The 142863-nt window shown below is 53.9% G+C and overlaps 1 protein-coding gene across 1 annotated transcript; it reads right to left on the reverse strand.

Moving 5' to 3' along the window:
- Positions 1-14043: 14043 nt before the first annotated feature.
- On the reverse strand, positions 14044-116471 carry PDIA5 (protein disulfide isomerase family A member 5). The gene is made up of 17 exons (XM_075556325.1): positions 116316-116471; positions 91097-91223; positions 88094-88181; positions 77577-77660; positions 77251-77296; positions 71750-71842; positions 67281-67341; positions 61675-61742; positions 55098-55189; positions 54938-55009; positions 46783-46919; positions 30316-30386; positions 29598-29758; positions 26677-26807; positions 21646-21716; positions 14573-14707; positions 14044-14277 (listed from the first exon to the last, which is right to left on the reverse strand). The coding sequence occupies exons 1-17, from the start codon at positions 116358-116360 to the stop codon at positions 14197-14199; spliced, it is 1563 nt and encodes a 520-aa protein (XP_075412440.1). The 5' UTR covers positions 116361-116471; the 3' UTR covers positions 14044-14196.
- Positions 116472-142863: the final 26392 nt, after the last annotated feature.

A 142863-nucleotide genomic window follows, 5' to 3' on the forward strand; every position in this document is an offset into this window, starting at 1 on the left:
TTTCCTCTATCATTTCATCCTTTTCCAGTATTGTTTCCTTCATATCCTGGATGACCCCAAGAAGCATTCTGAAAATGTCTTTCTGTGGCAGCTCAATATCTCCTTCTTCTATGCATGTTGTTATGTTCAGCACATCTTCTGACATTGCCTTTTGTTTCTCCTGTTGTTGTTGTTTTTTTTTTTTGGTTGTTGTTGAGGTCGTTGGGGCTGCTGGCTGTTTGTGTTGTGCTGTTTTAGAGGAGCCACCTGCCATTTTCCAGAGAGTCCAAGAGCACTGGCTTACTCTGGGAGACTTGTAGGAATGCTTCTTCGAACTGCTTATAGATAATTTCACTATGGAATTAACCTACCACTTCATCCTTCTGTGGCTTCCCTCTCAGAGGAGTACCCCAGAAAGTTGGTGGATTTCCTACTTTGGTGTTGTGGAGGTTGGGCAGAGGTTCTTGCAGCAGCTTGGAATGTTGACCAGTGTTCGGCAAGCTGCCTTAGGCCTTGTGAGACACTAAGATATGTGGGAGGAAGTTCCCTCAGTCACGTGGGACAACAGAGGAAAAAGAGGAGTTCTCCCAGCCACACAAGCAGGAATTCCCAGGTAAGAAGTTGAGCTGAGTATCCCCTGGTGGAGGTCTTCAGGGCTTTCCCAACCTCGGGCTAGCTGCACAGGGTGGAGCTCACCTAACTGGGTGTAGGCCATGCATAAATATCCTAGGCTAAAGTGAGTGGTCTGGAGGTCAGCAGTGGAGTGTGAGAGAACAAGAAAGAGACAAAGAGGAGGAAAAAAATTAAAAAGCAAACCCTCTGAGACTAGGGGTGGGGGGCGTGGGGGATAGAGAGAAGAGAGGGAAACAAAAGTAACAATGTAGCTGAGCCTCGATCCCAGCCCCTGGGGCTGCAAGGGTTTAGTCCCTTCTCCAAAGCAGGTGGCAGCAAACTGTGGCTGTGTTGAGATTTAGCCCCCTGCGTGGACTCCAAATGGTCCGGGCTCCAGTCGAGATAGTTGCGGGGCTAAGATCTAGCCCTAGCTGATCTCCACTGTGGTAAGCCAAAAGCCCCCAGTCCCTCAAAATCTTGTGAGTCTGTGCCTACTTACCTTTGTGATGCTCCTCCTGCAATCCAGCAGTGTTGGTAACTCTCCTGGGCTGATTTCTGCAGAGTCCCTCTGGTATGTGTTACTCCATCGCCATCATCTCAGAAGTCAAAGGGAAAGTTTTAAGACAAAGGGCAACTGGAATGATTGTGTATTTTAATTGTATAAAAAATCATCTTTGCAAAGGTCATTAAAAAGTATCATTCTTTTTTGGTTTGTTTTATTTTTTAATCATTTTATTGGGGGCTCTTACAACTCTTATCACAATCTATATATCAATCCATTTGTACATATGTTGCCATCATCCTTTTCAAAACATTTTCTTTCTACTTGAGCCCTTGGTATCAGCTCATATTCCCTCCTCCTCTTCCACCCCCCACCCCACGAACCTTTGATAATTTATAAATTATTATTTTTTCATGTCTTACATTGACTGCTGTCTCCCTTCACACACTTTTCTTTTGTCTGTCCCCCTGGGAGGGAGCTATAAGTTGATCATTGTGATCGATTCTCCCTTTCTCCCCCTACCTTCCCTTTACTCTCCTGGTATCTCTACTCTCATTATTGGTCCTGAGGGGTTTAGCTGTCCTGGATTTCCTGTGTTTCGAGCTCTTTTATGTACCAGTCTACAAATGTGCTCGACACAATAGATGTATATATGGATTGTGTAATAAGAGCTATAAGAGCCCCCAATAAAAAGATTTAAATAAATAAATTAAAATGATAATTCCTGGGAGCTATCAAGAACTGAACTAGACATATTTTTAAGGAAAAACTGACCATCTATATCAGAGGCCTTGAAAATAAGCTCTCTTGTGAGCCAGAAAGCCACCTAGACACTCTAAAAATGTGTAAAAGAGACAGCCAGGCATGTCCATCCCAGCATCATTTATGAATAGCCTATGTCTCTAATAAAATAAAAAATTGTTAGATGCCCCTGAGTAACTATAAGTGGCTTCTATAGCTAGCTCATAACACATTGTTGTTGTCATTACTGCTGTGAGACTCTGTTGAGTCTGTTCTGACTCGTTCCGGCTCTTGTACCCCATGCACAATGGAGCCAAACAAGACTTGTGAGCAAACCATGGCGCTGATGCAGCAGTGGTTCTCAAGGGGCCTTTTGTGAAAAATTACACAGACTGGGGATTCCAGGACATATACTGGGGTTTCATCCCCAGCATTCGGCCAAATTCAGAGACTTTGGTTGTCACAACAGGGAACGTTCCTGGAAGAGTAGGTGGAAGCTAGGAATCCTGCTGAACACCACAATGTGCAGGGTGGCCCCCACCAGGAATAATTACATCCAAGTGTCAACAGTGCCAAGGTTGAAAAATATGACCACTTAGTGTTTTTAATTTATATGGAGGAAGAATGTCTAGTGACACAAGAAAAAGCTCCAAATATTTTTTGTAAACTTCAAAAAAACTTACAAAACCATAACTTCATTTTTTGTAGGGGGTTGGGGGTGGGCTGGTGGAGCTCACACACCACAGTCTGTTGTGGGGAATGATGAGTAGCAGGTTTTTGAGTGATTTAAATTCTTCGTATATTCTGGTGAGTTTTGAAGTTCTTTATAACACATGCATCGAGTTCATTAGCCAACATAGTTGAAAACCAGCAATGAAAATTATCTGTCAAGGATTGGTCTTTTCAGTGCGTAGTGTGAAGAATTCTTGGCAATGTTTGCTGACAGCGAGCCTAAAATTTCAGACTCGATTAACTGAGCTCTGCTCTCTGGAACAAGGGGCTCACAGCTGTCCCTGGGCTGGCCGGCTCTCATCTGGACACACCATTTCATTAGGTAGGAAGGAGTTGCATACTTATACTGCACCTAGTAGGCAGAGAAAAAAACAGGTTGGTGGGGTTTTGTTTTTTTTTTTAAACCCCTATTAGCTGCTATAGCCTTCATGGTTTAGTGGATCATTCATTGGGCTGTTAATCATAATGTCAGCAGTTCAAAACTACCAGACACTTTGAAGGGGGATGCTATAGTTTATTAAATAGGACTTTCTACTCCCTACTCCCGTAAAGAGATAAAGTTTCGCAAACCCAAGGAGCAGTTCCATCCTGTCCTATTGGGCTGTAATGAGTCATATTTGACTTGTTAGCAGTAAGTTTTTGCTTTTTTAATTAACTGATGTAAGGAGCTCTGGTGGTGTAGTGGGGTATGAGATGGGCTGCTAACTACAAGGTTAATGGTTCAAACACACTAAGTTCTCAGAGAGACAAAGACGAGGCTGTACAGCTCCAGAAGCCCACAGGTGCCAGTCCACTCGGTTCTGTGAGGTTACTCTAAGTCAAAATCAACATGATGGCGGTGAGTTTGCATTTTGACCAAGGTAGTTCCCTTTTGCCCACTCCCTCTTGGGGACTGTCTTCCATTACAACCCAGGTAAAACCAGCAGGTTGGCAAACTTTAGAGATGGAAGAGCCAGTCCTGTAGCTCACAATTATATTTTTAAATTTAATTTTTAAACGTGTTATTGATTGGGATTTAATACACATATTGTTTAATTTAATCACATGGAGTAGAATTGTACAATTGCTACCACAATCAGTTTCCATAGTTTTGCTACATGAACTCCTTGACATCATCTCCATTTGCCCTGCCACCACCATGGTACCCCCCGAACCCCTTATTCTACTTGCCCTCTCTATAGCAGTTGTTCTCAACCTTCCTCATGCCACCACCCTTTAATACAGTTCCTCATGTTGTGATGACCCCCAACCATAAAATTATTTTCGGTGCTACTTCATTGCTGTCATTTTGCTACTGCTATGAATCGGTTCATTTGACCCCCAAAGGGGTAGCGACCCACAGGTTGAGAAGCACTGCTCTATAAGTTCATCAATCCTGGGTTACATCTACGGAAAAATGGAAAAACAAGTAACACCACTTCAAGAGGGAAACCTCCATTGACATAACACCTCTGAGATACACCCTACTATACACAAACAAAAACGAAACAACACAATACAAACCAAAAATACAGAAAACTTTGGAAGCCAGAGCAGGTCCAGCTAGCATCATAGGGGTGGTCTACTGACAAAGTTTTAACTGTGTGGGTCAGATGGATGCCTTTGATCATCTGTCCTCCTCTCTTCAAGCACTCTGTGCAATGAGCACTTTCCTCCCCACCTCAATTTTACACGGGGGGGGGGTTCTGGTGACTTATTTCCTCATAAATATATTTTTCTACACTGGATCTTAGCCAAAAGGCCGAGAAATGATTGTCATACATATATTGTCACAAACAGATGAAACCCCTGTCATCTGAATAGTTTCCCTTAAGTGAAACTATGGTGGCTGTGTTTTCAATTTTACTTCAGAGCCACGTGTAAGTTCAGAAAGAGGTGACTATGACCCGAGAGTCACAGTTTGCTGACCCCGTTGCTTTATCTACCTTCCCTTGTCTGTCCCTTGGAAAGCTCCACAGTCGGTTCCCTTTGACATGGAAGCTTTCTCCTTAATACGGAAACGTGTATGAAGAGACAAAGGGACTGGGGGAACGATACCAGCGGAAAAAAGAAAAGGCCAAGAGGAAGGAAGCCCTCAACCCAGTTCAAGACTTGCTTGCTCTCTGTGAGACCGTGGGGGTGAGGCTCCCCCAACGAAAACGGAACAGAATAGAGAACTCTGAAACAGACCACACAGGATGACCAGAGGGTTTCTGATGACAATTTAAAAGCAAGTCAGTGGAAGGATAGCCTTTCCCACATATGGAGATGGAACTGTTGGATATTCATAGGCCAAAAAGTGAGCCTTGACCTGATATAAATTTAGAACTAAGAAAAACAAAACAAATCGATATAGGTGACTTCATCAAAAATAGTTACAATGACTCTCTGAAAGAGGATGAAAACACTGGGAGGTAAGATTTGGTCACTGGCTGGACGGGTATCTATACACACAGAGAACTCAAAATCAGAAACCAATAGGAAACGGGAAAAGATCCCAAGAGACATCTCACTGATGAAAGTATGCAATTACTCAGTGCCATCTAGTTAATTCCAACTCATAGCACCTTGCTAGGGCAGGGCAGGGCTGCCCTGTGGGCTTCCTAGACTGTCAATTGTGATGGGAGTACAAAGTGTCGTCTTTCTCTCTCAGAGCAGCTGGTGGTTTCAAACTGCTGACCTGCACTGAGCAGCCCAACGTGTAACCCACTATGCTGTCAGGGGTCCATTTAATAAGCACATGGGAAAAATACCCAATATGGTCAACCATTAGGGACTTGAGCCCACAGTGAGATGCCACTATTGTGTTGGGTGGGGTTGTCTAGAGAAACAAAATCAGAGGCATTCATATATGTATAGGAAAGAGCTTTATATCAAGAGGTAATTTTATATCAAGAAAGTGTCCCAGGCAGTCCAACCCAAGTCCTTGAGTCTGATGCAAGCCAGGTCCTCTTCAGACGCACACAGTTTCAGGTTGATGATGCAGACAAGTGAAGCAGGAGACAGGACAATCACAGGCTGGTGGATGCAGGGTCATGTGGATCCAAGGTCAAGGGAAACATGGCAGGCACTGACTGCTCTTAGGGTTGGAAGCCCACATGCCCCCCACCCCCGTAGGGAAGCAGAGTCTCGGCACACAGGAAGGCAAGGCAAAGTAACAGAGCGAGGGGGGTGGGCAGTTCCCAGTTTCTCCCTAATAGGAAGAGCACACCCCCAAGGAGGCACCGTCAGTCTGTGACCTGATTGACAGGTTAGACTCCACCCCTACACCTTCATACAAACTCAAGTTGATATAAAATCATCCAACTACTGTGGCTAAACTCCTACTTTAACAGCTAATATAAAAAAGTGAAAACATCAACTGCTGATAAGGATAGAGAGAGACTGGTTCTTACATTGCTGGTGGGGAGCTACACATAAACTTACCATCGGGTCCAGCAATTGGACTCTCTGGTATTTGTCCCAGAAAAATGAAACATATAATAACAAAAGCTGGTACATGAGGACTCCTGGCGCGGACCTGGGATCGACCACAGTGGTCCTCACCCTGTAAATGGTGCAGTAACTGTGGCACCTCCGTACCTCAGAAGTAAAATAATGTAAAATACTCAGCAGTAAAATAATGAAACTGCTCGTACATGCCCCCAGGGGAATGGTAGGGGGTGGGCAGAGGCAGTCTCAAAAGGTCATATGCTTACAGAATCACCAAAGCAGGATGTGGGACTGTGAATTGTGAACTGTGTCATGCCAACTGACTGGTGTTTCCCGAGACTGTGGTCCTGTTCCCCGAGTCTAAATAACTTTCTCCCCTGTGTGTTTCACCACACTCTTGGGTGTATTTGCAACACACGTATGTAAACATATGCAAATAGTCTCTGTCAAGCACACAATCATAGGTAAACTCCAACTCTCCCCAAACCTGTGCAGCCCGTGTACTTGTGGATCACTGCTCCTGCAGGATTGTGTATGCCACAGTGTTTGCCTCTGTGGTCTTTAACTCTCACAGACTCCCTAGTGACGTCCCGTGCTGGGATGGTAGGGATTATGTCCCCTAGACCCTCCTGGGTAAGGGTCGGGGTGGAGCCAACCTCTCAGATGAGTCATAGTCTGATGACACTTTCTTGGTGTCACAAGCCTTTTTTGTGTAAGAGAGAGAGAGAGATGGAGCAGAGTGGGATTCTCTTGGGCTCTTCGCTGCTGGAGCTGGGTCTTACATCTGCATCCTTGCTCTGTTGTGTTATCTGATTCTCAGGAGCCTTCTGAGTGCTACCGACAGGGGATTCTTTCCGCCCACTTTGGACTTCTGCATCCACCCACCTGTGCCCCCCCTGTCTCGCTTCATCATCCTACTTCCTGTTTGTCAGCTGCCCCAAGTCAGCAGCCTGACTTGAGCCAGACTGGATTTACGTACTTCTGAAGAAGCCATTTCTTGATGTCTTCCTATCCATGAGCATCACTGGCTTTGCTTCGCTAGAGAAGCCAACCCAGCTCACTTGGCTCCGTCACTTGTCCCTAATCTCCCTCCTGTGCTGTAGAATCTTCCCCTTCACCCAAGTTAACACTTATCTACTCTTTAGCTCCTGACTTTCTCTCCCTCCTTTGCCTTCCCACCCCTGGTCACCATCAAAGAATGCCTTTTTCAGGGTGAAAATCTCTGCTTGACTTTTAATCACAGTAGTCTCGTATATTAGCTCGCTCAGCATCATGACCTCCAGTGGAAAGAAGAGTCATGAAAATCAAAAGATGCACAAAAGCAATGACTCCAATGGACCACTGGACCGTGGAATCAGGACAGAACTAGATGGTGCCCAGCTACCAATGCCAACTGCTCTGACGGGGACCCCCTCAGGGAGGCAATTGTGGAAGAGAGTGTGAAATCACATTTACTGGTAGGATATAGGTGGTTGGGTCTTCACCCTTCAGAAGGTCTGGAGCTGAGCTCACCCACCTGGTAGAACAACCAACCTTTCAGATCGAAAGGTCATTTTCCCAAGGACAGAGTTCAGAGGATTTGGGAAGGAGGAGGCATGGCTGTAGGACACGGGGCGAGAAAACGGGCTCTACGGTGGTCCATTGAGGGGAGCGCAGAGGGTGAGTTGAATCAGGATGTGTGTGAACTGCTGGAGGTAAAACTTTGATGTGCTCTGCAAACCTTCACTTGATTCACACGTTTTTTTCAATGTCATACACTACATACTTACTGACTCACGGCCATCGAGCGGATGGCCACTCAGATTCTGAGCTACTCTGCAGGATATGTCAGATCTGCACCAGTCGGCTCCCCAGAATACGACTCTTTATGGGAGCACAAAGCTCCATCGGTCTCCTTCCAGGAGGATAGTGGCTGCAACCCTCTGACCTTCCGGATGGCAGCCCCAGGTGTTACCACTACGCCACCAGGCCTCCAGGTGTCTACCCACTGCCATCAAGCTGACCCTCTCTGGGGTTTCTGAGACTAAACCGTTACAGGATCAGACAGCATCTTTCTTCTAGGGAGCCACTAGGTAGGTTTGAACTGCTGACCTTGCAGCTAACAGTCTAATGACTAATCCATCGCACAAGCAGATCGCCCTTCCTATTTACATAACATTCTCAGAAAACAGGTTAGAGGCTGCCAGGGGTTAGGGCTGGCAGGGAGAGGCGTAATGGGCATGATGATAAAGGACTAGCGTCAAAGAGACTTGCAGTGATGAATACTGTAGACCCTGTTTGGGGTGCGGGGGTGACACAGACTTGTATGTGATGAAGTTACATAGATGACCACTCCCTCCCTCCTCCGTTGTAGTCACCAATGTCAAGGACGGGCAGTCACTGACCAATCCCTAACTGCTCTTTCACGCTATGTAAACTTGTCCTTATTTTGAAAGGATTCAACAAACCAACCCCTAAAAAACAAACAAAAAACAATTCCCTGCCATCAAGTCAGTTCTTTTTTTTTAAATCATTTTATTGGGGGTTCATATAACTCTTATCACAATCCATCCATCCATTGTGTCAAGCACATTTGTACATTTGTTGCCATCATCATTCTCAGAACATTTGCTTTCTACTTGAGCCCTTGGTATCAGCTTCTCATTTCCCCCCTTCTCCCCCACCCTCCTTCCTCATGAACCTTTGGACATTTATAAATTATTCTTTCATGTCTCAAACTGACCGAAGTCTCCCTTCACCTACTTTTCTGTTGTCCATCCCCCAGGGGGGGGTGTTTATATGTAGATCTTTGTGATAAAGGTTCCACCTTTATCCCCTGGTATGGCTACTATCAATATTGGTCCTGAGAGGTTTATCTGTCCTGGATTCCCTGTATTTCCAGCTCTTATCTGTACCTGCATATGCTCTAGTATAGCTGGATCTGTAAGGTAAAATTGGGGTCATGATAGTAGGGTGGAGGAAGCATTAAAGAACTAGAGCAGTGGTTTTCAACCTGTGGCACAACCCCTTTGGGGGTCGAACAACCCTTTCACAGGGGTTCATAAGAGTTGCAAAATTACAGTTATGAAATAGCAATGAGAATAACTCTATTAAAAAAAGAAAATAAATTTATAGTTGGGGGGTCACCACAACATGAGGAACTGTATTAAAGGGTCATGCATTAGGAAGGTTGAGAATCACTGAAATAGAGGAGAGTTGTATGCTTCATCGGTGCTATACTGCATCCTGACTGGCTCGTCTCTTCCCCAAGACTGTTCTGTAAGGGGATGTCCAGTTGCCTACAGATGGGCTTTGGGTGTCCACTCCGCACTCCCCTTCATTCACAATGATATGATATTTGTTCTGGGTCTTGGCCATCAAATCAATTCTGACCCATAGTAACTTGCTAGGACAGAGTCGAAAGTGTTCCAGTGGGTGTCTGAGATTGTCACTCTTTATGGGAGTAGAAAGCCTCCTCTTTCTCCCTTGGAGTAGGTGTTGAACTGCTCACCTTGCAGTTAGTGGCCCAACATGTAACCCCCTAGACCACCAGGGTTCCATTCACACACCAAGGGCTAAAGGACCTGTGTTCACCTGGTCCGGCCTGTAGCCGCCATCAAGTCGGCTCAGACTCATAGCGACCCACTGTCCCACAGAAAGAACCACAGCTCGCTCGGGCCTGGAAGGCCGCAGGGTGGTCGCTCTGAACGAGCCCCTAGTTGCAGCCAAGACGTCCATTTATCTCGTTGAGGGCCTTCCTCTTTTTGCTCTGGCCCTCGGCTTTGCCAGGCTGGATGTCTGGCTGATTTCTCTTGTCCAAGGTGCGTGCAACTGTCTCACCAACCACACTTCCTCCAAGACGGATGCGTGTTCTTCTGGCAGTCTGTGAGACTTACGCTTCTCTTGGCCAGCACCGTATTTCAAACGCATCTGCTTTTCTGTGGTCTTCTGTCCAGTTTTCCTCAGTGACCTCCTGGGCAAACGCGGGAGCATCCCTGGCCACAGCGTCCGCAAAAAGGCATTGTTTCCGGAGATGCGCAGCCTTGGGGACCTCAGGGGGCTGTTCCGTTCTGTCTCAGAGTGCTACAGCGATTGGAACCGACTGCATGGCAGTCAGTTTTAGTGCAAATGTGCCCGATGCAATTCCTCAGTCGATTTCTTGACTGCTGTGTCTACGAGCTTCGATTGTGGGTCCAAGTGAAATGAAATCTTGACAAGTCCAATTTCTCCATTTATCATGCTCTTGTCCGGTGTGAGGATGTATGTTTTCTGTCCACTGGGTTGGAGTCCACACTGAAGCCTGCAGTCAGCCCTCTTCCTTCCAGCAAGCACGGCCGTGTCAGCTGCCCTTCAGGGCCTTCCTCCAGTCCTGAGGCCGGAGAGACCAGCTTCTCAGGTTCATTGCTCTGCACACAGCCAGGCGCTCCAATGGGGATTCTAAACCATACAGTAGAGCACCCCCCCACCCCTTCTTGTCTAAACAACTGTCTCTTGTTCTGTGTATATGAACCTAACAATGTTCTGGACTTCCCATTCTTCACAGTGCTTTGTGGTGATCAACACAGTCGAAGGCCTTTGCGCAATTAATAAACCACAAGTAAGCCTCTTCCTGGTATTCTCTGCTGTCAGCCAAGAGCCATCTGACGTGAGTCCGGCTGTCCCTGCTTCCACGACCTCTTCTGAATCCGTCTTGAATTTCTGGCAGCTCCCTGTTGTTGTGCCGTTGCGCCCATCTGTTGGTGAATTACCGTCAGCAAAATGTTGCTTGCCTGTGATATTAATGATATTGTTTGATAATTCCCACATTCTGTTAGGTCCATTACCTATGAATTCTTAAAGCCACAGGAATGGTTACCATTCACAACCTGGGGAGGGCCTGTATTCAGGAATCAATGAGCGAGCTTCTGAACGTTGCTGGGAAATAACCTGTTATCTTCTCATGCCAATTCTCCACGAGCTTGTTGTAGCCCCCTCGTGTGCGGCGAATGGCTACTGCATTGAACAGCATACGATGAAGACAAAGGGTTTGGGGTGTGAGCTAAATTTGGCGAGATATAAAAGTAATCTGCGTTTCACGTATGACTTAAAGCTAGTATTTGAGCCTTAATATTAGAAAAATAACTGGAAATGGTAAACGCATGTACATACAGCATCTAGTCCTAACCTGCAGTGACCAGTCACTTACACCGGGGCGCCTGAGAACAGGGCCAGCACGCTGCTCTCCGTGCAGTCTGGGAGGGTGCAGGGGATGCAGGGCGAGGCTGGCTGCGGAAGGCAGACGGGGGCTGCTGGGCCAGGAGGCCGTTCTGAAACAAGCTCAGCAGTGACCCAAGGGAGGGCGATGGAGGCGAGGCGACAGCAAAGCCACCTGACACGAAGGCTGGAACCCAGGTCACGGCCACCCCCATTGGTGCTTCCTCCCTCCAGAGAAGTCAGCCTGCACGGGCAGGGGTCCAGTGCAGAGGGCTTCAGGGCAGGCCTGGAGCGGCCTGGGAGAGGAACGAGTCTGCACTGAAGACCAGTGACCGGGAAATGCACAGTGAAGAGGCAGCCACAGCCTGATGTTGGAGGAACAGACAGAAAGTGAGCCCAGAGCCTTTAAGGCAACCCCAGGGTGGGATGGGGGGGTGTCAGGGAGTGGGCTTTGTCAGGTAGTGTCTTGAAAGTGAAGTTTTAAAAAATTGCTTTTGAAGCCACGCATAGTTTCCTTCCACAAATACTCCAGTAACTGTCCGGGGAACACATGTACACACATGTGTGCACACACACACACTCAGGGGCCCCTTGCAGGAGCAAAAGTTCGTGGCTTCCATGTGAGGATGAACTGACGCCCGGACAGGAGCTCAGGAAAGGTTCGGATGACCTTGAAGAGTGTGCTTCCGGAGTGGAGACCCAAAGCCCAACCGTAGACAGTTGGACATCCCCTCACAGAAGGGTCACAAGGAAGAGAAGAGCCAGTCAGGGTGCAGTATAGCACCGATGAAACACACAACTTTCCTTTAGTTCTTTAATGCTTCCTCCACCCCCCACCCCCCATTATAATGACCCCAATTCTACTATTAGGTTTGCCGCAAAGATAAACTGACGCCAGGCCAGAGAGGAGTTTATTCTGCGCTCCCGGGCGAGATTCACGGGTTCCAGCAAGGAGCCAGTGAAGTCGCGCTTCCCAGGAAGAAGGGGAGAACGGAGAAAGGGACAGAAGCCCTGAGCTGGGGCTTAGAAGTCACGCCTGTCTGTGGTGAAGTGCAAGTGTTTAAGCTGGTCAGGAGGGTAAACAAGAAGGGAGGAGGCAGGAGCTGGAGCTGCAGGGCCTTAAGCCGTCTCCATCCCTGAAACTCGAGGTGGGATGCTGTCTGGATCATTCCGGGCCAGGCGATGGCTCATTGTCCTGGAGCCCTTTGGAAGCTAGCCATCTCGTCTATCAAGGGCAGGTCAGGCTGTTCCTGATGCCCCCACCTATGCCTGACTCAACATCTACCCCACAAATCCGGCTAGACCAGAGCATGGACACTGGTGCAGATAGGAACTGGAAACACAGGGAGTCCAGGACGATGATCCCTTCAGGACCAGTGCCGAGAGTGGGGATACCAGGAGGGTGGAGGGAAGGTGGGATAGAGAGGGGGAACCAATTACAAGGATCTACATATAACCTCCTCCCTGGGGGATGGACAACAGAAAAGTGGGTGAAGAGAACCATCGGTTAGTGTAAGGCATGACAAAATAATAATTTATAAATTATCAAGGGTTCATGAGAGAAGAAGGGAGGGGGGGAAATGAGGAGCTGATACCAAGGGCTCAAGAATAAAGGAAATGTTTTGAGAATGATGATGGCAACAAGTGTACAACTGTGCTTGACCCAACGGACGGATGTGTGGATTGTGGTAAGAGTTGTACGAGGCCCCAATAAAATAATTAGGAAAAAAAAGAGGGATGTTAGGGCAACCAAGTTTGGGAATTTATGTTTTCAACGGTTGAATTCCAAGTTGCTGGTGTGAAATGTAAACCCCCACCTACAATAAAAACTTGGCGAAAAATGAAAAAAGAAGTGTGCTTTTTTTCTTTGAGACGACGTCCTGAGGAAAGTCTGTGGGTTCCTTTTGAGGACATGGGCGCTTAGGAGGAGACACGGGGGCTGAGATAGGTGGCAGGGAGGTGAGTTGACTGAGGTGATGGAAATGATCAGAACAAGGGCTCTCAAAACCTCTTCTTTGCAGAAAGGAGCTGCCCCCCCAGCTCTGAGGGACCCCGGGGCCCCGTGTGGCACCAGCCTCCCAGGTGGGATCCAGCTGCAGGACGTACCCGGGGAGGGAGGGGCAGGGGCAGGAGAGAAAGGGCTTCTCCAGGGGCCCACCTCCCCAACGAGGGCACAAAGAGGTCCCAAGCACCGCAGCGCAGACAATGTCCTGTACAGATTGCAGACCCCGGCTCTGAGGAGCTCTGCTGGTCAGGACAGCCAGAGAGGGCCACAGGACACCTCCGGGGGGCAGCTAGCGCACCAGCCCCCTGCTAGCAGCACTGGTCACGCAGCGACAGGGGGATCGAGCAGAGGAAGAGACTGGTCAGGAAGGGGGTGTAACGCCTCAGGAGAGCGAGGAGCCTCACCCCGGGACCACGTGAGGGTCTGGAGGGAATGGCGGCAGGGGCTGATTCCCTGTCCCTTGTGCACAGTGTGCAGAGTCAGCGATCCTTCCGTGCCGCCTCCCCCGGCCCCGGCCTCAACGCCCCAGTGAGCGTGACCACCCTCATGTGGTGACTTCATTTGCTTTAAGGGGCGAGAAGCCAGCCAAAGCCAGTCAGAGAAACGAGGAACGAGTCTGGGACCACAGAGCACTGCACTCACTGTCACACAGAGAAGGCTCCTGTGTGGTTACCATCTGCGTCAGCGTCTCAAAGTCTGTCCCCTCCATAGCCAGGCCCATCTCTGTGGTGCTGACAGGGGGTGCTGGGGGCCCGTTTCCCCGCCACCCTCTCAAATGACTGACAAGGGAGGGCCGGGCACCAGCGGCTCATCGTCTGGCCGGAGCAGAGGCCGAGGCCACGGGGACGCTGTCAGCGCCTTCCAGGGGAAACGGCACCCAGCCACACACTGCCAAACAATTGGTTTAATTTTATTTCAAAATTGTACAAAATGGCCATAAGCTGCTACAAAAGAGCGCTGTCTCGGCGCGTGTGTAAAATCAGAGAGCACACAGCAGGTCCTCCTTCACAGTGTAACGGAAAAGCTGCCTCTGAGGCAGGAGTCACAGCTCCTCCTTCTTCTTCCCCAGCCGCTCGTGGTCTCCCTCCCGGAGGGTCCGAATAAAATTGGTAAATCCCAATTCCTGAAGAGAAGGGGTGGGGGTGGGGGGTCGGGTGGAAAGGAAGAGAAAAGGGTCTTGAGGCTCAGCAGGGGCAGGCACCCTCCCATTCCCTCCCTGCCATGCCCCTCTGGACAGGCCTGCGTGGCCATCACCTGATTGGGGGGGGGGGGACGGGACAGGACACAGCCACAAACCCTGCCTGCCCATGTGGTTGCCCCGCGGTGCCCAGGGCAGCCTGCCCCCGCCCTCCTCAGGGACTGCCGCCCCACCCCCCAGCAGGGCAGTCCCGGGCAGCGGCCCGCCGGCCCGCACTCACCGTCCGCTCGCTGTCGTACTTCTCCACGAACTTGCCATAGTGGTAGTAGTGGAAAGTGGGGTAGCCCTTGATGGCCTCCTGCTGACACAGGTCCTGGTTCTTGTCTCTGACGCAGTCAATGGCAGCACAGGCAATCTACGGGGCCGGAGAGAGAGTCAGCTGGGGGTGTCCAGGCCGGACCCCTCTGCACACAGCCTCCCCACGAGCTGGGAGCGAATTCCACGAGGCATCCCCAGCACAGAGCACCCTCAAGGCATTAGACGCCCGCTCTCACTCCCAAAGCCAACAGGGCCAGTTACAGGACTCGGCGTGGGCGGCCCTCAGCCTGCCCTTGAACATCGGAGGGTGACGGCCATGAAAGGAAAGGCCGCTTGCAAGTGTCTGTCAGGAGGCTTTCTGTGGAGGCAGGAGGCTTTCTGTGCAGGTGGGAACACGTATCAATATCCTTTGAGCCACGGATCAATATTTGAATTCAATTCTGCCTGAGCATCTGCTTGGGGAGGCAACGCAATACCATGGTGGAGAGGAAGAGCATGGAGGTCAAGTTCTCCTGGTTCAGATCTGGGCCTGGCCACCTCCTAGAGCTGAAGGAAAACCGGCTTAGATTCTCGGCGCCCCAGCCACCCAAGCTGTACGGCGGGGAGGAGAACAGCAGTGGGGTGCTGAGACCTAGTTACGCAATTAGCTCGGGCTCTGGTGCACGGTGGCCCGTGGGGCGGCAGCAAGTGCCAGCTGCTGTCACGACCACTCCTCCTCCTGGACCGGATTTCCACCCCAAGGCGAAAGCTCAACCAGACAGGGTACGGCCACGTGCTTGCGTGCCCACCCCGCTGTCAGTGAGGAGAGCCTAACTCCTGCTCTGGGGGAGCCTTGAGAATCGGGTTCCATCAGGGCAGCCAGGTCTGTGTGGGGTAAGGGGCGGCCCAGACACAATGATGATGATGATGACAAAGAGCCCACGCTCATGGGGAAGGGAGATGCCGCATGAAGGGTAAGGACCGCCTCCCCCAGCCCTGACAGAAAGCGTGCACCTTCCCACAGAGCAGGCACTTCAACTACGAGGGAAGAAACCTTGCTTCTTTCCGAGGGATCTAGAAAGGTTATTCCCCAGGTTGCCCGTCCCCCTCCCCCCCCCGCCCATATTATTTGCCAAACCTAAGATGCTGCTTGCTAACACATGGTCAACGGCTATACGCTTGGAGGTCAAAGGCTTAAAGATCATCTCCCTGTGGGTTATCAGCCATCTAGGGCGATCAGACCCTGTAGTCGGTCCCACCCTAGGTGGCCTGCACTCCCTTCTGATAAGGATAGTGGAGTGTTCCCTTGAAGGAGAGCCCAAAGACAAGGTCAAGCCAACTCAAGGAGGATCAAGGTTAGGCTGCCATCTTGACTTTAGCGTCCGCCCATCTTGTCATGTCTACACCTAGTACCTCCCCTTCCCATTGCACACCCACCCCATCTCGTCCCCTCCTACTGCGTGTATGCCTATGGTACAACCTCTTCCTGTTACAATGGACTGGGGGGCTCGCACGTCCCCTAAGTGTATATAAGCCTTGGTTAGAAATATATTTGAACTCTCTATGCAGACCTGGCTGTTGAAATCATGGCCATCCTGGAGGTGAGCAATTGCATGCTTTTAACTTTACCCCTCAGTTACACACCTGCCCCTTGGACCCCTCTGATTGTGGGGGCTGGTGCCCCACATCTTCCAGGAGGGCGGTGCGTCCTCCTGCTGACACCGGGTCGCTCAGCGGGCAGCAGGAAGTGACAGCAGCAGTCGGAGGGTGAGGGTGCAGGGCTAGCGTTCCGTGAGCCAAGGGTCAGAAGGCAGCACCAGGTAGGCCCTCCTCCCCCTGGCTCGGGTGGGCTCCCGCCCCCACCCCTCCTCTCCTTATATAACAGCCTGTAAAAGCAGCACTTTTTTAGAGCAGAGTCTGCAAACTGGCTGGCTCAGTGCTGCTCTAGATGGCCCACAGAGAATTAAAACAGAAAAACACAAAGCCCCACGAAACAGAATCAGCTGCCAACACAGGACAGGAGGTGGGGGGGGGGGGGGAAGGAAAGCCGGAAGATAGTCTATTCCAGTTTGTCTTTCCAGCCTCTCCCGTCAGCGTGAGAGTGGCTGGCGCGGGTCCCGCATCCCCACGGGCAGCACTGGCTGCAGGGAGGGCAGCCGGCCGCTCCTGCAGGCTTCCAGGGCACTTCCTGAATGGCTGTCCCTGGGGGGGCCCGGCCCAGGGGTGAGGGCACGGGCGGGCACTGCCTGCCTCCAAACCCCATCTGCCACCCTGCCAATGTGTTTGATGAGCGTCGCTCCGGGCTGCTGCTCCTCCTGCACCCACTTTAAATTATGAATTTAATTTGTACACATGGCCCAGAGCAGTTGGCAATGGCATGTATGGTTTTATAAATCCACTGAATTAAAAAATGTGTACTTATTCTGAATCGCCCCATCTAGCTGCCAGCCACACACCCAGAAGGCTACCTTCAGAAGGCTGCCCACACTCCTCAGCTGCTACAAGAGGCTTCTCTCTGCTGAGGGGAGTGGACCTGGGCGCATGGGAGCCCAGGAAGCAAAGAAACCCCTTCTCCTCGACCCTGACGCCTGTGCCCCACCCCCCAGGTGTCAGCCCATCACACCCACTCGAGTTGTGCTGACCATGCCCGCTGAACCCCGAGTCCAGCCCCTCCCTGTAACTTCTGGCTGGCGCTGGCTCCTTCTACAGACCTGATTCCGTCTCACTGTCGTCCTACAGAAAGAGGGCGATTGCCCCACAGGGCTTTGGAAGCTGCGGTCCCTATCAAAAAGCAAGCTCCGTGCCCGGCCTGAGCACACTGCCAGCCTTCCCCTCGGCCACCTTCTATTCAAGCCGGGCTCCCTGGTGAGCACGGGCTGTGGGTGCCCTGTCCGTGACCCAGTGCCCGAGTCCCCTCTGGCAGCACTTGCCACCAGCACAGCATGGGCTCCTCTTGGTCTGAGGCTTTCTCTCCAGCCTTCAGTGAAGGGTCCACAATGGGTCCCTTGACCTTTGAAAGGGACCAATTCCTAGTGAGGTCCCTCAGCCCCACACGGACCCATCCCCCATCCTCCATCCCTGCAGCGGGGCATGGGGTGAGGGGGCGCTGGCTCAGCTAGTGGCAAAGCCACCCTCAGATGCCACCTGCTCATGCAATTCTGACTCTGTTCCTCACCAGCCAGCGGCATGACTCTGGGCTAGTGACTTCACCGGGGAGTCAGCGTCCTCCCCTGCAAGGTGAGGCAGGGATCGCGCGCGGGTGATGGTACTGTGGACCCGGCATAAGGCTTCAAAAGCATCCGTGGGAAGAGAGGCGGTCAGTGCCAAGCCTGCCATCTGGCACCACCACAGCGCTCTGACAGGTCCTGAGGAGTCTCTGGGTGGCAGTGCCACACGCGTCGGAGGGCAGACCTGGCACAGCTTCTGAGAGGCCCCAGCCCCGAGGACCCTGTGAAGTGGCTCTGCTCTGCACACATGGGGTCACTGTGAGCTGGTGCTGGCTCCATGGCGACCCCCCACCCTAGCGTCTACAACAGCAAGGTGCCCTGTGAGTCCCTAAGGGTGCAAACAGTGGTAGTTACATCATCGGTTGTCGGTATTAAGAGCGAAGGGGTGGAGTTTGGCCTGTCAATCAGGTCTCCGCTTGATGACCTCGTTTGGAGATGCTGAGGAGATGAATAGCTCGCTGGAGGTGGGACACACACTCCCTTCCAGGGATTACTGATGACGAGCCTGATGGAGCTCCGCTGATGCAGCCAGAGCCACGTGGAGACCCCTGCCAGCGCTGAGATGCTGATACCGCCACTGGATCCACAAGACCTCCCACCCACTGGCCAGTGATCTTCTTGCACTCAGCGTCATTGCCTGTGTTTCCTAAGTCTGAAGAGGACTTTATAGATTGGTATCGGACATACGGGTTGATATCGGACTTATGGACTTGATCTGGATTGGGCTGGGATGCTTTCTCAATATTCAATTGCTCTTGTATGTAAAGCTCTTTCTTACACACACGTGAGTGTCTATGAATTTGTTTCTCTAGTCTGCTCAGACTAACACACTGGGCTAAGCTGGATGGAGAAGCTGCCACTCTGAATCTACCCATCATGCCACGGAAGAAAGGCCTGGCGATCTACTCTGGAGAAACCTGACACCAGAAGCCCTCAGCACAGTTCTGCCCTGACACACAGGGCCATCATGAGTCTGGCTTGACCAGAGAACAGCTGGCAGGGGTAGGGACTATGGTCAGTTCAGAGACACAAAGTCCCTGCTCTCAGCTCCCTGACGGGCAGCTGATCTTATAAACATAGCAAGGGGCTGCGGCACAGCCAGCGCTATCACCAAGGCCACAGCGGGTAAAGCCCAGGAGGGCAAGTCCCGCCCAGCTGTCACCTGTCTCTGCTAGGCCAGCCTTCCACCACAGACCCTTAATCTCAGGCCCCCCTCAGGGACACCATCCATTCCAACCCTGACCCTTTCCCACCTGGCATGTCAATGGACAAAGTCCCCAGGTGAGCTCCCGGGAGGGACAGGAGGATCCCCAGCTAAAATATGAGTGGCCTCACACAGCTTTATTGATTCAGGAAAATAAATCTCTGCAGGAGCTAATATTGACTCTGGCTATGAAAATGGAAGTGAACAACCACGTGCATATTGATCGGGGAAGGAGCCGGGACTCTTTCTGGGTGGACAAAAATATAATTCTAGCTCAAGAGTGGCAGAAGCAGCAGAGTGGCGGTCAGGGAGAACGGGGAGCGACAAACCCCATTCTGGCTGTCAGTGAGCTTACTGGGCAGCTTGGGTGAAAGGCACGGCCTCTCTGGGTCAGACGTTCCCACATAAATGGAGAGGGAGGGCAGGCCTGCCCCCTCCCCCCTCAAGCCTCAGACTGGAGCCACACCAGATGGCCCGCAGGAACCTCAGACCCTGCCCGAGCGGGCCCAGTCACATGGGCCCCTGAGGTGGCCGTGCCAGGGAAGGATGCGATGGCTCCGGATGGTGGGGGTGGGGGGGCTGCCCTGCCTGCGGAGCTGAGACCAAGGTCCGCCTCCAGAGGAATCAGGACATGTGCTGGGAAAAGAGCAACGGCGCGTCCTGGCTGGAGGAAAGGACGCTGGAAGGAGGGGCCGAGAGAATAAAAAAGGCAAAAAGAGAATTAAAAAGGCAGATCGGCAAGTTAAGGCAGTCGGCTAAAGGCACGCGTGTGTCTGGAGAGGAGGAGGGGCCTGCGGGCCAGCGCACATCCCGGGGTGCAGACGGTTAAGCTCCCAGCTACCTGCCAACAGGCAGAGGGTTGATGCCCCCCAAGGTGTCCAGGAGGAAAGGCTGGGCAACCTGCGTCTGAGCGGAGGGCGCAGGCGACTGCCACCACGGGGTCGTCATGAACCGGAAATGACCCCAGGCCGGTGCTCTGATCTTGATGCTGCTGCAGTTAGTGGGGGCAGGGGTGGTGGTGGTGCAGGAACCCCACAAAATGCAGGCTGATTCCGTCAGGGGCCCCGCCAGGGCCCCAGCCCAGGCTCCACGTGGCCGAGGGGCACCCTCAACATCACAGGCCTCCTTAGCTTGGAGAGACCAGGGTGTCCAGTGTACAGGAAGCCCACCTCATTTCAGCCTTCCTGCTGTCTGTCCAGAGCACTGTGTCTGCTGAGCGGCCGGGCTGCGAGTCGCTGAGAAGTGGCCACTATCCCAGCATAAGGCCCGCTCACTGTGGCACCAACACTGACTCATGACACAGACCCTGTGTGGATCTGCGTAGAAGTGTGCCTTCAGGGCTTCAGTGGCTGCTCTGTCAGCACTAGATGGCCAGACCTCGTTCCTAGACACCTCTGGGTAGAACCAAACCTCCCCCAACTTTCCAGTCCGCAGCCCAGGCACAATAACTATTCATGGGATGGCAAAAGGTCTTCCCCAAACTAGCCCACTGCAAACTGGGGCTCCCTGGATACAGGCCTGTGGCAGGAGCACTGGGGGTAGGAGACCCTCTTGGCCACCCTTTTCTGTGCAGCTCAAGTGACGGGGCGGAAACAACGTTTTTCTGGTCTCCATAGTGCCCCCTGGATGGATGAGGTGTGTGGGTAATGATGGGACTTCTTGAGTCCAGGGAAGGGTCCCAGGAGCCTGGGCACCCCTGGTTTGCTCCTCACCCGGTGCCTCCGACTAGAACCACCCTGTTCTCCCAGGTCCCCCTCTGTACCCACAGGCCTGACCTCCTCCTGGCAACAACCGAAGCCCCGGCCCAGCCCCACCAAGCAGAAGACAAGCGCTCCCCCGCCACGAATTCTCACTCACTCGCTGCCTATGGCTATCCAGCCCAGGCAGAACTGCTGCTCCTGCTGCCACCTGGCACTGCCTGGGGAAGATGCCAGCCAGGTTTTAAGAGACCACTTCACGTGACTCGGGGTCTGGCTGTGAGTGGGTGTGTGCCACCACATGATTGCGGGTTGCTGGTGCCCCTTCTGTGAGAGACCCCTGGAACCTGGGCTAGGAAGAGTCCTTGTGGGTATCTAGACCAGCCCCCCACCACCCTGCCTTTTACAGCATCCTATGACTTATCCACGGGCATGGAGCTCACTAGCAGCCCCAGATCACACTCCCCAAGTTCAGGGTCCTGGCCCCCAACCTAGTCTCGGGTCTGACCCACCCATGGCTGGCCCTGGCTGCCAGAGCAGCCGGCTGTGCCCAGTGCCCTCCCGCCCTGCCCCCTCCAATCCAATCTGGGGCTCCGGCTTGTTAATTTTATGCTCCACCAGTCGGCAGCTTCAGGAGGCTGCTCTCCTCCAGCACAGCCCCCTCCAGCTGCCTTTGCTTGGATCCTTTCTTATCTGTATCTTTAATTATATCCGTAATGCATGGCTACAGTCTTACTGTAAAAAGTCCAAGCACTAAATAAACAAGCAGGTGGCCCCCGTCTCCAAGGCCCTTCCTCCAAGTTGGCGCTGTCCCTGGCCAGTTGCTTTTGCAGCATGAGCCCCTGCCCACTTCATCTTATGCCTACGGGGACCCAGAGGGGAGGGGCACGTGGCAGGATGGGTGGCAGGTGGGGAGGGGCGTCCTCACCTTCCGGTCGTCTTTGAAGACATCAGCGGCGGCAGTAAAGTGTGGAATGACCTTCTTACAGTGTGGGCACCCTGCAGATGGAGGACAGAAGATACAGGTGGAGTGAGTGGTGAACCCCGGACGGAGGTGGCAGGCCTGGGGTCACTTGCTGAGCCTGTCCACCACGGCACAGACCTCGAGGCCTCCTCTCACTGTCCCCACCTCGGCCAGGCCTGGCCTCCCTTTGCCTATAACCAAAGCCCCCAAACCATGAGGGTGGAGGGTGTGGGCAGCCCCATCCATAGCACGCTGCCCTCAGGGCTAGAGGCGCCTGACTCTTACCCACAGAGAGGAGCTTGGGCTAAAAACGGAAGAGTCTAAGGCTACTCTAAACCTCACTTCTCTTGTCAAAGGAGTCCTGGTGATGTAGCCAGTAGTGGTGGGTTGGTTACATGTTGGGCCACTAACTTTAAGGTCAACGGTTCAAGACCATCAGCCGCTCCTGGGGAGAAAGCTGAGGCTTCAGCTCCCGTAAAGAGATGCAGTCTTGGAAACCTGCAGGGCCCGTTCTGCTCCGTTGCTGGAAGTCAGAATCGACTTCATGGCAGTGAGTTTGGCCTGTTCTCCTGTCAAAGGACAACCTTGCAGAGTGGGAGGGACTGGGGAAGGGTAGGGAGGGCCGGGCAGGGGCAGCCACCCTCTGGGGCCTCCACTGTTCATGCCCACCCTGGCCGGGTTCTCACACTGTCTGTCTACCCTTGGCTCTGTGATCAGGTCCCAGAGCCAGAGACCCCCAGGCCCCCAGGCCAAGATGAAGCAGTGTTACAGGGCTGCACCGGGGCCGAGGTTCCTGCCAGAGGGGACGAAGGCATCACTGCCCATCCTGACACCTGTCTCTCCCATTCTGTGCATCGCTGCGAACCCGCCCAGCTCAGGGCCGGGACCTGCTCAAGGACCACGTCTCGGCCTGGCCACCTTCTCGCTGAGCCATTCCCCACACACTGCGGAGCACAAATGGCCATGAGAACAGAGGTGCTCTGAAGGGGGCTGTCCCTGGCCTGTAGAGACACAGGTGGGGGACACCCCGAGCCCTCTGGGGAGAGCTGGTCCACTCCGTCCCGAGGCTCCGGGCTAGCACGGCGGGGCGTCACCAGCGGGACGAGATGGCTCCGCTCCTCTACCTTCACTCTGTATAATAAGGTGACCAGCACTTCTAGGTGTTTCGTGGAACCAAATTCAGGCTAAGCCACCACTCGCCTCTGAACACAGCCCCTTGAACTGGCTCCTAAGCGAGACAGGTGAGACCTGGGGTCCTAGGAATTTCCCTGACATCAGAGGCCAGAGAGCTGGGCTGTCATGGGACTTGTATGTGAGACAAAACCAGAGTCTGTCGAGATGTCTCATCAAAAGGGGCTCACGGGGATGCAGCAGGATGCTCCTGAGGGTTTCTGAGGCTGCATGGGAGCAGGGCGTCTCATCCCACGCCTACAGGGCAGCTGGCGGACTTGAACCGCAACCCCTCGATTCACAGACTCTAGCTTAATCATTGCTCCACCAGGCTTCGTAACGAGGTAGCCCAAGCCCAGGAAGATCAAGTGGCTTCTAACCCACAGCAACCCTGCACAGGATTCCCGAGGCTGTAAATCCTCATGGGCACTGACAGCCTCATCTTTCTCCCTCGGAGCTGCTGGTGGGCTGGAACTGATGGCCTTGCGGTTAGCAGCCATCATTTACCTACACACCTGACCGTGTCACCAGGACTTGGACAATGAGACTGAGTGCCTCGCAGATCCTAAATCATTGCAGCTAACTGGGAAAATAAAGGTTTTAACGATTTAAATTTTAATATCAATTACGAGTTACACTTCTCAAATGTGACCTGGCAGAGGAAAATACCAACTAAAATTCATAACAACTTTCGCGTATAAAGGAATGAAGTTATATAAATCGCAGAGTTATCTTGAAAGCGGGACCTTCTGGTTAATAAGGCATGTCACAGCCAAGTCGGGCAGCCCTATCCACGGAGCAGGAGGAGGCCCCAGGCTCCTAGGAAAGTAAGTTTCCTCTCCCTGGAACCCGGTTTCACAACTAATTGATCCTTTGTAACCACTTTTCTCATCCAAGTATCAAGGTAAAGGTCGGCCTGTTTCAATGTCAGACACCCAGGCCACCGATGAATGGCCCGAGGTAGCATCTCATTTTCCCATCAGTCCAGGGCAAGCGCCCCAGAGCTGGAGAACTGGAGCAAAGGCTGCGTGAGAAAGTGGGTGATGTTCCCAAGGAGTCAGGTGGGCCCAGGAGGCAGGGCTCTGAAGAGAGCACCACCTGTGGCATCAGGAAATCAAAGACACCACTCAGCCAAGCGGGCGAGAAGAGCAGTCCGCTCAGAGCTAGGAGAGGGCGCCTGACAGGAGCGAGCAGAGAAAGGCAGGGAGACTATGTGGGGAGGGGGAGCCAGCAGGGGGACAGGCAGTGGGGGCAGTAGGATGTGTGTGCGTGTGTGTAAGGTTAGGCTCTTGCTGTGTACCTTACAGCCTTATCAGGTAAGGACTTGGCTCACTGACCTTTCTGTAGAGTCTGTATGAGGAGGCTTCACAGAGTTGGAGGGAAAGTGACATAACAAATTTCCGATATGAAAATAGCAGTAATTTATAACTTATCAAGGGCTCGTGAGGGTGGGAGAGTGGGGGAGGGAGGGGAAAAAGAGCAGCGAGTACCAAGGACTCAAGTAGAAAGATGTTTTGAAAATGATGATGGCAACGTATGTACAAATGTGCTCGATACAATGGACGTGTGGATTGTGATAAGAGCTGTAAGGGCCCCTAACGAAGTGATAAAATAAGTAAAGATGGGCGAGAGGTAATGCACTAGGCTAATAAAAGGACCCACAAAAGCAAAAACAATAAATAATATTCACAGATTTTTTTGAAGTTCCTGTGTATATTTAGTATACATTCTTTTCATCACTGGAAGAACTTAATTATGATGGATTCTGTGGTCCTTGGAGAGTCCACTGTCCCTGCCCACTCCACCCCCTCAGCCCACTGGGGAAGGTGTAGTCCTTAGGAGGGCTGGGCTGGGCAGGGCTGAGGGGTGGGGAGAGCAGGGGGCAGGCAAGGGCAGGAGGGGAGCCGGGGGAGGCTCAAGGGATCCAGCCCCTAGCCAGGAGCAGAGCTGCACAGATTGCAGGCACTGGGGACATCAGGAAGGTTGAGAAAATGGAATGGGAAGGTAAGGGGTGTTTCCCACAAACTTTTTGAAGCGCCTTTGCATATGCTGTTTCACATGTTTGTAGTCACAAAAGGTTTGTTTTGTTAAAGGGAGAGCAACTTTTGCTTAGTTCTTTCCTTCCCCCCAGCCCCTTGATGGTTTTAAAGGCCCCAAACCTAGACACGGGCAGCCCTGGACAAGAGGTGAGGCAGAGGACATGGCTCTGAGCAGATTTGGGGGGTTTGTCTGGGGGGTGGTGGGAAGAAGTTCCTCCCTGCCTTCCTCCCCTTCCAGCTCAGCCAGCCCAGCGGGGGGCACCTCCGGGGAGGCGGGCCCCTGGAAGGCGTCCATACGGTGCTCTCACAATAACCCACTGCACAGAACATATGGTGGACACTCAGCACTTCCCCAGTGTCCCGGGGCGCAGGGCCCCACTCAGCCCAGAGCCGTCCTGCGGTGAAGGAGGAAGGAGGTCTTGGTGTCGGGATGAGTACACACGGGAGTGAGTGGGTAAATCCCCCTCCTCCATGGCTTGCTCTACATTTGACCTCATGTGCGGACGGCCACCTCGACTTTCTCCCTGGGGGCAGAGGCTGGGTTCAAACTGCTGACTTGAGAGACTAGCAGCTGAGCACTTAGCCCCAGCATCACCGGGGCTCCTTACCTTCCTGGAAGGCGGCCCAGCCCTTCTCTCCAGGGCAGGAGGATGGGAAGGAGTGGACAGTTCTCTAAGATACGATGTCATGGCACACCTCCCTCCTTACCGGCCGCAACGGCGACGATTCCTTGCTGCCCTGGCTACCTCTTTAGCAGACCGCCCGCGGTGCATCGCACGCTGGGAGCGTGGATCCCACACTATAACGCTGCTCTCCCTGCTGGTTTTCCGCACAGACCATTTCTGGGTTGGGAGACGGCGAGGAATAAGGTTCCCCCAACACCAGCCCCTCCAGGGTGGTAAGGATGCGTACCTCAGATTCCCTGGAGGTGTGGGGACCTGGCAGTGGGGCCTCAAAAGGAATGTGCCAAAGAGAACTGAGGGGAGGGAATGCCGTGGCTCGTCCTGGGTGTGCAGGAGTAGCGGGGGGCATCTCTGAGGGAAGGCCTCACACTTTACGCCTGCTGTCTCCCTCGTGGTGGGGTCAAGGACCCCTGATTCTAAAATGGGCTCTATCTGCTGCTCAGAGAATACTGGAGGGCTGTGTCTTGCGTGTGACGGATAGATAGATAGACAGACCCCCACTCTGCTCCGGAGGAGGGAGGACACAGTGCCATCTTGCTGAGTGCCTCCCACAGCCACAGAGGAAGAAGTTAATGTCTCAGGAGCCACTCCGTCTTCCAGGGACACCCACCCTGAGGACAGAGGGAGGCTCTGTGAGGAACGAAGAGAACCGCTGCCACCCAGAGAGGTGGTGATGGGGACAGAGGGACTGGAGCTGGCTGGCCTGGGTAAACGTAGTGGCCCAGCGGGACACAGCCTGAGCCGGGCACTATGGGGGCTCAGCAGGCGGCGGGGGCGGGGGTGCTCAGAAGACTGGCTGTCAGTGGGTGGGTGGGTGAGGTTCGGGCCCCTGGGGGAAGTGAGGGAGCTGAGTGACGGGAAGGAAGCCAGGGCCTGGCAGAGGCTGGCAGAGGGGACGAGCCCAGGGGCGTGAGGAGGTGGACAACCCGTCTCCAAAGTGAGGGACAATGCCTGAGAAAAGGCCCCCCGGCCTAGAAGGAAAGCAGCAGAAGACCCCAGATTTGGAATGCCCCCTGCCTGCCCTGGTCCCTGAGGATCTTCCGGCTTCAGTCTGATTGACCCCTCTGCCCTCACCCCTCAGCGATCACAGATGAGCCACTTACACGGGGCGTAGAACATGACCAAGGCGTGCTTCTTCTTCTTCAGGGTCTCCCGGAAGTTGTCCCCCAGCAGGTGCAGCACGCTGGTCTGCTGCACTTCCCACGTGGGCTCTGGGGGCGGGGGAGCCTCGGGGCTGCAGGGAAACAGGGGCTGTCATGCACACCCTCCCTACAGGCCCGCACCCACCCAGGAGCACACAGAGAGAGACCCCTTCTGAGAAGCCACCGTAACACTTGGTTTGGACACACACAGATCCATCAGCATCGCCGGAGAAGAAGTTCTCATGCCTTCTGCAGGGCCCAGAAACTGAAGATGTGGAGGGCCACTCCTCAAGGGTCCTCCTCTAGGGGGCTCACACTCCACTCCCTGCCGCCCCCCTATTCCCCCCTCGGACCCTCAGGGCTCTCCCGTATCCTCTAATCCAGGGCTTTCCTGGGAGGGCGGGGAGCATGGTTGAAGAGTGAGGTGAGCGGGGCCACCAATCCAAGTCACTCCCAGCTGTGTGAGCGTAGGCGTGTCACTAAAGTCCTCCAAGCCTCCCTGATCTGCTGTGTCCAGTAAGGATGGCAGCCGCTCTGGGGTCCTAGGCGGTGCCCGAACACGCACGCTAAGAAATGACAGATGCCCAGTCCCGGCCTCATCCGGTCATCTCTCCCTGATCTTGCCCTGGCTGCTGCCTCCACTGTCTCCCTTCTTTCTCTCTCTCCTTTCTCTAAGAAGTGTTTCTGGGAGCCGCCAGCGACCCACGGGCCCTGCCTCTGGCTGAGGGCAGCAGTTTTGGGGAGCACTCTCTACTGAGCACCTAATTTCCTATGTCTGCCCTGCCTTTGGGATGGGTCTCTCTCAATCCCCCAACCATCTGACCCATCTGCGGGGGGCAGGGGGGGGGCTCTATCCAGAGTGCTCGGCCATGCCCCTATTTCCAGGCGTTTGTTTCTGCCTGGAGGTCCCGTTGCTGCAGGAAACCCAGTATGACTTCGAACACACTTCCTGCCCCGAGCTCAAGCCAGCCTTCAACCCACCTTCTTTATTGGGGCAATCAGCACCCCTGCTCTTGTGACCTCTTTTCTGTTCCCCATGGTTGACCCCATCAGTCTGACCTTGCTGCCCCGGCCCACCCAAGCCCTGTCTCCCCAGGCTGGCCTTGGTCACCCACAGCTTGGCCACCCAGGCCCATGTCAGAAACACCCCTTTGGTCTCACCCATACTGTCCGGCACCCCAAGTTGGAGCTCTCTGTGTTCGGACTCCAAGCAGGAAGCAGAGGGAGCTGCTGCCTGTCTCTGGGCATAGCCCTGCCCCTCCGAGTTTCCTCAATGGAAAGAGGTAAAGCGCTCTGCTTCCCCCACCCCCACCCCCCGGGAAGGAAGCTGGCCAGCAGACACAGGCCTATAGCGCTGGTCCTCAGGGAAGGGCCCATGTGACCAGAGGTTCTCAGAATGGTGGCCCTGCCCCGAGAGGCTCCACTCCCTACCTAAGTCTACACAGGAGCCCTGCGGCTTAGTGGTTTCCAGCCGGGCTGCTAACTGCGAGGTCAGCAGATGAGGCTTGCCAGTCCCGGAAACTCGCAGGGGCAGTTCTACCCTGTGCTTTAGGTTCACCAGGAGTCGGCACTGACTAGACAGCAGGGGGGTTGGAGCTTGACGTGAGTCTTTGGAGAAAGCAGTCCTGTCTCCATCATACAGAGGGGACACGGGGGCTCAGCTGGAGGTCACCCCCGGAGTGCAGGCCTCTAGGAATCCTCAAGTCTGTGCCCCTGAGCCCGGGGCCCTGTGCACGGATAGCTCATGCCCATGCCCTGTCCCCATGATGGACGCTCCCCAAGCTCCTCTGTTCTCCACCCACAACTCCGACCACCTGGGCCCCATGTTCCTCCCGGTGAGGCAGTCCTGTACCCAGTGTGGCTGGAGCAGTGGGTGTGAACTCGGTGCTGGCTTCAGGCTCCATAAGAACAAGGGATGAGAGGCTGCCCCAGCCCTTTGAGGGGCAAGGGGTCCCCACCCCCCTGGGCAGTCAGACAAATGCCTGGCTACTGGCAGAGCCTTCCCCTGTGGGAGAAACTGGCCACCCATCTCTTGCCAGAGGCCTCTCCTGAGTCCTGTGGGAACTTTGCGTCCATTCTATAAGTGGGTGAGGGCCATTCGGGAATTAGGCATCGGGCAGGAGCCCTGGAAGCAGCCTTCTGCACAGGCACCTCACACCTGGTGCGATGCCCGCCTGAACCGAGGCTGAGGCCCCACAGCCTGACCACGTAAACGGTCCGCGCCCCCGCCCTGCATGGTGCCTTTGCGACTCTGTGACTCTCTTACAAGGGAATCTTTAGGCCCTGAGCCAGCGGCTGCTGCCCAGGCTGGCCTGCTGAGGACACACCGCTGAGTGTCCAGGTGAGGGGTGAGCATGTGTACATGTGGGTGTGGGGGTTGGAGATGGGCAGAAGTTGGAAGGAGGTTGCTCCACTGCACAGTGTGGGCTCTCTGCACCTCAGAAGCCCTCGCAGAGGAAGGGAGACTCTGATGTACTCGTTGGGACGGGGGCTCAGGCCAGTCATAGCAGGCGCCTCCTCAGCGCCCAGCCACTGGGCAGGACCCGCCAGCCACTGGGGACGCCGGGCCCCAGAGTCTCATGGTGCTCGGAGGGGTGTTTGACTCACAGAGTGACCTTGGGGGGAGGAGGCCGGGGAGATTAGGAAGAGGGGTCCTTCAGGGAAGAGGAGCATCCAGCTGGCTGACAGCTGATGGGGCCTCATCCAGAAAAGCCCCCAAGACCTGCTGGGTGAGGGTGTGGGGCCACAGGGAGAAATAGGCTTTAGGGACTCAAATCAGACTCAGTTCCTGTGGACGCCGAGCCAAGGGCTGTCGGTCGGTCTCCAGGGTATCCAGTGGGGGATGGCTGGGGGTCCCGAGGTGCCCTTGAGCTGGGGCTTACTTGTGCATCCAGTCCACAAACATCTTCTTTGTCCTCAGCGAGGGCACCGCATGCTTCTCCCCGTTCTTGAAGAACTTGAGGGTGGGGAACTCGGAGATGTGGAACCTCTCTGCCAGGGCCTTGTTGGCGGTGGCGTCCACGGCTGCAAGGACAGCAGAGCCCTGGGGTGGGGAGAGGCCAACCGTGCATGTCAGCCTCAGACGCAGCGCCGACGACCCTGACCCCCACCCTCCGCCCACTGCTGGGCAGTCCACTGGGCCTGGGCATTGCAAGCCCGACACACATGCCCATGACGTCCCATCCAGGGACTCTGAAACCCGCCCCCCGCCCCACCACCACAGGGGTGGCCCAGGGCCTGTTCTCACTGGCCACAGAAGACAAACAAACAAACTGACTGCCACCAAGCCAATTCTGACTCCCTGACCCCAGAGGACGAGGCAGCACAGCCCTCGGGGCAAACCTTCCCGGGGGCTGGTTTTTCCATCAAGGAGCCATCAGTGGAGTTGAACTGTTGACCTTGTGGTTGGCAACCCACCATGTCACCAGGGCTCCCGTGATGGTCACGGCCCCAGAGGAAGGGGGCGGGGTACTGTGAGGCTGAACCATGCCAGAGCCCTGAGCTGGCTGAGGCCCTCCCGGGGATGGGGTGGTGGTGGTGGTGTGTATGTGTGTGTGTACGTGTGTGTGTGATACGAGGTGGTCAAGAAAGGACGCTTACGTCTGCTTCTCCATGGAGGACTTCCGCGGCACCCTCAAACTCGGGCTTCATCTTCTTACAGTGTCCACACCCTGGGGGGACATCGAGAGAGGTCATCCCCAGGCCCCGGGGGCCCATCACCCCCTCTTCCATTCAGTATCCTCCATTCCCAGGCACCAAGTGACAGGAGAAAATGGCAACAGGGGTCACCAGTGGGAGGGCAAGGGGCAAAGGTGAAGTGGCCCGTAGAGGCGCTGTGACGGAATCGACTTTAAGTAGACAAAGCCAAGTATATGACGGAGAGAACTTGTCTGCAGCCACCCACTGGCTGCAGTCGTATTTAAACATCCTTTGCATCTGTGAACTGGAAATCTGCGAGCAAGACTTTCTGACTGAATCTGGCATGTGCAGGCCCTGTGTTCTGTGCGTGGCAGTCCTTCCATGTAGGATGCTCCCTTTCCTAGGAGAAGAAACTGAGGCACGGACAAGGTAGGTGACAAGTCACAGAGCAGGGACACAAGCCTCAGTGACCTGGTTGGAGGCCAGAGCTTCAGGCAGGTTGTGTTACACAGCTGCTCTCACCAGGGTTGACTCCTCTGGGGCACCAGCAAGTCTGGGGCTTTGCACTGAGAAAGGGGTTTCCCTTGGGTCAGGATCAGTGTAAGCCCCCTTCCACAGGGCCTCACGACTCACTCGGGAGCTTCCTGGTCTGAAGGGAGCCCCCTCAGCCTCCCCACCCTGTGAATTGTGGGACGTCAAAGTCATCGCTGTTTTGAAATATAAGAGCAAAGTCGGACAGTGCATAAAGAAGACTGAAGATGAATCGATGCCTTTGACTTACAGCGCTGGTGAAGAATACTGAAAATGCCGTGGACTGCCAAAAGACAAACCTCTGTCTGGGGAACACAGTCAGAATGCTCCTGAGAGGCAAGGATGCGAGACTCCGCCTTACATACTTTGGGTGGGTTGTCAGGGGAGACTAATCCCTGGAGCAGGACGTCATGCTGGGTCAATGAGAAAGAGAAGGCCTTCGACAAGATGGACTGATGCAGCTGGGGTCTTACAGGCTTGAAGATAAACAAGCAGCCATCTAGCTCAGAAGCAACAAAGCCCACATGGAAGAACACACCTGCCAGTGTGATCATGAGGTGTCGAAGGGATCAGGTGTCAGGCATCAAAGACCCAGAACAAACAATCCTATCAATGGGAATGAGGGGGAGTATAGACATTGGTAGACAACTGGACATCCGCTTACAGAAGGGTCACAAGGAAGAGAAGAGCCAGTCAGGGTGCAGTATAGCACTGATGAAACATACAACTTTCCTCTAGTTCTTTAATGCTTCCCCCCTAATATCATGACTCCAATTTTACCTTACAAATCCAGCTAGAACAGAGCATGTACATGGGTACAGATAAGAGGTCACAACACAGGGAGTCCAGGACAGATAAACCCCTCAGGACCAGTAATGAGAGTGGCCATACCAGGAGGAAGGTGGAGTAGAAATGGGGAACCGATCACAATGATCTACATATAACATAACCCCCTCCCTGGGGGATGGACAACAGAAAAGTGGGTGAAGGGAGAAATCGGTCAGTGTAAGATATGAAAATGTAATAATTTATAAATTATCAAGGGTTTGTGAGGGAGGGAGGGTGGAGGAGGGAGGGGAAAATGAGGAGCTGATACTAAGGGCTCAAGTAGAAAGCAATGTTTTGAGAATGATGATGACAGCAAATGTACAAATGTGCTTGACACAATGGATGGATGTGTGGATTGTGGTAAGAGCTGTACGAGCCCCCAATAAAGTGATTTATTAAAACAAAAGGAGAGATGGATTGACACGGTGGATGCAGGATGACACTGTGGGGATGGCACAGGACAGGCAGGGTCCTGCTCTCTAGGACACCGGGTGGGTGACTGTGTCACAGCAGACCAGGAAGCACCGAACAACAACTCCCAGAAACGAACATTTCACGTGGGGACAGCCCAGTCACTGCTTTCTGGTCCATCGGGTCACAAAGGGGCTTTTAGTTTTGCTCAGTGGGTTGGCTAGAACTGGAAATGGATATTCCCCCCAAAGAATTTTGTGGACACCAGTGACACCCAGGGCCCCAGGGCTGGCCTGTGACAGAGAACACTGGAAGCCCAGCAGTCCTGTGTGAGCAACGCTGACCTGTGTCCAGCTCAGGGCCCTGATGGCCGAGGAGGCAGCTCGTGGGAAGGGCAGCCATCGAGCAGCCAAGAGGGAGGAGGAGGGCAGCTCAGGGCAGAGCCTGGACCCTCTTGTGGGGTTTACTGAAAGCCTCACCTGTCCCTTCCCAGGCCGATGGACAGGTCAATCCGGCAAGCCCCCACTCACCGTCCTTCTAGAGCAGCCGCCTCATTTCCCCTCCTGGGAGCGGCTGGGGGGATTTGCACCGCGGACGCTATGGTCAGCAGCCCGACACTTAACCCACAGTGCCACCGGGGGTCCCTCCTGCGCTGGGGTGCGTAAAGCCCCATGTGCATTCATCCCTTCGGAGGAGGCCCGGCTTAGGAGGCCATGACCCAGGAGGGCTGCCCCACTGGTGCCCGGCTCCAGCCCTTCCCCACCCACTCCTGAGCTGGATCCCGGGTGGCTTTGTGTGAAATCGTCCGTATTATTCTCTCGCTGAAACGAGGAGGTCAGTGAGGAGGCGGGCTCACTAACCTGGCCCACAACGGTGAAAAGGACACACACCACACCTCCAGTTTGACACCCCCCCTGGCACCCTGCCCTCACTCCAGGGCCTAGAGGGAGAAGGCCCACCTGCAAGCAGAGACTTTGAGAAAAAGGAGGCTGGGGTGACAAGGGCGAAGGGACACAGAGAAGAGCCGCAGCTGTCCACGAAACATGGTTGTTTCTTTCCAAATGTCCCGGACTCGCCCCGCACTGCTGTAGAGGTCTCCCCTCGGGCCTCACTCAGCCCTAGCACACCGAGGTCACCGCCAACCCCTCTTCCCTGCCACCCCCCCAAAACCGTGGTGGGGCCCCCGGAGCTGCAGACCCCGATGTCCACTGGGGACAGAGGCAGGCAGTAGGGTATCTGCCGGGTGCTTTGGCAGACCCTCCTGGCTCTCCTCTTGGGCACCCAGCTCAGCCACAGCTCTCTCCCAAGTAACACAAGTGGGGCACCTGCACTGGGCAGGTATCCGCCAGACCACAGCCTTCCGGTGAGCTCACCAGGCCCACACCACAGATTCAGGCCATACGGGGCCTCTGTGAACATAGACGGGGCCCATGATGGGAATCACCTGGCTTGGAGCTGCCAACAGGTGTCCACACAGCCCACCTTTCCCTCGGGTGTTGTTCTTCCTCGAGCAGTCCCACCCTGGCCATCACAGCTGCTGGACAAGGCCCCTCTTGTGGGGCACTGGCCCTCCCAACCCCACTGGGTCTAGTCCCTGGCCTCCCAGTTCACTGCGCTCCCCAGTGAAGGACCTGCAGCTTTTCCCATCCCAAAGAGCTACCCATGCGTTTCCATGGCTTTGGATTCCATCACGCCTCGGTTAGGTCGCTGCCTTCTGAGATTTACAAGCAGCCAGGATATCTTTCTAAAACACGAAGTCAGAGCAAACGACTTCCCATGACAGGTAGGTGAAGATCCAAGTTCCTTCACGTGATCACAAAGCCCCCAGTCTGGCCCCCACCGACCTCCAACCCCACTCGGTCCACTGGCCTGGTGGCTCTCTCCTCCTGCCACACATACATCCCTGCTGCCAATCCAGGAGACGGAGACAGTGCAGCCTCTGCCAGAACACGCCGTGCCCCCATCTGCGTGTGCCCCAGCCCTTCACGCCAGTGGGGTGAAATGAAAGCTCCTAGCCTGGCTCTGCCAGCGAATGGCTAGGACCTTGCAAATAAGGCCCAGGCAACAGATGGCTGTTTCCATTGCCAGCGCCCTGGGCATAAGAATGGCTGTCTCAGACGCAGAAACGGAGAACGACCGGACCATCAGGGAAGAGCCCACAGCAGAGACCCCGCCCCACCTGAAGTGAGGGAGGTGGCGGAGGCCAGGCCCCCTGAGACCGGAGGAGCTGCAGCCCCGAGACGGGAGGCTGAGCAGCAGGCCCGCCTGCCCAGAACAGTGGCCTGCGGCTCACGTGGCTGAGGACTGGCTGGAAAGACTTGGCTGCTGGCTGAGGAGGGGCGCTGCTACGGATGAAAGGCTACATCCTTAATGATTTCCGACACCGGCTTGTGGTCACCTGCTAAAGCCCTCATCACTGTGGGCGTTGCCCGTGAGGCCACTGCAATGACTTATCGACCCAGCAGGGAAGCAGCAGTGTGGGAGGGACACTGGTGTCATAACGGAGGAAGAAGAAGAGGATGGGAGGTGGGGGCATGTCTGTCTGACCCCTCAGCCATCCATCAGCCTGGGCTGGCCTGGAGCCGGGTCCTCCTCCTCCCGTAAGTAGCCAGATTCTCTTTCTGAGGCTACAGCTCATTTCTAGAGACTTCCTCCTCCTCCGGTCACCTTACTCAGTGACACCTTCCCAGCATGCTCTCTACGAGGAAGACATTCTAGTCACTGAGTTGTACGCAGGTCAGAAGTGAGCTGTTCTCTTGTCCCGAGTCCACTCCCCCGACAGAAGAGAAGCTGCATGAGGACAGGGCCTCGCTGGTCTGTCTTACTGAACGCGTCCCCCCAGGGTCAAGGACAGGGCCTACACACCCTTAGAATGAGCTCGCTGTGGCTGCATCGTGCAGGTTTGCCCCGGCACTCCAGACTTAACTGGACCAAAGCGCTCTACAAGGAGCCCCGGTGGCACCGCGGATTAAGCACCAAGCTGCTGACCACAAGGCGGGAAGTTTGAACCCACCCGCAGGCCTGTGGGAGGACAAGGAGGCAGTCTGCTTCTGTCACGTGTTACGGCCTTGTACGCCCAGGGCAGCAGTTCCACTTGGCCCTGTAGGGGGTGCTGCAGGGCCAGCGGGTCTCTAATTCCCACCCAATGACCTTTCCCTGCATGGGTCTAGTGAGCAGGTGGGGGAAATACTGACAAGGTTCACCTGTGAGTCATTGTGAACCGGATTCTCCAGAGGGCCATACAGCTGTGGATAAAATGAGCCCTCTGAGAAGCAAGAGGAGGGATTTCATGACCAGCAAGAAGAAAGGAGGGGAGCGCCTATGGACCTGAGATCCCCGTGCAGTGAACCTCTTGGATCCAGAAGGCAGCTTACAACCTATCAGAGGAGCAGCAGCAGCAGAACCAGCTGCCAGAGCATGAAACACAGTGGCGGGCTTCCCAACTGCGGTAGCTACAGCATCTGGTGTCGATTTGAGACTATTACAAGGGAAGGGGTGGAGTCTAGCCTGTCAATCAGGTCACAGCTTCATGACCTCATTTGGAGGCACTAAAGAGTAAATAGCTAGCTGGAAGTGGGACACACCCACCCACACACTCACACACCCCCTCTCCCTCTCTTTTTCTCCCTCTCCCTCTCCCGCTGACATTCCTGTTGACAAGACACATGGAGCTGTGCTGATAGAGCCAGAGGCCCGGAGGAGGCCCGTGGAGACCCACACTAGCGCTGAGATGCTTCTACCACCACTGGACCCACAGGACTTTCCACCCACTGGCCTGTGATCTTCCTGCATTCGGTGTCATTGCAAGTGTTGCGTGAGTCTGAAGAGGAATTTATAGGTTGGTATCAAACACATGGGCTAATATCGGACCTATGGACTTGATCTGGATTGGGCTGTTTTCGTAATACAGAATTACTCTTTTCCGTAAAGCTCTTTCCTATACACACGAGTGTCCATGAATTTGTTTCTGTAGTCTACGCCGACTCACACACCAGCCCACAGAGCAATTACAGCTGAGTGCTTCGGCAGGCTGGCGGATGGGGTTCCCCTGGGCACTTAACGTAGTTCAGGGAGGAGATCGCTGGCCAATGGTGTTTGAGCTGAGAGCCTTCTGGTGGAGGCTTACAGCTTTTGAGCGTTTATGAGCAGGCCTGACAACTCTGTAACATGTCCTCATAAACAGCTCCGCCCGAGCGTGTCTCCCTGGCATTGCAACTCATTAACTTCCTTCATAAACCCTTGAATCGTGAATTTACTCTGTGTAGTCATTGCAATGGATATTAGAAACTCTTAGGAAAAACAGAACACGAATTAAGACAACGGAGTTGCTATGCCAGCGGTGGTCTTTTTTAAAACAATTACAGTCCCGTATCATTGGCTTGTACACAAACAGTTGCTGATTGGACGAAGTACTCCTGCTTCACATCACTGGCAGCCAAGGCCGTGACAGCCCCTGTGTCCTCCCCTCCCCTCCCCTCCCCCATGGACACCCTTGTCCTGCGTATGAGGGTCATTTTCGGAGTTCCCCAGCATCTTCAGTGCTCTGGCTCCCCCACACAGCCTGGACTTCTCTAGCTATCACGAGGCTTCCACCCGCTCCTGTCATGAGGTGCTGAGCGGTGTCCCCGCCCGATCTGGGAGCTCGCTCCTCCTGCGATCGCCGCCCTCCACCCTGGGCCTGGCCTCCAGGAGGGAAGAGCTGGACTCAGAGAGCTCCAGCCTGCTGCGTTTTACTGTCCTGTTTGTGATTTGATAGGCCATTGAGTTTGACTGCCGAGCTTCCTGGTTGGGGCTTTTATCATGTGCGGTACGCGCACTGACATGCTTTTGTGACCTGGCGCACGGGGCGAGAGGCAGCGCGGGGCGAGAGGCAGCGCGGGGCGAGAGGCAGCACGGGGCGAGGCAGCTCCTTTTTGGCTGTGGGAATAGCTGGCTGATCGTCAACCCCGGCCCTTGGAGGCCTCTGGATTCCAGTACATTCAACTGTCCTTCAGGTTTTATGATAGGGTGGCTACGGGGACTTCGCTGGGACCCGGGAAGAGGAGTTTCCAGGGCACCAGATTAAACTGGAAGACTCCCTGGTTGATGGCAGGCGGCCTCTAGAATTCAGGGGCACCTGGCTCACCACATCCTGGCTGTCACCTGGCATCTGTCTTGGGACACATGAGGGAAGGTGGGGCTCCTGCACAAGCAACCTCGACAAGGTGTGGGGCCCTTTCAGGCAGGTGCAAGAGAGCTGGATGACCACACAGAAGTTTCCTGGGTGGGGGGCCCACCCAGAGGCATGTCAAAGGAAGGCCTGCCTTAGACCTCCCCTTCCAGGTCTGGAGCGGAACTCACCTCCACACTTAGAGAAGTCAATCAGGGACAAAGTTCAGGGAGGTTAGGAAGGAGGAGGAGTGGACCCAGGAAGTGGGCTGAGTGATGTGACTGGGGCTGCAAGCAACATGATACCAGGTGTGCATGAGCTGCCGACCAGGAGACTGATTGTCTGCTCTCAAAAGACGTTCCAAACAAGAACAAGCAGCTAAAGAAGGCAAGAGGGGCTTCTAAAAGCTCAGGGCCTGGAGCAACCGGTGGGGCGCATTTCCACCCTGCACCCCTGGGGTGATGGGGAATGGGAATTGCCCCAGGACAGCAGGCTGGTTTTCAAGGACACCAGAGCTGGCACTCAGTCCCTTTCCTGTGCAAACTTGTGGACAGCTGGCCCTTCATGGTCACGGGTGGGTAACAAGCTCTCCAAATTTCATCTCCAGGCTTCTATCCCGAGAAGACAATCTGACACGTGGGCACTATTTATGTGTGAGGTGAGATTTAAGGCGGGGGGTGGGGGGTGGGGATACACGGTAGTCCTCAGACAGGGCTGGTTAAGTAATTTATGGCATGGTCATACAGTGGGATAGTACGTGGCCACAAAGGGCCTTTCTAAAGCCTTTGTAATCACTCAAGACAGAACCTACAAGACAAGGAATGTTAAAAGGAAAAGGGGGAGATGGTAACTGCCTCAAAGAAAGAAAATCATATCCCGTCTTCTCGCCCGGCACAGCAAATGAAAACCCAGCTCGATGCAACTCGACACAAGAACATAGGAGGCACCACACCTGTCCCCTCGGGGTAGGCTTCCTAAGTAGCCCATGACTCCCAGGGCTCAGGATGGAGGTGGGCAGACCCGAGAACGGCCACACAGTGAGCAGGTGGCCTCCAGAACTGGACCGTCTGGACTCTCATCTGGCTCCATTTTTTAGGAGGGGCTGCATGAGCTCTGGTATGTGTCTTGAGCCCTTGGTGCCCACCCACCCTTTCCTACTCTGTAAAATGGGGAAACGGGGACATCTCCTCCGCCACAGGATTTGCTGCTGTGATTGAATGAGTTGCTATGTAGAAAGTGGTGAGAGCCGGAACTGATTCATAGTAAGCGCTAAGCAAGAAATATCGGAGCTGTGGTTTGACCACTCAAATCATACAGCGTGTGCACAAGCAAAGACACCTCAAACCAAAGCAGGGAGAGCCGGAGACCTGGAATCTCTGTAACACCAAAAACAGAGCAGGATTAGTATCTGGGGTAGCTCCATAATTTCATGTCACCTTGAAGTGGGTGTGGCCTCATACGGAGGGTCCTGGGAACCTCTTCCACCCTCTCTGCCTTCGCCTTCCTGCTGACGAGCCAAGCTGAGACCACCTGTGTGAGCCCTGTGACTCCTTCACTGCTACTGGATCCACAAGGCTCTGCACCCACCAGCCTGGGACCTTCCTGCGTTCTGCATCGCTGCATGTGGCTGCGAGTCTGAAGAGGGACTTAGGGACTTGAGTTGGACGGGGCTGGGATGTTTCCCTGATAGGTGATCACTTCCTGATGTAAAGCTCTCTTACTCGTATATATGAGTGTCTCTGGATTTGTTTCTCTCGTCAACCCGGCCTAACACAGTATTCACCACGTAGCAAGTCGCACCCTGCTCGGTCCAGCAAGGATAGGGCACAGGCTCTGCCATGCTGTGGTGGCTTGTGTGTTGCTGCACCACTGGAAGCTATGTCGCCAGTGTTTCAGACGCCAGTAGGGTCGCCATCCGGGGAGGGTAGGTTGCACTGGAGATCCGGACTAGGAAGGAACAGATAGGCAGCCCACGCCCAAGGGCTTATCCCTTGAATCACAGCAGCACACTGTCTGAAACTGCTTAACGAGGAGCATTCAGAATGCAGCTGGGAAAGAGCTGCCTTCTCAATGCAGAGCTGAAAGCTCCCAGGGCCGTCACCTGCTGAGGGGCACCACGTAAACTGAGGACGAACAGCTGCTCATCTGTCCGCCTGCCCGATGGCCGCAGCCTGAGAGCACCAGTATTCCAAGTGCCAGCACTGGGAGAGCTTTCAATGGAGCGTCCGGACAAAGGCAGACTGGGGAGGATGGGTTGGCAATCTGCTTCCAAAAGCCCACCAGGGAAAACCCTGTAGATGACAAGAGGATATTTCCCGACAGCTCACTGGAAGATGAGCCCCCCTGTGGTGGAAGGTGCTCGAAATGCAGTGGGTCCAGCGACGGACTTGAGATGAAGGCGGGGCAGGCCCGGGCAGGGTGGGCTCCGTGGTGCGTGGGTGACCACTAGCTAGGGCTAACTCAGTGCCAACTACCTCACATCAAAGCCCACGAGCGCTCATCCCAAGCCCTACCGACTTCATCCCCAGGGATGCACCAGAGACACCAGGTGGGTTTCCAAAGCCGTATGTTGAGTGTTCGCCACTCGGCCTGAGCAGTGATAAACGGAAACGAATGTCTCTGAGGAGTGATTCTAAATGGACGACCTTTCAAAAGGATGGCGTCCCACCACGCATGGTTAAAGCGCCCGGGGGAGACTGAAGTGCCAGCGTCTACGGCATGAAACCATCTTCCAGACCAACTGATGAGGGAAAGGAAGGCACAGGAAAAAGGGCCGGGATTGGTCCCAGGTGTGTCACAGTGGTTACACGGTGTCGGGGTGCTAACTGCAAGGTCAGCAGTTCAAAACCAGCAGCTGCTCCTGCCGGACAAAGAGCTTTCCACTCCCATAAAGACTTACAGTCTCGGAAACCCACGGAGGCAGGTCTACCCTGTTCTTAGGGTCACGGTGAGTTGGAATGGACTCAAGGGTAGTGGGCTTCTGAATGAGGAAAGATGCACACTCGGCTGCCAGTAGTGGGAAACTCAGGGAGGGGGTGGGCGGACAGCTCTCACTGTCGGCTCTAATTCCTGAGCGGTTCACTGTTGTTAACCAGCGTGCTGTTAATACTCGGGGGCTGCAAAAAGTTCACAGAAACATGGAAGGAAAAGTTAACAGCATTTTAAACTTTTCCACCAGCTCTTTGAAGCCCTCTTGTATTATTCTTAAACTCAGTTAAAAAAAAATCAAAAAGATAGCTTGAAGGGGTTTAATGACAGATGGCTGCGTGGATCTATGTGCGTGTCCAAAAGAGTCCATTTAGTTGTGAGTTCAAAACAGTAAACTTAAGAACACAGCTGTAATTCCAGCCCCAATCTACGAGCAATTAGTTCTTAGGACATGACCCTGCTTGGTGCTCGACCTTCTGAAGAGGTCACTTAAAGAGATGGGAGCTACAGCAAAGTGTGGTAAAGAAACTAGATGGTGCCCGACTATCAGAAAGAATGGTGTCTGGGGTCTTAAACACTTGTTTTCAAGCAAACAGCCATCCAGATGAGATGTCAACTAAGTCCACATGGAAGAAGCACATCAGCCTGTGTGATCCAAGGACTGTGAAGAACATCATCCAAACTGAAAGGAGGGAATGGCCTCAGAGCTTCAATTGTGAGCACATGGTTTGCAGAAGGTTATGGACAGCAGTAGAAGGCCCAAATCCATTTGCAGTGTCCACACACGGATTCAGCCTCCAGTGAACCCCCGCCTCCCCTCCCCCGTCATAGTGGAGGGATGTGAAAAGCCTGCTATGAGAGAGCGCTGTGAAGTTGATTATGGCACACACAGGTCAAAATGCACTATCGTTGGATCTACCTTTGACCCATGTTGAAACTTTCCGTTTAAAGAAAAAGAAGTGAAGGGGGAATATGTGTGGATCGAGCCCCCGGGAAATCCCCTGACCATGGCTGGGGAGGGACAGCGGGCTGTTGCAGACACGGTTACGTTAAAATCTAGCACCTTATTATTTAATCTCCTGTACAATCTGCTTGAATTTGTTGTAGTTGTTAATATTTTCTGCTTTCTTTTTGATTGAGATATTTTCCAGTTTTACTCTGTTATTCTCATTTTGTGTGTGTGTGTGGCTTTGTTTGACATTCTTTTTCCTGCATCCAGGAAATCCAGGACAGGGAAGTCTATAGGTTGGGGGGAAACGGGGAGCTAATAACGAGTGCGGGCATGAAGGAAATGGTCTGAAACTGCCTGTGGTGATGATTGTGTAACTCCTCCTGATGTGACTTGAACGACTGAATTGGACGGACCGTGGATCACATGCCAGTCAAACTGCTGGGGCGGGAGAGGAGAGAGCAGGACAAGAACACGGGGCAGCAAGACTAATGCCCAAAGCAATCAGAGGCTGCCTCTGGGTCAGGAGATTCTGAGCAGTGTCACTTCTGGATGGTTCAGACTTCACCGTCTCGTCTAGGTTTTAAACAAAGTTCAGCTATTCCCTTGAAAACAAAGATATAGCGCTAGGTTTTTTTGTTTTTTGTTTTTTGTTTTAAAAGCCATTGCAGACAATCTAGATCCCACCCGGGGCCAGAGAGCCGGCTCAGCTCCTGAAGACAGTGGCCTCCCGCAGACACCTGCTGGGCCAGGTGATGGTGGAGTCTTGCCACTGCAGGCTTGTTGTCGCGAATGGGACTGTTGTGAAGGGAAGGGGAGGGCCCCTGCACCACTGGGGGCAGGAAAAGCAGGTCTGGCTTCCAGGAAGACTCTTCTCTCACATCTCCCTTGTTTCCCCCTCAGCACCTGGGTGCTGGAGATGGACCCAGCAGGGAGGCCTCTGTCCCCGGAGCCCAGCCGGCCCAGGTGGCGGCTGGAAAGCCGCACCTGCACAGGTGGAGAGGGAGGAGGTGTGCTGAGGCTACTGTATCAAACCAAACACCTGCAAGGAGAGATGCTGAGGATGGGCAGTCTGACTTTTCTCATCCAGAAACTGGGGGGAAGCGTAAGGTAGCTCGGCCCGGTGCAGCTGGGGCCTGCTGACATGCCCTTTGTGCGCAGGGAAGCGGGGCTGGCTGCACGATGGGGACCAGATGGTGGGCAGGGCCACACCAAGCCGGAATAGGACTGTGAGTGGGAGGGCCCGGGCCCCTGTCACTCACTGCACCACATACCCCCACACACCCTAACCTCAGACTGCCTCCCGTTCTCATCCCCCAGTGGGGGTGGGTCTAGTTGTCCAGCTCAGCTTCACCCCACACTCAAGCCACACAGAAGCCAACGCAGGTGAAGCAAGTCACTCTGTGACTCGGCTGTGTCTCTGTCCAGCGACACTGAGCACCAGGCGTCAAAGCCTCCAGAGCTCTGTCTCCCAGAGCTCTCACCCCTGGGTGTTTACTAAATGGTGTAGAACACACGTCCACCTTAAAGCTGCACACGAATGCCCGTGGCTTCCCCAGACTCAGGCCCGGATGTGCACTCGGCAGCACCCCCGCACCATGCAGTCCCCTGCAGCAAAACAGGGAACGGTCCACCACGCCACGGAAAGTCGCGGCAGGGTCTTCAACATGCCTCTGCAGTCTGAGAAACCTGGGCAGAAAAGCTACACTACGCAAGGGTGGGTCGCATTCTGGAAAAGATGAAACCGTACAGGCGAAAACATCAACGATTCCCGGGGGCCCCGGGGGCGAGGGGAAGGGACAGACTGGCGCAGCCCAGGACCTGTCTGTGGGACACTGCAGCTGGGGCTCCCGAGACGACGCTTTGCCAAAACCTACGGGGCTGTACGACCCAGGGAGCAAGTGACAGGCTTTGGTGAATCATGAGCAAATAGTGGCTTCTCGACGGTAACCAATGAGCCCTAACGATGTAAGAGAGCAGGAAGAGGCCAAATGGTCTCAGCAGCGGGGAAAGGGGCATGTGGGACCTGGCTGTCCTCTCCAAGCACCAGTTAGCTAGCTCTCTGTCAACCGACAACTGCCTATCTGCGGCTGCGCATCAGGTTTTACTGGAGCACGGGGGAAGAGTAAAACACAAACAGAGCAAAACTCTCCTACACCCAGTGTGGCTGGCGCTTCTAATGGGGCCACAGAGAAGCCAGGAAGAGTCTGGGGGGAGAAGGATGGGCGAGAAAGCTGGGAGGGGCTAACGGGATGGTGGGAGGCAAAGTTCAGGTGTTTGATGACATTCAACAAGCAGGACACATGCTTCTGTCTCCCAGGTATCGCCAACATGCTGCCGGTAGACGGCAGCCGGGGGGCTCACTGCTGGAACCAACGGGAGACACAGGTCAGGGGGGAGCCGACTCCCCACTCCTTCCCCGGCCTTTCCAACTCAGACCCGGAGAACAGGAAGGGACAGGGACACCCGAGCCCCGATCGTGGGCGTGGAAGCAACACTGCAAAGCCACTGAATGCCACGGTGCACTCTGAGGCTCGGGATCACATATCCTGCTCATTGCACCCCTGGATCGCCCTTTCATAAGCGGAACACTCATCACCTCTGTAATTAGCAAAAGGGTCATCAGAAGAGATCCAGCCTTCTCCTGGAAGCCCCGCTGCTTCAGTCTGCTTGTTGGGAGCTTGGGCTATCTTCCTGCAGTTATTCAATATTTTAGCTGTCTGTCCTTTTCCCAACTCCAACACTTGCAAATTTGCAAGTTTGCCTTGCTTTTTATAGCACCAACAAAGCTGCTGACTGGGGGAAAGAAGAAGAAATGGAAGCAGCAGCAGCCGCCAAACTCTCCCCTGCTAACCGGAACCAGGCTGGCTTCAGAGTCCCCCAAAGCACCACGTGGATGATCTCACTCGGGGGACTCATCGCAGTTGGAAGACATCCGCTGGCATTGCCAGATGTCTTGCTCAGAGAATGACATGCCAATCCACCAGATAATACTCTCACCCCCAGAAACCCATTGGCTTGCCTGGCACCCTCCTTTGTGGAGTCTACGTCCTTCCACGTGGACGGGGCCGAATTGGTTTGTCTGTGTCTCCAGGATGATCCGTTTCTGATCTCGCTCTCATACGTGGCCTAGGGTGGACACGTGCTCTGCTGCGCAATTCCAGATTTACCTTTCTGCCCTTGGGGACGTCGGCCAGCATGGCCAGTCTGTCCTTCTGGCATGCCCCTTTTCCTCCCAGTGCCTCCCACACCACTCAGGTAGTTCTCCAATCACACTGGGGGCTCTCTGGAGTCTGCCGGCAGGAGATGCTAAGAGCTCTCAGCTCACCCAAGTGGATGCCAGGTTCACCTAAGCCTTGCATCCCAGTCTTGACAAGCTAAAGACCTGCCTGGGTAACCGAGACATCATGCGGAGAGAGAAAATCACTTAAAGCACAGCCATTCTCATCTGACGAGAACTTCACAGGCAGTTTATCAGGAAGCTTAACCTCCTGCTTCTGGTCTGATTGCTCTCCTCCCCCCCCCCCCCCCACCAGCCAGACAGAAAGAAGCCTATGCACACCAGCATGCACACAGAAAAACCGCACCTGGTGAGGGACTGGCAGATACCCCTCAGAGAATACAGGGCCCCTAACAAGCAGACACATACCAATGGATGCTCAGGACTCTGTGGAGAGCAGGGTGGTGCACAGTCCCATTTCTTACCAACAGCGACCGTCGGGAAAATCAAAGGCCGCCATCTGATTGCTAGAGCTCCGTCTCTGACATAAGGTGGCACTGTGTGTGGGTGGGCACTGGACTGCTAACTGTCAGGTTGGAGGTTCACACCCACCATCTGCTCCAAGGGAGAAAGACGAGCCAGTCTGCCCCCATCTGGATGTACAGTCTCAGACACACGTCCTGGAGACGCCGTGAGTGAGGACGGACTTGGTAGTGGCGGCTGGGGCTTGGGTTTCGGTTCTCTGGTGGGTGTAAGTGGTGGGCTGCTCGCTGCGATGCTGGCAGTTCAAACCCACCAGCTGCTTGAGGGAGAAGAACGAGGATTTCTACTCCTGTGACGAGCGACAGGCTCAGAAACCCACAGGGCAGCTCGACCCTGTCCCATCGGGTCGCTGTGAGTGGGGACCAGCTCAAGGAGCCCTGGAGTTGATCCTGACATGTGGTGTGCATACGGGACAGGGCTCCCATGGCTGTCAGTCCTTCAGGAAGCAGGCTGCCTTGCCTTACTCCCATGGGGCAGCTGGTGGCTTTGAACCACTGACCTTTGAGTTCACGGCCGATTGCTGAATCCCTGGGCCACCAAGTACACTCTGCAGAGTACTGGAACCACAAACCACTACTCCACCCGCTCTCCCCTTCTGGAGCAGGCCGGGCTTCCCTGGATTTGGCCGGAAGGACAGACGCATTGGCATGAGCCCTGGGTCGGAGAGGCTGCGGGGAGCACTTCCCTAACAGGGCACTGAAGCCGACTGGCCAGGATCTGCCTGCCCTCACTGCCTGGTCAGGGGAGAAGGCAGGGAGACTGCTGCACTAGATGCTGCAGAATTACGGGCAGCACCCACTTCTGTCAGCAACTCTGTGACTAGCGGTGAGGGACCTCCCGCAGTGTCACCTGGCTCTCCCTGGGGGATACAGGGGGTTGCAGAGACCCCCCAGTGCCAGCCCCTCAGTCCCATCCCACTGCTCCCAGGCCTGAGGGTGGGTGGCCTCTCAATCCATCAGCTTTCTGCGGTCTGAGTCTGAAACCCTCCCCCCACCATGGTACATCTGGACAAACCACACTGGGAAAGGCAGACAGCCTTTCTCGGGCTCCTCACCCACAGGAGGCTGTAGCCGAGCCAGGTGACGTACCCCTAAGGTCCTTCCCCCCCTGTGCTACATCAGGAGGGGCTCAGGAGACTGGAAGAGCTTTGAAACTCAGCTGTGGATTTCGGGTCCCATTTTCAAGACACTCAGGAGAAGGGCCATAGGGAAACATTTCTTGGAAATGACATGCTATCAGCAATCCCAGGGCTGGACTCCGGTGATACTACTAAGCCAGGGAGGCCAGGCCTTGACCGTGTTCCTCCACAGACCCTAAAGCCCAGGGGAGCCTGAGTGGACGGGCAGGCAGTACAGGCTCAGTGAACCATTGCTGCCACCCCTGCTTCCTCCTCTGTGAAACGGGGTGGTAGTGTCCATGGCAGAGCTGTGAGTGAGACGGAGTGAGAGCCATGCTGCGAGCTGAGGCAGGAGGCTTCTGGGCCCCCGAGCTGCAGACACGCGCCCTCTCCTGTGGCCCACGCCTGCACGGTCACAACATCGGTCCTTCAAGCGGTGACTGCGATCTCTGTGCACCGGCACGGGCCACAGGGCAGGCAGAGAGGCCAAGAGAAGGCAGCAGAGAAAAGGCCTTGCCTTCCACCCACTCACCCACTCACCCGCCTACCAGCTGACACCTGCCAGGTGGGGGCACCTCACTAAGCTCCAGCTGAGATGCGGGCAGCCCCTGCAGGACTCGTGGGCAGGGCAGGCACCTCACCGCCACCCCCCACCCCTGGCTGGCGTCGCATCCCGAAGCAGAGTGCCCGCCCTACTGTGCGAGAGGAAGGGGCGTGAGGGTGGGGAGGATGGGGAGCGAAGCCCCACTCACATGGGGCGTGGAACATGATGAGGACAGAGGAGTGCTCCTTCACAAACTGGTCAAAGTCTTCGTCCGTCAGGTGATAAACGGAGCCGCCCTCATCTGACCAGGGAGTCTCGGGGACCTGGGGCTGTGGCGGCTGCGGACTGGAAGACCAAAAACAGGCAGAGCTCAGAGCAGCCCTTACAAAAGCCAGCCCCCTGGACACAAGCCCCCCTGGCCCGGCGGCAGTCCACTCGGGGCGGGGACTCAGCCTTCCGCACGCCCGGCACAGTGACCCCTGGGGGCCATGCAGGAGCGGGTGGCCCAGCCCGCCTCCACCATCCCCTGAGCACCCCCAAAGTGCTTAGGGGATGGCCCTTACATGCAGGGCACTTCGTGCTAACTGTCCAGGCAGCTCAAGCAGTCCCATGTCCCCTCAGGAGCCTGGGGGCTAGCTGGATCCTTCAAACTTAGAGCAGACGGGAAGGCCCTCTGAGCCGCAGGCCACTTGGGGTTCAGAACTGCCCGGCAGGCCAGAGCCCAGCGGGAGAGCAGACTGGATGAGGGCGGGGTATTGTGGTCGTGCCATCACCTGGTGTCAATTTGGGACTGGAGAGGATTAAGAGTGAAGGGGTGGAGTCTAGCCTGTCAATCGGTCACAGCCAATGAGGCCTCTGTGGGCATGGCCTCACCCTGAGGATTCTAGGAAAACTCTGGGATTTCCCCCTTGGAGGTGGGAGACACCTTTTTTCTCTCGACTCACTCGCTGGGAGACGTGCTTCTGACAAGACACAGAAGCGATGCTGATGGGAGCAAGAGCCCTGGACCTGGGGAAGCCACGTGGAGAGCCCTGCCAGCACAGAGATGCCTCCACCGTGGCTGGATCCACAAGGCTGCATTGCATGTGTTTCGTGAGCCTGAAGAGGACTTTATATTGGTACTGGACATGTGGGCTAACATTGGACTAATGAACTTGATCTGGACTGGGCTGGAGTGTTTTCTCACTACTTAAGTGCTCTTGTATAGAAAGCTGTTTTATACATGAGTGTCTATGAATTTGTTTCTCTGGTCTACAGATGTACATGAGAGCAAGGAGCAGAGGGAAGCCTGGTGTCTGAGGACACTGACGTTGGGAGAAAGCTAGCCATGGGCCTGGGAGGGGTGGGGGCAGGGGTGCAGGGGGACGACGAGGAGTGGGCTAAGGGAACAGGGGGTGGAGGGGTACCCTCACTATGTGCTACCAGTCTGTCTTGAGGCCAAGAACCGATGGACGCCGCTTCCTCAAAGTCTGTGCTGGAACAGGAAGAACTGGCTCGAGGTCCGTCCAGATCCCAGCTCTACCGATTGCTGGCTGCCACCCGCCCCGGGGGTCACCGTGTGCAGACGTGGCCCTCGGGCCCTGGCTGGTACAGGTGGTGGTGACTCTTCCACCGCTAATGTAAAGGTTGGTGCTCTGGCAACCCAGCATTCCACCCTGGAAAAAGGGCCTGGTGGTCTCCTGCCAATCAGCCACTGCACGCCCTGCGGGCCACAGCTCTACCTGTGGGTGGTCACAAGAAGGAACGAGGAAGGCCGCTGATTTGGGCTGACACTGGGGGCTGTGGCTGTGCGGAGGGGATCCATTTCCCTGATGCACCTGTGCCAGGGTGGCCGACATGCTGTTTTGAAAATACCCTTTGGGGTGACAAATGTGAAGGACAGACCACCTCTGTAAGTTTCAGATCCAGGGCTAGAGAATTCAGCTGAGGGAGCGGTGGCAGTGGCCAGCACAGAGGGTGTCTGATGGACCCCTGATTCCCTCGCACAGGAGAAGCTGGGGTGGGTGCCTTGGCAAGCGTCCAATGGTACAGCCTCTGAAACCCACAGAGGCAGTTCTCCCCTGTCTGATGTGGTCAACGAGGGTCGGAATCTGTCCAATGACAGCGAGGGGGGGATTACTTTTTCAGAGCCCTCCCTGGGACTGGGCCCCACTGGTGGCTTCACCAGTACCTGGGCCACAGCCAGCCTGTTTCCCAGCAAAGAGAGGGCAGACGACCCTGACCTGTGCTTACCCGTCAGGTAGGGCCAGTGGGTAAAATTAAGCTTCAAAACGAGCCCACCAGCCAGACAACGGCCCCGGGCCAGTGTCCCGACACCACAGGCACGAACTTTACAATGCACCACATGCATGAACACCACTGGTCACAGCCAAGGCTGGAAAGAGCCCTCGGCCCCCGGCAAGGGAGGGTCAGGCCCACTGAGGCCACGGCATCCCCATGAAGGAGGGAGAGGATGCTCTGCAGGCACAGGCGTGGGAAGAGCTTCAGGGTCCCATGCTGGCCACATGGGGGAGGAGTGCCAGTCTGCTAAGGCTGCAGTAGGGAAGAGAAGCGCACTTATTCCTCTTGGCTTGTCCATGCATGGGAAACCCGTTAACGATGTCTGTGGACGCCAACACAAGTCACTGCCTATCAGGGAGTGGTAGCTGGGGGTGCCAATTGGTGAGTGTGCCTCACTGCTAACCAGAAGCTGGGGGAGCGAGTCTACCCACGGGTACCCCTGGCAATCTGCTTCCGATAAACCAGCTGTGGAAAGCCCTCTGCAGCCCGGTCCTGCTGTCACCCCTGGGGTCCCCAAGAGGCAGAGCTGCCCAGCAGCAGCAGCGGATGTGATCTGGTTCACAGGGAGCGTGAGGGGGACGAGGGTGGAGGAAGCAGGTCCTAGTGAGACTTTTCAATTCAGGCCTTTAAGAAAAAAAAGAGTTGTATATGTGTCCTCTCTTCAAAAATTTAAATTATTTTTTTACCAGATCCGGCCGCGGTATTCTCACAGGATGGGAGAAGCCAGGGCTTAGCAGTAGTACATGCATATGAGAGTCTAGGAAACTTCTAGTTAAACCTGGAGGATAGACTAGAAACGCAAACACCCAACTCACCGCCATTGAGCCAATTCTGACCCATAGCGACCCCCATTTCCTCTCATGCCACAAAAATGACAGTAGAGGTGTTTGAAACACACACACACACAAACGGTACAAATCCACAGGCACAAAAGGAAAAGGATGGAAGGCCACTGCCACACAGAGAGAAAGGAGGTCAGCACGGTTTTAGAAGCTAGAAACCCGGCTCGGCACAGCCATGGGCAGGAACCTGAGGTGCCCGGTGTGTGCTGGGCGGGAGACGGCTGGGTACTGCCAAGGCTCCAAAGGCCCCAGGCACTGCTGCCAGAAGGGAGCTGCAGCCTGGGGCTAAGACACTGGGGCAAGGGAGGAAGGTGGGGACAGCCAGCACTGCAGACCTGTCCCTCCCACTCCTTTGTCCCCATGGAGAGAGAGCAGAGGAAGTTTACTTTCTGGGTCTGTGCAGAAAAGGAGCCTGGAACTCGGGGCCCTCCACAAATGTAAATCCCAAGAAATGTCTGACACCTGTACCCAGGTGTCGAGCAAACACAGAAAGGGGAATGGAGCGGAAGAGGCACTCACAGCAGACTCGTGCCATCGACCCTAGAGGACAGGGTAGAACTACTGCCCCTGTGGGTTTCCAAGACGGTAACTGTTCATGGAACTAGAAAGTCCGGTCTTTCTCCTGAGGAGCAGCTGGGGGTTTCAGACGGCCGACCTTGTGGATCGCAGCCCAATGAGAAACCACTACACCATCAGGGCTCTGAAGGAGACTCGGGGAGGGGAACACAACAGTGCTTTTCAAATATTTCAGAAATTAGACGACTTCTCTGCGGCGGCCTGGAGAGAACCAGCCCACGGTGCTCCGGAGACCGACTTGGCGGCAGAACAGAGTAAAAACCTTCTAACTACAGACACTGGGGAGGAAACACACCAGGACGGGGAGTCAGAAGCTGAGATCTGGGTTCTCCCTCCCACTAAGCAGCTGTAGGAGTGGCAACGGTCACTTGATTACTATGTACAAGACCAAACGGAACCGCCGTCGAATCCATACCCCACTCATAGCACCCCTATAGGGCAAGGTAAAACTGCTCTTGTACGTTCAGAGACCGCGATTCTTCATTGGGTGGAAACCCATCGTTCTCCCACGAAGTGGCCGGTGGTTTTGAACTGCTGACCTTGCAGTTAGCAAGCAGTCTGATGTGCCAGTGTGTACCCACTACACTATCAAGGCTCCTATGTAGAAGACAGTCCTTGTTTGTTTTTTTAATCAACCTCGAAGAAAGCTGGACCATGGGATTTGAAGCGCTTCACGGTCAATGACAGGACCCCCACGAGGTGCCCCACTGGAAGGGCCCTCAGAAACAGAGACAGTCATGACTGTTTTCATTGCTCGAGGGAGGTCTGTGGCTTCAGCAGACCGATGTTCCAAGATAAACGAATCCAGCACCTGCACCGTAAAACCACAGGAGCAGCAAATCTCTGAAGCCGTCCTGACAGTTTTTCCATCCGGCGTGGGAAAGGTCTCCTTTCGGTGAAACCCCTTTGTCTCTCACCCTGAAAATGCAGCTTTTACATGGGTGGCTATGTCCTACAGGTAACATACAAAATAGGTGGTGGCTACCTAAATTCATGTCAACTTGAAGACTGAAATATATAGCTGTCTGGAGGGCGGCCGCTCTCCCTGCCTGCTGGCCACCCTGAGAGCTGACGGTGCTGGCCTGCCGAGCTGTCAACAGACCTCGGATCCACATGACTCTGCACCCACCGGCCTGGGACCTTCCTGCATTCTGCATCATCGCACGTGGCTGTGTGCATCGGTAGAGGGACTGATGGACTGGTATGGAACTTATGGACTGGAGTTGGACTGGGCTGGGATGTTTTCTTGCTACATAATTACGTCTTGAAATAAAGCTCTTTCTTACATATGTGAATGTCACTGGATTTGTTTCTCTAGTCAGCCTGGCCTAACACAGCATACATGTTAATCAACTGTGCATGCCATTGTCAAGGGTCCGGTCAAAGGCTATTAGAAGCTAAGTTCAGGGGGAGCCAAAGGTTATTCCTGGCTTCTTAACAGCGCAGGGAGTTGGTGCCCGGAAGCCTCGAGTGGTTAAGGGTCAACTGGTGGAGGTGGGGCAATGATTAAAAGGGAAGTCGCTGGAGTGGACTTGATGACTTCAAGTCCCTCCCAATCCCATGACTGCTTGGCGTTGATGAGAGCAGCTGCCCGCACTCTGTGGGCCTGGGAGGTTCACCCACGTGGGACCAGTGTCTAAGGCGGGGGTGGGGGGGAGAGGGTGTGCCCTATGTGAGACACCGTGGCTGTCGTCCTGTGGAGTCCTGAAAGCTTTGTGCTTAGCTTCAGTTTGCTTCCGGTTCAGCCAGAAATGGGTGGCCAGGCCCCAACAGATTTCCCCCTCACCTATCCCACATCCCCACACCTCACCCTCCTCGCTGGCAGAGAGGAGAATGGGAAGTCAGGGCTGCGCCCCTTAGCACAGAGGCACGACGTCGACCAGAGCCCCCTCTCACGTTCCAACGTCTGGGTCTGCCCCCCTCGCCTGGCCCACCAGCGTGCAAGGAGAGGTTGGGGTTTTCTCTCCCACAGGGTGGAAATCAGTCACCTGCAGAATCAGCCACCCAGCTGCACCCTCCTGAGGCTACCTCGTGAGCAGCGAGGGCTGACAGAGGCCCAGGGAAGGCGCGGGGAGGCAGGGGGATGACGGAAAACACCTGCTATGTGGAAAGCCAGCTGCAGGGCTGCTTCTAGAGGGGAGTCCAGCTGGAAGGGACGTCCCGAGTGCTACAGCATGTCCTCTTCGGGGGGGGGCGAAAGGGGGGCCTTTCGCTTCACGATTTCAGTTATCTATAAAGAGTGCCTCTCACTTGAACACTGCAGCACAGGGCTCCAGTGTGACAGCCAATTTGATGTGTCAATCTGGAGACGGCTGCTCCCAGGGCTTCAGCCAACGATCTGTCTAGTTGCTCGCATGATGTCATTTAAGGCGATGTCAGTCATCAATCAAGCAGCTGAAAGGGGGAAGTCTGACTTAGGGTGTGTCCTGCCCCCCAAACCACAGCTATTTTGGCAGCACCTCGTCTTTCATCACTCGAGTCTCCTCCCATCACCCGACCCCCAGATCTCGGACACAAGCCTACAGGAATCACCGGCCTGCCACTTGGCCTATGGGTTTAGGGCTTGGTAATCCCCACAATCTATAACCCAATTCCTTGAAGTCAATCAGTTAGTCAATCAATCCATCTCTTCCTCTCTCAAACATCTCTCTCTAGACACCTCACTGGTTGTTTCCAAGAGGGCCCTAAACACACCTTGCAAACTCTGGCGGGGCATGAGATTAGACAGCTCACTGAAGGTCCCCCAGGAGGTGGCTGCCCCACCCACCCCTGCCCAGAGTGGGTTGCGGTCATGCTCCCGCCTCTGTGCCCCGACACAGTGTCCACAGGTGTGGGTTACTGGGGAAGGAGCTGCCAGCGAGACCCAGAGCCCCGGCCCCGCCCCACCGCCTCCCTCTTCCAGGAGGTAGCCCATCACCCATCTCATCCTGAGTATGAAAGATAAAGCAGAGGCTGAACATGGTCTCTTATCCTTTGAGAGAGAAGACCGTGTGGGTGAGAAGCATGCGGTTGGGGCCGTGCGAAGGAACTAGCCCAGGGCGGACGCTGTGGCGGAGCCAGGGTGGGGCACGGGGAGGAGTGGGGAGGGAGTACACAAGTCGGGCAGCTTTCTCCAGTGGGGAGATTAACCTGTCTCCCCAGCCCAACTGATGGGATCCCCTTGTCTGGGGTTGGCGATCAACTCAGCACATTTTAGAAAATACAAGTACACCCCCACCTGTCCTTCCAGAGATGGGGAGGGGGTTTGAAAATAGGAGGGGTTAGAGGAGGGTGAGGAGGTGGGGGAAGGAGTGGGATTTTATGCTGGGTGATGAACGAGACTGCTGTTTGCCGAAACCTTGCCCCAGCGCAGAGCGAGAAAGGCGAGGCGTCCGGCGGGAGGAGAGGGCCGCTTATCACCCAGTAGAAGTAGACACCAGGCTAAGACAGTGAGTGTGTGAGCATGGGAGCCGCCTTCACGGGCAAGGGTTGGACACGAAGTCGCCGATGGGCACAGAGTAAAGAAGAGATGCCACGCAAACACCACGCCAGCCCAGTCTCCCTCCGGGATGCCTGGTCCACACGGCAGACAGCGTTTCAGCCTTTAGAAGTCGAACCTGCTGTGTTTGTGCTGCTGTTTCCTTTCAGGTGTGCCCCATGTCCAGCCGCCTCGCCCACTCTAAAAGCGCCCACTTGTAACATCCGAATCTTTAGATCAGTAATTCTCCGATCCCTCGGGGCACCACCCTGTCAGTAGGTACCCACGGTATGGTGGCTGGGTGGGGTCGGGAATGGGGGCTCAGGCGGGCATCAGCTCAGAACGGGGCACAGGAGGCCTGCTTCGGTGGTGGGGAGCTGTCTGAGGAGAGAGGGTCGCTCTCAAGGTCATGCTTGTCAGCTGTATGACCCTGAACGAGTGCGCTGTCCCTGTACCCCCCACCCCATGACCTCTCTCTCAACAACCCACTTCCCTCCCTGGAAATGACATGAGAAGCCACTACCACTTAGCACAGTGTCTGCTGCCAAGCAAAGCCCGGCGCTGCTGTTCCCGGCAGGGCAGAGCAGAGCAGAGCAGGGAGGGCTCGGCTGGGTGGTCTCGGAGGGCGTTCAGGATGAGCGTGTGGTGACTGTGGGGGGGGTTGGCTTAATAAGGGCTAAACTCGGGCACCTTGTGTTACCATAGGGGGTCATCACAGGTTGCTGGGAGGATCGGCCACTTGACGCAGGGCCTGGGGAGGGTGCCGGCCAAGCCCAGGGCATCAGAACATCTCACGGTGGCTTCCCAGCACCTGGTACAGCTCTGTCTTTGGGGCACGGGATCAAGTGACAAGTCCACTCTGTGAGAGGCGGGGTGGACTCCTGTCCAGACCTGACATTCGGGGTGAGGAGCAGCACGCAGGGAGTCTGCCTGAAGCCCAGCGGGATTTAGAAAGCCCCCACTTTCCCAGGAGCACCGACTGGCTTAGTGCCTCCTCCTCCAGGAAGAGTCAGAGGAGAGGGGCTGCCCATCCAGCCACCACTCAGGGTCCGGCCATCATGGGCCAGAGTTACCAACTCCTCACGACTCGGGTACCCCAAATTCTCAGAGCTGACCCAGACCCACCTGGAAACAGCCCAGCAGCCTCCTTGCCCCCAGCCAGAGCCCTGGGACCCCCAGGGAACGCCCGTAGCCAACGCCCTACTCACTTCTTCAGCCACTCCACGATGTCCTCTGCGGAGGCCCCGTAGTTCTCATACTGGAACAGAAAGCTCCCCTTCCTGTGGACATGCAGAGATGGGGCGGGTCAGCGGGGTGCGCCGAGCCCGGGGAGGGAGGCGCTGTGCAGAAGGGCAGCAGGGGACTTACTCAAAGTAGCAGATGGTGGGGTAACCCTGTACGTTGTACTCCTCCTTGATGTTCTCAAACTCCGGGGGGTACACATTCATCCCAGCCAGCACCTGCGGGGAAGGAGACCAGCCTGGTCCAGCCTCAGCCCTCAGGCCCCTCAGCCTCACCCTGTCTGGGAGCCACCTGGCCGAGGGCTGCAGCCACTCCAGTGCAGCTCTGCACCTCCAGGTGCAAGACGGGGCAGCCGGGCAAGGAGGGCCAGCTAAGCCCAGAAACTGGGACCTCCGGAAAAGCTGGAATTCCGGGTCGGAGGGCCATGCTCCACACAGGGCTCCCCTTTTGACTGTCCCACCGGGAGACCCATCCCAGGGAGAAATAAGATGCTGAGTGTTGGGGAAGGAACCTGACCCGGTTACACGTGCAAACAGGTCCAGGAGCAGGGCCGTCACACACACACACAGAGCTCCCTGCCCAGTTCTCCTGGTGTGTGGTTTGCCCACACTTCTTGTCCACTCTGTCCCTGGCCCAGCCTCAGTCTGTCCACAAAGGCTGACTGCACAGCTCACGGGACCGCTGTGCGGTGGTTTCCAGGCTCCATGAAGACCAGCCTACAGCACCGGCCCACGCTCCGGCTTGCTCCCCGACCTGAGCTCCTGTTTGTGGCCATCACCCACAGCCCAATCCGACTTTCCGCTCGCTGGCTACACCTGCTCTGGGGCCAGGGGCTCAAAGGATAATTCCTCTCTCTAACTGAGGGCACAGCTAAGCATGAAGGACACGCCAGGCAGAGAGCCATTCTGCTGTAGGCTGAATACTGTCCTCGACAAGTACGAGTTCAAGTTCCCGAGCGTTAGACTTGTAGGTGTTATTCTGATAGGAAACTGGGCTCCTTGGCTATGGTAACTGAGCCCTCTCCTGAACCCAGTCACATCAGGAGCTGCAGATGGTCGGGCTCCCACAACTGGGGAAGAGCGATGTGACTATGAACTTCAAGGACCAAGGTCTGAGGGGCCAGCTCCAATCCCAACTACATGGACAGCTGCCCCTCCCCCCAGAAGAACTGACTTGAGAGGACAGCACTGAAGCTGGCCGGTGTGAGTCTGTGCATTTGCAGTTAGCACCAGTGTCCGGCCCACAGCAACCCCAGGGGCTCCTGCCTCAGTCTGAGAGGCTGGACATGTGACTCCAGGGCCCCGCTATGGGGAAGGCCCTTTCTGTCGGCTCTGAGGAACGTGCTTGTCTCTGAGCATCTCCGGTGTGGTCTACGTGGGTCCTTGACGTTCTTTTTTATGTTTTCTTTCTTTTAAAAGTCATTTTATTGGGACTCGTACAACTCTTACCACAATCCATCCATCCATCCATCGTGTCGAGCACATTTATTGCCATCATCAATCTCAAAACATTTGCTTTCTACTTGAGCCCTTGGTATCAGCTCATTTTCCCCTCCTTCCCCACCCCCTCCCTCAAGAACCCTTGATAATTTAGAAATTATCATTTTGTCATGTCTTACAGTATCTGTTTCCCTTGACCCTCTTTTCTGTTGTCCGTCCCCCAGGGAGGAGGTTATATGTAGATTCTTATAAACAGTTTCCCCTCTCTACCCCACCCTCCCAGTATCACCACATTCACCACTGGTCCTGCGGGGTTCATCTGTTCCGGATTCTTCTGTGTTTCCAGTTCTTATCTGTACCAGTGTATATCCTCCAGTCCAGCTGGATTTGTAAGGTAGAATGGGGATCATGATAGTAGAGGGGTCGGGGGGGGGGGGAAGAAGCATTAAAGAACTAAAGGAAAGTTGTATGTTTCATCGTTGCTACACTGCACCCTGACTGGCTCATCTCCTCCCTGCAACCCTACTGTAAGGGGTGTCCAGTTGTCTACAGATGGGCTTTGAGTCTCCACTCTGTACTCCCCCTCATTCACACTGATGTGATTTTTTTCTTCTTTGATGCCTGATACCTGATCCATTCGACACATTGTGATCATACAGGCTGGTGTGCTTCTTCCAGGTGGGCTTAGTTGCTTCTGAGCTAGATGGCTGCTTGCTGATCTTCAAGCCTTTAAGACCGGCGAGGCGTCTGCTCCGATGCACCGTCACAGCCTTGCAGACCCACGCAGCTCACGGTAGGCTGAAGTCGACTCTGCGCAGTGGATCTTCTTTTGTTATTGTTTTTAAAGCTATGAGAAGATAGCTTTCTAGTCTTACTAACAGCCCACTGGCGTATTTCTATCACCGCGGCACCGTGTCACCAAGGCACCCTTAGCACTGCTCCTCAGGGACCTCAGTCCCTAAGCTGGGCCTGGTGCGGCGATGGAGACCCTGAGACTGTGCGCCTCACTTCAGTCGTGTGTTTGGAAGGGGTGGGGATGAGACTCCTACAGTGCCCTTACGAGACCCGAAGGAGCTTGTAGCACAAAACTGGTGCTCAATCCTCGATGGAGCCAATCCCCGTGCCTCTCTGGCCTCTTTAACCCTAGCCTGCCCAACCCCACTCTCACCAAAGTGATTGTGAGGCTTTCCATCCCCACAGAAAGGCACGGTCTCGGAAACCCGTAGGGGCAGCCCTACTCCACCTACAGCATCACGATGCGTCGGCGTCAACTCAACAACAGGAACCCTACAGAGGCGTTCCAATGCCATCAATCGTGTGGGAGCCGGAAGCCTCTTCTTCCTCCTGAGGATCGGCGGGTGGGCCTGACCCACCCAACATGCAGGGGGCAGTCCAACACCTAACCCATCGCACCACCTTTTCTTCAACCCAACACGTACCTAAACTTGCCTCTCCAATTGTTTCAAGTGCCGGATGCCCTGCGTCGCCCACCATGCTGGCTAAAGCAGTCGCACCGTGCCCTGCACCCACAGCCACCGGGGACGTTGCAAGAAACAGGATACGGCGGTGTGGGTGCTCACTGAAAGCCATGCTGTGCTTCCACAGACTGGTTCAGGCCTAACTGATCTCCCCACCAGACCCTCCCCCAAAGCGTCCCCCATCCCATCACTCCTTGGCACAAAGCCCTCCTCCACACCACCTCTAATCCCAGGCACAGAGCCCTTCCGGTCCCCATCTCAGTTTGCCAGCCCTGTCCTCACAAACTCCTCCCTGGAACACCTGCTGGAGCCAGCTTCCCCCACCCCCTCAGAAACGAGCACCTCAGAGTTCTGCACAGGGAGGGGCTCGGACGGTGCTTTCTAGAGACCCCCTCAAAGCACGGGGCGGTGAGTCACACAGGCCAGGAGCTAGGGCTCGCTGTGGGGCGGGCAGAGGTCTGGGTTCGAATCCTGACTCCCCATCCGGTGAAGTGCACGCATCCCCTTGAACAAGCCACAGCTGCCTGCATGCTTCCTCGTGTGAAGCCACCTTGGGGGGGGGGGGCAATTAAACGAGGCAATCCATGCAGTTATCTGTAACGTTCAAAACATGGTCGCTATTTTTATCAGTAATAACATGGAGAGGTTCTGTTTCTGCCTCCTCACTCTCAGGGCTGGAGCAGGTGCTGTGCCCTCCCTGCCTGGCCAGTCCTCTGGCTTGGGATGCCCATTCACCACCTCTTGGGTACCACTGGAGGAGTGCCCATGATTAGAATTGACTTGGGCTCCTGCCTACCATAAAAACAAAGCAGAAGCTATAACCCCCTCCCTGGGAAGACAGGACTATTTTTTTGCCAATGTTAATAGAGGCTGCCTAGACCCTTCCAACTGTGTGCTGCCCCCAAACCTGGTCCATATCCCCATGCTTATAGCACACTGACCCATCAGAACCAAGGTTGACCAGAGACTGGAGAGCTCAGAGGTTCAGTGTGGACTCAGCTAGAGGGCCAGACCAGAAGGAGCAGACAGCCGGAGTCAGGGTTCCGTGAGCCAGTTGCCCTCAGACAGAGAGAGCAGGGCCGCAGACAAGACTGTCATCAGCAAGAGCCGACGGGAGTGACGCCGATGAGTCATCAGATGTCAAGGACAGTAGGGGAGATCTGAGTTTGGAAAACAGCAGAGGCTGTGCATCCCAACCCAGCCCCGCTTAATGGCATAAGCAGGCTGGCTACTTCCCAAGAAACCGGTTGGAGCAGCGGTTCTCAACCTTCCTAATGCCATGACCCTCTAATACATTTCCTCATGTTGTGGTGACTCCCCCAACCATAAAATTATTTTTGTTGCTACTTCATAACTGTCATTTTGCTACTGTTATGAATCGGGCGACCCCTGTGAATGAAAGGGTCGTTCGACCCCCAGGTTGAGAACTGCTGGGTTAGAGGAAGCTGACTAACGCTGGCCACAGTCATGGCCAGCCAGAGAGGGCCCTGGGGTGACACAGCAGTAAAGAGGAGACAGGGAGTGCTGAGCTCAGAAGGGGGCACCAGGGAGGTTGGGATTTCTGGGCAACACCAGTCCATCCGTTAGTACCATCTCTGCTGGGTGTGACAACAGGCAGGAATCAGCATCTCTGGTCACCAGGCACTCCTGCCCTGATCCCGGCTGCCACTGGGCCAGTGTCCTGCTTCCATCAGCCTCCAGGGCCTGTCCCCTTTATGCAGCCGGGGAAAGGTCAGGCTTTCTTGGGAAAAAGAAACCAGGGGGGCCCAGACCAAGACCAGCCCCAAGCAAGAAAATACAAAAGCAGAGGCGAACAGGAGTTCGTACCAGCCACGGGCCTTACACCGCCGTGGCTGGCACCCACCCTACGTGGATGGCCCAGCAGGGCTCTCCAGTACAAAGAGAGAGGCCTCCGTAAATGGTCTTAGTGATCAGGAAAGGGGCTTTTAATAGTTCTAGACCCAGGCTCCAGCCAAGAGGAGGAGAGTTACCTTCAGGGTTGCTCCTGCGAGCCCTGTGCCAGGGGAAGATCCTCACCCCCACAAATGCCCTTCCTATTCCGTCTGCCCTCAGCAACCAATGCTCGAAATTCCCTTTTCGAAGAGCACGCCTAAAGTCAACAGAGAGCTTAAAAATGAAACCGTTCCTGGGCCCGTCCAGGACACCCTCATTTCCTCAGTCAGCAGCGTGGACTCCAAGTGACAATTAATAAGCATTGGCCCTGGGCGGCATGAGGGGGGAACAGAGGTGATAGCCCGATGCCTCAAAAGCTCTTGTTGCAGGGAGAAAGTCACATCAGTTAGAGCCAAATGGGGAACGGTGTGACCTGGACAAAGCTGGCCGAGTGTGGCGTGCGGCCAGGACAAGCTGGGTGGAGGCAGAGTGGCCTGGGCAGGTGGGCATGGAGCTGGCTGAGAACCACCGCATGGCGCCTATGACTGATATCAGCTCCTCCCCTGCAAGGGGCCTGACTAACCTGACCCCATCTGGGGCAGGGCCCTGCTTACCTCGGAAAGTGGAGTTGAGTGAGCAGTTTCGTAACTCCCTGGATGCAGGTAGGAACACTGTGGGTAATTAAGTCTTTTCTCCGGGCGAAATAATCTTAATATGTGGTATCTATTGAGTCCCCAAAATGTGAAGTGGCATTTCCCCAGAGTGAGGTGTGCGCAGCCCAAAGCAAACATCTCCAGGCAAGTTACTAAAAATTCATTAGCGAGGAAGCAGCAGGCCCTGGGTCTCTCCCGGAATGAGGTCAGAAGAGAAAGTCCTGGTGTTTTCTGCCACCCAATCTTGCAGCTGCCCCCACCCCTCAGGGGCTGCCGTCCACGCTCCAAGTTGACTCTGAAATAATCGCCAGCGTAAGTTAAACCATAGAAATCATGATTCGGTTTCAAGAGCTCAGAACTCCCTTCATGGGACTCTGGCCGGCCCCGCCGAGATGGCTCCTGCGATGCCCTTTCATTAGGAGCGTATGGAATATTCCATGCTCCCCAGAGAAGTCGCCGCCATTTCTCTGTTAGCACGTGGGGTGCAGGAGACAAAGGAGATAAAGTAAGAAGCTCTCTGCTACTCGGGGTGGGTGCACAAATGCATGGCCACAGAGCCCAGAAGAGACAAGTTTGGCAGGGGACAGCAACACAGGGGCAGCGGCCACTCTGTGGGGGACCCTTCTCCCCCCACCCAGGTCTACTTGCTACCTCTCTGAAGGCCTGTCCACAGTGGCCCCGGGTCCACCTTCTGTCCCCTGGAGGTGGGCATCTCCTCTGGGCTCGACCCTGGTTTCTCCAAACGTTTTCTTCAGAGGACACCCACCTTCACGGGTCCCCAGCTCCCAGGGTGTGACCTGCCTTGTCCTGCTGTAGCCTCTTGGGACCCACAGGCTTGGGAGTTTGGGGAGGGGGAGAGCCAGACTGACAGGAAACTGCCCCGGCGCTTTGTACTTCTGCCCTGGCACTGTTAACCCCGCGCCCTCTTCTTTGCCACTGGGCCCACTTGGGAGCCTCACCTCAGTAACTGTACACTCCTGATGTCCAGCCCCCACCAACACCGAGCCTTTTCCACGGCCAAACCCCTGGTCCTAGACACCTGATGGGGGTTCAATGCTCACAGAGAACGGGTCTCTCAACCTCCCGCAAGCCTTCATTCCCGAATTAGACCCCACAGTGGGTGCCCGGCTGCCCGGGCGCATGCCTTCAGCGTGCTCAATCTCAAGCTCCCCCTCTTCCTCCCCCCGCCCTGCTCCCCAGAGGAGAAAGGGGTCAGAGGGCATGGCAGGGGCTCACTTACCGAGTGGCCTCGGAGCTCGGTGGCGGCCTTCTGGAAGTGTGGCATTATCCTCTTGCATACACTACACCCTAGTCACACAGGCAGGAGAAAAGCACATGGTGACCAGGGGTCACCCCACTCTCCACCACCCTTCCAGCCCATGAGCACCCACAGCCCCTCGGCCTACGAAGACCAGGGCGGCAGGAGGCACCCCTGCTGGAAGGAGCCAGATCACACAAGCAGGAGACAACCAACATGGCGAGGCTGGGGCCACATGGAGCCCATGCACGTTGCTCGGGGCGGTGGGTGGGGGAGGGGTGTTACAGGTGCCATCCTAAATCCGCTCTAACTCACAGTGACCCCAGGGCAAGAGGATGAAACACGACCCGGCCCTGCGCCATCCTCCCCGCCATGAGGGTCAAGGCCCCGGCCGCAGCCCCTGGGTAGGTCCATCTCGTTGGGGCGGGCAATGGCACAGCCACGGTGGGTGGTGGTGTGGGGGCTCCTCGAACATCAAATAGAGTCACCCACACGACACAGCACGCCCACCTCCATCCCGCACTGCAGACTTCAAAGCAGGGACTCAAATGCAGTGTCCACTGAGGCACTGTCCACAATTGCCAAAAGCTGGAAGCTACTTGTAAGTGGCATTGGCAGAGGTGGTACTGCGGATGATTTCATAGGGCCCAGTGGTACAATGGCCCATCGCTAGTGGCCTCTCTGGTCATGGTGGTGGACCACCCACTAAACGACAGACTGGGTGTGGCTAGGCAAACACGGTGTTTGTGGCCCACCAGAGGGACTGGGTACCCCAAACTCCAAGCAAACGTGTCATCACGTCAGGCAGGCTCACAGCAACTCTCTAGGACAGGGCAGGGCTGCCCCTGTGTTTCCAACACTGTCACTCTTTACTGGAGTAGAAAGCCCTCTCTGTCCCCCATCCCCAAGCAGCCAGTGGTTTTGAACTGCTGACCTTGTGGATCGAAGCCTAACGTGTAATCATGAGGCCACCAGGGCTCCTTGGGGATGAGACAGCCAGCTTATTAATAATGCAAATAAAAACTCAAAATAAAACCAAACTCACTGCCATCGAGTTGATGCCAACTCACAGCAACCCCATAGAACAGGGAACACTGCCCCTGTGAGTTTCGGCGATTCTAACTCTTTCTGGGAGTGGAAAGCGAATCTTCCTCCTGAGGAGCGGAGGGTGGTTTCGAACTGCTGGCCTTGCAGTTAGCAGCCCAACTTATAACCGCTATACCACCAATATTCCTGCAATCCAGCAGAAAAGGTGCAGCACTGGGCACATCATACAAAGTGAATGAGTCGCTCACAAGAGGACTGTATAAGGCATGTCCCGCTCCTACGCAAGATCTCATCTAGGGACCAGCGTGTACTGCTGGTTACCATGGCGGCCAGGAGGAGGTAGAGTGGGGGAATCCTGTTTAGGAAGCACGGGGTTTCTGTTTATGGTGATGGGCATGTGGGAACAGCTCTGGGCAGTGAGTCGCATAACAGGGCTAATGGAATGGTATCCGTCGCACAGGTGAGAAAGCTTCATTGGCACGTGCTGTGTCCACGTGTGCACAGCAATACTTCGAAGGAAGACAAAGGAATGAGGGGCCGGGAGGCTTGGCCGTGCGGAGCTGGCACTCTGCATGGCGAGCTGGACGCGCAGAGGCCACTGAGCTCGCCTGTGAGTCAGGGCATCGGGAGGAGGCAGAAAGGCAAACCTCACAACAGGCCCTGAGAGCCAGGCAGGGACGCGCGGGAACCCAGATCAGAGGGCGCACGGAGGAAGCGATTCGGCCAGCACCGTAACAACATTGGGGCTTTTTCGGTCCCTTTCCCCTTTTACTGAAAGAATATCTTGAAATGACTGGAGTCCACCCAGAGGTGCGGCGGGAGAATGTCGGTGCAGACGCGGAAAACCCTGCAGGCAGAGCTCTGCACGGACACCCCTGGGGCCGCCCGACAGTGCCAGTCTGGCTTAGCTGGAGAGGGAGGAGGCTGGCCTCCTGTGAAAGACATGGGCTCTGGCCCCTGGAAAGGACCGGAGTCTGGACAGCAAGTTCTAACCTGCACTCCCCTTGCTGGGCAGTCTGCACCACTCCCCTCCTTCCTGGGTATAGTTGGCAAATGAGCAAGCGAGGTTATCCAGTGGGTGGGACCAATGCAGGCCCTGAGAGGCTCTGTTCTCCAAGGCTCTCCATCTCTGGTTCAGTCCTTTCTGGGTTCAAAGGCCCTGGTCTTCACTAGATGGTGTGTGCCTCCCCCCTACCCCCCACCCCCACTCAGAGGCGTGCTGTAAATCACCGCTGTTACGCCAGTTCGGCCTCCATTGACACCTAGCCCTCCCTCAACCAGAGCTGCCCATGGACTCTGCCGGGCCAGGCTGTTAAACCTCCTGGGCTGCCAGTATGTGGTAAGCAGGGCTGAGATGCGTGCAGCCAAAGACCACGGGCCCGAAACTGCCTGGGACAGCACCGCCCGGCTGCTAGTTCTCATCTCCACGCACGCAGTGGGGCCAGGGAATGTGTGGGCCGCCGACGGGCCCTGCTCGGCTGAACACACAAAATCAGGGAAGCAGTTGCCCCCTCAGCACAGCCACAGACCCTGTACCCCTGGGCACCTCCCTGGGAGAGGGATGGACATCAAGCTTGAGCTGAAGTTCACGTCCAGAGCCCTGGTGGCATGGCGGTCAGTGTGGACTGGGTGGCAATCTGCAAGGTCAGTAGTTTGAAACCACCGGGTGCTCCTCTGGGTCCCCAACTCCTTCTAAGTTGGAGGGACTCTGCAGGCTGGCTTCCGACAGCCTCGGGGCCACCTCATCCCTCCAGCCCTTGACTTGTCACCTGTCCTCACACGTGTGGCTGCACTTTCAGCTCTGCCTGCACGTGTGCACGCACGCACGCAGTCAGCCTCTGTCCCTCAGTCTAGCAGGGCTGAGCGGAGCAGTCATTGAAGAGAAGAGGTGACGGAGGAGTCACAGGAAGCTACAGGTGGGGGACAGCATCCAATTTAACTCTCCCCAAAATAGAGCTGACACTGGGACCCCAAGCTGGGTTTATCTTTCTCCAGATTCAGGGGGGAAAGTAAGACTAATGATCAGCCTCGAACCCCAAAGTCAAAGCAGTCAGCACTTTGGTTTTTCAGTGACTGCACAGCAGGACCCCGGGAACCCGCCTCCCTGTCACTGCCTTCGGTGGGCTGGGCCCAGGCACCATCAAAGGGCCGAAGGGCCTGACCAACGTCCCAGTTAGCAAGCTGCTGCTGAGCCCAGGCCTAAGCCGCAACTGTGAGGCTGTGAAGTACCAAGAATGGAATAAAAAGCAAGTTTGTCTCATTTACAAAATAGCCAGGAGGCCCCTCAACTGACCAGCCAGTGGCAAGTTTGAACCCGAGTCTTCTGCTCCCCCAAGACTCATGCTAAAAGGGACCTCGCTACCCTACACAGGCAATGATGAAGCTCATGTGGCCCGTCAGCCGTGACGATGGGGGACAGGCTGCCAGACAGCCTCAGTGAGCGCAGAGTGGGGGGGTGGGGGGATGGCGCCTATCTTCAGGTGCAAACTGCTGGAGAGCCGCCCTTCACTGCACATGATGAGCCGGTGCCATCACGCGGCAACCTTTCCTGGGCCGGCAGCACCCGGCCCCTTGCCACTTGCCGTCTCCTGTCCCAGGTGGTCCTCCACTTTCGTCCCACCCATGCACTGAGGGCAGACTGTGGGCAGCCTGAGATTTGGGCTGTGTAGGCAGGACAAATCCTGGAGCCATTCCTGACAAGGGCAATTAATAAGATCACTTTGAGGAGAAACAATAAAAGGGAAATCAATTCATAGATGTTAATAAAGAAGCTGGATCCATCAGCGAGAGGATCCCTGGTGGACATACCCCTGGGTCAGGGAGGGGCAAGGCCTGGGGACTTGAGCACTGAGAACCAGACGGAGGAGAGGCTGCGGTGGGGTACAAGCCAGGCAAAACCCTCAGCCCCCAGAGAGAAACCCGGCCAGTAGAGATGAGCAGGCTCTTTGCCTACAGGACTTCTCAGACAGGGGGACTTGAGGCGAGCTTAAAGGGCAGGCAGAGCTCTGGTGCCACCTGCCAGTGCCCTGGACGTGCTGGGCACAAGCCAGCCATGCCCTTCCTGAGGGAATGTGTGGCCAAAGGCTCCCAGCTCAGGACCCGTTAGACTACCGGGCCGGCCACACAGTAAATATTTAAGGGTTTGCAAGACCATGTCTGTTCGGCTACTCAGCTCTGCCGTGTTCCAATCAAGAATTATTTACAAAGAGGAAGCCAGTCCATGCGCCTGAGTGGGCTCACCCTTGTATTAGAGGGTGGTGAAGTCATAGGAAAAAACTCATCCTTTAAAAAGTAAAACTGACAAGAAAAACATCCGTGAGCACTGCCTATAGTAAAGAGAAGAGGGAGGTGGATGGCAGGTTATAAGGGCAGGTATGGCTTTGGGAAACCCTTTGCTTCTGTTTACTCACAGAGAATACAATTCATGGACTTACAGTATTGGATAGAGCCCTGGTGGCGTCATGGGCTGCAAGTGGGGCTGCTAACGACAAGGTGAGCAGTTCAAACCCACCAGCTACTCCTTGGGAGAAAGATGAGGCTTTCTGCTCCCATAAAGATTTAGTCCCAGAAACCCACAGGAGGCATTTCTCTGGCCCTCGAGGGGCGCCGCTATCAACCCAAGGGCAGTGGATGTTGGTGGGATTAGCACTGGACAGGCACCTGGTGACACAGAGGGTTTGCTCTCAGTGACCACCGGACAGGCTGGCAGTTCAAATCAGCACAGCAGCAGCGTGGCAGAAAGCCCTGGCGATGTGCTGCTTCGGCTCCCAGCCCCACCACCCTGTGGGGCAGTCCTGCTCTGCAAGCACGTGCCCGCGTGTGCTTCCCATGTGTATGAGTTCAGAACCGACCCGTCAGCATCAAGGGTGCAGTACTGGGTTCCCACGTAAAATCCTTTCAGTACCATGACATGTGGTGAAGAAGGTGGAAAGTCACTGCTATGATCTGGGCCCTTATTGTACAGACAGGTCTGGAGACAGGCCCAGAGAAGGGGGAGACTCGGCCAAGGGGTCAGTGTGGCAGAGTTGGCGTAGAGCCCAGGCCTTCTGTTGTCGTCTCGGAATTCCCGCGCTGCTCCCCACAGTCCTTGCCTCACAGGGTCTGAACCCAAAGTCTGGGCCCCGGATCTCCCCGCCACAAAAGGCTGCAGGGCGTGCTGCTAACGCTGACAGTGTGGAGGGTGGCAGTGGCTATTCTGTAGCATGGGGGCACTCGGGCATCCCAGAGACCACGTGCACGGTGCCCTAGCACATGCCTGCCAGGCAGGAGAGGGTGTCCCATCAGAGGCTGAGGGGCAAGGAAGGCAGAGCTAGCTGGAGAGATGCAGGTGGATGTAGAGGAGGGTAGAAGAATGCTGACTCCAGGCCAGAGGCATTTAAACGGAGGAGGCAGCAGGAGGGGAGGAGTCACACGAAAATGCCAAGAACCATCAAGGCGTGCAGACAGACGGAGGCAGATGCAGACATGAGTCAGTGTGACAGCGAGAGTCAGGGCCCATTCCCAGCCCCGCTCAGGGTCCCCGGAGGACAGGGCTCACTCACAGGGGGCGTAGAACATCATCAGGAGAGGCTTCCCTTCCTTCTTCAGCAGCCGCCTGAAGTCCTGCGGCAAAAGGAAGGCAAGAGAGGTCACCGCCGGCCCAGGGATGTCCAAGACTGTCGCCCAGGTCCACGCAGCCCCAGGAGGGGCGAGCACACCAGAGTCCACTCATGGCCAACGTGCACTGCAGCCCTGTCCACCCCCCACCAATGAACGGACACACAACACAGGGTACACCCAGCTCGTGCCATCGAGTCACTGACTCGCAGCGACCCTACAGGGCAGGGCGGAACTGCCTGTGAGTTTCCACAACCGTCACTCCTCACAGGAGTAGAAAGCCCCGTCTTTCTCCCTCGGAGTGGCTGGTGGCTTTGAACCGCTGGCCTGGCGGTTCTCAGCCTAACACGTAACCACTCCGCCACTAGGGCTGTCAACCCCACGACATCAGAATGTGAAGGCAGTGGGTCTGAGCATTAGGAGCGCAGTGCTGACCCGAGGAATTCTGTGCTCTCCCACCGACACCACGTCCAAACAGCACTCTGGGGCAGGATTCAGGGGCTCCTCCAGTGTCCTTTATAAAGCTCCTTTAAAGTTTGGGGACATTTCTGAAGTCCTAGGGGAGAGATGGGAGCTGTGGAACGGTGGGGTGAGGTTCCCCAAGGAAGTCCTCCCAGGACAGCCCCGAATGCGCAGGTCCATCGTGGGGACGTTAAAGAATTCCTTGGCACGATTTTCCTGACTTCCCTGAGCCCAACGCGGCTCTGGTTTGCTCTTTGATGGGGGCCATCCAGAGTAGCCCTCGAGAGAACAGCTGTGGGACCCGGAGCTGAGCCCTCTGACGGCAACCTCACCAGCCCAGCAGAGCCCCTTGGAAGCCAGTTTCGACTGCGCTGGTTTTGAAAGCAAGACTCAGACAAGCGTGCCGCTGGAACTGTCTGCAGCCGGGTACCCACCAGCCAGAGACGTGCGTGCAGACAAACTGGACCACCAGCAACCAGACTATCTTTTTCCCATACCGGGAAGAACAGGCAGTCTGAGTCTGACTGGCATCATGTGAGGGGGGGCACACCGGGGGAGTCACAGCAGGCCCCAGGCATGCGTTCATTCTCAACCATCCTCACCCATCACAGATGGGAAGCGGAGGCCCAGAGGGGACAAATGGCTTTTCCAAGGCCACCTGGCAGGATACAGTAGTCAGGCCAGGTGCCTAGCTGCACTTCCACGACACCCCCCACACACACACACACACACACAAGAGAGTGAAGAGGACCTCGCTCGTGGTGTGAGGTTGTTGAGTAGTCTGCTCTCAGAAGGGTTCTTAGCCTTGGAAAACCTATGGGGCACCAGGGGTTGGAACCAGTTCCGAGACCCAGGGCTCGGGGTTTGATTGGGCTACACTAAGTGGAGGGCAAAGGAAGGACAAAAAGTAGCACATAAAAGACATGTAAGGGACCATCCTTAACTCTGTATCACGCTGAAGGCTGGAAAGAGCGGCAGTCGGTGTTTCTCAAAGGAAGAAACAACGAATGTCAGTTCTGTGTTGTTTGACCTTGAGCTGTGCTTGGCTTGGCAGTTAGGTGTTGGGCTGTCAGCTGCAAGGTCAGCAGTTCGAAACCACCAGCCACTCCTTGAGAGAAAGACAGGGCTTTCTACTCCTTTAAAGAGCAACGGCCTCGGGAACTCACAGGGACAGTTCTACCCTGTCCTATAGGGTCACTACGAGTGGGCATAGACATTGACTCAGTGGCAGTAGGAGTAAGTTTGGGATTTCAACAGTAAGCAGGCATTACTTATAGCGTTTCAGTTACAGTAAATAAAAAACAGGATTGAGGATTGAGAACAATTGAGGATTGAGAACACTGTATCACAGCCCCAGAAAAAGCTTCCTCTTGTTTACGTAACTGGTGGGAGGCGGCACTCACCTCACGCTAGAGCTCCAAGATCTCTGATCCAGACAAGGGGCAGAGGATGCTAATACCTTTAAGATGCTTTTCTGCAGTCCCTAGACACAGAACCTGGTAGAGAAACCTGAGACCAAAAGGTTTTCTCAGCCGGTGGCAATGTGGTTTCACTCCCTGCCTGGCAACATGTATCATACTCGCAGACACTTGTTCCCTTAGTATGCTGTGGGCCTCTAAGCTTACAAACAGGATCCGCAATTCACCGTTGAATTCAGAACTTCATTTCATGAGGGCATTCTCTAAGCACATGATGGGAGATATCAAAGCCTAACAACAAGGTTACAGCACAGGTGTGAGGCATGCTTTTGTTTAAAAATCCTACATTATGGAACAATCTTAGGAATATCGAGACATAAATATTTGGAGGCGGGAGTGTGGCAGGTTTTCACAGAGGCTAAGACATGTCTTGATAGAGAAACTGAGGAGCCCGGTGGCGTAGCTGGTTTTACATGCTGGGCTGCTAACTGCAAGGTCAACAGTTAGAATCCACCAGGGCTCCTCGGGGAAGAGATGAGGCGATTCGATTTCATAAAGACTTCTAGCCTCGGTAAGCCTACAGTTGTACCCTGGCCTGCAGGGGCCTAGGGCCGATGAGTCAGAATCAACTCAGTGGCAGGGGGCTTGGTATCACAGAATCTACACAGAAAGAACACCACTACCACCACCCCGCCCCCTCCCCCGCTAACAGAGCCTCTACCCTGGCCACCACACTGTCTCAAGCAGCGTCCTCATCTCACGTATCTGCTGGTGCTTTCTATCTCTGAGAACTGTGAAGCACAGCCGCTGGGCTCCAGTCACCCCAGGACCGCTAGGCTGGCCCCAGTGGCCTCCCTTGACCACTCCTCCAGAAGGGATCAACTGCAGCGTTTCCTCGGCACCAGTGTGCACTCGGAGAGAATCTTACAGTTTGTATGTAAAATGTGCAAGATGCTTGCTGTGCAAACTTCCCCTGGAAACTCACCAGGACATAGTGAAAAGACGTGTAGTTTTCTGACACCCTACTTTGTAACTAGCAACTGGGTCTCAAGAGCTTGTGACCAGGGCCCTGAGCACTTGTGAGCGAGGGTGAAACTGTGGCTTCTCCCTGTCTGTAGCAGAGAAGAATAAAGGCTACCAGAGACGCAAAGAAATCATTAGCCCAAAGGACTTGACCCAGAGATGGTGCCCGGTCCCACTGATGACCTGCTCTAAAAGAAATCACCCTACAAGGTCTCCCTACAGACCCGCTTCCACTTAACAGTCGCTCGGGCTCTGTTTGTTTACATGGAGTGGGATAAAAATGCAAAACAAAACCCCAAATCATAAACACGACTAGCATGTCTGGACTGACAGAGATGACTGGATCCCCGTGATTAGAGTCCTCAAACACTCTTCAAGCCAGTGGTCAATGTTTAGCCAAACAGCCAGTGGGGCTAGAGAGTGGACAGGAACGCCAGGGCAGCAGGCATTCCTAGCTCAACCACAGGAGATCAAAAGGGCAGCACCGGCCCAGGGAACCACGCTCAGACCCAGCTCAGGCGCAGGAAGGGGCAGGAAAGGTGGGAGCGTGGTAAACACAGAGAGGAGTGGCACACATCAAAATGGGCATGAAGTGCTCAACTGGAAACCAACTGCTTCTGTCAACTTTATCTGCAGCACAATAAAAAACATACGTAAAATAATTACCTGATTGAAAAGCAGTACGGGGGTTTGGGCGGGGGGAGTCAGAAAGAGATCATTTTACATGAAGAGGGAGCCAGCTGTGGAGGAGGGTCAGGGGTATACTTTACTTTATCTGCATAAGACCAAGCATGCTCAGTCTGCTCAGACCACGTTGGGTCAGAGCCCAGGTCTGGTGGCCCAAGGAGGCACTGAGGCTTGCATGGGATGGGGTTGGAGGTGGGGGGTCGCCTGTGTAAGCAGGGGCTGGTTAGGGTCTTCTGTTAAAAATGGGAATATGAAAAATGAGGGGCTGATACCAAGGGCTCCAGAAGAAAGCAAATGTTTTGAGACTGATGAGGGAAACAAATGTACTTGACACAATGGATCGATGTATGGATTGTGATAAGAGTTGTACGAGCCCCCAATAAAACGATTTAAAAGACCCAGGAATATGAAGGTTAAAATACAGAACTATGATTCCCCAACCAATTAGGAGCTGGAAGTTTAAAAGACTGGATCACTGGCTCCAAGTGACACAATGACTGAGATTTGTAGAAGCCTGAAGATGCGGACATCTAACCTGAGCCTCGCAGATTATGCAGCAAAGCATTATACAGCTGCATTATATCCAAAAGAAGGCATTTAAATCTATAACCTTGTAGGAAAGTCTAAGAATGTCAAATACATAAAGATAAGGAAGCGAAGAAAGGAGAAATGTGCTTAGGCAGTCACCCGGTGACCCTGTTAGCCGGAACACCAGGGCACTGGAGGAAGCGGCGGTGACCCCAGATCACCCCCATCTGCAGTTCCTCGGAGTCCTCCCCTGGGAGGCCCTGGGTCAGGGTCCAGTGTGGACGGGGAGAGCTTACCTTTTCACTGTCAATGTGGACAACGTCTTTGGCTCCCGGATCTTCCTCCCACAGTGGGGGCCCTTTGGGGTCCTTCAGAAAGGCCACTAAGAACTAGGGGAGAGAAGAGAAGAGACGGTGTTTTCAACCAGTAAAGAGGGAGGAAGGGGGCTCGGGATGCTGCCCTGTCCTTCTGCCTAGAGACCCCAGGGCCCTGGCCAACTCCACTCCGTAGCCAGTCAGGAGCAGCAAGCAGCCTATGCTGGGGGATGGCACCTGTTTCTGGCACTCACAGATCCTGCTCCTGTTGTTAAGGGACAGGGGTCAATTTTCAAGTCATAAAGGCTCATGTCACACAGTAGTGCCCTAAAAAAAAACCCTACCACCTAGACAGACGTTTTCAGTCACATGACCCATTATTCATTCAGGTCAGCCAATTCCTAAGTAATACATCTCTTCAAGGACAAAAAGAGGGCATTTCAGCCCCTGCAGTTGGCTTCCTCGAGGCAGTGACACGCTTGTCTCTGAGATCAGTGGGAATGAAAGTCTCTAGTCTTGTCCAAACGAGAAACACTCCCCACCACGCAGCTGCGGCTAACCCTTTCAATCCCACAAGCAGGCAAATCACACCTCCTGGTGAACGCTCCGCACTATCTCATGATGTTAAGTTGGGCTGGGAGTACATTAAATTCTGATTTGGGGTGCATTCGTGGGGCACAGGCTGGGAAGCCCCCAGGGCAGGATGAGCCTCTGCCGGGTCATCAGGTTTCTACACCAAGCCCCGCCCCTGCAAGTGCGCTGGGGATAAGGCACGACCCAGACTTTAAGGATCTGGGGCGTAACTTGCCTTAGCAAGTCTCCACTGACTGTCAGAGCCAGAGGGGCCGGAAAGGCTCAGGCTGGCTGGGGAGCTGACCACAGGCCAAGGGGCAGCTGACATCAAATGACCCAGTCACCACGAAGCGCACTCACAACTGTCCCCTTTTCTGGGGTCCATCCAATGACTTTACTACACGCAACACGGTATGCGTAATGTGCACATGGTCTCTGGCAGGCGTCCAGTTTGATGACTTTCTGTACAAAGCCCGACCACACAGCGGGGCTGTGGCCCGGTCAACAGTGAAGTCAGCAGCAGCGGTAACGAACAGTCCCAAGCATGGGATCAGGGGAGGGTGATGGGAGAGGAGGGTGGGACGTGGCAATCGGGCACAATTCAGAGCCTCCTCTTGCCGGTGGGGATGCAGCGAGGGGCTGGCAGATAAGGACCTCACGGGTTCTGAAGTGGGCGGAAATGCCGATGAAGAACTAAACGATGATGAGGAAGGAGGAAGGCGAGATGTCAGGAGCGTTTCCAGGGAAAGGAGTAGCAGGACTTTTCCTCAGCTGAGGCCGTGGCTTCAGTTGCCTGAAAACACGGCCCCAATGATTGATCGTCGCTAGTTACTAGGGCCACTGAGGAAGCAGCGAGAGGTGACCGTGAGATTTATAAAGAAAAAAGGCCCGCACAGACAACGCTAATGTTCTGACTAGAAACACCACCCATTCCCAGCAAGAAACCAGATGAGGTTATTACTGCAACTGATGAAAACAGCAATACGTCCTGCTCTTCCTTCCTTATCATCTCAGTCCTGCTTATGATTTACTGACCACGTATCGAGACAGCCCTGATCGTGTGTGTGGTGGGCTACATGTTGGGCTAGTGACCGCAGGCCACCAGCTGCGCCTCGGGAGAAAGACGCGGCTGTCTGCCCAGGAAGGACTCAGCCTGAGACCCACAGGGCAGTTCCATTCTGTCCATTAGCACCACTAGGAACCGGCACCTGTGAGTGAGTGTGTATGTATGTATTTAAAAGAGGCCCAGTGGTGCTGTCAGCGAAGCAATGGATTATTAACCACAAGGTCCGTGGTTCAAACCCACCAGCTGCTCTCCAGGTTTACGTGTATGTGTGTGTGTGTGTGTGTGTGTGTGTGTGTGTATGAGGCTGTCTACTCCCATAAAAATTTGCAGCCTTGAAAACCCTATACAGGGTTGCTATGAGTTGGAATCACCTTGAGGGCAATAGGTCTGGATTTTAAGTACATTTGTATGTAACATTTCCAACCGCTCCCACCCCCAAAAAAGATTGGATTTATAAAGATACTGATCATAAAAGGCGCAAAGAACGAGGAACAAAAATGAGGCATATAGCTTATGACAGGCTCGGACCCAGGGACAGACCCTTCACCATGGCCCTGAGGGAACCCTGTGAAGTGACCGAGTAAAGCAGGTTCCCTCGTCGCATGGGTGGGGCTCATCCAGACCCAAGGTCACGGGGGAGGGGAGGTTCTCCTGGGGGGGGGGAAAGAGTCCCACAGACACACACACTCTGCCTGCGCTTCCAGGCTGCTGGCCTGCCCTCTCCTGCCTGTCACTTAATTCCTTAAATAGCACAGCATATGCGCATGCACACACACACACACACCCTTCAAAAAGCTTGTAGAAAACGTCTATTACCCTTCAATTCCATGGACTTTTAAAGCTCCTCACCTGTGCACATCACAGGTAGTTACAGATGTTTACATCACACACGCACAGATATATAGCATACATACCAGGGGGTTAAAAAGCTCATTAAAAAATGGAATGAGCAGAAATGACATGTTCCCACAAGCGCTACGAAGCCCTGTCGTATAACACAGTGCAGTTGAGTCACGTCGGACTGGTGGCAATCGAAGCGCATCCCCTCCTGGGGCTGTCTCCCTGGGGAGCCCGGGTAAAGACAGGTTTGGGTGGACAACCAACACAAATCTCCACTGCTTTGGGGAGAAGGTAGAAATGGACAGGAGGGGACAATGCTTCCTGGCCCACAATGCCCTGCACGGGCCCAGGGCAGACGTGGTGTTCCCCTCCCGCTCAGTTGGTGCTCGAGGTCGGTGAGAACCAGAAGCGGGACGACCAACCAGTTGGGCCTCCAGCCCGGGTGTTGGCAGGGGACATGCTGGCCTCAGAGGATGCCATCAGGCAGTGGCAGACATGGAAGCTGGGTATGCCTGTGGATTAGAGGGGTGTCCGGGGGACCCCCTTCAGCAAGGATGCTCCTGCAACCCATCCCACAGTCACTCAGGGTGGACCTATGGATACAAATCTTATTTCCAGGACCTTCCCTTGGGGAAGTGCTACTATGGGAGGATGCGTTTCCATCAAGTAACACCCTGTGCGCCCACAGGGAGCTGTCAAGCACCTCCTGGCCTGAGCAGAAGGAGGCAGACCTTGTCAAAACTTCCCCAGGGCAAAACAAGCCACCATGGAGCTGCAGACACCCTGCCCCACCTGGGCCTGGTGAAAGAAATGCATGCAGGCGCCCCCTGCCTGCGCCTCCAGAAATACCCGGCGCTGGGAGCTCTCCGGTGGAGATTTCCGAGGCACCCATGAAAACGAGGACCGTGCTGTGTGCACACCCACCCATGGCTCCCCACAGTCCCCTCTTGCCTCCGTGCCAAGGGAAAAGGACATGTGTGAACCGTTTAACCTGACAGACAGAACCAGTCCAGCGAGTAACCTTTGTTCTCCAGGTGGGCGGATTCGTGTCCAACGGAAGTTGCATTTGCTCCACTGGCTCCTGCCACGTCAGCCTAAGTCAACACCGCGTTCTCTATGTTTGCGGAGAGCCGCGTGTCCGGGAACCACCCGCTGTCCTCTCCTGGGTGCTCTGGGGGTCAGGGGGTTGTCATGGCTGGGACACCACACACACAGCTGATAGGGAGAAGGGGATCTGAGCATCCCCTGAATGCCGCCTTCTGGGCTCCTCCCGTGCCACCGCTGACATAAGGATGTGGGTGTGCAGACTGCTGACCGGCAAAAGGCTCCTAACACAGGGAGTTTCCCTCTTCCTGTCCCTGCTTTGTGATTGTTTGGGGTGGGGGTGAGGACATGAAAACAGCCCTGGCGTCTTTGGGATCATGATGCCGCAGCCCTAATGGCCAGGCTGGCACAGCTGTGCAGGACGTAGGGGCTGTCCAGCCCCCCCCCCCAGGAGCCATTCTGTGCCCTCTCTCTGGACACAAGGCCCTTGGGGAAATCAGATGGGTGGCCAAAGGCACTTTGACCTTAGCTACTCTCGCTGACACGGGACGTGCTCTCTGACGTTCTGCCCCATCCCTGGTGGCCCTCAGCCCCCGCTGACCACAACACTGGAATGGAACATCATCGGCTCAGCCCACTTCTCCAGCTGGTTGATGCAAACATCTCACTGGGGGAGAAAGCAGACCACTCCCCCACCCCCACCCCCACCCCCACCCCCACACACACCTGGCCTCTGGAAGGGCTGAGACTAAGGTCAGGGCTCAGTCAGCTTATGTGCCCAGTGGGGGCTCAGACCACTCCCACTTTCCAGGCCTCAGCTCCTGGATCCTAGAACAGAGTCCTGGAAGGGACCGGCTGGGCTGAGTGTATACTCGGAGCAGAAGCACAACAAAGAGTCAGTTCCCCTGCTTTCCATAAGGCAGGCAGGCTTCTCCTGCTCCCCTGGCCCCACCATCTTCCTGGGGCACACTGGGTTTCGTCCCCAGGACGAGAGGAAGGCGCAGCTCCAGGGGGTGTCACTTTCTCTCCGTGTCTAAGTGGGAGCTGAATGAGGAGGAGTCAGGCTTTGGAGCTGTACTGTGTAAGGTAAAAGCTGGAGCAACTAAAAAAGGAGCGGGTGCGAATGGATCAACAGGAAATGACCTGGGGGCATGGGAAGGGGGGAGGGGGAGGGTGTGCAGAGGGAGCCAGGCAGACAGAGAGGAGAGGGGCACTGAGGGTGGGGCAAACGGAAGAGTCTGGGAGGAGGAGGAGGAGGAAAGAAGGTAGAAAATGGAAAGAGAAAAACAAAGAGCCAGGAACTCAGGGTCCCACTGGGTAGAAGCAGCAGTAGAGATAGGGTGAGGGTACAGGTGCTGTTTGCAGAGGAGAGTGTGGTCCAGCCCAGGCACCCGGGGAAGAGGGCTGTTGGAGCAAGCGCAGGCAGAGTCAAAGGGCAGCAGTAGCACTGGGCTGGGCAGGTGCCTTCTGGTCACAGGGGACCACCTCTGTGTGCACCTGACTGCTCTTCCAGCGGCTTCCAAGCTAGATCTGCAGCAGGGACCTGCATCCACCTGGAACAGCCTATGGCAGTTCCAAGGTGCCAGCTGCCTATGTCCTGTACCCCCCAGTGCTAACCTGAGAGCATCTAGCCCCCTTTGCCCGTAGATGAGGGAGGGCCCCTGAGGTCACAGCAGAAGGGGAGAACCAGGTGTTTGGGGGCGGGGAGGGATGTGTGGATAGCCCTTGTCGAATCAGAAAAGTGCTGATAAATCCACCAACCCATCGACAGGGCTGGCCAGTCCTCCTGAGGTGTGCACACACTCCTAAGATACTCTGCTGTCTTCCGAGATAAGCATCCCTTCAAGCCACTCGGAAGAGCTGTTTGGGCAGGTGCCCTTCCTCCTCTCGGGAGAACCTGCCAGACTGCTGGCATCCGTTCACATCCCTCCTCTGCGGAGAAGGAGGGAGGCAGATTTACCTTAAATGTCACCGCCCGGGTATACTCAGTGTGAAACGCGCCGTCCCTGTCAAACAAGGAGGAAAAGGTGTCAGCTTTCAGAAGGGTTGTGAAGAGACCTGCCTTTGGTTTCCGGCAGCATCTTAATAAGATTCAGCTATCAAACACAGTTCAGATTTTTTTAAAAAGAAATAATTGTAAAGCCAAGGTTAAAAACAAACAAAAACAACAAAACACAAAGAGATTCTGAAATAAAAACTCATCTGACTAAAACTCGGGGTTGCTGAGAATGCCAACAGATGCTGTCAGCACTTACTTGGAAATTGGAAATACCCACGTGTACTTACTGGTAATGGAATAATACGACCTTCTGGTCCTCGGAGCGCAGGTCAACTTTCATCTTCCTGCACAATTTTCTACTCTCTGCATCACTAAAAGACAGAAATGCCGGAGCCCTGTGTTACCTGCAGGGCTCATGGAGGAGGGGGCCTCCAGCGATCCAGCGGGGGAACCTGGGGTTCTCAGCAGCAAGGGGGTCCCTTCGTGAATGAATGAACTTCAGGAGGGCTAGCCTCCTGGGATACGGGCTGGCCTGGATAAAGGGGGTATCTCAGAAGCCTAGGGGCACACAGTCCTTTTAAGAAGAAACAAAAACAAACCCATGCCTAGACCAGTGGTTTCCAGCCCTGGTACAATACTGGCTTCCTGCTACCACCACCACCCACTCCCTGAAGCCCTGCTCCCCATCATAATAGCACCACCTCACTGGGGCCCAAGCAACACTTTGGTTTCTACTGCTCTAGTGTGCCCAACGTGCCTTCTGACCAAGACACGAAGACAGTGTCCTGGGATTCAGAAGTGGTGGAATCTAACCACATGCTGATAAGCCAAAGCGAGAAAGCAGGATGTCAGAAAGCAACTGCACCCTCGGGCTCCTGAGACACCCAGCGGCTGCAGCTGAATTGACTCCGAGTCATGGCACCCCGCGCGTGTTGAGCAGAGCTGAGCTCCATGGGGTTGTGAGGGGCTAATTTCCACGAGGTTTGCAAGGTCTTTCTTCAGCAGTACTGTTGAGTAGTTTTGAACCCCCAACCTTCTGGTTAGAAGGCAAGCCCTTCAGTCATCTCTCAGTCCAGGGACAGCTGTGTGTAAGGCACCCGGGCACCGCGGCTTTGTCAGACCAACCAAAGAAACCAAACCCACAGCTGCCCAGGCCATCCCAACTCTTGATGAACTTACAGACCCTTTCCACAGACTTTCTGCAGTGGCCGATCTATACAGGAGTGGACAGCCTCATCTTCCTCCCACTGAGCTGCTGATGGGTTCGAACTGCCCACACTTAACCCATGGTGCTGCCAGGGGTCCTCTGCTAGACTGGTGGTCCTCAACATGTGGTCTCTGGACCAGGACCATCAGCATCTTCCAAGGGCCTGTTAGAGGTGCAGGTTCCTGCCCAACCCAGGTCTCCAGGGTCAAAACACAAAGGAGGCCGAACAAGCGTGTGTCCATAGGTCTGGCAATGGGGTGACCACCATCCCGCATCTGCCATGCTGCCTCCTCTCCCCACCCATAGAGATAGGTCAGGTCCTCCCCCAGGTTTGGCTTCTGCCCCAGCCCCGCAGAGGCCCACCTGTCTCACAGTATCGCAGGACCTCATTACGCACTGCCACAACAACCAACAGGCAGTGGCCACCCCACTCAGGTAGCGACCCTCTCAGCACCTCATGGCCACCTTTCCAGACCTAAGCAGACTCAAGAGACAGCCCTGGCCATCCAACACCCACTGTTGAGGGTTGACTGCACATCGCCTGTCTCCGGAGGCGCTGTCTGCTAGTATGACAGCCAGCCGAGAGAATGCACCTTCCTCTCCCACCTGTTTCCCCAGCCCCCCCCACACACACCTAACAGCCCCCGAGTCACACAGCCATGTGCCAGCCCTACAACAGATGGACTAATTAAATCAGGCCCACTTTAAAAACCAACACTCATCGACAGACAATCAAAACAGAGGGGCTTTGTCTACAACATACACACACAATCTGCATGTCCAGACACCAGTCTCTCTGGGATGGAAGGGGACAGGGCCATCACCTGCCCCACCTGAGACCTGGTCCAGCATGTCCCCTCCTGCCATCTCCTTCATCTGCAGCCTCTGCCCCAGGACTGCCAAATACTGGGGGTGCAGAGAGGTGTGGTGAGCTCAGAGGGGGGCCGGCTCATGAATGTAGGCTCTCCCCTACCCCCAGCAGCGGTGAGAGCCCTTTAAGATGGGGACAGTCTGAGAGTGAGAAGACAGGCGCCACACTCACAAGGCAGCCCAGGACACTGGGGCTAGACCCTTCCTCACCCTGCCAGCCAGCAGTCTGGGTTCTGACCCACATGGGCTCCCGGTCCACCCAGGGTCCTCTACAGCAGCCCCTTTTACAGCGCTTGGTGATGGTAGCCCGTTCGGTCTAGTGACGGAGAAAATGGATTGGCTCAGTAAACTTTCACCCCGCTCACAACTTGTAAAAGCCACCAGGAGGCCCCACGGCTCCCACTGGGAGCGTCCGACAGGGCCTGGTGGTGACCCAGCCCAACAGAGGGTCCGTGTAGACCAGCTGCCTCTGACGCACCCTTCCCTGCTAAGGGCTCAGCTCGCATGTTTACAAACGTCCACATGGCACTTCCTGTCCCACTCTGTTCTGTTGTGTCCGAGTGTCCCTGTGACCACCTCCCTCCCTCCCTCCCACCCAACTATCAGCTAACAGTGAGGGACAGGAACCAAGTCTGGCAGGCTGCAGGTGTTCTATACCCACACTGGCACCCAGCAGGGTGCCCTGAAGGTCTACCCTGATTCCTGCCTGCCATGCTCCCTGAGACTCTGCTAGCCCCAACCCCATGCCAGATTTGGTTTAGTCTGCCTGGCTCAGAGCTGCTTCGCCTGACATCTGCAAAAACAGAGAGCCCCCCACAGCCCCCACCCCACCCCCACGTAATCTTGTAGAGCTCTCTCCATGGGAGAGCCACCCTGCTCCAGCTGTAGCTCACACTGAACCAGGGTCGGGTGCAGGAGCAGCACCCCACACCCACCAACCTGGCAGGGTGAGGCTCAGGGGGGAGATCCCCCCTGAACCCATGCCCGGCCCAGCTTGCAGCCACGGCCCTCACTGGAGGGCAGCTTGCCAGCTGGTGGGAATGGCACCTCCCCGGCAGCTCTGCCCCGGGCCAGCCCAGTCACTTTGGGTGGGGTCCTTGGTTTTCCACATTGCAAACTACAGGAGTTGCCCCAGGAGCAAAGTGCAGGAGCTGAGCAAGCACTCTGATCCCTCCTACGGGGACCCCAGGCAGACCCCTTTCTACCCTCAAGTCTCAGAAGCTCCATCATCTCTCCCCTCGCCTCCCAGCCTGATGATCCTCACATAGTCACAGTCAGCATGTCACCCAGAAAACACTAGCCTGCTCCCAGTAGGGCAGAGAGGCCACGTAGAAAACCAGCAGGCCCAGCACCTGGCCTGTGTCACTGACCGTGACCTTACACCCCAGTATCAGTCAAAGGAGGGCACGCTTTATCCCTTCTGCTGAGTCCAAAGTAGCGTGAATTTGCACGGAGGGCTCTGGGATCCAGGGGGGTGGGGGTGGGGTAGTGCAGAAAGGCAGGGGCCACCCCTCACTGCAGAGACACAGAGAATGCAAGGTGAGCAGTCTAGAAATAGGATGTCACGTGCCTCGGACACAAAAGAACGTCACTGGAGGCAAGAGGCAGGGCACCATTAGAGACTCGTCTTGGAATGGGCAGGGCAGGACCTCGGGGTTCCCACAGCACTGCTGATGGGAGATCTCCCCGCAACAGGGATCCTCCCCAGCTGGGCTGCTCTCTGTGGCACCCACCTCGAGAAACCCCAAAAGCAAACTTACAGTCACGGATGGATTCGGAATCCCAGCCACCCTAAGGGGACAGGTAGAACTGCCCCTGTGGGTTTCCGAGACGAACTCATTAGGGAAGTAGACGGCCTCGCCTTTCTCCTGACGGTCTTGAACGAGCTAACCTTGCAGGTAGCAACCTAACCCTATCACCTCAAAAAGCACATTGTGACGTATATAGTTATGCAGGAGAGGATGGACGGGGGGAAGGAGCAATCGGTAGAAATGAATGTTGTGTTCTCTCCTCAGCCTCACGGATGCCTGCCCACACCTGCTTTTCCGACCCTGCAGTTCTAGGGTTCTCCTCAGCTGGGGGACCAGTGTGCCCAGAAATATCAGAAGTCACATGGCTCTTCTTGCTCATATTGAAAGAAACAAACTATTTGGGGCAAGTGCAAATCCAAATCATGTTTAGAAACAAAACATGTAAGACTTCAAAATATGCGCTGCCTGCCCCTGACCTTTGGATGGAGGAAGCCGGTGTGGGTCCAGAGGAAACTAAACAGATGGGAGGAAGCAAGGAGGAAGAAGAAAAACGTGGTTAGGGAATAACCTTAACCCCCAGGGCAAGCAAAGCAGTGAATGCCCTGCGCCCCGGGAGAAGCCTCTGGAATTAGCACGCCGGGCACAGCTAAAGCTTGCTGGCTCTAGCTCAACTTCCCAGACAGCAACAGGCGACACTCACGCCAAGGCCGAGCCCCACTGCCAGGCGGCGGGGGCGTGAGGGGAATACCAAACCCCGCACACACAACCCACTTAACCACCAGACAGCCACCAGCCCAAGCGAGCGTGGCCGCCCAGCTCGGAGCCAGGAGGTGGAGTGAGGGGAAGGAGAGCTGACAAGTCTCTGGACAGAAGCCAGCCACCTCCCAGCAACAAGGGACGGGCCTGGGACCAGTGGGGAACCAGCGGGGAGGGTCTTCGAGTACAGGGCCAGGGAGGAAGGAGTCAGAAAGCAGGGAAAGAAATGCCCGTCTTCAGGAGCAGAAGAGGCCAGAGGAATGAGGGGGGGCCGGGAGGCAACAGAGTCGGTTGGGTGAGAGGGAAAAGGGGGGTCGAGTGGATCCGAGGGTAGGAGAAGAGAACCCTAAGAAGCAGACATCAGAAGGATGGAAAGACGCACCTCGAACAAGAAACACCCCACCACATGCTCACACACCTGCCCCCCCCACCGGGCAACTTCCAGCATTCTCCAAACCAGGCTGTTCAGGGGTGAGGGCAACGTGGAAGATGCAAACCGAAGCCCAGAGAGGGTCAGTGGTGGGCCAAAGGTCCCACAGCAGCCTGACGTCAGAGCCAGGTCACATGAACCTCTGCAAACCCCACATCCCGCTGTGGCTCAGAGCACAATGCCTGATGTACTGGGGGCTCACACCTGCTTCAGGGCCAACCCTAGAAGAAGCCAGGGAGCCCCAGCCAATCACAAGGCATCACCTCTCCACGCCTAGCCCCTCCTCAGAGCCCCCTGAGCAAGCCCAGAGGCACAGTAACAAAAGTGGGGGCTCACATCTCAGCAGTGTTTTTGCCCTAGAAATAACTCTCAACCACCTGACCCTCACCGGAAAGCTCTGGGAAGAAGGCAGGCTAGGTCCTGTCGACCCATTTCACAGATGAGAAGACAAAGTCCCATAACCAGACTTGCCCATGGCCTCAGGGCTGTAAGCAGCAGAGACAACGCTTCCATGCAGGCCTCCCCCGACCCCTCTCACCGCCTCCTCAGTTCAAGACACCACCCCTTCCTTCAGCGCACCTTCACAGAACCTCTGTCCCACAGCACCCTCTCCTCCTGCCCAGCAGGTGCCCTGTTCCCCTTGCCTGCACTTTCAAGGGAAACAGGAGTGCCGCTGGACCTTCCCATCCTCCCCACCCCCGACTCTTGATGCCCTCATTTGGAGCTTCAAGCCTCCTCTGCCAGGGCAGGAGGCGGAGCTGGAAAGGACCGGAGAGGGGAGCCTTGCCAGGGCCCACTCCCAGAGAGGGATCACGGGAAGCAGCAGGAACAAAGGAACTGATCTCAAGCTCCTCTGAGACATCTACTCCCTCCTCCACTGGGGGCACGAGCTGCCCAGCCCTGGGGGGTCCTGTGCAGACACAGAGACATGGGCACGCTGAGGGCAGCAGTCAGCACACCACCACAGGGACTGGCTATGCAGTGCCCGGGGTTCCACTGGAGATGCCCAGGGTGCAGTAAGTAAGGTCAGAGGCAGCTGGGCAGGAGCAGAAGGGCAGAGCCTGGCTCATGCCCCGGGGGTTCCTTGTCTAAGGGTGGCCCACAGAACAGCCACCAGAGCCCTGAGCTCTGAAGATCCAGCTGCACCCAGGGTCTTGTTTTAAACACAGACCCAGCTATCCCTGCTTCTAACAAGCCAAACTCGATGCCCATTCCGACAGGTCCTGTCCACTGCCCCTGCCAGGTCCCAGCACTCTGAACTCTTTATGGGAGTAGAAACGTCTCTTTCTCCCACAAAGGACCACGTGGTTTTGAACCGCTGGCCTCGTGGACCGAAGAGCTCCTAATCGTAACCACTACTTCACCGGGCTCCTTTGGAATCATCTTCTGAGCATCCCAAAAGCCACAAGAGTCATCCCGCCAGCACTGATGTTGACCCCAGCCATCAATTCTCCCAGCTCCAACCACTAAGTCTAGTCTCAGCCTGCCTCCACTCACTCCCCAACCCGCCAGAACCCAGTCCACTGCGGCCACGTCCTGCCCAAGCCCCAGGCAGGCAGCCCCACGTGCTATGGGGTAGAAAGGCTCCACAGGGGGTTCTGTTATTTTGCCTGTTTTGTTTTCAAATTAAAAGGCAGTTTATTTAGAAAAGAATCAGAACAGAACGTCTAAGTAGTGCCAAGGTGTATACTTGGCATGGGACGCGCAAGAATGGAGGTTTGTTTCGTTTTATTGTGTTTCCTGCCCCCACTTATTTATAAAGACCCTACCACCTAGTTCATCAGATGTTCAAGGAAAAAAAAACCCAGACCTGAGCCCGTGCTGCACACAAGACTGTCGTTTGAAAGAGACGGTCTTTCCAAGGGGGCTGACCCTCTCATCCCGACAACCGGGACAGGAAGCAGGCGGGGAGCATCAACTCGAAGGAGGGCGGAGCTGGTCCTTCTCTACACCGGCACCCCTCTGCCCCTAGCCGCTGCCGGCCTCACAGACTCTCCGTCTCTCTTCTCTCCCAGAAGTGAAGTCAGAGATGGTTTGTTCAGTCCTGCCACCAAGGACTGACTGCACCTGGCGGCGGCACTTCCCAGCTCCTGATCCTCTCTAATCAGGCCTCAGAAGACGCTTCAAGAGACACTTCAAGATACAGCCTCTTGCTAATCTGTGGGTCCTGAGTGAGACACGGGACTCCCGGCCAGACCAGCAGGCTGGGGCTCCTTGGGCACTGGCGCCCCAGACACCGGCGGGAGGGAGGAGTGTGAGAAGGTCTATCTCGGCGAGTGAGTAGTCCTCGCCCTCCCAGGTAGTCTACCTGCAGATCACGCTCTTTTTCCTTCTGCTGACCAAGCCTGGCACTTCCCTGTTCCTCTCCCAGAAGCCTTCTCTTCGCAGTCTGGCTGGTTAAGGAGTGCCGAATTAAGTCTCTGCAGAGTGAAGGCGAGGTCCGCTGGTGGTGTGGTGGTTACACACCGGACTGTTAATTACAAGGTCAGTGGTTCGAAAGCACCAGCCGCACTGCAGAAGGAAGACGAGGCTTTCTACTCCCATCAGAAGTTGGTGCCTCGGAGACTCATAGGGTGCGGAGTTAACATTGCCGCGGTGGCAGTGAGTTGGTTGTGTTGTGGCTTTTGGGAGTGACGATGGGGCCTGTGCCCCCATAGGGTTTTCTGGGCCACAATCTATTTTTTAATGTATTTTTTAAGGATCATTTTATTGGGGGCTCTTACAGCTCTTATAACAATCCATACATCAATTGTATCAAGCATATTTGTATATATGTTGCCATTGTTATTTTCTTAACACTTTCTATTTGAACCCTTGATATCAGCTCCTCTTTTTCCCCTCCCTCCACCCTCCCATCCTTGTGACCCCTTGATAAATGATCAATTATTCTTATTTTCATATCTTACACCGACCACTGTCTCCCTTCCCCTGGGGTTTCTGTTGTTCATCCCCCTGGGGGGTGGGGGGTGGAGGATGGTGGTCATGTGTCGATCATCAATCAGTTCCCCCTTCCTCCCCTCCTACCCTATCTTCCCTCTACCCTTCTGGTATTGTTACTCCCATTTCTGTTCCTGAGGGGTCTATCTGACCTGGATTCAGTGTGTCCTGAGCTCTTATCTGTACCAGTGTACATGCTCCGGTCTAGCCAGAACTGAAAGGCAGACTGGGGTCATGACAGTGGGCCTGAGGAAGCCTCAAAGAACCAGAGAAATATTGTGTGCTTCATCGCTGTTACACTGTGCCCTGGTTGACTCATCCCTTCCTTGTGCCCCCTCGGGGGTGGTCCTCTGTCTACAGATGGGCTTTGGGTCTCCACCCCAGACCCCCTCATTCTCACCAATGCGTTGTTTATTTGTTTGTTATGAATCTTCTGATGCCTGTTAACCGGTCCCAATGACACCTCATGATTGCACCAGCTGGTGTGCTTCTTCCATGTGGGCTTGTTGCTTCACTGTTGGGTGGCCGCTTATTCAACTTCCAGCCTTTAAGACCGCAGATGCTATATCTTTTAAGAGCCAGGCACCATCTGCTGTCTTCATCACATTTGCTTATGCATCCACTTTGTCTTCAGCAGTCGTGTCTCCGCCATAATCCTTATGGGAACAGACTGCCAGGCCTCTCTCCTGTGGCTCTGTTGAATTCAGACATCCTGTCCTGGGTAGTTTCCAGCCCACCCAGGGACCTGAACAGGGCAGACTGGCCGTGCCCTGGGGAGGAAGACTCTGGTCTCTACCCTGACCACCCAGCTGTCCATCAGCAGTGCTGTGGGACCCGCCAGGCAGGTCCTCCTCGGAAGGTGCTGTGCGCCATGTGCAGGGGGAGCTCCTGGATCAGACGTCACCTCCTCAACCTCCCCAGGCAGGAAGAACCAAGTGCCTCCTCGAACTCGGTGCGTACAGCCTCTATGTGACGCACGCTGCCCCTGGCCTGGCCACTGCCTGCTCCTGTGTCCGCCCCCTCCTTGAAGACATGGATGTTTATCTTGGTCGCTGTGCACCTCCAAAGGCCTCTCGTGTCAGCGTGGGGGACATGACGGTTGATGTGGCAGTGACAGCACAGTGCCTGGCCCACCAGTAAGCCTCAAGAAGCTGCCCGGTGACAAGGCTCCACTGGCTCAACAGAACCTGGGACCCCTTCCAATAGGGAGGCTCCACAGTGGCTTGGTCCCTCTGGTGGTCCCTGGTACTTTGCAAGGCGGGGACACGTCTCGTCCAGCCACAAGCCCTCATGGCTATCGAGTCGATGCCGACTCAGTGACCCTGTAGGACAGGGTACAACTGCCCTGTGCACTTCCAAGGCTGTCACTCTTTATGGGAGTAGAAAGTCCCCTCTTTCTCCCAGAGCGGCTGGTGGTTTCGAACTGCTGGTACACTAACTATACTACTACGAGCTGGCATTTGGACTAACCATCGGCCAGTACCTCACCAGGTGTCTGTGAGAAAACGTCCCCTCTCCTTTGAGGTAAGCGCTTGCACTACCTGCGCGTATGTGGCTATGAAGCTACACGTGCGCACAAACAGCCTCAGGAAGGCGTCTTCTGGCCTCGCTTGCTGCTTCGCCAAAATGCTTTATCAGTTCTCAACAACCCCGGGCAGGGCAAGCGGGAGCCCAAGGACCGATAAATCTGTTGCAAAAATTGACTTTCAACACGGCCGCTTAGAACTCGGTCGGCTCAGAGGGGGGGACAGCAGCAGTACACAGCCCAGGGAGCTGGTTATATCCGGGGGGAGGGGGTGTTAGCAGGCCTTGCTACTTAGATCAGAACAGCTCCATGGACGTTGAGGGTCTTGATGGGCCATTCAGGAAAATGACCGCCAGTAGCACCCCATCCTAACCAGAGAGGCTAGTGTCATATGCCCCTTCTCCTTCCCCAAGTCCACATTCCCGAAAAGGCCTAAGCTGAGAGGAGGGGGAGGCACCAGAGGGTCTGAAAACCCCTCCAGTCCTTGCTCCAGCAAGCCCATCACTCAGGGACCACGGTGCTGCCAGGTAGGAGGGCAGGTCACTGTGGGCATCTGCCCAGCAGCACAGGGCGCTGCACACATCGGGCGATGCTTCATGAGTGTTCAAAGAACACACCTGCTCCCACCTACCTACCTCCCTTCCTGTCGGTGCCTTTGCTAGCTGTGTCTCTATGCCACATTGACCGCTGATTACGCGACGAGAGCAGTGTGTGAACACGCTTCTCCTTCTGCCCCAGGGCACACAGAGAGTCAGCCCTAGTGACCTAAGAGAGAGGGAGACCAAGTATACCCTGGACTCAAGACCCCCACACTCATGAACACTAAAACGGCCCTTTCTCACCCTGAGAGGGGGCCCTCCTTTCTCTGGACTCGCTGCCGCCCCAACAGCCTCAGGGGGCAGGGGGGCGGAGCCAGGCGTCAGCACACCCAACCTGCCCTGGACGGACACAGCTGGGAGGGCCTTCCTGGGCAGCCAGAGCACAGGTCAGGCCGACCGGTCATTCCACTTCCTGTTCACTGCAGACAGCCGGGCAGCCAGGAGCGAGCACGGGGCGAGCTGACCCTGAGAAATCACCTCCTCTCTCTAGGCATCAAGTCCCCTGGATCACACAGAGAAGGGACTCTCTGCCGTCCCACCCCCGGGAAGACACGGAACAGCGCTGCTGAGAGACCAGGGAGGGGTGTCGTCAGAGCTCATGGATGCTCACTTCAGGGACAGCCTGGGGCGCGGCTCGGGGACCCCTCAGCCCCCCTCTCCTTGAGTTCTCAGTGTGGGCCGTGCCCTGGCCCTCCCGCTGCCACACCGGTACCACGCCCCAGGACATACCCACAGTCCACCCAGCAGATGGTGCCTTGTCCTTTGACTGCCTGGGCCACAGTGGACAATACCCTGAGATGACTTTCAGCTGCTGCCTCTGGGGAAAAGAGAAAAAAGAAAAATTAGACAACAGGCGCACCCAAGGGCGGCCACCACCGCCCACCAGCTTCTCTCAGGTGCGAAGGGTGGAGACCAACTCCAGGGAGGCAGGTGATGCTGATGCCACCCGGGCACTATTTAAATACCCATCCTGGTCACAGGCCGAGACAAGCCGTCCCCCAAGCCTGACTCTCCCAAGAATCTCTCCGCCAGACTCTCTGATTCATGAGATTCCCGGGACACATTCTGAAAACTCTGGAACCCCAGCCATAGCAGCAGGGTTGGCATTACGGAAACAATTCCGCATACTTCACACTCATCCGCCTGAGAGCTGCCCAGGGCGGGGCTGGGGCCCGTCACTAGTGCATCCCACACGGCCCCGGAGTTCAGCTCTACCGTAGTGTTTCAAGGAGGTTTCCGCTTGGGGCTGGCACACACCAGGCCGTTCCAGGAGCACCTGGGCACAGTCAGGAAGCCACAAGGCAGGAGTGTGGGCCAGGTCACAGGACAGGATAAGGTACAGGCAACAAAGGAGGAGTCTGTCCTCAGACCATCCTGGTGGCATGGTGGTTACTCACGGGGCTTCAAACCGAAAGTCAGCAGTTTGAAACCACCCTCTGCTCCTCAGGAGCAGGATGAGGCTTTCAGCTGCTATAAAGGGTCGCAGTTTCAGAAACCCACAGGGACAGTTCTACCCTGTTCTACAGGGTCGCTGTGAGTTGGCAGTGACTAGATGGCAGTGAGTTTGGCTTTGGCTTTGGTCTTCAGAGGGAAAGTTCTCAAGGGAAGCGTCCGTGTGTCCACTCAGTAGCTCCGGCAGTGCCCGGCAGGCCCCATTCCCACCTCCAGCCATACCTGGGAGCCTGCTTTCGGGGCCTGCCGGCCACAGCGACTGCCCTTGCCCGCCAAGAGCCACCGGGTCCCTCCCACTGGCAAGCAGCAGTGCCTGGCTCTCCGCGAGGATGTAGAGAATGGATTATGTTGTGAACACAAAGCGGCCGAGCTTCCGCAGGAGCACACAGAGCAGCGCACACCGGGCCTCTGAGGGACGCCTGGGAAACCACGGTGTGGGCAGCGGCGGGTGGGAAAGGCCATGGTTGGCTGCCCATGCAGGAGCACGGAGCTGAGCCAGAGAGCCCCCCTCCCACCCCCATGCTCTGGTAAAGGGAGGCACTGCTTAGAAGGAAGGGAGGGCAGGAAGAAACTCGGGTCCCTGAGCTGCTCACAGAACCCGCCGGAGGTCACAGGTCTCTGGCGGCAGGGAGGGGCCAGGAGGTGGACAGGTGATGTCAGCCCACAGCTGGAAGGAGCCTGGTAGGTGGCAGCTGCAGGGTGCTCCACGTCTCCACCAAGCCAGCACGCGGCTGGGCGCGGGGAGAAGGGAGAGGCCTCCAGGCCCTGCTTCCTGCTAGAAGCACCAGCGGCCAGCAAGTCTGGCCTGCGTGTGGTACAGCCCCATGCGAGTCACAGGAGGGCTGTGCCACAAAGGGCTGCTAGTGGCAGGTTGTTGACTTGGAAGCAGAGCGCCAGGCCTTTCTTCCGAGGCTCCTCTGAGTGAACCCAAACTCCCCACCTTGTGGTTAGCATCGGGGACACGAATCCCAGGAACGGGGTGCAGCAGCGGCCAGCACTACCCAGGTCCTGAGCAGGCTGCCGATCCAGAGCCCTTGCCTGCTTCCTGCTCTCTTACCTGGGCACTGCCCCAGGCTCACCATTGCCTCTCGGCTGCAGGACACACACAGATGGCAGAGGGGGTGTCCCTCAGAGCTCCCGGCCCGCATTTGGAAACCAGGCATCAGCTATCAACACTGCCCTGCTCCTTATGCACCCCCTGCCCCCGCCTCATGCAATAGAGTACATGAGAAAAGATCACAAAATCAGAATCATTACAAGACACCGAGTTTCTCTAAGGGGCCTCCCTCAGAGGAGCTGAGCTGTTCTTACCAAATCCTCCAGGGCCAGGAGCTCCCAAGGGGACAGGCCACAGCGTGCAACCCCCTATATCCCAGCCTCAAAGACTCTGCTGCTCCCTTGCCTCAGTTTCCCCATTCCAGACAACAGAGAAAAAAATGCCAGTCACATGTAAGCTCCTCGACAGACTCGGTGTGTGCACCCCAGGCCCCCAGGAGCAGTGAGCGGTGGCAAAGGCAGCTGTGGGCCAGGGATGGCTAGAGGACATGGCTTCAGGAGGATCACACGTCAGAAACATCCATCAGACCAAGTACCAAGGAGCGTCTCGGACAAGCTGCCAGGCAGAGCTGTGCCCGGAACTGGCCCAGCCACTGGCTGGTGCTTCTCCGGGGGCACCGAAAACTTGGCATCCTGGGAGGCAGTGAAAGACACTTAACTCTGCTGGCACAGCACCAAGCGAGCCAGACGTTTCACCCTTCCCCCCAACCACTGCCAGGATCTCAGCAAACCTCTCTCCATCTGCGGTGCCCTAGCCGGCTGAGGTCAGAAGACAGGCAGGCCAGCCTCGCCTGCCCTCCTCCAGGACGCTCCCGTGCCCAGTCTGCGGCCTCCCCCAGGGCCAGGCTCCTTCCTGTCTGACCCCAGAGAAGGGCAGGTGGATGCCCCACAGCCGGGATCACATCAGCTGGCGACAGCTCAGTTCTCGGGCAGCCCACGGGACTCGGTTCTGAGCTGGGTGCTGCCGGGCAGGGAGAGGAGGGGGGCTGACGGTCTGCCCTTCAGGGAGGCCACCGTCTGGCCCCTCTTCCTCCTTTGCAGGGGCCTCTCCCTCCTTTGAGAGTCTGGCCAGAGAGCAGAAACTGATCAGACCACTGCTGAGGTGCCCTGCTTGCCTCCGCCCTGTCCCCGGGGAGAGCTGGCCCACCTCCCCGCACAGCCAGCGCTGGGCCCCAGGGTCTCCGCCCCCAACCCCTGCCCCGCAGGTGCCCAGGGCGCACTCACCTGATCTGGCGTACAGCACCAGCACATTATTCCGGGTCCTGAGGAGTTTTTTCAAGTCCTTGTGGTCAGAGACTCTCTCGATGAGTGGGGAGACCTTGGCCGAGCAGAGCCACGTCGGCAGGACCACCTGTGGCCAGAGGAGTCCGGGCCATCAGCCCCAGGAGGACCGGAGCCCACCCCACGCTGCCTGGAGCATGCTTTGCGCCAGCCCAGCCACCTCATGACACTACGCCTGCCTTGTACCACCATTCCCTCTCCAAAGCCCCTCCTCCAGGCACAGGTCCCCCCAAACCCAAGCCCTTGCGTTGGGGCCTTTAGTGATTGGCGTGCCACAGAGTAGAAAGCTCCACTGGGACTCCTTGGCTTTCATGTTTACACAAGCAGCCTGCCAGGCATTTCTCCCCCACTGTGGCTGGGAAGCTTGCGGCTGGTGCCCGAGGACAAACCATTTGGGCCTTTGGGGGAACTTTTTGGGTAGGTCCCAGTTGGTCCCCGATCTCTCTATGCACCTTGGTAGTGCTGCTGCAGGGCCTGCGTTTGCAAGCAAGCATGCTGCTCATCTCCCCCTCCTCCCCCAACCCTCTACCCCTGGCTGCCCAGGGACCTTTAGCTCCTGTTTTCCACACTCAACCCAAACGGAACCTCGGAGAGCACCCAGAGCCTCAGGCTAGAAACGAACAGCTATTCCCATCAGCCAGGCGGCCTCAGGGGGCAATCTAACCACCGAACCCAAGTGGAACACAATGCCATCGAGTTGGCCCAAACTCTTGGTGACCCCAGGACAGGGAGAACTGCCCCTGTGGGTTTCCAAGACTGTGACTCTTCATAGGAGCAGAAAGTCCCACCTTTCTCCCGCATAGCAACTGGTGGTTTCGAACCGCCAACCTTGCAATTAGCAGCCCGACGTGCAACCACTATTCCACCGTGGCTCCTGGATCCAACCAAGGGAGAGCCAATTATCACCCAACAACCTTGGGAAAACTGGGAACAGGAGGCACCGGGCATGTGTGCAGGCACAACAAATGGTGAACAGAAAGCAGGGGGTGGCTACAGTCTGCCTAGGTGCCCTCCACTGGAACCCGGCTGCCGGAGCACAGCCCCTCCCCTAGCTGGTGCAGAGCAGGAGGGCCAGTGTGGACACAATGGCTGAGGAGGTGAGCTCTGCTGGTAGCATTCAGGATTTGGGCTCTTAGCGATAAAAGGGGTCTGTGGTGGGGACAGGGCCAGTTAGACACTCATCATCAGATGCTCACTCCACCCCTTCCAAACCGTGACCCCTCTGTCAGCTCCCTTTCTTCTCCACCACACTGTCCACCAGTCTTACTGCCCCGGGACGGGGGACAGAGAGACCCAAATGAGGAGCCCAGCAAGAACCTGAAAGACACGGTGTGTCTGCCCAAACAGCGAAGCAGCGCCGCGCCCCTCCCAGACTCCGTCCCCAGCCTGTGTGGTAAGGCCCGGCACACACAGGTTACCGAGACTCTGAGGGCCTCTGCGCAAAGCCTCACCGAGAACAGAGACCACAACAAAGGATGGAAAGGAAGATACAACTGGAACGAAAATACAGACAACAGAGGAAACGGACAATCACCATAGTTACTATTCCCAAACAAATAAAACAAGAATCCAAAAAAGGTCACCAAAAACCCCCCAACTCATTGCCACTACACTGAGTCTCACTCATAGGGCAGGATAGAACTGCCTCTTGTGGGTTTCCATGGCAGTACCTCTTTACCTGAACAGACAGCCTCTTCTTTCTCCTACGGGGCAACTTGTGGGTTGGAACTGCTGCCCTTAGGCTCAGCAGCCCAATGCATAACCCACTACGCCATCAGGGCTCCTGTAAAATCAGAATCCTGTTGCCATCAAGTCAATTCTGACTTACAAGGACCCTACGTGACAGAATAGAACTGACCCTATGGTTTCCTGAGATTGTGTATCTTTACCAGAGTAGAAAGCCTCATCTTTCTTCCTCTGAGCAGCTGGTGGTTTTGAACTTCTAACCTGGCAGCCTAAGGCATTATCCACTACACCACTAGGTGCTCCTTTAAAACAAGAGTAGGTGTGTTTTAGATAGGGTTCTCTAGAGACAGACAAAACCAGATTGCTAATAATTTTATATATTTATAAAGACAGATATATAACACAAGAAATGAACAGTTAAATTATAAAGCAGTATAAATGGCTCAGTGCAACTCACTCCCGTGAGACAGTTGTGAGACACTGGCAGTCCTTCAAGTCTTGAGGGCCGCCAGGTAGTCCTCTGGAGAGAAAATTCCAGCTTTCTGGGCACAGGCAGCAAACAGCAAGGCAGGTCACCAACAGTCAGTCAAGTCACCAACAGTCAGTCCCCAGCTCAAGAGATGTAAATTCCAATTGTGTGGAGAAGCAGGTCTTGAAGGAACCTCAAATTATAGCGGCACAATCCACAGGTTAGGTGTCCCACAGGTAGTGTAGTTTGCAAATTGAGGCACAGAACAAGCAAGGCAGCCGCACACTGGTCCGATGACCAAAGAGCAAGAGACAAGAAAGGTGAGGCTCGCTGAGCCATTTATCTCTCTGCCTTTCAATTAATCCCACATGTGTTTATTGACCAAGCTGGCACAATAAACTACCTCCCTCAGTAGGATACTATATTTTTTAAAGAAAATCAGGGGGGAAAAACTCTTAGAAAGTAAAGCTACCACAGATATATGCTTTTTAAAAGATCCAATAGATATAACAACCAAAGGACAACCCCAATCAGAAAATAAGCAAGATCTGCCTGTCTCAAAGAGGACATAAAAATGGCCACCAAACGCATGAAAAGCTGCTTGGTCATTAGCCATCAGAGATTCCAGCTCCCTCTGCAAGGATGGCCATGACTTAAAAAAAAAAAAAAAAAGAAGCAGAAAATAGCCCAGAGAAGGTCATCGATGTCACCGCACGGCACGTGTCCACACTGTGTGCTCTGCTCAACCACAAAACTAACGTCACATTCTCTAAAGTCCAAACTCTAGCCACCCTTGCTGTTTCTGTGGTCAGACACAGGTGAGTCTGCGCTCAGCCACACGGCAGCTGGGAGCCTGCGCCACCCCGCTCAGCCTTGCGGAGCCTCTCCTCCTCTGAGTGGCGACAGCATGGCCCCTCCTCACAGGGCTGCTGCCAGGCCAGCTTGCGGTATAGATCGTGCAGCTCTGCTCACCGGTGCACAGCATCAAGGGTGGCAGCGTTTCCAGGGCAGACCAGGGGGCGGTCATGACCACCCTCTCTGGTGTGTCCAAGTATCAGTCATCTGCCAGCCTGGATGGAGCCAGTGCTCTGTCTCCCAGAGCGAAACACGGCCCAGTGGAATTCCTCCCTCATCCCGCCTGCCCGGCGGGCGCTGCATCTGACACCCACAGACCACACCAAGATCCCCGGACACTTCATTCCGCTCTGCTTTGACACGGTTCGCTGCTGCTCCCAGGGGCCAAGGAACGTCTTTTCTGGCACCAGAGAGGGCAGGGAAGGGGTGGGTGGGCTCAGCACTCCCCTCACAGCAGAATCTGGGGGAGAAACCCCAGGAGCCAGTGGACAATCCCGCAGACCAGCTGACCAAAAGGCCACCCTTGGATTAAGCCTCTGACCAGCGTTCAGCCTCACACAACACAGGGTGTGAGCTCAAGTGGAAATAACTGGAGTCACTGCCCTCGGTCATGGCCACGTCACACGTGGTCAATGCGGACTCACAGTGAGTGACCCTACAGGGCAGGGTGGAACCACCTCTGTGAGTTTCCCAGACTGTCACTCTTTTTTTTTTAATTTAATATATCTTTTTATTCGGGCTCATACAACTCTTATCACAATCCATACATATATCAATTGAGTAAAGCACCCTTATACATTCATTGCCCTCGTCATTCTCAAAATTCAGACTGTCACTCTTTACAGGAGGGGAAAGCCTCGTCTTTCTTCCTCAGAGGCCCTGGTGACTTCCAACTGCTGACCTTGCAGGTATGAAGCCCAACACATAACCCCTACACCACTAACAAATTGTGCTGGGAAACTACGTGAGATGAAATCGGGGCTTACACTGGCCCGGCTAGATGTCTTCATGAAAAGTCTGTCTCCTCTCCACCTCCCCTTGTGCCCTGGCCCCGTGAGTAGCCAAGAGCTCTGAGACCACCCCTTAGGTCTCAGTCAGTAACACACTAAGCTTGCAGTAAGCGTTTGTCCAACACAGTCGTGTGAGAAATCATACTTGTTTTCTCACTCCTGACCTTCCTTCACAGAAGTCACCCTCCGTGAGGACTGTGTCAGGAGATGCACAGAGGTGCACCAAAGCCCAACGGGCCGCAGGGGAGTGAGGCTATGCTGGGCAGGGCAGGGGCTGGGAGAGTTGGCCTCTAGAGCCTGGGCTGGAGCAGAGAGCACGTGGGAGACATCGGGGGGAGCACTGGGGCCTGGACAGGGAGAGGACCGAACGAGAGCAGTACTGCAGGGACCAATCTGGCTGTGGCCTCTGACCTGGCAGCAGTCATGGAGGTTGGAGATGGAGAGAAAGGGCCAATCCCCAGAGGGGCCTGGCTAACTGCTGCAGGAACGGGGCCGGCAGGGTGGGCAAGCAGAGCAGGGGAGCAGCTAGGGGCTCGCTCTCCTTCTGAGGAAGAAGGTGCGCTCAGGTGTGGGGCAGGTGGGCAACAAGGAAGGTGTGCTCCGGATGGAAGGGTGAAGGCTCGAGGCCATGAGGTCACCAAGGGCAGGGGCTCGGGGGGAGAATAGAGTGAGGGGGGCACAGCACTCTACCTGAGAATGGAGCCCCCTCGGTGGGGAGGGCGGGGGAGCAGGTGGGACATGCTGTGTCCACACGGCCAGCGAGGGGCCACTAAGAAAGCCATGGTAGGGATCTGTAAGGGCAGGAACACAGTTTGGAGGAAACCAGGTGGTGGAGGAAGCACCCAGGGCAGGTTTGAGGGGCGCGGGTGACAGAGGGAAGAGGGAGGAAGGGCGGGATCGCGGGGCCTGGAGTCTGTGCACTCAGAAGAAGGAGGGGAAGGGTGTCTGTGGACACCGGGGAGGCACCAAAGCCAAACTCACTGCCAACTCACAGCGACCCTATAGGGCAGGGAGAACTGGCCGGGTGGGTTTCCCAGCCTGTGAGTCTTTACGGAGTGGGAAACCCATCTCTCTCGGCAGGATTTGCCTGGAGAAGCAGGACTTGAAGTCCTGGGGAGGCGGGGTGGGAAGCATGGGGATAGCCAAATCCAGGGGGAGTTCAGGGCAGTGTTGTCCAGAGATGGTATCCAAAAGCTTCGCCTCTTCTCGACAGGAGGAAGGATGAAAGGCCCTTTGTGTCCGGCCTCAGACAGACCCTCGACTTAGCGACCAACCGCACAGGCAGCCAAGAGGGAGGCCCTTCTGTGGGGACTTTGCTCCAGGCACTTAGCCGTCTCCTCCCCCGCCACTTCAGGCAGTGTTTCCAAGCTCCTCCGGAGGGGGCTGCAGCTCCAGCAGACCTGGGCCAGCCGTGCCAAGAGCCTTCCTGCAGCCTCCCAAGTCACTGTCCCGGACGAACCTAGATAACCGCAATGAGTACAGCATCAGTACCGTGCTAACGACACACACTATCTGCACCTTTGGCTCGCCTTGGGGGGGAAGGACAGTCATTGAGAAAGGCTGCCAATGCCAGCCACAGTCCCACGCCAGCCAGGGTATTGTCCCTGGGCTTGGCAAGCTCCCCTCATTCGAAGTCAATCGCTTCGGGGGTAGCGGTAAATAAATCCCCTCTGTTCACCACGAAAACACCCTCTGACTTTCACCAGTAAGGCTTTCTTTCTGCTCGGCATCGCACGGTTTTAACAGCATTTACCACCCCGGGCTGGGCGGTCCCCAGGGGTGGAGCTGAGACCCACAGCACTCCCCCTAGCTCAGCACTGACCGCTGCTGCCCAGGAGGCTGTCTTCACCCATTGCTGTGGCTGAGGACCAGAGCCTTTCTCCCTATGGGGGCAGTTCTACTCTGTCCTACAGGGTCACTATGGATCGGAACCGACATCAATGGCACAGGGTTCTGTCGAAAGCCAGATTCTGCTTGCATCCTCGCTTCCCCTCAGAGTTCTAGGTCCTCTGCAGTGCCCGGTACCACAGCTGGCACGGGGCCTTCATCCTCTACCCGGCATCCCCACTGCAGCCAGAGACAACAGGGTGGACAACACTGGCCTCTCTTTTCACCTCCCCGGCTTCCCAGAGTCCTTCCTACAGGTGTCTGTCCACACCAGGGCCTGCCAACTCAGCAACCAGTGGCTGGCTCCTTCAGCACCTACTCTCACCTCTGCCCTTGGCAGCCTTCCAGCCCCTCCCCACCCTGCCAGGAGCTCTGGCCTTGGCATCCACAGCCTGGGCTCAGATGAAGGCGCCACCACTTACAGCACGATGTTACTGGTGCGGCAGGTTCCCAGAGCCCACTGAATGCTAGGTGCCCGCCCGAGAAAGGAGGTCAACGGCAACACCGCCTCTAACCTCCTCGGGGGGCGGAGCACTTAGCACACTGGACAATGCCTGGCACACGGAAGGTCGTAATCATTGTGATTACCTATACTGGCGTGATCAAAACAAACAGTAAAATGGAGCTGGCCCTTCCTCTCCAGGGCCCACTCTGCAATCAGGCAGGAAGGGGCACACACGCACTCTCGCTCGGGTCAGCTGGCACATTGGCAATGCTCTTCCCCCAGGGCCGCACCCATGAACTATCTTACTCCTCTCAGGAACAGTGAGGAAGCTTGGGCCGTAGTCTACCAAGATGAGAATGCTAGGGTGCTGTGCCACTCTCAAAGGCCCGGTGAGAGTAAGGCAATGGAAACCATACCCATCACAGTGGGCCAGCCCCCAAGGGATGGTGGGGATGGCTCAGGGTCACCGTGTGTTGGCAGGGGACTCACCAGCAGCTAACAATAAGAGATGAGGCAAGCAGTAAGGCTCAGAGAGGTTAAACTGCTTACACCGAGGTCATGCCGTGATCAAGTAGCAGGGCCATGACTGGAACTCAGGGCTCTTGGCTCCTGGCCCAAGGCGTCGGCATCTCTCCACCCCTGCAGCACCTGGACTGCTGACACGGAGGACAACAGCCCCATCTGAGAGGAAACACCTTCATCCAGAAGAGTCCATCAAAGCAGCCAGGAGAAAGGAGCCCAAGGGTCCCAGAATCTCCAGGCAAGAGTGGTCCTGGCAGCCAAGGGAACCTTGTGGGCTGTCCGGCTTTCAGAGCCTTGGGGCAGAAAGCATAAAGGAATGAACTCTGACAAAATAACAATCTGTGGATTATCAAGGGCTCATGAGGGAGGGGGAGCAGGAAGGGAGGGGGAAAAAAAGAGGACCTGATGCAGAGGGCTTAAGTGGAGAGCAAATGCTTTGAGAGTGATTAGGGCAAAGAATGTGCGGATGTGCTTTATACAATTGATGTATGTATATGTGTGGATTGTGATAAGAGTTGTATGAGCCCCTAATAAAATACTTTAAAAAGGAAAAAAAATGAGCTCTAACTCTAAACATGACAATGAGCCCAGGAAGACCGCCATGGCCTTGGCACCAACTTAAGGCACTCTCACGTCAGCCAACCCACAACTGCTCCACTTTTGTTTCCAGTGGCCGACTGTTCAGAAGTGGATCACCAGGCCTTTCTTCCGAGGGGCCGAGGGGCAGATCCAAACCTCCCGCCTTATAGTTAGTAGCCAAGCATGTGTTTGTACTACGTAGGGATTCCAATGAATCCAGAAAAGGAAAAGCGGGAAACTCACTGCCCTCGAGTCGGTGCCAGCTCATAGTGACCCTGTAGGACTGGGTAGAACTGCCCCCGTGTGCTTCCGTGACCGTGTGCCCCCCGCTCCAGCCGGCGGCTTCAAACTGTTGACAATGCAGGTTAGTAATGACCACGCCCCCAGGGCTCCTAAGGAGCCCAAATCTAGTCTCATCAGAAAGGTTCTAGATGATCCATGCTCTTTCGATCTGTCCCCACCGACACAGAGCACACACCCTCCTCTCTCTCTCTGCTTAGTTTCACGGAATGTGGGCGGTGCCCACTCACCATCACCACCACACTGAAGAGATACAGCAACAATTCTGAAAAGCAAGCAGGGGGGTGTGGGGTGACAGGTGTCAGTCAGGTCACAATTGACACTCTGCTTTAGAAAGCTCCACCACCCCTCTGGGGCATGAGCCAGAACTCCCACCTTCCCTGTCCCGGCAGAGCTAGCTGTCATGAGAGAGTTACTGCTCAATGCGGATTGGGGAGAGAGAGGCAATTATATATGTAAAAGCAGCTTGATAAGGAGGAGGATTGGGAGGACAGGAGTTGCACTAGGAAAAAGGTGGGGGCGGGACTCAACCTTTTTTGCTCTGCCACAGGGAATGGGGGTGGGGGGTGGGGAGGACCCCTTCCGATGTTGAGAGGTGTGAAGAAACTTGTTTAATGTGGTTTAACCCACATTTTGCTCCACACGGCTTTGAAATGTCAGCACTCACAAGTCCAGACCCTTAAGCTGGAGGACATGGGAACCAAGGGAAAGGTGACAAGCAGCAGAGGGCCTGCACCCAGATCAAGAAAGGAAGCCAGCCAAGAAGTTGAAGCTCTTGGCTGGGGGGTGGGGTGGGGGGAAGGGAGAAGCACTGGACTTGGAGCCTAAGACCCGAGTTTCATCCTGGTTTTGAAAACAACTGGCTGTGAGGCCTTGGCCAAATCACCCCCCTTTCTCTTGGTTCCCTCTTTTGTAAAGTGAGGGGGGGAAGTGACATTTGGCAAATCAACTACCACCTATCAGAGGTAATTACACTGGTGAAGACACTGCTGGGTTTCCCGTGGCACATGGCCACCGCCGTTTACAGCTCTGACACCGGATCTCCCAGCCTCCCTGGCAGCGCACAGTATATCCATCAATTCCAGTCCCTGACAGGGAAGCAGAAGTGTGGCATGGCAACTTTCAGGATCTGCTAAGACACATCTGGAATGACCCTTCTGAGGTAGTTTGCTGTGCCAACCTGGCCGATAAACACGTGTGGGGTTAATTGAAGGGCGGAGGGATAAATGGCTTGGTGAGCCTCGCCTTTCTAGTTCTAGGGTCTCTTGCTTTGTGATGGTCAGACCAGGGTGCGGCTGCCTTAGCCAGTTCCCTGCTTCAGCTGGCAAGACTCACTTCCTGCAAGACATCCCCAAGGAGAAGCCGCATAGACCTACCCCGATGCAGCCCTGGGTGCTGGAGCAACCATGTGGAGACCCTTGCCAGTGCTGAGATGCTTACACATTCACTGATTCGGCTTTCCTCCTGCAGTTGGCATCATTGTGTGTGTTTTGTGAGCTGGACGAGGACTTTGCGGATTGGTGTCAGACATATGGGCTAATGTTGTGGACTTCTGGGCTTGGGCAGCACTGGGTTGGGATGTTTTCTTAATGCGCACTTAACCTTTATATGAAACTCTCTCATGTGCATAAGTTTCTGTGGATTTGTTTCTGTAAAGCACCCAGACTAACACACCTTCCCAGCCCCTCCTCCTTTCTGCCCGCTGGAATTTGGACGTGTCTGCTGGAACGGAAGCTGTTTTAGGACCATGAGGAAGAAGCACCCAAGGGTCCGTGGAGTGGCAGCAGAGAGAAGGGTCCAGGGCCCGCGGCACAGGAGGAGTATGCAGACAGACCCAGCTCACAAATGGGACCTGGCCCTGCCTTTAAGAATGTGAGGTCAACTGGACTAGCGCCTACGAACGGTTCTTATCTAGCCTTACTTAAGTGCACAGAGTCTCAAACTTACCTGGCCTATTGCCCTCGTTTCCGAAAACAAAAACTCAACGCCCTCGTGGCGATGAAAAACTTTCATACTGCAGGGCATCACCCAGGATGTAGATTGGTTTGTGTAGGTATTGGTTTTTGCAAACCCCCCTGAACTGATCCAGTGCCCACCGCCCACTTTGAGAAAAACTGCTTGAGTGCCCCCCACCCAAAAAAAAAACACGTGAAGCCTTTTTTGGACGACTGATAGGCTGCACGTGAGGAGAATGAAGGCGGGTGTGATGAAGGGCGGGAAGGGGGGTGGAAGCGCCACGCCAGTTTCCGTGGTGGTTGTGCCATCCTGCGGTGCCACCAGCAGCGTGTCCGAGGCCCGGACTCATACTGCCTCGCCAGCATTGGCTGCTCTGTCTATGATCGATGCCATGATTGCTGGGGGGTCTGGTTGTCGTTTGATTTGCATCTCTCTGATGTCTCCGGAGCATGAGAATCTTTTCATGGGCTTGTTAGCCGCCCGTGTGGCTTCTTTTGGTGAGGTGTCTGTTCCCGTTTGCCCGTTTTGAAAACTGGCTTGCTTGTCTCTTTTTGTTGCTAAGGGTGTGGAAGTTTTACGTCATCGTTTAGAGGCACGGCATCCAGGGCTTGCTGGCGCACATACAAACAGATCTCCTGTATGGGTGGGAACAAAAGCTTTATCTGAAAGGAATCCTTAACATCTGCTCCGACTGGGATTCCAAACTCCCTGTGGCACAAAATCCTGTATTTCACTCTAGACAACTTGTTCAGAAGGAAGGAGGCACAGAGAATGTCCGTCATGCCTGTTAATCAAGTCCTCAGTCTGCCACTGACAGCTGCCCATAAGCTAAGGAAAAGGAGCCGGCCACACCCGGTGTCTCTCCCACCTCAGCCCTTCTCTGCTGGGGGAGACTTTGGATCGAGCTTCTTGGGCTCCCCTGCGCCGGCTCCCAGGAAAGCTTCCCAGGGCTGCAGACTCAGTGGCCCCTGAAGACGGTGAGACCTGAATGTGCTGTCTGCAGAAGCCCACGTCGACCAGCATACCCAGTGAACCTTGTTAGGGGCTTCCAGGGCATATCCCTTCGTAAAGACTGGCGAGTGGGGCCCTCTGCTGTGGCACACACCTCAGGGGTGGCACCCCAGATCCCACCCTCCAGAGTCATCCTCCCTGCACCCAGTCAGAGCACACGTCGAGGTTGGGGAGCAGAGCTGTCACGACCTTAGGAAGAGGACATGCGGTGCATGCTGCCTCTTTTTGAAAAACATGCGTTCACAATTCAAAATACCGGAGAGCCAGCTCCACACAAACTGTACCCGGCAGAGCTGTGTTTTGTTTATTTTTGTCCAGGACAAGGTGACAAACGCCACGAGTAACTGTCTTAAGACGTGGTGCTCCCGTTTCAACACAGCTGGCAAACACACGCAGGGAAAGCTTTTTTTCCGGAAAGCTCTGTGGCAGTTTATCAAGTACCTTTAAAGTAGTTAGGCTCTCGGAACTGCCAATTCCAGTGTTGAGGATTTATCCCGAGGAAATTAACAGAGGTTCTGACAAAAACATGACTCCGGACACACAGTGTACACAGAGAGTGTACGCTGTAAGCCCCGTCAATGCCCACAGCCAAGGGCATGTTACACAACTTAAAGCAAGTGCAGCGCTCAGCAGAAGAACACAGCTATCCACATGAGCTCTAGAGACTGCACAATGCCAAAATATTTGTTGGGCTACAGGGTCGCTACATGTCGGAAACAGATGGCAGTGGGTTTGGTTTTGGTTTAAATGGACCCTGGCAGTGCCTAAGGTTCAAAGCCACCAGCCGCTCCATGAGAGAACGATGAGGCTGTCTGCTCCCATAAAGAACTGTGGTCTCGCTAACTCTATACAGGGTCACTCTGGGTCAAAATTCACTCAATGGCAGTGAGTTTTAAGAAACAGAATTCAAAATATGGAATGATCGCAACTCTAAACAGACACAAATCCAGAAAAGAATTGTCTCAGAGTATCTCCCCACAAGGAAACAGTAACTGTAACACACAGGGACTGGGAGACAGCCCTGCAGTCAGGGGATCCACTCTCCTACACAAGTAAGGGGCCACACTGACACCACGTGCCTCCTGACATCATGCAAACTGAGGGGCAGTCTTCAAACCCGTCAAGGCAACACAAGACAAAGGAAGCCAGGGGAAGTGCTGCAGCTGAACGGGAACCAGGAGCCTGTTTCCGTGGAATTCTCTGTGTGAGCCCGCAGGTTCAATTTGTGGGCACGAGCCCTCCCTCAGGAGCAGGCAGTGAAGACTTGCGTGCTGTTGTGATGCTGCAGGAGGCGTCCTGGTGGAGCTGTGGGTTAGCTGTTAGGCTGCTAACCACAAGGTCAGCAGTTCAAACCCACCAGCTGCTCCGTGAACAGGAGCTGAGGCTGTGTGCTCCCCTAAAGATGTACATTCTTGTGTACCCTACATAGGGTTCCCATGAGTCAGAACGGGCTCTAAGGCAGTGGGTTTGGGTTCTGATGCTGAGGAGGCTCAGTGGAGCCTCTAAATTAAGAGAGACTACTCACAGCAACTCCATGGGACAGGGTAGAAGTGTCCCCGTGGGTTTCTGAGACTGTAACTCGTTAAGAGCAAAAAGACTCATCTTACTCCCACGGGGTGCCTGGAGCAGTTAGCAGCCCGATGGGAACCACTACACCACCACCCCTCTATCCTGGTAAATTCCACCTGTATAGAAACTGATAGAACAGATATGATAAAAGGGCACTATTTCTGGAATCAGGGTAAAGGGTACATGGGAATTCTTTGTGCGCTTCTTGCAACTGTTTTGTAAGCAGAAATTATTTCAAAATGAGAAGCTGGGGGAGGAGGTGGGGTGGGAAACTGAGCTTACAAAATGAAAGAAAACAAAGGGATTCCCCAGAACACAACCCAAACTGCCCCCACCTCTCCCGGGGCCCTGCACACCAGCCGCTGCTCACTTGGCACTCTGCCACGGGAGTCGTACTAGCACCTGAAGCAGAGGGGAACTGTACCCCGCGGGTCTCAATGGCTGAGACCTGGCAGGAGCAGTTGCCAGGCAAGAAAGGCACTTGTGGGTGGATTCTAATCTCCAGCCTCTCCATTACCAGCTGGGCACCCACCCATCGGCAGCACCCAGGGTCCCCTTTGCTCATGTATGCCCACCCTTCATGACTTCCAGTCGGACAGCCTGCACCTCTACTCACAGATGCTGCATTTTTAAAAAATAAAACACAGAGCAGATTCTGCAAAGGACTCTACACCCAACACATCCTAGCAAGGACTTGTAGAATGAACAGCAATTTTAAATCAAGTGGAATTTATGCTCCCCAAGAGCCTTTGTCCTCACCAAATACTACCACGCGTTATGAAAAGTGATCTGAGCCTCAAACCAAGGAGGGAGATGTCAGCACTGATGCCTTCCACTGGTCAAAGGTCTGTCCACTAGCCTGCAAAGTGTAGATAAGCACCTGGGGCGTGAGCCCGTGTGCGCAGGTGCACGTGTATGTGGTGGAGGTGGGGACGGCTGGCCCTGGGCTGTGGGACCCTCGGCTGGCTGCCGCTGTGGGAGCTCAATCAGCTGTAAGGAAAAGCAGGAACATGAGAGGATTCTTTTCATTTCGAAATCCAAGGTCCAGATTAGCTCAGGGACCGAGTGTGCACATGTGTGTGCATGTGTGTGTGTGCGTGTCCATCTTCAGGCTATGCTCGTCCCATGATTGCCTACTTTCAGAGGAGAGAGCAGGTATCCAGCCGATGCCGACTCATAGAGACCCTATAGGACAGGGTAGAACTGCCCCTCTGGGTTTCTGAGGCGTTCTAAGGGAGTAGAAAGTCTCGTCTAGCTCCCACGAAGCAGCTGGTGGTTTCGAACTGCTGACCTTACCGTTAATAGCCTCATGCGCAACCACTATGCCATCAGAGCTCCTGGAGGTACTACCAGTATACCCATTTTACAGATCAGGAAACGGAAGGTAAAAGGGTTCAGAAACTTGCTCACCCAGCCAGCCAGCGAGCTGTGACCCCTGCCAGCCCCCCAAGCAGGAACACCAAGGCCGACTCCACACCCAACATCATTGCCGGCTCCTGAGAAAACAAGACCCAGCTGCAGTTCTCATACTTTGCTTCCTTTCAGAACCAGGGGCTACACGGAACCGCACCCCCACCCCCCACCCCCGCCCCTGTATTCCCCACAGCACAAATGTGGCAGTCAACAAGGGCCAATTCAGGGCCGGGAAACTCGATCAGAAAGCTTATAAAAAAAAAAAAACAGGTTTTCTTATCCTCAAATTGCAGGGCACTTAAACAGACTTAAGTCCCTAAAGCTTTTAATGTTTTGGAAAAGTATTTCGAGTGCCAAGAGGACTCTGGGTCACTGCCAGCCCGATGTGCCCGGAGGAAGCACTGGTGCAGGGACAGTGAGCCGGCCAGCCGCCCGTCAAGAGAAGCAGATGGACCCCAGGGAGCAGGGCTCCACCCCAGCCTCACCTCACTGCTCAGAAAACAGTAGCTCAAGCACCCCAGGCCCTGGCGCACAGGTTTCACGCACCTGCCCTCTCTGGACTCATCCCTGGGGGGAGTCAGGCAATCGATGCAGGGGGCTATCACTAGCGGCTTTTTAAATGAAGTGAGGCAGGCAAAGCACCCGTCTATTATCACAGGCAGCAGGACTACCCATTCAGCAGAGCAATCACATAAGCTCTATTTAGGTTTAGATCTGTTGCTAAGTAAGGAACCCTGATGGCACAGTGGTGAAAACATTGGGCTGCTAACCGAAAGGTCAGCGGTTCGAACTCCCCAGCCGCTCATCGGGACAAAGAGGTGGTGGCCCACTCCGATAGATTTAGAGCCTTGGAAACCCTTCGAGGAAGCTCTACCCTGCCCTATGGGCTCACAATGAGCCGGAACTGACTCTCGGCAGCAGGTCTGCTTTGGGTCGTAGCTACCCTATGTTTGAAAACAGCTCTTGACCAGTTGCCGGTGAATCAGAAAACAACAGCACCCCACAGAGTTCTCAGTGGATGGTTTATGAGAAGCAGGTCTTCAAGCCTTTCTCCTGAGGACCTCTGGGGAGATCCGAACCCCCAACCTTTCGGTGAACAGCTGAGCACCTTCCCCATTTCCCCCGCCAGGGGCTCCTGGGGGTGCGTACCAGGCTGTAATGGAACTGCGAGGCCGTCCCTGCATGGTCCGCAGCAGCAGCAATGTTGGGCACACTGCTCTTCGCAAGTGTGCGGGAGGTGGCACCCCACTGGAGGGTGAGATCACTGAGGCTCACGCTGTGTCTTGTGAGCACAGGCTCTGTGCCCTCGGCAGTGTGGACGGTGCCCCCGGCGCCCACCCCGGGCGTCGAGGGCCAGCCCACCAGAATGCTCCTTGGAGGCATCCCGACCGTCAGTCCTTGGAAGCCATTCTGACCTTGTGCCAACGGCCTCTCTCCTCCGGATGCTGCGTCCCTGTCTTTGTCCCTTTTAAGATTAAACAAAAATGTTCTCCGTAACTTAAACTTGAGACTGGGGTCTGTGGCAGGTGGACTTCACGTCCACCGTTTGGAGTGGAGTCCACCCTGTCAATCAGGCCACAGGCTGATGGATGACACCTCCAGGAGGTGTGTCCTTTCTGTCTGCATTCCAGGTCTAGGAGGAATTCAGTGGAGGCTTAATCCAGGTGGGAGCTCTGCCGATGGATTTTTGGCTTTCATTGTTATCCATAGCCTTCTGCAACTCCCGTGCTCAAAATGTAAACTCGAAGACACTCCTCAGTGGATGCACCCACTCCTGGGTTTTGGTGTACATTTGAACCACTTCCTTCTTTGAGTGTCCAGGTGAGATTTCCCTTCTACCTCTCTGGCCAGCCTCACAGCGGTCACCTTTGTCAGTCTTCTTCTCTACAGTGCTTAAGTGCTGAAATGTCTGGGGGCTCAGCCTCAGGCCTCAGGCCCCTATTCCCACTCTACAGACTCCCCAGGCTATCTGGACCCCTCCTGGGGATCCCACCCACTCTCCTGAGCAAAACACTCCCAAAGGAACACCTACAGTCCAGGCCTTTGCTTCGTTGGCCCACAGCTCTGCTGCCTCCTGGCTCCCAGGCTTCTGGAACCTGGGGGTCAAGGTGTAATTCTCAGAATGTTAAAATCCTAGTTCGAAGGCAGATGAGATCTTTGGGCACATTCACTTCAGAGGATTACGTAACTCTTTAATAAAGAAAGAAGCCGGATGAAAGCAGCTTTCAGGAAGAAGGTGGTGACCTTCGGCTCTGTTATTCTAAGGTCACCATGATTCCGAGCATTTAAGAGCAAATTATAGCAAGATGATAAAGACAGGTCAAAAGGAGGTCGGGTGGGTAGGAGGAGGCTAATGGAATGTAAAGAACTCAAACATAGAATTTTTTTAAAGTCTGATATACAAGTTCTAACCAAGAGAACAAACTGGTTAATGTCATGCAGAGGGCTATAACCTGTGGGTTTACTTTCTCAACCAGACAGGACCCTCCAGCTTCCTATCTCCCTTTAAGGAGTTCTGTAAGCAGTTACATAACCTCCTATGCAGCGGTTCTCAACCTGTGGGTCGAGACCCCTTTGGGGGTCGAACAACCTCTTCACAGGGGTCGCCTAAGACCATCGGAAAACACATATTTCCAATGGTCTTAGGAACCGAGACGCTGCTTCTCGATCCGTCTCCAGGCGGGTCCACCCACATGCAGATACGCCCACATACAAGTACCCAGCGTGAAGACTGTTACCCATCCTACACCATGCTTCAAGACAAAATTTCATTGATTTGTCATTAGACATAAATATGTGACAATATATAATGACATGTTTTGTGATAAATCATTATGCTTTAATTATGTTCAATTTGTCACAATGAAAATACATCCTGCCGATCAGATATTTACATGATGATTCATAACAGTAGCAAAATGACAGTTATGAAGTAGCAACGAAGATAATGTTATGGTTGGGGGTCACCACCACATGAGGAACGGTGTTAAAGGGTCGCGGCATTAGGAAGGTTGAGAACCATTGCTCTTGTGTAACATTACCAGGTCACCACAGCAGGGGGCAAATATATCCATGAATGGGCGGAGCATACAAGGTTTAAAAAAAGTGTTTTTTTTTTAAAAAGTCACCAGACCATCTAGCTGTTCCTTCTACGTCTTGGAGCATTTCCGTTCGCACTGGGCCTGTGGCGTTGGGGGCAGGTATATGTGTTGGTGCTCCCTCCCCTCTGTAGGAAGTCGAGCCTCTCCTCTACTCTGAAAAACTGTGGAAGCGACGCATTCCTGAATGTTGTCTACGTTTATGAACGCAAGTAACAAGTCACACCAGTCTTAGCAGTGTCTGCCTTTGTCACCCACAGAAATCACATTTTCTTGTCACATTATGATTGGTGCAGATAGCTCGCAACACCATGTATGCTCCTGAAAATTACAGAAGTTATCCAACCTGCCACTCAAAAAAGAACAAAAAAAACAAGCTTGCTGCCACCGAGTCAACACTGACTCATACCAACCCCCTGTGCGTTTCCAAGACCAACGTTTACAGACAGAGAGAGCCCAGTCTGTCTCCCTCAGAGCTGCTGGTGGTTTCGAACTGCCGACCATTCGGATCGCGGCCCAACACATAGCCAATACACCACCAGGGCTCCCCTAACCTGCCACTAGATTGTTTTATCTGATGCATTACTTTTTAAAAGTACAAGTATTACTTCATCATGAATTTGTATAACGATAATTACGTATCACTATAACTGGTTCCCTCCACAAAGTTCCTATGCTTTCTATTTTATATATTTGAAAAGTATTATGTTAAGAAAGAGTGCACGGGAAAAAACCTAGGCTGGCCCTGCACCAGGAACCCTGGTCGGGGCATGAACCACAAGGGCAGCAGCTGGAAACCACCAGCTGCCCTGTGGAGAAAGCGGGCTTTCCGCTCCCCTTGGGCACCCACAGGGCAGCTCTGTGGGCCTGTCTGGTGTGACCCCTGCACCATCTTCAGGATTCTCATACAGCACAGGGGCCAAAGCAGTTGGCTGCCAGCCAAAAGGCAGGAAGTTTGAACCCACCGGATGCTCTGTGGAAGAAAGATGTGGCAGTGAGTTTAAATATTTATAACCCTAGAGAGCCCCTGAGTCAGAATCGACTAGATGGAAATGGGTAATTCATGAATTAAACAAACCCCTGAAATAGGTGCTGGCCATCGACTTTCAGAGAAGCCCTTCCTGACTCCCTGCATTAGGCTGGGGAGCCTCGTTCCATGTGGACCCCCATTCCATGTGCTACCACCATACACGGGCCCTTTCCAGCATTTACCAGGGGACTCACGCAGGAATTCGTGGCTTTCCCACTAAGCTATGGGAAGGAGGGATGGCAGCCATCCTTCTAAGCATCGCAGGCCCACTGCCTTCACTCACATCGAGCCGACGCCGACTCACAGCGACCCTACAGGACCAAGTAGCACCCGCCCCTGTGAGTTTGCAAGACTGCGACTCTAGGGGAATGTAAAGAGTCATCTCCCCTCAGCGTTGGCTGATGGTCTCAAACTACTGACCTTATGGTTAGCAGCCCAGTGCATAACCATTAGGCCACCAGGGACTCCCCCGCACCCCCCCCCCAATGCCTTAGTGCTCAAAAAACACTCTCAAGTAATAGCTATTGGCTGAATGAACATCTGGGGTAGTGTAGGGTGCTGAGGCTTTGAAATAAGCACCTGGTGAGATGGGGAAGAGGCAGGTGTTCTCAGACTGAGCCTTCAGGAATTTCCACATTCAAGGGATGGGTAAAGGAGCCAGCAAGATTAGAGCCCTGGACAAGGAGAGCCAGCCTGTTCCTCTGGAACCTGCCCGCTGCTTGGTCTGAGCCATCTTCCCAAGCAAGCTTCCCACACAGGGGCTGAGACTGGCTAGCCAACTTTCTGTGTGAGTTCCAGCCTCAAGCCCTTAACCTGGGTCTTCAATCCAACTCTCACTTCCACCACGTCGACCCTGACTCACAGCGACCGTCAGGATAGAGTAGAACCGTCCCGGTGAATTGCTGAGACGGTAACTTTTGACTGGCAGTAGAAAGCCCCTTCTTTATCCCACTGAGCGGCTGGTGGTTTCATGTCGCCCACCAGCGCATAGGCACTAGGCGCCCAGGGGTCGGGTTCCAAATCAAGGACTAGAGGAGCTGCACCCAGAGGACCTGGTCACTCTCTGAGGGAGGGCACCACGCCCCTTCCCTCTGGCAGGCTGGCATGAGGTGGGTCCTCTCTGAAGCTAGGCAGAGACCCACCACCATTCCTTTTGGGAACAGAGCGTGTGTCCGGTGAGGCCACCATGACTTTGGGGAATAATAATTTTTTTACAGTCTGAAACACACTATTCATCTGAGTGTGTTTTATTTATCCCCCCTCACAGCATAATTGCCAAACTAAGTATTGAGAAGTGGCTGCAAACCAGTGTGCAGGACGGGGCCCTGCTGGGCGGCGGGCGAGGAGACCACAAACCACAGCTCCTGGGGAGGGTGGAGAAGTGGGCAGGATGAGGGCAGTGCCAGGCCCGCCAGCTGCCCCTCCTCCCACCCACAGGCCCTCGGGAAGCTGAACAGCACGCTTCTCAGACACCCCAGGAAAATGGCGGGTGCTGCTATTTCAGAAAATAGCACCTGCCAACCTGGCTGTTTCAACATTCCAGTGAGCCGCTGAGAACAATGTCTGTGTGCCCCAACCTAGTCCCTCGCTTCCCAGGCCACTCCCGCCCCCAGGCTTCCCCAGGGGGTCTCTCCCCGTCAACTCACCCAGAGAAGGGGCGGTTCAAAACTTCAGTCGCGCAATATGCAAGTTTTACTGGATGTTTCAAATGATCTGCATTGACCATTCAGACTGGTAGTCAGGGGCTCCCTCGGCCTGCAGGCTGGGCCAGGCAGAGGAGTACACAGGCCATCCCTGTGACCCCAACCCCCGCTGCCACCCCTCTCATCCCCGGCCTGGGCACCCTTCCTGTCACCTCTGAGACACGTTAAGTGAGGTCTGGCTGACTACCACATAGCCTCAAAAACTGACCCCCACCACCAAGCACTGTGTGCCGGCCCCACAGAACAAAGCCACAATCCTGCAGTGCAGGGCAGACCCCCTAGTGCTGGTGTCTCCATATCCCATAAGAGGATCCAAGAAAGGGAGGCACAGAAGTTCCCAGCAAGGAGGGGGTCAATGAACCCCGATGAGGCGAATCGGGGGAGGACACAATGCCCCTACCACCATCGTGCATGCGCGCGCACACATACACACCTCTGGCCCTTCACTGCCCACTGCTTCCCCTTCACTGACTTGCCTGTCACCTCTCATTCGGCAATTTAGGGTGATTACTGTGACTCCCATGCGGGGGTACCTTCATGGGCCAGGTCCCTGCTAGGTGCTCCCTCCCATGGTGCAAGACATACGGATTTCCAGGCACTTACAAACAAGCAAGCTGAGGCAGGGCCCAAGGTCACACAGCTCCTAAGTGCCTGGCTGGCGAAAAGCCCGTGTTCTGCCTCTGCCGCCCTTCACGTTAGCAAGCAGCGAACAGAGGGAAACAGGAGGACGCCAGCATTTTAGGAAAAGAAATCCACTCTCGTCCTTCCTCAAGCCTGGGTGACCCTGTGACGGAAAGGGCGGCGTTCATCCCGTCTCTCCCCGCCTCCTATTATCGCCCGGGACCAGCCACTTCACTCTGCTTAGCACAACCCCCCCCCACCCCCCCACCCCCCCACCCCCGGGCCGGGCTTCTGCCAGGCCCTGCCCGCACATCCTCCCCTCTACCCAGCATCCCACAGCTCTGTCTTGACAGGTTTCTGTTCCCTCTGCCTGCAACATCTATCCCTTCAACCAAACGAGGACTGACTGGGCTGGGCGGTGGGACAGGGACCAGTCAGGACAGGGAGGGCAGGGGCTCTTCCCTAGGGCCTGGAGGGGGGTTAAGGGGAGTTAAGGGGAGGGGCTAAGGGAGGCGCCCCTGCAGCCTTGCCTTCCTTGAATCTGCTGCACTCAGCCATGCCTCCAACGCATGCACCAGCTGTTTGAAAAACTTCCTCCATAATGTGTTTATTTCGGTGGGAAAAGTGCACTCCAGGTTCCAAACAGCATTATAAATGGCAATTAGGTCCCCAGGCCAGCCCACAAAAGCCTATTAAATATATAATGGCTCCAGAGATGTATAGAACTGAAATGCGTGCACATTAAAGGCTCTGCAGGAGAGCCCAGGAACAAACATCATCCTGCTTCTGGCACCTCTGCCTGCTGTCCCACCAGTCCTGGAGTCTCATGCCACGGGTGGCTGGGTGCCCGCCCCCGCCCCACGGAGGAAACACCGGGGCTATAGTTTAGGAAGAGGGAAGCGGGGCAAGGGGGAGAGGCTGCTCTCTGGCAGGGTGACAGAGGGAGAGGGGGAGGACCCTGATTTAAAATTGGGAGGCCCGGCTCCACCCTCGGCTCAGCCATCGGACTGGTGGCCTTGTGGCAGTCCCTTTGCTCTCAGAGCCTCGTTTCTCACTCATAAAATGAGAGGGTTGAGTCAGATCAGTAGTTCTCAGAGTGGGAAGGAAATGTGTATTTTTCAAATGTTTGTTTTACGAAGTAAGGCTTGTTAAACCTATACAATGTACTGCGTCACCATCGCTGGCTCACCTTTCGAATCCACTGCCACGGAGCCATTGCTGACTCACTGCCACGCGACGAGGGTGTGCGAGGCCGTACGCTTTGGCAGAAGCCGACAATCTCATCTTTCTCCCACAGAGCGCCTGGTGGCTTTGAGTCTCGGGCCTTGCCATCAGCAGCATCTGCACTTATCAGATTCTCAACATCCTGGCATGTTCTTTACACGGATGATTTTAAACTGAACACATTCAGATTCAAGGAAATTTTTTTTTAAATATATCACCTCACGTTTTTTATCTTCCCTTCAACCTGGACCCAGCTCCAATCTTCGCCGGACTTGAGACCTGCAGAGCAAAGTGCTCCATCCGGCCTGTCTCCATTCTCTACACTCGGGCTGAAGTGTACAGCTGCGACCTGACATGGACAGCCCTAGAGAACAGCCAGGCAAGGGAAGAGCTGAGCTGGACTGGGCAGTGGGACTGCATGGCAGGGGCAGGGACAAGACACCCGGGCCCGAGGCCCTGTGGGCAGAGGCATTCAGGCAGGAAGCTCTTGGTACCGATGCAGCCCACACATATGTGGACTGCGACTCTTTCACCCTCCGTCTCTGGAGAGGGGGCACTGGTAGAATTCTTACCTTCCATGTGAGACACCTGAGTCAGCGGCCCTGACGTACAGCCACCTGCCTGTCGGGAGAAGGCTGCATGGTGCTATCATGTTGAACTAGTACTGGTGGGGTACCCAGGCTAAAACGGACAAAGAAGTAAGACTTCTGAAAACTAGCCAAAGAACACCCCCTGGTCGCAAGAGTGCACCGGAAGCTGATCCTGGGGGTGCTGGGAGACCGGGGAGCGTTTGGTTCCATCGTGCACGGGGCCACCATGAGTCAGGGGCCAACTCAACAGTAGCCAAGGACAGCACCACGATTCTTCTGGAAGGCTGGGCATCCCCCCCAGACCCTTTTTAAAAATTCCACGTCAACTTTTCTGATTATAAACTAGTATCTAGAAGCCACAAAAAGGCCTGAGGGAAGACGTAACTAAAAGGCGCCGGTAACTCCCCGCTGCAGAGACCATCACGGCTCACATTCTGTGGGCTGCCAACTCCTTATCGCCCCGTGCGTACCTGAGCAGCCTCAGCTGCGCTGGCATTCTGTTCTGTGGCCTGCTTTTCCCAGAACCACCCTTGACCATTGATTATCCTGTGCTCTTAAGGACTCTTCAAAAACATAACAAATATTTGAGTAATAAAACAGAAGTCTAGTAAATACAAAGGTGCTTTATAGAGCATCCCATCCCATGGTACATATAGGGCCGGATCATTTAACCATGTCACCAGTGCGCATTCAAACCATTTCCATGTTGGGGGGAAGGATAGTTATGAAAAGTGTGGTGGGTGTGCATCCTCAGTCAGGGGGCAACGCAGCACCGATGAGGAACACAGCTTTCCCCCAGATCCTAAATGCTTCCCGCCCCCCACCAACTACCATAATCCGGATTCTACCTTGCAAGTCTGGATAGGGCAGAGGTTGTACACTGGTGCATAGGGGAGCTGGAGGCACAGGGAATCCAGGGTGGATGATACCTTCAGGACCAGGGGTGTGAGGGGCGACACTGGGAGGGTAGAGGGTAAGTGGGTTGGAAAGGGGGAACTGATTACAAGGATCCACATGTGACTTCCTCCCTGGGAGACGAACAACAGAAAAGGGGGTGAAGGGAGATGCCGGATAGGGCAAGATATGACAAAATAATAATCTATAAATCACCAAGGGCTCATGAGGGAGGGGGAGCAGGGAGGGAGGGGACAAAAGAGGACTTGATGCAAAGGGCTTAAGTGGAGAGCAAATGCTTTGAAAATGATTAGGGCAAAGAATGTACAGATGTGCTTTATACAGTTGATGTATGTATATGTGTGGATTGTGATAAGAGTTGTATGAGCCCCTAATAAAATGTTTTTTAAAAAAGAAACTTACTTCCACCCGTCATCTCACAGCCCAATGATCTCTACACAGATCAGCCCTCAGTAAATATTGAATAGCAACACCCTCCAATCCACTCCCACAGACCTGGAGGGCCCTAATCAGGCGTAGCTGGGGGTTAAATGTGCAGAGGCCCCACTCCACGTTCAGCAGCCATTCAGCCCGACCCTGCACACACGCTCGCTTTCTCTCTCTCCCCTGCCAAACTCACTTTATTCTGACTGGGGATTTCCATGCTCCAGACTCCTATAGATTCCACCCCACACCCTTACCACGTTCTCCTACACCTCCACGGAGGAGACTGCACACTTCGCTTCCCAACTAAGTGCCCCACTCCCCGAGCCTCTGCACAACCCACTGCCTTGAGGAAGCCACCTCCCCTCCTGCAGAGGGTCCGAGTAGCGGTCACTTGCTCTCAGGACTGACTTCCCGCCCAACCCAGAGCTCCACGGAAGTGCAGGGACAATGTGTGTTGGAAACAATGCAGTTGATAAATAAAAGTTTGTGGAATGAAGCTTCTTTCTGCCCAGATTCCTGAGCCCTTTGTTTTCACAGAAAGAGGGGGAAAGGGAGGAAAGGAAGGATCCTTTATACAGAACAAGTCCAAGGACTTGACAGGGGTACAGTTGGAGAGGACCCCTCATTCTGCCCAGCCCTGCCTGGCCTACAGACCCACACTGGCCAACAGGCCCCAGGCCCCAGGGAGCGCCACAAGCCCAGACAAGGTGAAAGGTTGTCCCTGAGGAGGAACCGGTCAGATCCTTAAGGGACAGGGAACTGTGACTTCCTCCCAACCAGAAAGGAGAGGGCCACCAAACACTGATGATCCCCAAAGGGCAGAGCAGGTAGTGGGGCACAGAGGATTTAAAGCAACTCAATCCACACTTGACTTTTTCTCCTCAGTTATCCCAGCATCCTTGCCACTGACAAAAGGGAACACAAAACTTGAAAATCTGGATTTCCCTGGAACTTCAGGAGAAAAGGAGGCAAGATGGTTCCAACAAGGAGGAAGACTAGAACTTACTGGAAAGTCGGGGAACGACCACACCATCCCATCATACACCATGGCAACACCCAGGCAGAACCCTGGGTCGGTGGGGGGCCCCGGGAGGGTGGGCACGCCCATGCTGACCTTTCTCAGGGATGTCCAGCGGACCTACCCCTCCTCCACTCTGGTATGATTTTGCAGTTTCCAGAGCGGCCCCCTCCACTTTTCATCCGACCCTCCGGACAGCCTCGGGAGGTGGACATCTCTGCCGCGCCCCCACCCACGGCCGTTTCGTGGAAAAGGAGGTGAGGTCAGACTCATGAAATGACCTGCCACTACCACGGGGCTACAAAGTGACTACCGCTCCGGCCAGCCTCGTGGGGGGTCCGGTGGAACTCCTGGCCGTGGTGGTGGCAGTGACCCCACCCTGCCCAAGTGCCGAGGCAGCGGGCGGGGACTAAAGTGCAGCCGGGGTCGAAACCAAAAAACGAGAGGGGCCCTACCGGGCGGTTTGTAAGCGCGCAGGTGGAAAAGTAGCCCCACCTCGCGCAGGTGCAGGGTCAGGAGCCCGGGTGGAGAGGCACCCCCCACCGGCCCCCGACTCGCACCGCTTCAAAGTTGCCGGCGGGGCGCGCCCTGCCAGCGATCGCCCGGCGTCCCGGGGCTCCCCCTGCACCCAGCGCACGAGACAGGGAGAGGGCGGGACCGCCCCAGCGCCTTCCCCGCGCCCCGCGGCTTCCCCACCGGCCCGGCGCGCAGGCCCCAGCTCCGGCGCCCGGGGGCACCCCCGCGCTCGCCCCGGGGAGGGGACGGGGCGGCGCGCGCGGACCGGGGCGCGGGAGCACGTGCCCGCCCAGCCCGGACCCCGCGCCGCCAGCCTCACCCAGACAGCCAGCAGCAACGTTCCCGCCGGGCCGGCCCTCGCCATCGCTGCCGCCGGCTCCTGCCCCGCCGCCACTCAGGCACCCGCGCCCGCCGCGCTGCCGGTGGGTCCCGCGCCAGCGCCACTGCCCAGCCGCTGCCCGCTCGGAGCTCCCGCTGCCACGTCCGCCCGCCCGAGCATGCGCGCCACGCGGCCAGCAGCGGTGCTCGCTGGGGCTTGTAGTTTGCTGCGCGCGCGGGCGGGGCCACCTAACAGGTGTGACTCGGGCCCCAGGCCTGGCAGGACCCAGGGAAAGGTCGCGAGCATCACGGAAGACAGCTGAATTTAGGAGGCTCCCGGAGCGTCGGGAATAATAGCGCAATCCTTTCACAACAGCCCACGGGCATGCATGGTATGCAGCCCGCAGAACTGAAATGATCTGACCTAGATCGAAAGCGGCAGGAGATCGACCTGCAATCGGCTTCCAATCGATCAAACAACAACAACGAAAATTCACTGCCGTCGCGTCGACGCGGACTCATAGCCACCCGGTAGGACCGGGTGGAACTCTCCTTGCGAGTTTCCGAGAGAGTAGCGGTTTAAAGTCTTCCTCCAAAAGATCACAGTCTTCAAAAGCCTATGGCGGAGAAAGAAAGAAAGAAAATGTGCCAGAATTGATTGTGGCAATGATTGGACAACTCATCTTGGTATGATTAAACTATTGAGTTGTGTAACATGTGGATTGAGTGCCAATAAAACTCTTAAACAATAAAAGAGTTGGGTGTTTTAAAGCAAAACAAAAAACCCTATGGAGCACATGGGCCAGTTCTTCTCTGCACACATGTGGTCACCACTAATCAAAATCCTCATGAGGGTCACTAGCAACACAGGGCCAGGAAGTGAGTCCCAGGCGTTTGTGCAGGATCCAAAAAGCCTTCCTCCCTGCCTCTCGGAATACCACCCAGCCTTTCTTCTTCATCCAGCAACACATTATCAAGCCCATTCCATGTGCTAAAAATATCCATGTATGCCATCAGTCCCTCGGCCGACAAATGGGTATTGAGCACCTACGACGGCCAGCTGCTCAGCATACGCAAGTGCGCCTGCACAAGAAACACGTGCCTCCTGGAGCTGGAAGTCTGCAGCTGACAAACGCTGTTGTTCACGGTCTGCGGGCTCAACACTCACAACTGGGACGCCACCCACGATGCACCTCATTATCACCAGGCCTATCCAGGTCCTGTCCGTTCTGACTCCAAAATTTACCTCTCTCTCTGCCACTGTCATCATTCACCCACACAAGGGCAACCGTCTCCTAAGGAGTTTGCCTACTTCTGCCCCAAAAAGTCCCCTGCAACTCATCATTTAAGATGAGGCTTGTTAGGTTCTTGAAGCGCCCCACCCCACCATGGTCCTTAGCAAGAATGGGTCCTGCCTGTCCTGACTGGTCTGACCCCTGGCCTGCTTCCTGCCTCTGCCCCCACGCCACCCCCCATCCTCTCCCTTGCCCACTTGGCTCCATTTAGCCAGACCGTTCTTTCTAATGCCATCATTCCCGCATGGGTTTTTACTTTGACACCTCTGTTCTTCTTAGCTGTGTCTCAACCCTTTTCACTGAGCCTCTGCCCACTGGCACCTGCTAATTCTCAAGGCTCTCCTGTATGTCCCCCTCAGAGAGGGCCTTCAGTACCACCTGTCCAAGGGAGATTGGTATAGTAGTGACACATTGGTCTGTGATCCGCAAGGTCAGCAGTTCAAAACCACCAACTACTCTGTGGGAGAAAGACGGGCTCTCTACTCCCATAAACGGTTATAGTCTCGAAAACTCTCAGGGGCAGTTCTACCCTGTCTTATAGGGTCACTTCTCCGCTCAGGTTCCCCTTGTTCCAGCACTTACCACACCTGGCAGTGATGCTGGCTGTTTGTGTTGATTGCCTATTGCCCCAACTTGAATGTAAGGTTCACGTCTGTCTGGCTCACGACCTGGCTGCTAGGACCTGTGCACTCTCACGTCACTACTCTTTGTGATCGTTGACTAACTGAATGGGAAAGGTTGCGTGCATGTTTGGGAATTTCAGAGGCTCTTGAAGCAGGTTGAGGTTGGGCACCCTCAAGCTAGTGGTCTGCAGGTGGGAAAGGGCCTTCCACCCCTCCTCTGGGCTCTCTGTTCCTCACTTAGACAATGGAGCTGCTGGCCAGGAAGTCGAGCCACTGCTAACAGGAGAGGAAAGGGTTCCACTGCTTTGACTGGCTGTACATGTACGGAAGGAGCGTGTATTCGCTCCCGAGGGAAAGGGTTAGCATGCTTGGTTGCTGACACAAATGTTGGAGGCCCTAGTCCAGGTATCCTCAAACTTATTTATCACTGGCCCACTGGGTGTTTTTGCCCCTTTCGGTTTTTTTGTTTTTTTAACTTCAAAATAAGGTATGTGCAGTGTGCATAGGAGTTTATTCACAGTTTTTTTAAAAACTATCGTCCAGCCCTCCAACGAGTTTGAGGGCCAGTGAACTGGCGCCCTGTTTGAAAAGTTTGAGGACCTCTGCTCCATCCACAGGCTCCTTGGCAAAAGGCCTAGAGATCTACTTCCCAAAATTTCAACCGCCGGGAACCCTGTGGTACACAGCTGTTCCTTGACACACCTGGGGTCTCCAGGAGCGAATCGGCCCCACAATACCTGGAACTGGATGTTGTCTAGGGTGCCAACCAGGGTGCCTTTTAAAGAAGAGACACTGGGTTTCTCATGGTTGGTTCTACAATCAGTTGCTCTGTTGCAGTCGCTGCAGAGAGCCAGGCCTGTCTCCTGGGGCCCCTGTGGGCGGGTTTGAACTGCCATCCTTTCAGCTCACAGTCACTTAGCTGCTTGTGCCACCCAGAAATCCAAAGCAAGAAGTGGACAGGGCCATGCTCCCTTTGGAGCCGCTGGTCCTTCCTGCCTTGGCCAATTTCTGGCAGCTCCCCATGCTCCCTGGCTTGTAATGGCCTAACTCCAATTTCTGCCTGTGCTGTCACAGGGCGTGCTCCCTGTGTGCTTGTGTTTTTTCTCCCGTCTTATACGGACACCAGTCATTGATTGAAGGGCCCGTCTTACCCCAACACATCACACTTAGGTGCCGGGCTTAGGACTACAGGGTATCTTTTGGCGGGGAGACACCATTCAACTTATAACAATTTTTGAGAATGTTCTTTGCTATTTTATTCATGGTAGTCAAAATCAGATGCAACCCAAATGTCTTTGAGCAGAAGACTGGATCAATAAATGCTCATATGTGCTGCGAGGGCACAGAACAAGCTAAACGACTGACACATGTGACAGCATGGATGACTTTCTAAGCCAGTGGCTCCCCACCTTCCTCGTGATACTCGAGAACAGTGGTTCCCTACCTTCCTCGTGATACTCTAGGACAGTGGTTCCCTACCTTCCTCGTGATACTCTAGGACAGTGGTTCCCTACCTTCCTCGTGATACTCTAGAACAGTGGCTCCCAACCTTCCTCGTGATACTCTAGGACAGTGGTTCCCCACCTTCCTCATGATACTCTAGAACAGTGGTTCCCTACCTTCCTCGTGATACTCTAGAACAGTGGCTCCCAACCTTCCTCGTGATACTCTAGGACAGTGGTTCCCCACCTTCCTCATGATACTCTAGAACAGTGGTTCCCTACCTTCCTCATGATACTCTAGAACAGTGGTTCCCTACCTTCCTCATGATACTCTACGACCGTGGCTCCCCACCTTCCTCGTGATACTCTAGGACAGTGGTTCCCAACCTTCCTCGTGATACTCTAGAACAGTGGTTCCCTACCTTCCTCGTGATACTCTAGGACAGTGGTTCCCTACCTTCCTCGTGATACTCTAGAACAGTGGCTCCCAACCTTCCTCGTGATACTCTAGACCAGTGGTTCCCAGCCTTCCTCGTGATACTCTAGGACAGTGGTTCCCCACCTTCCTCATGATACTCTACGACCGTGGCTCCCCACCTTCCTCGTGATACTCTACGACCATGGTTCCCAACCTTCCTCGTGATACTCTAGGACAGTGGCTCCCCACCTTCCTCGTGATACTCTAGAACAGTGGTTCCCTACCTTCCTCGTGATACTCTAGAACAGTGGTTCCCAACCTTCTTCGTGATACTCTAGGACAGTGGTTCCCAACCTTCCTCGTGATACTCTACGACCGTGGCTCCCCACCTTCCTCGTGATACTCTATGACCATAGCTCCCAACCTTCCTCGTGATACTCTACGACCGTGGCTCCCCAACTTCCTCGTGATACTCTAGAACAGTGGTTCCCAACCTTCCTCGTGATACTCTACGACCGTGGCTCCCCACCTTCCTCGTGATACTCTAGAACAGTGGCTCCCAGCCTTCCTCGTGATACTCTAGAACAGTGGTTCCCTACCTTCCTCGTGATACTCTAGAACAGTGGTTCCCAACCTTCCTCATGATACTCTAGGACAGTGGTTCCCTACCTTCCTCATGATACTCTACGACCGTGGTTCCCAACCTTCCTCGTGATACTCTACGACCGTGGCTCCCCACCTTCCTCGTGATACTCTAGAACAGTGGCTCCCCACCTTCCTCGTGATACTCTACGACCATGGTTCCCAACCTTCCTCGTGATACTCTAGGACAGTGGCTCCCCACCTTCCTCGTGATACTCTAGAACAGTGGCTCCCCACCTTCCTCGTGATACTCTACGACCATGGTTCCCAACCTTCCTCGTGATACTCTAGAACAGTGGCTCCCCACCTTCCTCGTGATACTCTAGGACAGTGGCTCCCCACCTTCCTCGTGATACTCTAGAACAGTGGTTCCCTACCTTCCTCGTGATACTCTAGAACAGTGGTTCCCTACCTTCCTCGTGATACTCTAGAACAGTGGCTCCCAACCTTCCTCGTGATACTCTAGAACAGTGGTTCCCTACCTTCCTCGTGATACTCTAGAACAGTGGTTCCCAACCTTCCTCGTGATACTCTAGAACAGTGGTTCCCTACCTTCCTCGTGATACTCTAGAACAGTGGTTCCCAACCTTCCTCGTGATACTCTAGAACAGTGGTTCCCTACCTTCCTCGTGATACTCTAGAACAGTGGTTCCCAGCCTTCCTCGTGATACTCTACGACCGTGGCTCCCAACCTTCCTCGTGATACTCTAGAACAGTGGCTCCCAACCTTCCTCGTGATACTCTAGAACAGTGGTTCCCAACCTTCCTCGTGATACTCTACGACCGTGGCTCCCAACCTTCCTCGTGATACTCTAGAACAGTGGTTCCCAACCTTCCTCAGGCCACAACCCTTTCATACAGTTCCTCATGTTGTGGTGATCACCCTACCATAAAATTATTTCCATTGTTAAGGTAAACAAGCGGCCATCTAGCTCAGAAGCAACAAAGCCTATATGGAAGAAGCACATCAGCCTCTGTGATCATGAGGTGCTGAAGGGATCAGGTATCAGGCATCATCAGAACAAAAGATCATATCATTGTGAATGAGGGGGGAGTGCGGAATGAACACTCAAAGCCCATTTGTCGGCCACTGGACACCCCCTTACAGAATGGTCTCAGGGAGGAGACAAGCAAGTCAGGGTGCGATGTAGCAACGATGAAACATAAAACTTTCTTCTAGTTCCTAAATGCTTCCTACCACCACCACTATCACGATCCCAATTCTACCTAACAAATCTGGCTGGACCAGAGGATGTACACTGGTACAGATAGGAACTGGAAACACAGGGAATCCAGGGAGGATGATCCCTTCAGGACCAGTGGTGTGAGTGGAGATACTGGGAGGGTGGGTCCGAAAGGGGGAACCGATTACAAGGATCTACATATAACCTCCTCCCTGGACGATGGACAACAGAATAGTGGGTGAAGGGAGACGTCGGACAGGGCAAGATATGACAAAATAATAATTTATAAATTATCAAGGGTTGATGAGGGAAGGGGGAGCGGGGAGGGAGGTGAAAAAACGAGGAGCTGATGCCAGGGACTGAGGTGGAGAGCAAATGTTTTGAGAATGATGAGGACAATGAGTGTACAAATGTGCTTTACACAATTAGTGTATGCATGGATTGTGATAAAAGTTGTATGAGCCCTAATAAAATGATATTGAAAAATTATTTTCATTGCTACTTCATCACTGTAATTTTGCTACTGTTACGAATCTGGTGACCCCTGTGCAAGGGTCATTCATTCCCAAAGGGGTCGCAACCCAGAGATTGAGAACCACTGTTCTTAGCGATCGTGTTGAGCAAAAGCAGCCAGACACAAAAGAATACTTGCTGTTTGATACCATTTTTTCTGAAGTTCTAGAGTAGACTAATATGATATCTGGATCCTCAAAACCAAACCCACTGCCACTGAGTCAACTCTGACTTGCAGTGACCCCATAAGACAGAGAAGAGCTGCCCCTGTGGTGTCTGAGATGGTAAATCTTCTCAGGAGTAGAAAACCTCAGTTTGCTCCCAAGGATAAAGGGATGGTTTCGAACTGCTGGCCTTTTGGTTAGTAGCGCAGGGTGTAACCTGGTACACCAATAGGGCTCCTCATGATCTGTGGAGTACAATAGAGAATGACCTCTACAGAAACTCCCAACTCCCTTCTATCAAGTTGATTCTGGCTCATAGAAACCCGATAGGATAGGGTAAAGCTGCCTCTGTGGCTTTCAGAGATTGTAACTCTTTACAGGACTAGAAAGCCTCATCTTTCTCCCTTGGAGTGGCTGGTGGTTTGTGAACTGCCGATGTTGGGGTTAGTAGGTCAACTCATTACCAATAAGCCACCAGGGCTCCTCAAGAAATTACCTCCAGCCGTGGGGAAAGAGTAGAGATTGACCAGGCAAGAGCATGACGGAACTTTCTGGGTTCTATATCTTTCTGGCAATGGTCTATATCTTGATTACGTAAATCATGGGTGCATGGCTATCTACGTATGTTTAAAAGCAAAACACAATCTTCTTCGCTGAATCTCAGGGAACATCTCTGGTGAAGGACATCACATTTAGTGTAGTGGAAGAGGGAGACCATCCATGAGGAGGCCTGACACTGGATTGTGATGCTGACCCAGGACCTGGGCGTGTCATACTGTTAAATGTCAGGCCATTCGGAGGATCCCTGGGGGCAGAGTGGCTCACTGTTGGGCAACTAACAAGGTCAAGAGTTTGAAACCCCTAAGGCTCGGCAGGGGAAAGCGTTTCTATTCCCCAAAGGAGTCTCGGAACCCCACAAGGACAGTTCTACTCTGTCCGATCGTGCAGAGTCACTCACGGTGAGTTGGAAAGGACTTGATGGCCGTGTGTTTGTTTTGGTTTGAGTAAACTTGACCGTGCCTAGCAACGTCAGGGATGCCTATAATGTGTACGCTTGGCTGTCTGTAAACCAACTCAGTTTTTTGGAGGGTGGTGGAGGTTGGGTAGGGGAATCCCAGAAAGGAAGGGTGGACTGAGTGCTCATCAGGATTGTCTGAAACGCCTGGATCTTTGTACCCCAAGACTGGCTCAAAGCTTCTGGGTCTCGGGGTGAGCGGAACACAGCAGGAGTATGAAGAGGCCAGGAGAGGAAGGGGGCAGGGAAAGCCATGGGAGGGTGAGCCAAGGGACCCGAGAGCAAGGGATTGAAATGAAAACATAAATATTGCCAAGAAAACGGGCCACCTCATTCTGCAACTGAAATGAGTGGGAATGAGATTTATGGCCCTTCTGGGAACGTTGAACAATTCTCAGCTTCACTCTCCTTGAAATACTAGGAGAGTAGCATGGCCAAGTGACGTCCCTCCCCCATCATGGCCTCAAGGAGAGCCATCCGTTTTCCGGCAGCAGCCCCGAGGGCCAGGGCAGAGAAACTTCTTGTCCTACGGCTTATTGTGGATTTTGACACCACCGTGGATCTGTCCAGACAGCTCCCCTCTGTCATCTGGCCTTGCGATGCAGGCTAGCCCCACAGCCGCTTTCTGACACGCTCGCAGGATGAGCAGTGGCCCAGAACACAACAGGAAGGAAGAAGGTTGAGCCAAAGCACCACAGGAGAGCAGCCTCTGCTGGTTCCATTTCTCCCGGGCACAAAAGAAGGCCGAGTGGCCAGTTTTGCGAGCAGGCCCGGGAGCAGTTGTCTTCGGGGGCTGGCGAAGGTCTCATCGCGAGGGGCAGGCAGGGTGCACGCGTGTGCTTACACTGTGAAAGTTGGTCGTGCGCCGCACCGTGGGCACTTTTCTGCACGTACGCTAGATCGCAAGAAGAAGGTTATAATTTTTAAAAAGAGAGCGATGATATAGAGGGGCAAGAAAGACAGCCAGCTCACACTCGGGAAGGTGTGGCGGTTAGATTATATGTCAGTTTGTCCCTGGATGAGGAGCCCTGGTGGCGTAGTGAGTTACTCATGGGACTGCTAGGCATTCTGTGAGAGAAAGACTATGTTCGTAGTCCCAGAAACCCACCAGGACAGTTCTACTCTAGCCGAGAGGGTCCCTATGAGGCAGAATCTACTCAAGGGAAGGGAGTTTGGTTCGGTTTGGCACCTGGCTGAAAGAATAGAGGTGGAATACAACATATCACTCAGGTCACAGCTTCACGACGCCTCGTTGGGGTGTGGCCTTTTTATAAGAGAGACGCTCGGCACCTCTCTCTCTCTCTTTCTCTCTCTGTCTCTCTCTCTCCTTCACTTTCCTGGCCGCTTGGATTCTGTGTCTGCTCCACCTGGGGCCACCAAGTCTAGGAGCTGCCTGTCACCCTGCCACGTTCCCGCAGACCTTGGATCCATCTGTACAGTGCCCACTGGCCAGCGATATCGCCCTGCCGCTCACTCCACCTTTCTCCGGCCTGCAGCTCCCTGAGGCTGAAGAGGGCTCTTGCCCATCTCAGACAGGGGCCTGGGGCACCTTCCCGATCTAAAATGACTTCCCGAGAGGAAGTTCTTTCTCACACGTAGATGACTGTCATTGGATTTGTTTCTCTTGACAACCCAGCCTAACGCAGAAGGTGAAAGGGAGTGGTGGGGAGGGGGAGGCTCCCAAAGCAGAGGCAGCTGGAAATGACTCACCGCAGAGGGGCTGAGTGTGCATGGGCCCGTGGTGCTCAGACTCCTCCTCACTGCTGGAGAGTCCACCTCACCCTCAGCCTTTGCTTGGCTGAGACCTGCCAAGCTCCCATTCATCTCCCCACTGCCAGCACCCTGTCAGTCTGGGGCCAGCTCCCCTTATTCTGTTTCTAGACACCCCCACATGAAACCTGGTCCTTAAGAGCATGAACTATGACCCCTTAGGACTGGCTTTGCCACATACTAGCTGTGTGCGGCTGCAGCCTGGTGGTGCAGGGATTATGCGTTGGGCTACAATCTGAAAGGGCAGCAGTTTGAAACCACCAGCAGTACTGAGGAAGAAAGAGACAGCTTTCTACTCCCGTAAAAAGTTAACATCTCCAGACATCCACAGAGGCAGTTCCACCCTGGCATTCAGGGTCACCACGCGTTAGATTCAACTCATGACCACGAGTCTGAGTTCTTGAACTGTGTGAACTTGGGGAAGTCACATGACTTCAGATTCCCCTTCTGTACCATGGAGATGATCATAATTATACTCTCCTCACAGGATTACACTGAGGACTAACTGTGCACGCTAGCTGGCAAGGATTAGTACTGCAGGAATATCAGAATGTCTTATCATTTCCTGTGGTCTCCAGTTTCTCAGCCTCCTTTCACACACACACACACACACACACACACACACACACACTGCAAGCTCTTGAGAACAAAGTCGACTTTCAGTTTCCTGGCGCATAGTCGGAGCTCAGTCAATATTTGGAATGATGGCGGCATGATGGAGCCTTGGTGGGGTCATGGTGACAAGCTGGGCTGCTAACCTCGGGTCAGTCATCTGAAATCCCAGCCATCAACAGGAGGAAGATGCAGCTTTCACTTCCGTAAAGAGGTCCAGGCTCAGAAATCCAGAGGGGTAGTTCTTCCCTGTCCCCCGGGTTGCTGAAACTCAGCATTTACTTGCCGGCAGTGAGCTGAGCAGCTGAGTGGCGTGAGGGTTTACCAGTACAGACAGGGCAACCTTGTCCAGGTAGATGTGAGCCCACAGCAGAGCACAGTGCTGGGAAAAGCCCCTCACTGTCTTTCAGACCAAAGGGGATCCTTCTAGACCTGTCGGAGCAGGTCCTTCCCAAAATAGGAGTAGTGAAGGTGTAGGAAGGACGCCTTTAGGTGACCTCCACCAGCCCCTTGCTTCCAGGACAGGGCTGGAGCGTGCGAGACCGTTATCGAATAATAATTAGTAATTCACGATTGGACATTCATCATCGCCTCATTTGTAGGGCCTCCCTCTGACATTTCATTAAGAAGCCATCACACTCTTCACTTTAGTAAGAACACTTTCCACTTGCCTTCTCCAACCCTGATCCCTACCTCTTCCCACTACCTCACCCTACTTCCGCCCATCTGTCCTCTTGCTGTCGCTGTCACTGGGCGCCTTGAGTCCGTCCTGACTCAGAGTGACTGTCATCCTCCAACTCTTCTTAGGTTGCTCAGACCTGTGGAGGGTCAAGGTCGTTATGCTCCATGCGGTTTCAGTATTCTCCCACTTTCTCCTGTTTTCTCAGAAGCGCCCTCGCTGACAGGCTTCATCTTCGGGGCCCCCAGCCTTCTCCGGCTCATTTAATTTATTATTTTTTTACATCATTGCCTTGCTAAAACGAAACCCAGAGTTGGCCTAAGAAGACACCATTTTCTTTCCCTGCAACATCCAAATTGCCGAAGCCTTCAGGTTTATCTTCAGAGCCAAGCATCGGAAGCCAGGGTGACTTGATCTCCTTTGCCTTGTGGGGTCCCCCTTCTGTTAGGTTACATCTAATGGACTCAAACAGGATGGGAAACTCAGCACCCACCCACCCCCACCAAATGCCTCTGGGGATGGAGCTCGGAGATACAATGGGGGAAGTCTTAGAGAGAGCCTGTCAGCTCTGCTTCCACCAGCCTGCTTCTGAGGAAGCATCTACATTTCACCGGCTCTCCAGCTTCTTTCTCTCTGCCCCATCCCGACATAATCATGGTGATGCAGCCCCCTTTCCTTGGTTTCTCCTGCCACAAACAGGAAGACACTAGCAGAACATTAGTCAAGGCTAGAAGCGGATGACAATGTTGGTTAAGCACTTGGCAGCTGACCAAAAGGTCTGCGGTTTGAAGCCATCAGCCACCTCGGCAGGAGATAGCAGTGAAAGCCTGCACCCATAAGCAGAAGTCTTGGAAGCCCTGGGAGCAGATCTACTCGGCTCCCTAGGCTTTCTGTGAGTTGGCATTGACTCCCGGCTGTGGCTATGGGGTTTTGGTTTACTGAAGGTTAGAGGATTGCAGAGGAGGCTCACATCACCACGCAATTACCAAGCAACATATCAAATGGGCAACATCTTCAATGGAATAGGAGAGATCCTTATTCTTAAAAGCCCCACAGAATCTGTGCCTGATCTAACACAGGGACAAAAAACTAAGAGCATGCAACAGTGCCCCAAGGGGAGCACAGCAATGAAGTCCCCAGGGAGTACCAAAAATAGACTTTGGGGTCAGGGCATGTTACTCCCTCAGACGCAACTGGAAAACACTCCTAAAGGTCAACACACAGACCTGGACTATACGTAGGCTTTTCCTTTTTTAAATTAAACTAGGGCTCTTACATCTCTTATCACAATCCGCACAGTCATCCATTGTGTCCAGCACAATGATGGCAATATGCTGCCATCATCATTTTCAAACATATTTCTTTCTAATTCAGCCCTTAGTATCAGCTCCTCATTTTCCCCTTCCCTACCCCTCCCTCACGAGTCCTTGATAAGTTATAGATTATTATTTCCATATCTTACATCATCCTCTGTCACCCTTTACCCACTTGTCCATTGTTCATCCCCCTTGGAGGGGGTTATACGTTGATCCTTGTGATCGATTCCCTCTTTCTCCCCCCACTTTCCCCTAATCCTCCTGGTATCTCTATTTTCACTGTTTGCCCTGAGGGGTTTATCTATCCTGGATTCCCTCTGTTGCAGGCTCTTATCTGTAGCAGTGTGCATGTTCTGGTCTAATCCGATTTGTAAGGTACAATTGAGGTCATAATAGTGGAGGGAAGGAAGCATTAAAGAACTAGAGGAAAGTTGTGTGTTTCATTGGCGCTATGCTGCACCCTGACTGACTCATCTCTTCTTTGTGACCCTTCTGTAAGGGGATGTCCAATCATCTACGGATGGGCTTTGGGTCTCCACTCCACGTCCCCCTCCCCCCCCCATTCACATTGGGTATGATTTTGTTCTGGATCTTAGATGCCTGATACCTGATCAATCGACACCTTGTGGATCACCCAGGCTGGTGTGCTTCTTCCATGTGGGCTTTGTTGCTTCTCAGCTAGATGGCTGCTTGTTTATCTTCAAGCCTTTAACGCCCCAGATGCTATATCTTTTGATAGCCAGGCACCATCAGCTTTCTTCACCACATTTGCTATGCACCCATTTTGTCTTCAGTGATTGTGTCGGGAAAGTGAGCATCACAGAATGCTGGATTATTAGAACAAAGTGTTTTTGTGTTGAGGGAGTACTTGAGTTGAGGCCCCGTGTTCATCTGCAACCTTAATTCTTAACATATAGATATGAGTACATAGATCTATTCCCCTCTCGTTATATACAAATATATTTACATTTGTATATGCCTGTATTTAGGCCTCTATGAATGTCCTTTACCTCCTGGTTCTTTCCTCTCTTTCCTTTTACGCTCCCCTTCTCCCACTGTCATGTTCAGCCTTCAGTCAGGCTTAGTAATTCCTCGGTGCTACATTGCTGTGGGAAACAGAAAGATTTCTCCCAAGTCATCTCCCCCAAATATATGTTAGACTTAGGACACTGCTTGCAGCTAATGGTAAATGATTGTCAAGTTCCCTCCCTGAAGGCAGTCAGTTGCCAGACCACTGTCTGGTCCCACCATAGGTGGGGCACACTTCCTGCTGTTAAGGACAATGGGCCACTTCACTCTAAAGGCTTGCAGTCATGGGTTTGGTTCCTGTAGGGTGGGTTTACACCCTACTGATAATGGTTTCTATAGTGAGCCAGAGAACAGGACAAACCTGCTCAGTGACATCCAAAGTTAGGCTGCCATCATGAATCTAGGATTCGCCCATCTTGTCACATATATACCCCAATCCCTCCCCTTTCTATTGCGTGTATATCTCTAGATTGTCCCCCTCTCATTACTGTATAGTGCAACCCCTTCCTGTGATGTAGGTCTTTACCTGTAATTAGGGGGCTTGCACATCCCCAAAGAATATAACAGCCTTGGTTAGCAACAAATCTCTCTCTGTCTCTCCACGAGGACCACCAAGTGGGGCTGAGGTGAGCATGTGACCATGAAATGTGTCTGACTCCATTATTTCAATCTCTCTTCTATGTCTCATGTTCTCTGACTTTGCTATAATCTTTACTTATTATCGCCGTCCAATTGCGCCTGCAGGACCCGTGATGATTTTTGGCGGGCCCTTTTCCTCATGCATTACCCTTGCTTAAGTCCCACTAGGCATCCTGTGCCCTTGTCTCCATTGATTTTAGTTCACTTGTTCCCTTGTCCCTGGATTGGTTCCCTCCCCGCTTCCTTTCTCCTACCTCCCCTTCTCCCATATCTTCCTGGAACTGTCAGTCCCACTGTTTTCTCCTCTGGATTGTTTATCCTGTCTATCTTATCTGGATAGACATGCAGAGACATTAATAGGGCTTTTCTTTTTGTTGTTGTTTGGGGGTTTTTTGTTTTCTTTTGTTGTTGTTTTGCTCTGCCTTGTTTTTGTGCTTATTATTGTCTCTGCATGTCTATCCAGAAAAGATAGGTGAGATAAACAGTCTGGAGGAGAAAACAGTGGGACCGACAGTTCCAGGGGAACATGGAAGAGGGGAAGCAGGTAAAGGAAGTGGATGTTAACAAACTCAGGCACAAGGGAACAACAAGTGATCTAAAATCAATGGCAAGGATGGCATAGGATGCCTGGAAGAGATCGATCAAGGACAATGTAACCGAGAGAAATTACTGAAACCCAAATTAGAGTCTGACATGAGAGCGAGACAAGAGGAAGTAAAAGGAAATAGAGGAAAGAACTAGGAGGCAAGGGCATTTATATAGGTCTAAATACAGACATGTACATATGTAAATATATTAATATATGATGATGGGGACATAGATCTATGTGCATATATTTATAGGTTTAATATTAAGGTAGCAGATTTAGTATTTAGTATTGGGCCACCACTCAAGTATTCCCTCAATGCAAGAACACTTTGTTCTAATAACCTGGCATTCGTGATCCTCACCTCCTGGACACAATAACTGAAGACAAAATGAGTGAATAAGCAAATGTGGTGAAGAAAGCTGATGGTGCCCAGCTATCAAAATATTAGGCATCTGGAGTCTTAAAGGCTTAAAAGTAAGCAATCAGCCATCTAGCTGAGAAGCAACAAAGCCCACATGGAAGAAGCACACCAGCCTGCATGATCACAAGGTATTGATGGCATCAGATATCAGCCATCTAAGATCCAGAACAAAAAATTATATCAATGTGAATGAGAGGGAGACAAGGAGTGGAGACCTAAAGCCCATCTGTAGACAACTGGACATCTCCTCACAGCAGGGTAACTATGAAGAGATGATCCAGTCAGGGTGCAGCATAGCACCAATGAAATAGAACTTTCCTCCTTCTCCCCATTATCATGACCTTAATTCTGCCTTACAAATCGGATTCGACCAGAGCATGCACACTACTACAGATAACAGCCACAACACAGGGAATCCAGGATAGATAAACCCCTCAGGGCCAACAATGAGAGTAGAGATACCAGGAGGATAAGGTGAAGGTGGGGAGAGGAAGGGGGAATCAGTCACAAGATCAACATATAACCACCTCCCAGGGGGACGAACAATGGACGAGTAGGTAAAGGGTGACAGAGGACGATGTAAGCTATGGAAATAATAATCTATAACTTATCAAGGGTTCGTGAGAGAGGGTAGGGAGGGAGGGAGAAAATGAGGAGATGATGCCAAGGGCTCAAAGAGAAATATGTTTTGAAAATGATGATGGCAACATATGTACAAATTAGCTTCACACAATGGATGGATGGATGTATTGTGATAAGAGCTGTAAGAGCTCCCAATAAAATTCTCCTTTTAAAAAGCCCCAAGGCCTTTTCTATCCCAAGGAACTCCTCACTGGCTGTGCCTTGTCCTCGGCCCCTGGCTGCTGTGTCACCTGTGTCTGGAGCCCTTCAGAGATGGACCTTGCTCTTTTTGGTGCCTGTGTGGGTGGGAGGGCCAGACCTGCAACTCTGGAGGATTCAAGGTCCTGCCTCATGTCCCAGGAGGCTCCAGAAGCCATATTATAAACAAGGTGTGGGTACAGTGATCCAAATACAGCCAATCAGCTGCCTACATCAGGAATTTTTCTTTGGAGCAAGTGCTGTAAGTACAATCAGGGATGTTTACAAAGGGAGCATCCATGTCTGGGCAGCAGGACCTGCAGTGCCCATCCCTCCTTGGGTTGTTCCTGAATATGATCTTGGCTGGGGAGCCAGCTGTGCTGCTCTCTCTCTCAGATCTCATTTGCCCAGTCATTTGTGATGGTTTTCACTTTTAAAGACGTCCACAAGCTCTTTGATACATGTCTCTTCCAGAGCTGGAGCTTCAGCTCACTCTCTTTAAGGATGGACTAGATTTACCAACTTGCTTCTAATGGATAGAATATGGCAGAAGTGACAGTGTGACTTCTGAGGCTAGGCCATAAAAGGCATGGCCGCTTCCTTCTTCCTCTCTCCCAGATTGCTCACTGTAGGGGAGGCCAGCTGCCATATCACTAGGACACTCTGAGAGGTCCGTATGTGAGGAAATGAAACCTCCGGACAGGAGCCAATGAAGTACTGAGGTTTCCAACCATAATCCATGTGGCAGTTGCATCATCTCCCGCCAATGTGCAAAGGGGTGGAGTCTAGCCTATCTATCAATCAGGTAAAATCAGGTATCAATCAAATAAATTCCTCCCTGGAGGTGAGCTGGGAGAGACTCTCTGCTTTGTCTTCCTGCTGACAAGCCACATGGAGCTATGCTGATGGAGCCAGAGCCCTGGAGTGGGAGGAGCCACGTGGAGACCCACACCAGCGCTGAGATGCTTCCACCACCACTGGATCCACAAGACTTTCCACCCACTGGCCTGTGATCTTCCTACATTTGATGTGCTGCGTGAGGCTGACAGGAGCTTACAGATTTTTATTGGACATATGGGCTAATATTGCACTTATGGACTTGATCTGGACTGGGCTGGGATGATTTCTTAATATACAATTACTCTTTGATATAAAGTTCTCCATTACACACAGATGAGAGTCTATGAATTTGTTTCTCTAGTCCACCCTGACTAACACAATCCTAGTGAGCAAATCATCTTAGAAGCAGACTCTCCTGGCCCCGTCAGAGTTCAGCTGGCTGAAACCGCAGCCAACATCCTGACTACAACCTCATGAGAGACCCCGAACCTCCTCAGCTAAGCTGCACCCAAATTCCTGACCTACCAAAACAATGAGATAATACATGCTTATTATTTCCAGCCTCTAACTTTTGGGATAGTTTGCTACTCAGCACAAATCGCGAATACATGTCCCCTGGATTCTGTAAGAAGCTACCAAGAAGTTTTCCAGCAAAGGCTTTTACTGCTTAGGTTAGATAGGGTCGGTTTCTATTGCTTACAACCTAGAACCTGGGCTAGTACCATTTTTTCACTTCTTCCTGCTTCACGTACCCTCGTCAGGCCACCCGACACTCCACTCCTAACCTCCAGCGCCTGCCCTCTATCTGCCAGGGCATTTTCAGCTGGCTGGATTTCACGGGCTTATGGAGACTGGGTCCCGGAGGTGTCACCTTTCTCAGTCACTCAGGCAGGCTGTCCGGGTCCTATACTCCCTGTGGCAGCATCCCCGCCACTCCCTGAGAAAGCAGACTGCTGGCAGCCTCCTCTCCCCCAAGGCCTCTCCTTCTGTCTCCCACCCTAATTCTTGACTCAGTGCCGCTTGTAGGCGGCCCTTGTCTCTTCCTCGGCGGGCTCTTCCCCACCTTCCGCGTGCCCCCGAGGACTGTCCTCCTGGGCCTCTCTGCAGTTTGGGACACGGTTGGTCGCCTTCTCCTACTGTCTCCCTCCCTTGCGTTTCCCAACACGTGCTGTGTGTTTCTGTCCTACCCTCTGGCTTCTCGCTCTCTACTTCCAGGTTATTCCTGCTGTCACTTCCCGAGGAAGGTGCCTCCCACGGCCTCTTCTGCTTTGCCCACCATGGCCTAGCTGGTGGCGCCAGCTCTGTGCTAAGAAGCGGACTCTCCAGCCTCTGCTTCTCAGCTGACATTTCTCCTGAATGCCAGCTCGCGTTTCCTGCTGCTCAATCCCTCGATTTAGCTGTCAGTGGTCTCTGCTCAAGGGGAGGCCTGCTCCCCTCCTCTCCTGGCTCCCCTCGTTCTGTGCATCGTTCTTCCTCTGAGGATCCAGTTCCCAGTCATCTTTGACATCCCCTTCTCCATTTACCCTCATGTCCTCCCTGCTGCCCAGTCCCACCAAGTCCTCCCCCTGGGGGTCCCCCACACCCTTCCCTGACACTCTGACCTCCGCTGCCTCCGTTATTATCCCTTATTCCCATGCATGCTCCCCGCAACCGGCTTCTCCTGCAAACAGCCCCGGAGCAATATTCCTAAGGAGCAGTCTCCATCCTATTTACTGCTTCACTTTAAAACCTTCAATTATATTCAACAGTTATTGAGGTCCTACGGCGTGCGTATTATTTATGATTCTTTGCATGCAGCCTACTGAAACCAACTTATGTCCGTTTAAACTGAAAAGGGTGAATTTATTCCAAGGGGGAAAGGAGGGTTCATGGAACTTAAGGCCAGGAATGTGGCCAGGCCACAGAAGTGGGAAGCTCTCTCTCAGGGCTCCCGGGCCCACTCTCTCTGTCTTTTCGCTACATGGGCTTCACTCTTCGCTCTCCCTCTGCAGACCCCCGCTCTCTGGCAGCAAAGGTCTCGCCCTACAAGGAGCTGAGGTTGTTCTTCCTCCACCTCCAGGTGGCAATGGGGCCTTCCATTCCTTTTCAGGTTTGCACGAACACTAATCAGTCATCTCATTGCAAGCGATGGGATCCCAGCTTAGCTAGGTCAGACAAAAGCACAATATATTGGCTCTTCTAAGCAAGCTTTAGGAACCCTGGTGGTGTAGTGGTTATGCGTTGACCCGCTAACTTCAAGGTTATTAGTTCGAAATCACCAGGTAGATTTGAAGAGAAAGACAGGGCTTTCTCATCCTGTAAAGAGTCACCGTCTCAGAAACTCACAGGGACAGCTCTGCCCTGTCCTATGTGATCGCTGTGAGTCAGAATTGAATCTGTGGCCGTGAGGTGGTTTGGGGTGTAAACAAGCTTTGGGGAGACCAGGGGCATAGGTAAGCCTCCCAGACAGAGAGGTGGGAGCCAGGGGTCATTGAGAATCTCCTTCTCCCACGTCTGCTTCTCAATATCCTCTCCTCAGTGCAGACCTGACCTCCCACACGGTAAGGGGCAGGACTGAGTTCCTACTGAAAAACATAGAGTGCACCTTAACCTGCCCAGCTTGTGTTATGTCTCCATTCTTGTGACCAGGCGGGCAGTGACTCAAACATACCCTTGGGGCCAGCCTTCCTGGTGTGACATCTACTCCTTGTGACGATGTACACCTTGACTTCTCGAGGCCGCTGTTTGCTCATGCATGGGGACAATGAGTGAACCCCTCTCAGCGAGCTGCTATTAAAGGTTAAATCCTGAGTGCCTAGAACAGGACCCGGCACAGAGTAACGCTCAGTGTCATCTGTGGTGATGACAGTGACGAGGATGAGGAGGAGGATGGAGAAGTAACCGAGAGGAAGAGTTACTTCTTCTTTTTTAAAATTTATTTTGTTGTTGAAAATGTATAAAACCAAACATACACTGATTCGACCGTTTTACAACTCAGTGATCTTGATTATACTCATTAAGTTGGGCCACCGTTCTCATTCTCCTTGACTGAGCTATTGCTCCCCAGGAACATGATTAGCTGCCCCCCAAGGTTCCTATCAGAGCCCTGGTGGTGGTGTGGGGCTCGTGTTGGCCTGCTAACCACAGGTCTACGGTTCAAAGCCACCAGGTGCAGCAAAGTGGAAAGATGAGGCTCTGCTCCAGGAAAGATTTACGGCCTCAGAACCCGCAGGAGCAGTTCTCCTCGATGCTATAGGTCACTTTCGATTGGAATCCGCACCTTGGCGGTGAGTTTGGTGTTTGTTGGTGTTGATTTTGTTTTTAAGGTTCCTGTCAATTTATTTTGAGTTGCTGTTGTCAATTTTATCCCATAAAGATAGATCTTCAAAGCGTACAACGCTCAAGGCTGACATTTTTCACTAGTTCAGCTAAACTGTGTTTGGGTTTTAAGAAGACTTCAGGGATTTTTCTACAATTGTTTTATTGGCATACACTTCACATATCCTGCAATTTAGTTGTTCAATCGTATTAAGAAGAGTTGAGCACTCATCACCACCATCAATCTCAGAGCATCCTCTTCTCCTACTCACTGCTGTTAGCTCCCCGCCCCCGCCATTTCTCCCCTGCCATGCCCAGCCAGTTCCTGTCTCCATAGAGCTACCTACTCTAGATGTCATATACAGAAACCCTACAAAACCACAACCAGCCCAGGTCACACACAGCAAAGAAACAACAAAAGAAAAACTCTAGCAACGATGACTAGACAAAACACAGAAAAGCCTCAATCAGAGAAAGTAGAAAACTTAAATTCACTGTCATTGATTCGATGCTGACTCATAGTGACCCTACAGGACAAGGTAGAACTGCCCCTGTGCGCTTCTGAGACTCTGACTCTTCATGAGAGTGGTTTTGAACTGCTGACCTTGTGGTTAGAGGCCCAACGCGTAACTGCTACCCCACAAGGACTCCTTGAAACGACTGTAAAATGGGTCAAAATGGAGATCAGATGATAAGGTGTTACATTTTAACCTATTTCTGCCATCATCGACTTTACAACACCCTCTGTCTGATAACATGTCTATTCACATCCCTCACTAGGAATCCTCAGAGGGGATTCACCAGAGACTTAACCCATGTGCGGACCCTGCAGATGGATTTAGAGCCTCCACTGTCATGCACAGCCATCTGCAACCCGGGTGCTCACAGTTTAAGTTCTGATGCCATTCCCTCCTTTAGATTTAGCTTTTATTATTTTTACTGGTGTGCTTCATCCATGTGAGCTTAATTAACACCTCTCTTAGACGGCTGCTTGTTTGAAGACAGGACTTGAAGACCCAGGTGCTATTTGTTTGTTTGTTTGTTGCTATTTGTTCTGATAGCTGGACACAATCTGGTTTCTTCTCCACCTTTGCTGTGGCACTCATATTGTCGCTGATACTTCCATGAGGACGAGCAGGGCCACGACATACGAACTAATTGTTCTTAGATTGGGGTTAGAATTAAATGTGTGAGCCCAACATCTATCCGTGGATCTATGGTTTATACATGTCTCTGGTTCATTTTAGAGACATCCTTATCATTTTATGATTGAGAACATTAAAAATCATCCCCTGGGGCATAAGGTAATCTAATTGATAGTGTCATTAATTTAGCCAATGGTATAGAATTTAAAACACTGTTGAGAAACGCCAGGTTCCAGCTGCAGTACATGAATTACTGACTTAAACAGATTAAACTCTTAAGTGACTGGACTCTATTTACACACAAAACATGGGCATTGGTGAAACCCTTTCAATAGCACTCATTCATAAAGCAGAACCATGCCTACCAGATCTCACGACAGCAGCAGGGGAGTCTCAGGCCATCATTTACTAGGCACCCCCAAAACACAGGCTCTAAACCAAAGTTCAGGGGATATTTTTGGCTTAAGATTTTTTAAAGCATTTTATTAGGAGCTCTTACAAATATTATTATAATCCATAGTTCCATTAGATCACACATAATTGTATAGTCACTGTCATCATCATTTTAATACATTTTCTTTCTTCTTAAACTTTTTTATATCAGTTTCCCTTTATCCCCTCCCTCCCCCACCCTACCACCTCCATGGACCCCACCCTACCACCCCATGGAATATTGGAATATATATATATACACACACACACACACACACACACATATAGCAATATCTTACACCATCCAATGTATCCATTCACCTACAATTCTGTTACTCGTTCCCCTCAGGTAGGGTTTTACATTCTTCATTGCTATCAATTCCCCCTTCCCCCGCCTCTCTTTCCACACCCTCAGGAAATCGTTACTCCCATTACTATTTCTGAGCGGTTGGCTTAAGATTTAAAGATTTTTGTCAGCCAATAGTTTCAGGGGTTCACACAACCTCCATGGCTCCCAAACGTCTGGATTCCACGAGAAGAGACATTCCCTCTTGAACCACATTCTTCAGGGGCAGAGGCAGGAGAAGTTGACCAAAAGGAAGGGATGGGGCAGTGCTGGCCAGACAAGCAGTAGGTATCCACTGCATTTCTACTTCCCACGGCTGAATATTCTGATCAGTGTAGCTTGGGTCCACTCCTCATCTCTAATCCCACCAGCAAGGAGTCCTGGTCCTGCAGTGGTTAAGCACGTGGCTGCTCATTGAAAAGTCATCAGTTTCAACTCACCCAGAGGGTCACAGGGACATGAGAACTGATGGTCTGCTCCTGTAACCATAACAACCTTTGGTAGCTGTGCTCTGTCTTAGGGGACCACTGGGAGTTGAAAGCCAATAGGTAACACAATGGGTCTGGGGAGTCCAATAAAAAATAATAAGCGGTTACAAACCTTCGCCGAGTGCTAACTTGGTGCCTCGTAGAGTTTTGTGGATTCAATGTGCATGAGCTCTCCCATCTTCCCCCATGACCTTGGTCCAGTCCTATTTGACAGATGAGGGTCAGTGACTGGCCCAAGGTCACATAGTCAGGAGGTGGCCGAGCCCAGAACACTCCATGCTTAGCCACAATCTCCGAGGAAGGGTAAGATTTAAAAATGGGTCAGACGCAGGACATGGTGGGCTTCGCCAAGGAGTCTGGCATTTACTCTACAGGTAAAAGGAACCACTGAGAGGTCATGGGCAAAGGAGGGCCTGGTAGGACCTTTGCTGGAGGCTGGCAGCTCAGGGGGTGGGGGGACGGGGGGGGGGGGAAGATGCTGTGGAATGCAAGGAGAGACCAGAGGAGAGAACACCTGCTTCTCCCGCCCCTGGGACAGGAGCAGAGTTAACCAGCCATCCTTCCACAGTAGACAGCACCCGGCGCCCTGGGACCATTTGCTAGCCCATTCTTTTTAATTTAATTTTTATTGAAGCATAACATCCAAACCAAAAAAAGGAACAAAAAAAAAGTGAACAAATCGCAAGTGTGACTCGACAGGTTTCTCACCAGATAAAAACACCTGTGCAAACTTCAAAGGTTCATTCTTTATATAATGATCTGGAATCCTTCTCAGGAAGCTTATCTCTGAATCTACCCTCTAACGACCCATCCCTTTCCTGACAAGTCTCCTGCTGTCTAATTATGGTTTCCTTTGGCGAATGCATGTGCCCTTGGAAAGGGGTGTGGAATGCTGAAAGGCCAGCTCTGACGTACACTGCCCAGGGGCCCCACCTGCCTGCTCAGCCTTACTCCCCGAATAGCTTCAGGCAAGTTCTTGTACCTCTTAAGGTTCAGTGTCTTCGTTGGTAAAAATAGAATTAATAATGGTTAGCAGAGAATAACAAATATATTTGTCTGTGCTTTATTGACCACGCGAAGACATTCAACTGTGTGGCTCCTAACGAGTTGTGGACAACGCTGCGAAGAATGGGAACTGGAGACTACTTCATTGTGCTCATGTGAAACGTGGACAAAGATTAAGAGGAGTCATATGAACAGTACCATGGGGACATTGCCTGGTTTTAAATCTGGAAAGGGTGTGTTCGGGTTGTATCCTTTCACCCTCCGTATTCCATAATGTAACAAGCTGGACTAGATGAGGAAGCCGTCACTTGTCTGTCAGTGTGTGGGACTGTGGTGGCCTGTGTGTTGCCGTGACCCTGGGAGCGATGCCATCAGTATTGCCAACGCCAGCAGGGTCAGCCAACGTGAACAGGATTCAGCAGCGCTTCCAGACTAAGAACAGACTATGAAGAAAGAACAGACTGCCCGCTCCGGGAGACACCTGGACAGAACCGACACCGTGTCAGATACTGAAAACCTCATGAAAAGAAGCAGGACACTGTCAGAGAGAGAAGCAGAGTACGGACCCCTCGGGTCAGAAGGCCCTCAATGTAGGACTGAGGAAGGGCTGCTTTCTCACATTGAGTCCCCCACAGTGACCAGATGGAAGCTTATGGGAGGAAAGCCCTCGGGACCTTCATTTGCCGGTGGGTGGGGCCGCCCTCAAACTGAGAAGGAACACCTACAAACATCCATTAATCACTGGACCTTGAACTGTCTTAAGTATGAATCTAGGAAAATGGGAAGTTGTGAAAACAATGAAATGGAGTGCATTAAAAAAATCAACATTCTAGGCATTAGTAAGCAGAAATGGACAGGTGTTGGCCATTTAGAGTCATGAAGTCATCTGGTTTCCTATGCCGGGGATGACACAAGCAAGGAGAACGGCACTGCATTCATTGTCAAAAGGACACTTCAAGTTTGACCTTGAAGCGCAATTCTGTGCGTGATAGGATTGTAGCGATCAGCTTTCAAGAAAACACAATCAATACAACTATTAGTCGAATGTATGTACCAACTACCAAAGCTGGTGGTGAAGAAATTGAAGGATTCAGTCGGAAATTGATCAAACGTGCAATCAAGATGCATTGATAATTATTGGCGATTGGAATGCAAAAGTCGGAAACGAAGAGGAAGAAATAGTAGTTGAAAAAACAATGACCTGGTGATAGAAACAAAGCCGAAGATCACATGACAGAATTTTACAAGACCAATGACTTCTTCATTGCAAAAAACCTTTTTTTTGAACAACACAAAGGGCAACTAAGTATACATGTGGACTTCTCCGGTGGAATCCACAGATATCAAATTGACATCATTGGTAGGAGATGCTCAGTGTCGGCAGCTAAAACCAGCCTGGGGGCTGACTGTGGAATGGACGATCAACAGCTCAAATGTCACTTCAGAATGAAGCTGAAGAAAATTAAAACAAGTCCACCAAAGCCAAAATACAACCTTGAGGCTATTCCGCCTGAATTCCACATTGAACGCCAGTGACAGAAGACCAGATGCCCCGTGGGAGGGCATGAAGGACATCATACATGAAGAAATGATCATTAAAAAGACAGGAAGGAAAAGGTCCATGAGGATGTGAGGAGAGACTCTGAAACTTGCTCTTAACCATGGAGCAGCTAAGTGGGAGAAAAGGTGAAGTCAAAGAGCTGAACAGAAAATTCCAAAAGGAAGCTCAGGGACACAAAGTAAAAAGATTATAATGAAACACGAACAGACCTGGAGTTAGAAGACCGAAAAGGAAGGACATGCGCAACATATCTTCAATGGAAAGAACTCAAGAGGAAAAAACCTCAAGCCTTGAGTTGAAATATTGAAAGAGTCTATGGACAAAATATTGACTGATCCAGGAAGTGTCCAAATAAGATGGAAAGAAGACACAAGTCACTGTACCCAAAAGAACTAGTTTCAAAAAATCAATCATCAAAAATCAACGGTCCTGAAGGAAGAACTTCAAGCCACACTGAACAGATTAGCTAAAAACAAGACTCCGGGAATTGAGGGAATATGAATTAAAATGTTTCAACAAGCTGATGAATCACTGAAAGCCCTCATCCATACCATCTATGCCAAGAAATGTGGCAGACAGCTACTTAGCCACCCGGCTGGAAGAGATCCATACCCATTCCAAAGAGAGCTGACCCAGCAGAACGCATAGATTATGGAACAGTATCATTACTATCACGTGCAAGTAAAATTTTGTTGAAGATCGTCTGGCAATGGTTGCAGCAGTACATTGACAGGATGTTGCCGGAGGGTCAGGCTGGATTCAAAGAGGATGGAGCACAGGGATATCTTTGCTCGTGCCAGATGGATCTTGGCTCAAAACAGAGACTGCCAAGAGATGTTCACTTGCTTTTTAGTGACAATGACAAGGCACTTGGCTGTGTGGACCATTCAAGTTATGGATAGCTTGTGGAAGAATGGGAATCCCATGGCAGTACATTACGCTCCTGCAGAACTTACACACGAATCAAGAGGCAGTTGTGCGAACAGGATCAGGGAATACCACATGGTTAACATCAGAACAGGTGTGTGTGTCAGGCTTGCATCGTCTTGCCGTACTTCCTCGATCTGTATGCTGAGCAAAAAAAGCGGAGAAGCTGGATTCTATGAAGAAGAATGTGGCATCAGAGTTTCACAACCTGTGATATGCCGACGGCACCGTCTTGCTTGCTGAAAGTGGGAGGACTTGAAGCTCTCACTAATCAAGATCAAGGGCTGCAGCCTTCACTGCAGATAGCAACTCAATATAAAGAAAACCAAAGTCCTCACGGCTGGACCAAGGTTGACGTGGTCAGGGATTCTGCTTAGATCCACAATCAATGGGTGACGCGACTTTGTCTCATGTACTTTGGACTTGTCAGGCGAAACCAGTGCCTGCCGAAGGACAGCATGCTTGGTAAAGTGGAACAGAATCCCCGAAGCCACTGCTGTTAGCTGATGACTATTCACAGCGACTCCAGGGGACAGGACGGAGCTGGTCCGGAGGGTCTCCACGGAGGCACATCTTTTTGGAAGCAGACTGCCTCGTCTCTCTTCCCAAGAAAATCTTGGGAAATTGTATACTCTTCTTTTAAAAAATGAAATGATAAATGTGAATAAATGCAGTCATGTTTGGGGACATGTTGATCAGTCAGAATCCCGCTCCTCTGGGGTTTATTTCTGAAGGGGCTAAGGAAGGCCAAAATGGCCATGTATGACTTATGAAGTACTGAGTTTTTTGTTTAAGGCCATGAAAAACACTAGCGAATGTATAGTGCCGCTGGCCACACAATACAGTGAGTGTCATTCATGTCACGGAACCTAGAGAGTTAAAAAGGGGACATTTTGTCACACACATTTTTAAAAGCAGTTAAAAAGGGGACATTTTGTCACACACATTTTTTGTTTTGTTTTGTTTTGTTTTTAAGAAAAGAATGTATGTGACCTCGCTGACATTGCTTCACGTGGAAGGCATGTTGCTCATATGTTGGACATGTGGATAAAACAGACCGCACACTGACCGCCACCATCTTTACTGCTGCCCATTCCGCTGACTTGGGGATACACTGATCAAGGAGTTTCTTTGCCACGAGGAGGCAAGGTGCCCCAGGAGACACACCACAAGTAACCCCCCACCCCCCCACCCCCTCCCGACACACACACACATAGACGGAGCACACTTGATGGAGAAGGGGAGGGAGGGGGGGACGGGGAGCTGCAGGGAAGTCAGTTACACAAATGACCTTCCCCGACTCTCTCCAGGGTATGGTGTTTTATGAGCGCTGATGGA

Source organism: Tenrec ecaudatus, chromosome 8, assembly GCF_050624435.1.
Source record: "Tenrec ecaudatus isolate mTenEca1 chromosome 8, mTenEca1.hap1, whole genome shotgun sequence".
Classification (NCBI taxonomy): domain Eukaryota; kingdom Metazoa; phylum Chordata; class Mammalia; order Afrosoricida; family Tenrecidae; genus Tenrec; species Tenrec ecaudatus.

What these genes read in the sequence shown, in the direction of transcription:
- PDIA5 (XM_075556325.1), bottom strand. Translation starts at nt 116,360, where the DNA reads ATGGCGAGGGCCGGCCCGGCGGGAACGTTGCTGCTGGCTGTCTGG. An exon ending in CGTTGCTGCTGGCTGTCTGG is followed by an intron (nt 91,224 to 116,315) that starts GTGAGGCTGGCG and finishes CTCTGGCCACAG; the next exon opens with GTGGTCCTGCCGACGTGGCT. An exon ending in CCCGGGCGGTGACATTTAAG is followed by an intron (nt 71,843 to 77,250) that starts GTAAATCTGCCT and finishes TCTCTCCCCTAG; the next exon opens with TTCTTAGTGGCCTTTCTGAA.